General features: G+C 41.8%; 1 long non-coding RNA gene across 1 annotated transcript; it reads left to right on the forward strand.

Annotated features, from left to right (window-relative positions):
- Nucleotides 1-13,816: 13,816 nt before the first annotated feature.
- Nucleotides 13,817-74,586, forward strand: Gm34068 (predicted gene, 34068). Its single transcript, NR_151520.1, has 3 exons — nt 13,817-13,976; nt 46,977-47,114; nt 74,253-74,586. It is a non-coding gene; the product is annotated as a predicted gene, 34068 (long non-coding RNA).
- The last annotated feature ends 69,593 nt before the right edge of the window (nt 74,587-144,179 follow it).

Below are 144,179 nucleotides of genomic sequence, written 5' to 3' on the forward strand. Positions count from 1 at the left end.
TGCCTACTCCAGCTTGTTTCTTCAGGCCATTTGCTTGGAGAATTGTTTTCCAGCCTTTCACTCTGAGGTAGTGTCTTTTCCCCTGAGATGGGTTTTCTGTAAGCAGCAAAATGTTGGGTCCTGCTTGTGTAGCCAGTCTGTTAGTCTCTGTCTTTTTATTGGGGAATTCAGTCCATTGATATTAAGAGATATTAAGGAAAAGTAATTGTTGCTTCTTATTATTTTTTTGTTAAATTTACATTCTCTTCTTGTGTCTGTCTTCTTTTAGGTTTGTTGAGGGATTACTTTCTTGCTTTTTTTAGGGTGTAGTTTCCGTCCTTGTATTGTTTTTTTTTGTTTTTTTTTCTGTTATTATCCTTTGAAGGGCTGGATTCGTGGAAAGATATTGTGTGAATTTGGTTTTGTTGTGGAATTCTTTGGTTTCTCCATCTATGGTAATTGAAAGTTTGGCTGGGTATAGTAGCCTGGGCTGGCATTTGTGTTCTCTTAGTGTCTGTATAACATCTGTCCAGGATCTTCTGGCTTTCATAGTCTCTGGTGAAAAGTCTGGTGTAATTCTAATAGGCCTACTTTTATATGCTACTTGACCTTTTTCCCTTACTGCTTTTAATATTCTATCTTTACTTAGTGCATTTGTTGTTCTGATTATTATGTGTCGGGAGGAAATTTTTTTTCTGGTCCAGTCTATTTGGAGTTCTGTAGGCTTTTTGTATGTTCATAGGCATGTCTTTCTTTAGGTTTGGGAAGTTTTCTTCTATAATTTTGTTGAAGATATTTGCTGGTCCTTTGAAAATCTTCATTCTCATCTGCTATTATCTGTAGGTTTGGTCTTCTAATTGTGTCCTGGATTTCCTGGATGTTTTGACTTAGGATCTTTTTGCATTTTGCATTTTCTTTGCTTGTTGTGCCCATATTCTCTATGGAATCTTCTGCACCTGAGATTCTCTCTTCCATCTCTTGTAATCTGTTGCTGATGCTCGCATCTATGGTTCCAGATTTCTTTCCTAGGTTTTCTATCTCCAGTGTTGCCTCACTTTGGGTTTTCTTTATTGTGTCTACTTCCCTTTTTAGGTCTTGTATGGTTTTGTTTAATTCCATCACCTGTTTGGTTGTGTTTTCCTGTTTTCTTTAAGGGAAGGTGCACAGGTATCTGGCGTTTGGACCTGCCTCCTGGCAGAAGATGAAGGCCCGAAACAGGGCCTGTCCCAGAAGCTGTGTAGCTTCTATAGCTGCCACTCTCACCTACACAGACTAGTCTCTTAGGGGTCTGGGAACCAAGATGGCTCCCCCAGGTGCTCCAGCAAAGCCCTCCCAGGCAGGGCGGACACCTCTCCTCTGGCAGGGAAGGTGCCTGGATGTCTGGCGCTAGAAATGGTGTCTGCCCCAGAAGCTGAGTGGCTTCAGCCTGTCCCAGAAGCTGTTTTTTTCTGTAGTCTGTGAGGAGTGGGTGTGGCAGCAGTCCCAAGAAGGTGCCAGGGACTGCAGCTAAGTCTTATGACTTGCACCTGACCTCCTCATACACCTGAAAATAAGCCACAATCATCGTAAGAGCTACGCAGGTGCACCATGTTACTGGCGAATCCATATTTGGTGGAGACATGCCCCTGCCGCCCTGATTAGCTGAAGCTGCGTGCCTGGTGAGGTGACATGGCCTGCTGTGAGTGGATGAGGGCTGAGAGTAGATAAGAGTGAGAGGCCCGGGTCAGAGAGAGAGATAAAGTTGAGAGAGAAAAAGTTGAGAGAGAAAAAGTTGAAGTGAGAGAGATGAAGACTGAAGTTTCCTGAATAAACTGCTGTTAGAAGGACTGGTGGTCGTGTCGTTCTTGCTGGTTGAGAGCGGACGCAACAGTAGTCCACACTCTCACCTGTGCAGACTCCCACCCCCTCATCTTACCTAAGCTAAAAGTCATCACTCTCTTGGTTCCAAATGTATATACCCATATTTGATGTTACAATTGGCATACCTTCAAGCCTCTAACCCCATCAGAACAGACTTCTCACAGGGTCCTGATAACTTCTTGATTCTTCAGCGTCCAAGAATAGAAGATTCTTTCTTAGTATATGTCCCCAAGGAATAGTATCTGGAAGATAATTAAGCTGATTGTTTTTAAAGCATGTTATGCATTTCATGTCTGTTATACCCAAAGTACGGGGCTGGAGGACATTTATACTAATTAATTGCACTAATTATTACATATGTAAGGGTTAGGCCCACTTGAGTATATTATTCAGATTTATGCAAAATAGATGGAAATGGCATAATCATCATACTCTAATATAATTAGACTGGTGGCTCTCACCCAGGAAATGTGCTTAGAAGACTGATTGGAATTCCTGCTAAGCTTGGGCTTTAACTGCACAGACAGAGATCACACCTCTCAAAGTCTGCTTTAAAAGACTGTTCTTTTTAGGTCCGGCATTTCAGAAGCTAGTGGCAGTTTTGGTCCTTTCTGGCAATCCTATTGACCAAACTTAAATATGTGAATATCTGACACAGAGAAGGTAGGAAAGAGGAACTTAAGAAAGAGTTGTAAGAGTAAATGTTTGTTGCTGTGGTATGACACAGGTAATTGACAAAAAGTAAAAATCTAAGGGAGGGTCAGACTTCAAAGGAACACAGTAAATTATTACAAACGAGTGGTAGATTGGGGTAGGAGTGGTCATCTTGAAGTCTAATGCCTTGCTCTCTAAAATAGTTCACCTTCGGATATATAAAATAACAGCTTCCTTGGCAATTTTAAAATGTGACTTCTATTTAGAAAGTGAACAAGTCATACAGGGATTTGGAAGGTATTTGAAGAAGTATTATGTAAAGTATTATCATATAATGTATTTATTGTATGGCTGCATTGGAATTGTGGGTTGGGAATGGTTGTGAAGTTGACCCTCAAGGGGAAACACGACCTTGGCATTGGCTGGGTGGTGGTGAGAAAAAGAAGAAACATAGCTTGTTTATCCATAGAAACATGGAACAAAAAACTCTTCAACGAGTGGGGAACTGAGGTGCTGGAGAACATTTGAGAGAGACAACCTTGACTCAGATTTTATAGAGCAAGACCCAGGGACTGTAAACCACTGAGTGCTGGTTGCTGAGGAAGGATATCATCTAGGCTCCTTGCTGCAATGCCCAAGTGAGGCTATGATAAATGGGTGGCTGGCAACAGCAGTGCCAGCTGTTCAAAGCTTACAGTGTCCTTGAAACTTCCGTGAGTATTTTAGTTTTATTTACTTGCCTTTATTGTGCATTTCACCATGTGGGTTCTGCGTGTGGAACTTAGTTCAACAGGCTTTTGAGACAAATGCTTATCTCTGCTGAGCTATCTTACCAGGTATGTCCTGTGTATTTTAAATGGACAATGCTTTTTAGTCCCAGGCAACTCTTGAGTTGTATTAATATTGTTGCAAACTTCCAGAGCTTCAGGAACAACTTAGAAACATTAACAAACCTAGGTATGTTGACTCTAAAACCTAGCCCTTCAAATAATTATAGATTGGCATTGAAAAATTCTGTCAGACTCTTGGAAACTCCCTCATCAATGAACCTTTAAAAATTCTAGGGCATTGCTGAAATATTCCAGGTAACATTTGGCGACAGGAAAGGCATATTTGAAAAGGACTGACTGTTAGCTCCATTGGATAATCGATTAGGGTAAATGCTGGAGAACTTTGCAATTTTCACATTGGTGACTGTGTAGAAATTTGTGATTTCACGTCCATCACAAAGGCACTTTTGACACAAAGACCTAATTTCCAGATATGTCATAGATAGTGTGGTTTTAAATGATACCATTTTCTAAAATGACATAGGTGTGGGGGCCAAAACAGACCTGTTCTCTTCATAAGTTGATTATGTCTGGCTTTTGTTACAGTATCAGAAAGCTGATTAACCCTTGGGGTACCTGAGCCTGCCCCCTACCTGAAGCCTTCCCTAGCTGAAGTCACCCTGCTGTGCCTCCTTTTCAGACCTCAGACCACATGCTTCCCTGCTGGGTTTCACTGTCTTTGTTTCCAGACTCATGATGGAATGGTTTAATTTAGCTGTCATGAAATATCTTTCTACTATAGCAGTGGGTTTTGATAATTTGTATCCTGTACTGTCATGTACTTTGGAAATTTTAATTTTGTAAATTCCTCTGTGATATGGTATATATGAAAAACCGTATAAGAGAAAATTATACTGTATTGATTTCTTGAGATTTAATTGTCCTCTTGGGGGTTTGGTGAATTAGATTGTCTCCCCCCCACCTCTCAGATATATTCTTGTAAAAATAATCCATAGAATCACTAACAACATTTTTCAAATCTATACAGTATATTTTGGGTTGTTTTTGTTGACTGAACAATATAAGCTGGACAGGCTAATTCTTTTGTATTACAGTTTGGTAGATGGCATGGAAAATATTTTTGGTTTGAGAGCAGTTTTCCGCTCATCTAAGATAGATGCTGAGGGGAATGGAGTGATGGCTCAGTGCTTAAGATGACTGGAGCCTGGGAAAGTCAGTGATCTCCATGGAGAATGTAAGATTTGGGAGGAGTCTTTAAGAATGAACACAACTGTAGAAAGGAGAAGGGATGGAAGGGGAAATGATGGAAGGAAGCAAGATGAGCCAAGGCACGGGGGTGGGGCTCCAGCTACGATGTGGGGAATGTGGAAGATAGCCAGCTCCCAGGCATGGCAGCCTTGAACAGCAGCCTGAGGGTGGAGCACTGCTCTTGCAGAGGACCCAGGCTCAGTTTCTAGCATTCTCATGGTTGCTGATAACCGTGTGTTACTCTAATTCTAGGGAATTTAAGGGTCTCTTTTGTCCTCCATGGGTACTTCATGCACGTGGCACATATATATACATACAAGCAAAACATGCATACACATAGAAATAATCAATATTTTAAGAATTAGAAGGGTGAAAGCAATGGGCCATGATGGTTTTGATTCTCTTATATGATAGGTCTGATTTGGCCTATTGTCCTGAAAGAACATCTCTTTATGTTAAGATTTGTTGTGTTCATTGAGAAAGATGCTTGCTAGTCATGCTGTCTCTAACTCCCCTCTGGTGCTGTTGTGGAGGGAGCCAGAGAGGCACCTGTGGCTTAGTCCCATCCCTTTATCCTTTGCTCAGTCTTCTGTGTACTCTGCCAAGGCATTATGAGATGGGGAATCCAGAAGAGTTTTAACCGGTGATTATGGCATAAAATCTCAATGGTTGAGGTCCTGACTAAATTAAATATTTTGTGATACTTTCATGGTTTTTTGTTTGTTTGTTTGTTTTTAAAGAATTGCTTCTTTTAGGGCTGGCGAGATGACTCAGCGGGTAGGAGCACAGATGGTGGCTCACAACCACCCATAATGAGATCTGACACCTTCTTCTGGTGCATCTGAAGATAGCTACAGTGTACTTAATTATAATAATAAATAAATCTTTGGGCTGGAGTGAGGAGGTCTGACTAGAGCAAGCAGCAGTCCTAAAAACAACCATATGAAGGCTCACAACCGCCCGTACAGCTACAGTGTATTCATATACATAAAGTAAAATAAATAAATCTTAAGAAAAATAATTGCTTCTTTTGTTATAACATGGCATCAAATGAATGATTAGATAAAAGGATGGCCAATTGTCTTTATTTTTAAAAGTAAATTTATATTTAATTAGCAAACAAAATTATATGTATTTATGGAGTGATACTTTTATGTCTATCAATTATAACTATATGAGTACATAAATCAATTTTTACATAAACATATCTCTATATAATTATATATTAAATAAATCATATAAATATGCCAAATATAATATATTAATCAATAAACTATTATATGAATATATCATATATTAATATTTGTGAATAGGTAAGCAAATTAGTTAATACCATCATCTTCTTATATGTCACTTTTGTGTGTGGCAACACTTAAATCTTCTTAACCTATTTTTAAGCATATAACTATTATGCTGTCCTATAGACTAGGACTGAGTCCCTCATTATAGTGTATCATAGAGATCAGGATCATATCCCCCATCATGATGTCCTGTAGAGCTCATGACTGAGTCCCCATCGTGATGTACTATAGAGCTAGGACCAAGATCTCAATCATGATGATCATGACTTAAGACTGAGTCCTTCATTATACCATAGCTGTACTGGCTAGTTTTGTGTCAACTTGACACAGCTGGAGTTATCACAGAGAAAGGAGCTTCAGTTGAGGAAATGCCTCCATGAGATCCAACTGTAAGGCATTTTCTTAATTAGTGATCAAGGGGGAACGGCCCCTTGTGGGTGATGCCATCTCTGGGCTGGTAGTCTTGGTTCTATAAGAGAGCAGACTGAGCAAGCCAGGCGAGGCAAGCCAGTAAAGAACATCCCTCCATGGCCTCTGCATCAGCTCCTGCTTCTTTACCTGCTTGAGTTCCAGTCCTGACTTCCTTGGTGATGAATAGCAATGTGGAAGTGTAAGCCGAATAAACCCTTTCCTCCCCATCTTGCTTCTTGGTCATGATGTTTGTGCAGGAATAGAAACCCTGACTAAGACAATAGCAAAGACCTCAGGACCAAACCCTCCATCATGATGTTCTGTAGAGCTCATGACTGAGTCCCCATCGTGATGTACTATAGAGCTAGGACCAAGATCTCAATCATGATGTCCTGTAGAGCTAGGACTTAGTCTTCCTGTCTAAATGAGACTTTCTATTCTTTCTCTAACATTTCTTTACCTTGTGCATTTCCCCTAGGCTCTAGTAGCTGCTACTGTATCACCTACTTCATTGTGTTCTTTTATGTTCCATATCTAATTAAAGTTAGATGACCTTTGTCTATCTGTGCCTCTGCCTTCCAAGAGCAGGGATCAAAGACTATGCCATAATACCCCATAATACCCAGCCCAGAGCTGGGATTCCTGAAGAGCCTCTGTGTTAGACAGCAATGCTGATAAGGTTCATAAAATCCTGATGGCTCCATTGGTGAAGTGACTTCAATCCCCAGGACTTATGTAAAAAAGCCAGGCATGGTACATTTGTAATCTCAACACTTAGAAAGTATAGACAAGTGGATCCTTAAGGTTTCCTGGTCTTCACTTTCTTGAATCAATGAGTTTCAGGATAAGGAGAGACCCTGTTAGCTAGCTGGTTAGTTAGTTAGTTAGTTAGTTTTTAAAAGTGGGGTGCACAGTATCCTGAGACCTGAGACTAGCCTCTGGTTCCTATGCATATGGACATATAAATGCACAAGTACTTTCTGTGTACTTACATGAACACACACACACACACACACACACACACACACACACACACAAATGGACTGTGGTGCCTTTTACTTTAGAGGCCATAGTTCTGTAATAGAGAGGATTCTAATATTCTTGGGAGGGCCCTAGCTTTTCCTAGAGGTATTGCTAGATTCCTAAGGAAGGCTACCAAAATGAGATGCTGATGGTGATTGCAATTAGCTAGCACGAATCCTTGTGCTCATTCCTCAAGCTGACATTCAAAGCTGCCATCTCTGGGTTCTGGGTGTCCCCCACATTGTGGCTGGAGCCCCACCTCTATGCCTTGGCTCATCTTGTTTCCCTACATCATTTTCCCTTCCATTCCCTCTCCTTTCTACAGTTGTGTTTGTTCTTAAATACTCCTCCCAAATCTTACATTCTCCGTGGAGATCACTGACTTTCCCAGGCTCCTGTCATCTTTTCCCCTTCTAGGTTAAATCACAAATGGCACCAACTGTTGATTTTGTCTCTTGGGTGTCAAGGTCATCTCTCATTCTGGATTGACAAAGCTCTAGAAGGCAGAACTCTGCCATATCTTTTGTTTAGTGGAAGCTTTGCTTTTTGGATTGAGTCAAACCCCACCACAACTATGTTCTTTCTTTCTTAGAAATGGTTCATCATAAACACAGGGCATCCCTCTTTCTAGTTGGCTCAGAACTCTTGACATCTGGAAATGTTTGATGGTTCTTCATGGGTGGGAGGTTGGTGCCTGTCTAATTGGCTATAGTCTCAGATAGCAGCTCTGGTTTATAGGCGTTCCATCAGAGAGACAGCGGTCTAGTGATCTTACTGAATGTGTGACTAGAAGTCACCACTTCCTTCCATTGATTGGATGGGTTGTAGCCCATAACTGAGATGTCCTTACTGTCTTCTCTGAGATGGATGCTATGGCACACTGATTCTTCCTCTCTCTCTCTCTCTCTCTCTCTCTCTCTCTCTCTCTCTCTCTCTCTCTCTCTCTTTCTGTGTGTGTGTGTGTGTGTGTGTGTGTGTGTGCATGCTCTGTACATGTGCATATATGTATGCCTGTATGTGGAGGCCAGAAAACAACCTCTCAGATACGGTTCTTCAGGTGTGGTTCACCATTTATATTTTGAGACAGAGTCTCTCACTGGTCTGAAACTTGCTGAGAAGGCTGGGATGACTTGTCAATGAACCCTAGAGGCTGGCTTGTTTCCTTCTCCGGATCTCTCAGATTATGAGCACAAACAATACACCAGGCTTTATTTATTTATTTGTTTGTTTTCTAATCACGGGTTCTGGAGACGAAATACAGGTCCTCATGCTTGCAATGGAAGTTCTTCACTGAAGGAGTTATTTTCCCAGTTCTAGGTCTTTCATTTTTAATAGTCCTGCATAAAGGACATGAAAAACATTAAGAGACAAAAATATTGTCCCTGTCCTGCAAGACCCTGCTGTATTGTCACAGAGAATCTGAAGATTTGCACTTCTCACCCTAGGCCCATCTCCACCTTGAAGAAGAGCCTCGCCCTGTTGTGTAGCAATGGAAGGGGTGGTGGTGGTGTGCTGAGAAGTAGTGGCCAGCTACTTGGTTTAGTGGATTGAGATGTCCCTTATCTACAGACTGTAGAGTCATAGCAGCTACTTGGAATTGTGAACACCAAATTAGATTGTGAATGTAAAGAAATGTGACCCATGGCAAGTGACACATTCGACCCCCATTTTCTTGCACCACTGCCTCTTAAAGGAGCCCCTTTCCCCCCCTGTCTGCTTGGTCTTTTGTGTTTTTTGTCCTCACCGACACCCACTTGCCTAACAATCTTTTTGACTGCATCATTACCACTTACTAACGCATGCTGCAGTCCAAAAATTCACTTACTGTGTATTTAGTTGGAATCATCTTGGTCATCCCTGCTTCTCTATCTAGGAACTTCCAACAAAGGGCAAACATGACTCTTCACTTCATTCCTCAGGGCTGACAGCTCCTCAGCTCCATCCTGTCTGGCAAGGGAGAGGCCAGTCCAGTGGGAGAGCATTGGCTCAGTGGGGTTCCAATCCTTGTCAGGATTCTGCAACATCATCATCACACAGCATCCCAAGAAAGGGAATGATTTGGTCTGTTCAGCTCTAAAATTTTACAGTTTAATACAATTTTTTTTATGTGTGTGAGCCAGCGATAAAAGTTCTAATCTCTGAAAAGCATGAGCAGTGTTAATACAGCTCAGGAAAATACTCTCGTGTCCTCAATTTCCTGGCACGTTCTCATCCCTCACCAATGCAGAGCTTATCTCAAATAGGCAGCAGATGCTGGGTGACACTCTTTAGACCAAGAAATGGAATATATGTGTGTGTGTATATATATATACACCAAGAAATGGAATATATGTATATGTATTAATATGTATATATATACATACACACACACACACACACACACACACACACACACACACACACACATATATATATATATATATATATATATATATATATATATATATACATTCCTGCAGTTTAAGTACTTTGTGGAAGTAGTCAGCATCTCAGAGAGAAGACATTATTGATTTGGACAGCTCCTTTTCTGCTTATGTTTTCTGCAGTTTTATTAGTCACTGGTTTTTATAAGGACATCAGAAGAGAATTCAAATGTGAGAGAGGGAGGGGAAAGGCCCAAGATCTTTCCAGAAGGACATGAAATTATGTAGCTGGTGAGCTAGATTCCTCAGCGCCCTTGTGTGGTTCATTAGGCAGCTCAGCCAGTAGACTCACATGGGGGTTCATTAAGAGCAGATCTTTACATATAGACAATGTGCAGGAAGTGGAAGACTTGGAAGTACTGGGCTCCAAATGGAATGTCTTCATCAGGACCTCAAGGCCCAGGGATCTATGTGGAAGAAGAATCGGAAAGATTATAGGAGCCAGAGGAGGTGGATGACGCCAAGGAAACATGTCTTCCAGATACGCATGTGAACTCACAGAGCCTGGGGCAGCATGCACAGGACCTGCTCAGGCAGGTTCAAAGCAGACCAAATCCCAGCACAGAGAAGGGGAGGTGACCACAATGTCCCACCCTTAACCAAGAAGCTTTTTGTGATTGACACCTACTGGGAAAATCAGTTTTCTCTAATGCCTGTATCAAGCACACTCTAGGGCAGGCTCTGTACCCAGGAGTTTTTTTTTTTGGCTAACAAAAAACAGACTCCATGGTTTTTCATGTGCTTGTGGTTTGATGTGTGGTTTGCTTGCTTGTTTGAGGGAGAGCACAGGTGAATGAAATTGACTGAGTCGGGAGATAAAGAGGGCCGGGGAGGAATTGAAAGGAGAAAGAACATGGTAAAATTATACTGTATCAAAAAATTTTAATGAAAAAAGAAAAAACCCTGAGGTCTTGTCTTAGTTATCTGTGGCCTCTGTGATGCTTAACCTTTATTGTCAACTCATTGAGCTCATCAACATGGAGGGCATGAAGGAGATGCACCCTTGGGTGTACGTATAAGGGTGTTTCCAGAATTCACCGAGAAAGGAAGAATGTGGAATGTGGGCAGCCCTGTCCTCTGGGCTTCGGTCTGGGACTGAATTTGAAGCAGAGAAAAAGAAGCCAGGGAAAGCCTGTGTTCTCCTTCCCTCCCTTCCTTCCTTCCTTCCTTCCTTCCTTCCTTCCTTCCTTCCTTCCTTCCTTCCTTCCTCCCTTCCTCCCTCCCTCCCTCCCTCCCTCCCTCCCCCTTCCCCCCTCTTTCTTTCTTTCTTTCTTTCTTTCTTTCTTTCTTTCTTTCTTTCTTTCTTTCTTTCTTTCTTTCTTGTGGTTGGTGTCAGAGCCCAAGTTGTCTCTGCTTCCACTTTTCCTGCCTTCCTCTTGAACCAGGACAAACCTTCTCTCTCTTAACTTGTGTTTGTCAGCTCTCTGGTTTATTGTCTTGAGTAACGGTGGAAAATAAATGACTGTGGTAGAAATAAGCCAAGCACAGGCTATAGGCTAGGTTGCATTTCTCATGAAATGCATAAGGCATTAGGTGATTTTGAATTTTTAGTTATTTATTAGTTGTCCTTTGAGCATTTCCTTATGTGATAAAGTTTTCCAAATGCAGACAAGACAAACATGAAGATCTTGGCTCTTTTTTTCTGCATTCTTCAAATGATATGAGATTTACAAAAATAAAATAAGGGGGATAGAGAGATGGTTCAGTGGTTAAGAGAACTTGCTGCTCTTGCAGAGGACCTGGGTTTGAGTCTCAGCATTTACATGGTGGTTCACAACCATTTGTAACTCCAGTTCCATGGAAGTTGATGCCCTCTTCTGACCTCTGTGGGCACTAGGCATGCACATGGTACACACCCCTACACACACACACACACACACACACACATGCACACACATGCACGTGCATGCAGGCAAAATACTTACTGTAAAATAAATAAATCTTTAAAAGTTTAAAAAGAGAACAAAACTCCTACATATTTGATAGATTTAAGCATCCGGGCAATATTAGGCCATATTTGCTTTAGTCTTTGAAGAATAAGATGTGACCTACAATTCTAATATTACAAATGATAATTCTCTTTCATCCATTATTCTCCCTTCAGGATCAATTATTATAATGAAATCATTATATCTACAGTTACATCTGATTGTATGACTTAGTGAATGAATATATAATAGATTTTATTTGAGATAATATTTTTATGAACATTAAGCAATGCTGTTAACTCCTACATCATTGTAGCTGGGTATAAATTTAAGTTTGACAGTTAGTTTACCCCAGAACTTTATAAGGCTTGTGGGGTTCTTGTTTTTGGCTATTATGAATTTACATGTCTATCTATTTAATCCTTAACTCTTGGTTTCTTCGTGTATATGCCTAAAAGTAGAATGAGTCATATGGCAATCCTATGTTCAGAATTTGGAGGTACCTCCCATGTGTGGACTGCTCAGGTGTCACGGCACTAGTCTCCAGAACACGGGATGAACTACAAATCTCAACAGCAGTTAGAATAGCTGCGATAATCCAATTTGAAAAAAAAGAATTTTAATGCTCAAACAGGTATTTCAAAAGAGACCATGCACAAATGACCAACAAGCAACAAGGAACGTTCACTAACCAATTGTCATAAGGTGACAAATAGATAAAGAGAAATGTGGCTCATATACCAGAATACCACTTAGCCTCAAAGAGAAAGTCCTGCATTTGTTGCACTATGGGTGGATATAGAAAGGTTGAAATAGGTTAAACAGAAAGACAAGTGTCACGCGATTTCACTCACATGTGGGACAGACAACAGCTGAGGTCAGAGAAGCATGGAGTGGGACCTGTTTGCTAGAAGCCTGGAAGATATGGGACTTGGAAGATATGGGACCTGGAAGATATGGGACTTGGAAGAAATCAGTTCAATGTCACTGGCGCTAGACAGGAAGAAGTCTGCATTTTGTTACCCAGAGGGCAATATCAGTCTGAAGAATACCGCGTCATATCCTTCCAGCTGCCAAAAGGCGATGGCTTTGAATGTTTCTATCCCAAAGAAATGGTAACTGCTTGTCATGGCACAGAGGCCACGTCTGTGCCTCTAGAATCATTGTCTGTGCAGGCTAGAAATGTACCAAGCATGCAGCTATACCCCATAAACAAATGATTGTTGTTAGCTGTCCAAAAACAGAGCAAGCTTTCCTTCCCTCTTGCTACCTGGACTATGCTCCCAGGCACAGACTGTATAAATGCAGGGAAAAGTTGAGTCCTCCTGACATCTTTCCAGATGTAGTGTCTCCCCACCCCCACCCCAGACCCTAGTAAAAGATGGAAGAGCTGAGTGTGTCTTGGGGAAGATATTTACTCAAGGAAGATCTTGGCAGACTGTCACCTAACCAGGTAGGGGAGGGAGCAATGGTTATAGTGGGTAATGTGAGAAAAGATGAGGGGACACAGGGGCTTTTCCTTAAATGGTGTCACATAAAAGTTGACTTAGAAGTTGTAAGCCAAGAAAAGAACCAGTTCTTACAGGTTGGGTTGCGTGGAGATAGATTTTGACATGGTTAAAACACCTGTGGAGGTGTGTTTATTAGCGGTATGATACACAGAGCAGGAGTCAGCCAAGGAGGGAGATTAAAACAGAAGATTATTTGAAGAAGGACATGCCTATGCACACTGCACATGCAGCAGGGTCTCTCGCTTCCCACCCCACCACAGATGAGCCTGCAGCAGCTGGAGTTAGGGGCTCCCATGCGATCCTTTTCAGATGGCTCCCTTCCTCTACCAGGGATTTTTAAGAGATGCTGGCCAGCCTTTAACTGTGGCCTCTTAGGAAAGCAACTTTCTCTTTCTGAGTCTTAATTCCCTTTCTCACAAATTAGGGCTAGTATTTCTTTTTAATCACTAACTACTTCATGCCTGGTGTCCAATCTCACTGTGTTCTCCTGGATTCCTCAATCCTATCCTGACCTTCTTTGAAGCCTGAGAAGATAGCTTCCTTTGAGGACGTACTGAATCCTGGAAGCTTTCGGAATCTCTGATGATCTTCAAAGTCACCTGCCACACACGCCCCATCTGTATCCCATGCCTCAGGTTTCACTTATTATGAAGCATCAAGAGGAGGCTGCCTTTAAACACTTTAAAGGAAAAGAGGGCCAGGCGCTTCCAGAGACGAGTAGCTCATCTTTGAAATCTCTGCTTCTCTCCTCCGTTCAGGCAAAGGGGCTCTGAAGAGTCAGCAGGATTTAGGTTGATCTTCAGTCTTGATGTCCTGGTTTTTCTCTGGGAACACCAGGATGTGTAAGGTAGGATGAGGCAGAGGCATAAAGAGCTGGAATAATGGGGAGTAAATGGAAGCTGACAACACTCAGGGCCATCTTGCCCGGCATCCCTAGAGTGATGAAGCTGTTGTCTCCATTCCCAGACAGCATTGATAAAGCCATCTCTTCCCAGAAACTGTCAGTATGGTTCAGAGCTGCATGGAGAGAGCTGTGTGTCACCACCAGAGGGAGAGAGAGTGGGGCTCTAACTATAGTATTCTCATTACTCTTTCAGAACACCAACCATCTTTCCCCACCTACAGCCTCCCTTTCCTATAAGTCTGGAGGCTTGTAGGAGGCTGCACCTATCCAGCGTTGCATATTGTTATGAGGCTCTGGCTGCAGCCAATGGGTCCCAGGGAATGACTGTGACTCTACCTCATTTATGCCTTTCCCCATAACCCTTCCTGCACCCTCCTGAGGCAACTGTGTGTTTTTATGTGTCAGGTCCTACTATGGCATGTTTGCTCAGTGCCTGGGGTGAACCTCTCTTTATCCTTGGCTTTTCTAACTCTTGGGTCCCCTCACTGTTTGTGGGAACCCTGTAGGGGAGTTCCTAGTTGGTGAACATCATTCAGACTCTCTCTCTGTGGCAAGTTTACACAGCGTCATATGCGTCGTGTAGCCAAGTGTGTCCCAGGCTGTGGGGCATGCCTGGATGGATAACTCGGAGAAGTCGCACAGCTCTCTCTCTATGGGTCTAAGAAATATCACAACGGAGATTCTAATAGTTGGTTTTGGGTTCTATGATATTTAAAACACAATACCCTTTCCCATGAGCCCTTTTAAAATGAGGATTTTGAAATTAATACAGCATTTCAAAATTTACCGTTTCTTGTTACATTTTTCATTTACATGCTCTGTGAGGTGGTGATGGCAGATGTGTGTTGCATGTCACTATGTCTGAGAACTGTGTCCAGGAAAAGTGCTCATTGCTTCCTAGTACATGGCTACCCCCTCTCTAAGAGAGCTGAAAGGGATGCCCCAGACTGTCATGGTGCCCTGCTCAGATGAACACATCACTAATTATTCCAAGTGCAGCTTTGATTACGGGGGGGGGGGGGAGGGAAGGGGGCATGTTTAATAATTATCCAGGGTAGCAAGTGTAAGCTGGGACTGCTAGAGAAAATTTGAGATGCACAGTCATTGTCAACATTAGGGAAAGGAGAAAGGGAAGAAATTAACATATTTAAACAAAGTGGTATGTGTGCTGCACCAAGAATATTTTAGCGGATGCAGGATGTTCAGGCTTAGAGACGTCAGTACATTTGCTCACGGTGAGGGCTAGTAATTCAGAGCACAGTCTGAAAGTAAATTTCTAGTGCATTCATTCGAAAGACAAACATTTACTGGACACATACATATTCCACACACATGATTGGTTGCTGGGGTTGAGCAATAATAGGGCTTGTATGTTAGCAGGAACCTAAAACTAAACTGAAATGTAAGTCTGTTTGTCCATCTATCCATCCATCCACCCATCATCTAATTATCCATATATTACTTATATTATTAAAACTAAATAGGTCATGTGAATATCTATTTATCATCTATATATCCACCCATCTCTGATCTATCTCTTTCTTATCTATCTATCTATCCATCATCTATCTATCTATCTATCTTATCTATCTATCTATCTATCTATCTATCTATCTATCTATCTATCTATAGCTACCTAATACTATGTTAATCTCTCTCTACAGTCTATTTGATCATCTACTTACCTATATAATCTCATAAACAGTTGGTGATGAGAAAAAGGAGCCCAGCAGAACAGGGAAGCAGAGACTTTTGGGGTACATTGTAAGGCCAAGCAAGGAAGGCCTTCTGAGAAAGTCCTTACAACAGGGGTCTGCAGGTAATGAAGGCATGGGTATGTGGGCAGCTGAATGAGGACTGGCCAGGTGGCAGGAGAGACAGATGTAACAACTTGGAGGAGGTTTCTGCAGTGCAGGAGGGCAGCTGGACAACCAGGAGGACCTGTCCTTGTGTGCAGGAGAGCAGCCAGGAGGCCAGGGGTTCAATGGAAGCTGACTGAGAGGCTGGAAGGGGATGCGACCAGGAAGTATGGACAGTGGACTATGGGGATCCCTGAAGGCTCTGGATTGTACGCTGAGATAAGAAGCCACACAGTGGTGTCAATGGAAGAGTTGCTGTTTATTTTTACTTTCTAAGAACAGCAATGGCTGTGTGCACCCCGATCAGGGTTGCAGAGGAGGGAACAGGAGCAGTGCAGACTCGGATATATTCTGGGGCAGTCGGTGTGTTTACCAGTGGGTTGACTGTTTAATATAAGAGAAAGGTGGGAATATCCGGATTCTGATGCTCAGATATTTAATTGAAGAACTCAAACTTGTGATGTGGCTGAAAGTGACCTTGAACTTGTGGTCCTCTTGTTTCTACCCCTGAGAACTAGAATTATAGCATATGCTACCCTACCTGCTTCATGCTGAATTGGAGATAGAACAAAAGGATTTATTATACAAGCTATGTAAGCACTCCACCCTAATATTTATTCTATAAGCAGTATCTCTGTATGAAATACAACTCTTATTAGTCAAAAGTTTGTGAGCAGAGCATAATTAGAAGTGACAATTAGAAATCTTTTAAAGAATTTTGCTATACATTGAGAGAGAAGAATAAGCAGTTACTTATAAAGGTTTGTTGAGTGGTTCTTTATTTGTTTTTCTGTAGGATGAACAATAAGTTTGTATAACACCTCCAAAGTGGATGCATCTGGCATGGGGAAAGCCCTGGGCTGTTCCGTGGGTGCAAGTTGTCAACCACATAAGAAAAATGTCGATGCAGAAATGGTAAAAGCAGATGACAGATGAGCAAGGCAGTAGCCTGGTTAGGCAAGAAGGATGCACTCTTAAAGGGCACAAGTATAGTGTGGGAAGACTGACTCCAGGAAGGGCACACAGATGGCATAGATGTTGGAGGGTAGGTAGAGATTGCTGGGGAGATTTCCATCTATTCAAGTCTGATTTCTCTGAGAAACAGGAAGCAAGTTGTCAGCTGATTGAGAGGCAGGGAAGAAACAGAGTGAAGGAGGCTAGCAGGTAGAATGTTAGAGAGAAGGAAGATCAGAAGACTAAGGTTCTGCACAAGCCATTCCGTTAGCCTGTGCTTTGTTCCCCCAACCATGGTACCAACACAGAAAAGCACAGAGTCCTATTCAGTCAACTTTGAGGTATTTCCAGGAGAAAGAAGGGTGAAAGAATTGGAAGCCTGTCTGATTGGTTGATTCAAATCTCAGGGTAACTGGGGAACCAACATGTGAGGTGGGTTATGGAATGGTGGCCCCCTTGGGCTGAGAAGAAATGGATATGTGTAGTAGTTAAATGTTCTCAGAGGAGAAAGATGCTGCTAGAAGGATGTGAGGGATCAAGGGCAGGAGTGAGGAGGCAGTAGGGTAAGACCACAGCAGAGCAGTGGCCATAGCTAATGTCAAAGTCTCTGACACAAGAAGGGAGCTGATAAACAAGGGGAGGTGTAAGACCAGACAGTCAAGGGTAATACAAACCAAAGAACTGAGAAGCCATGGTTTGGAAAGAGTGTGTGCACAAATGTTCAAATAGCCAGGAGTAATGTGCAGAGTAGCATTGGAGGTGAAGACATTGATCCACGTCATAGGGCTATGGAGAGAGGGGGGGGGGAGAGGGAGGCTCAGACCTACAGATCTTTCTCCTGGGCCATCGGGATGCTGGTTGGAGATGTGAAATCTGTAGCTTTCGGGAGGATTTGTGTACACACTGAACCTTGAGATTATGTCTTTGAAGCCTTCCACCAATGAAAGAGGTAGCCTGGTAGTCTGCCATTGAGGATTTTAAGGAGAGGGAGACCTGCAGTCTGAAAGCATCTTTGAGGATCAAGGGCCCCTTGTGTCTAGAATGAGGATGAGAACAAGTGTGAGAAAAGAAGCAGTTCTTGAGAGGGCTGGGCAAGAATTCATGTCCTCAGTGGGCAATGCTGGGTGTCAGTCAGTGTCAATGGTGATGTTGGGTATACAGGATAATTAGCTAATGACTGAGATTGGAGTGGTAAACGGGATGGAAACCAAGACATCCTGGTTTCATTGGACAATGGCTTACAAAATAAAAAAATGCCAGCTGACGTCAATGACTATCCAGAGTTGACATGATTTTGCACAATGGTTTTCATGTTAGGACAAGTTGCTCCCAAGTACAGGGATCAGGATTAACTTGGAACACACCTAAACTTGTATTTTTTTCTTTTCGTTGTTGTTGCTGTGACCAAATACCCGACAAAGAGCAACGTAAGGGAAGGAGGACTTATTTCACACTTCAGGGGGATTCAGTCCATCATGGTGGGAGAGGTACGGTGGCTGGTCATATCGTGTCCAAAATCAAATCAGGAAGTGGAGAGCAGTCAAGAAGTAGCAAGACCCACCCCTAAGAACCCACTTCTTCCAGCAAATCTCCTATAGGTTCTGCAACCTTCCTCATCAGCGCCACCATCTGGGGACTAAGTGTTCAAACACATGAGCCAGCCCATCAGTCATCACAAACCTAGGCAGATGGTAAGTGTCAGAGTGAGTTTTCCAGCAGATGAGTTGTCACAGGAAATAAAATGAGCAGAATTAATCAGTGACAGGGAGGGAAACGATGTCCTGGAAGGAGGATGTGGTCAGAGCCGTGTTCCAGATAGAGCCAGCAGCTCTTGTAGAAGCTTTAGGAAGAATCTGAGGTGTCTGAAGATCTGTGAAGAGGGTTCTCTGTCACTGAACCCAGTTGGGAGCCCCAGCGTGCAGAGTGAGGTCAGGCCTGATTGAGAGCCTGCACTTGTCAGTGGGAGCCGCTGATGCCTTTGACACAGGCTCTCCTAGTTCTATTCTCTACTCTCCGGGTCTGTGGCAGGAAGGATGGCACCGGTCTTAGAATGGGGTTAACAATGGCTGAGATGGCCTATCTATCATTGGCCTACTCTACCTGAGCCATCTCTTCCTATTCTTTAAGAGCCTTCTGGAAAGACCTTGGTAGCTATTTTTTACGTCTCTTGTTCCTACCTATTTTCTACTGGGTTTTGAGTCTGATGTGATGTTGGCTCTGTCAGTCTGTCAGAATCTGTCTGTCTTTCCCTCACTAGTGTGAATGATGTTATTTTTTATGGAAAACTTGATAGTGGTTCCTCTCTGCCAACAAATGAGCACACTATCTGTCCCTGCCTCAGGAAAGCTCAATTACTTTTAATTCCCTGAATGTCAAAATTATCTAAGTTCATGGTTTCTTGCAGGCCAGAGAGAAAGACATGAACTAGGGTGGCTGGAAATGTCTGGAGCACACTCTGGGGCTGTGAAAATAAAGATCAGCAAAGGGGGGGGGTATACAGTAACTGGACCCCCAGATCCCATGGCATCTCTAATCTGACTGTTTTGACCAGATTCCTTGTTGGGCAGATTCCAGCATCTGTCCTGTAGCTTTTGTACTAAGTTGTGACCTTTAGAGTAACCTCATCCCTGCCCAGGGTACCAGTGAGCCTCTGAATGCAAATGAGATCATGTATATGCAAGCGCTCTGTAAACAGCACAGCACCCTGTGCATGCAAATCATCATTACAAATTGCACACATTTACAGTTGTTTACTGTGAACTTCCCTCTAAGGTCCAGCTCTGCCTTGAAATCCATCAGCCTGGAATCTCAGGCGACTCACACACAGTAGCTCAGATATGGTATACTGGGCAGAGTCGTGGGTACCGAGTCCATCCACTTCTTACTGCTTGTCCTCCCCAGCCCTGTCATTTTGGCCACCTTTTGTCTCTTCTCCATTTGTTACAATCTCTATTTGCATACATAATCATTTGACAGATATGTCTTGAGTTTCTTTCAACAGCTCCTCACCATCTCCAGACTGGCAAGCTAGTTAACGGTTCTGAGCCAAATTTTCCTTACATGTAAAATGATTTCTGCTCCACAGAATTATAAGAAATAAAGAGCTTTAAATAGCTAAAACATATAAAATAATTCAAGAGTAAAATAGTCAATATGTGGAGCTTGGTACATTAAGTTGTTTAGCTTGCTATAAGAGCAGGCTGAACCCAGAGAACTTGAGTCACCTAAAGGCACCCCATGATGGGTCGCTGAGCCTAGATCGGCATGCTGGTGCTAATCCTGAATCTGTCAGCTTCTGTCAGTCTCCTCTTTCTACCTGATTCTCCTTTGTGTTATCCACTTCATCTCATAACAAATCTAACCCATATGAAGTTTCATGTAGACCATAGTGCTAATAACTATATTCACCTCTACAACGGCCTGGAGAGAGAAATGGCATTTCAGGTTGCTCTGGAGCCAGCCACCCCCACTGCTGCCTTCAGGCCCTTTGCATTTGGGAGTCCTTTTCCTCAAGGTGTTCTCCGTCTGTATATCAGCATGATGTCCTTACAGAGAGGCATCATTGCTGCCTCTGCCTGCATCTTTCCTCATTGAATTTATCACCACCTGGCATGCAGCAACTGCTTCTCCCAGAAGACTGCAGTGTGCCTGAGGGCCAGGCTTTGAATGGTCAGTCCTTCAAGTGTGCCTCACCGACAGCAACCATGAGGAAGTTACTGAATGGGCAGATCTAGTCTACAGATGAAGACAAGGTTCGGAGACTACACAAGCTGCCCTGGTCCCTGGGCGCAGAGAACCAAGGCAAGCCTTTACTGTGATTCTCCCAGACTGTCACAGCTCCAACTCCTTAGATCCATACCTTAGAGACGTTTATAGACATACATGTGTGATGGGTCTACACTCAATTGAACCCCCCAGATCAGGCATTTAAGTCTGCTGCAGATCTTCCTTACATGGTTATCCTTCTTACAATGAAGTGGGGCTCTGCAGGGAACCCCATTTGTGCTGCTCTCTGGAAGCCTGAGCTTGGTAGAGTGGAAGAGAAATGAGAGGTGTTTTCCACCTCCCTCCTTAGCCCTGGGCCAGGAAAAGCCTCTTTGCAATGGAGTAATCTCCAGAAGCAGAGAGAAACAGGGCTGGGGCCATGAATGTGTCTGCAACTGGGAGGGATTATTATTAAAAAGGATGGTGGTGAAGTCACTGTCATCTTGGGAGCCAGCACTGTCACTGGAGGACCCTGCTGTCACCACGGTATCAGATCTGTCACCATAGATTCAGCTCTTCCTTCCCAGTCTGCTCCTTACCTTTCAATCATTTATTTACTTTTTCACTTTGTGTATCTTTTGATCTTCCAGATGAACACAGCAGGCAGATGGGAGGGGGCAGCATGATGGAGGAAGATTGGGGGTTCAGCCATGAATTCCCCCCACCCCACAGTCTTCATACAGGCACTGGGACATTCACAGAAGGGCGACGTGCATCTTACACAGTTGATCACAAGCTGCTCTCTGACTAACTCATCAGCAAGCTCATCATGTCCGTTCTAGAATAATCTCTGAGGTTAAGTGAAAGGTGTGTCAGCAAGAAGTCATGCTGAACTTAAACATCATCTGCTTTGGTCTTCTCTGCTCATAGCCCAGATATTGGACACATAGATACAGATAGCCAAGATTAAAACAGCAGTGACTAGCCACAGCCATTGGTTGTCTTAATGACTGCTTTCAGTCATTAGGATGCCTGGATTGGATTGATCACCAACGAGCGGATCGATTAGTTGGTGCTCATCTGCAATCTAAGCTTTTCTGTGCCTCCACTTCACTTCAGTTATTTCATTAAGATGGATGGGCTGACACTGCCACGCCCCCTGGGAGGCTGGGCTGCAGAGTTCTGCCTGAACGGAGCTTTAGAGAGAAAAATAAGCTGGGCATATGGAGGGTAGAGGAGCAGAGGCTCTTAGTTCATATCCAGTGGTGCTGGGTGAGCTACTCAGCCTGCAGCTGGCGGTGGCAGCTCATGCCAAGGGACGGGTGGTCTTTCGGGGGGTTTGGCCACATTTGCTGAGTGTGGGTGCAGCTTTGTGGAGGTTTTCAGGTCTTGGGGTGTCTTCCTGCACAAACTCTGTCTTTATTCTGGCATGGATCTATGTCATGTTCTGGTAGGGTCAACCTACCATGACAGATTTTTCTGGGGAAATTAAATGTCCTCATGTCAATCATTTGTGCCTCTGGAAGCAGCTACAATCAAAAGGCGTAGAGACTTAGCTTGAGCCCGTGGTAGTTTGAATGAAAATTGCTCCCATAGGCTCCTATGTTTAAATGCTTGGTCCCTAGTTAGTGGAACTATTTGGAACGGATTCAGAGGCGTGGCCTTGTTGAAAAGGTGCATCACTGGGGGGTGGACTTTAGGGTTTCAAGAGCCCACACGAGGCTCAGTCTATCTATCTATCTCTTTCTGTTGCCTAAGGATCAGGGTGTAAAGTTCTCAACCCCTGTTCCCAGCTACTACATCCTGTTTACTTCCCACCACGGTGTTCATGCACTAACCCCCTAAAACTGTAAGCAAGTCCCCAGTTAAATGCTTTTGTTTATAGGAGTTGCCTTGGTCATGGTGGCTCTTCTCACCAATAGAACAGTGACCAAGACAAGCCTTTGGCTCTGTTTAAGGATTGGCAGCTACTGGGCCAGTATCCTGACCAGCTCCTTGCCTGTCACTTGCTTTGCAATATTCTGATCCTTCTTTCTCCAGTCGGTTTCTGCTGCTTATTTGAGGGAGTGTTGATCTCTTCATGCTGTTGTTTACCTAATCTTGAAGAATTTCGGGGTCCCAAGATGTCTCATGTTCCTAAATCAGACCCCGGCCCCCTGGGTGTGCATTTGAGTAGCATTGAACACCTCCTCCCTGGGACACATTTGGATTCCTCGGTAGCCTTTAGCAATCTGGATGGTTAGTTTCAGAAACTGTGGCAACCCTAAGAAGACACTACCTGCATTCCCAGCAACTTCACTATGGCTTGAAGTTGCTGAAGCTTTCCAGACTGTCCCTTGCAGGATCCCTTTACTCATGAAGAGCCCAAGCCCTGGGATTCAATGGTCTGAAGTCTTCTTGCCCCAGTGGCTTCCCTCCCACCGTGAATTTTATTTACAGTTTTCTCTAAATATGATACATATCTTTTTTCCCCTTTCTGGAACTTGTAGTTCAGAAGCTCTAGGTAAATTACTTGCTTGGCCCTGACTGACCCTGTCTGGTCGTACCCGATCCTTCCTGGCCCTGCCTGGTCCAACCTGGCCCTGCCTTGTCTTTTCTGATCCTGACTGATCCTGCCTGGTCCTTCCTGGTCCTTCCTAGTCCTGCCTGTCCTTGCCTGTCCCTCCCTGTCCCTGCCTCACCCTGACTGACTCTTTCTGGCTCTTCCTGGCTGTCTCCCTCAGCACACAGCTGGTGAATTTACCAATTCTTCTTGCGTTTCTGAAAGGGACGGCCTAGCCTCTCTCACGTGTGTATATTGTTCGGTCTTCAGTTATAGCTGGGTGCTTTGCTTCTTCATCTTGCCTTTATTCTTTTGATTTTCTCCTGAGGAAGAAAGTATTTAATCTCCATGACTTTACTTCTTACCCCTCAGTGCAGGAAACTATTGATTACAAATGTTCATTTGATGTTCTCAAAGCCATTGAAACTTTTTAATGAGCTTCTAAACATTTGTCTGTGCATACAGATTTTCTTATTGAACTGGAATAGTTCTTTCTGAAAGGGGTTAGGACTGAGATTTTCCACAGGTTTAGCAAAGATGTTTGCTTTCTTAGAAGAGGCAGGCAGATACCCTTGTGAGGAGTATAATAGAAGTCTGCAAAGCACTTTAGGGTCGTATCTTAGTTTTAGTCCTTGTGGCTGTGATAAAAATACCCTGACCAAAGTAGCTTAAGGGAGAAAGAAATTACTTGGCTCACAATTTCAGATTATATCCCATTGTTCCAGGGAAGCCAAGACCACAGGAGCTTGAAGCAACTGGGCATATCACATCTACAGTGGAGAGCAGAGTGGAGCAAGTTTGTTTTTCTACTCCTGCACAGTCCAGGACCCCAAGCACAGGGAATGGTACTGCCCACAGTGGGTGAGTTCCTTTACACAAACTGGTGTGATTAAGATAATTCTTCATAGATATGCTCAGAGGCCTTTCTTCTGGGTGAGTCTAGATTGTGTTAAGATGGCAATTAGAGCTAGCCATCAGAAGGCTTGGAGCTAGGAGGTGATTTCTGCTTCTTATTCTTGGTAACAAGTTCTATCTTGGCCAGAATCCAGAAATGTCCTTGGTTATATTGCAATGCTGTCCTGGGGACAGAGGCCAGAAAAGTCAACAATGTTTAGGGAGACTCTTTGGGTTTCTGGTTTCTTGTCTTTATACTTATTCCTCTTTTACACAGCCATCTAATGAGCATAGCTGCCTGGAAGGGACCCGCGATTATATACTTCCTTGTCCCTAGAAGATGTCTGTCAAACTATAGACTAAGTACTGGATGGGATGTGCATGAGTATCTCATGGTGGGCCAACTGAACTCACCAACTCATCTCCTCCAAAATGCAACCTTATTAAGCTTTATAATATATACATATGCGTATATATACTTATATAAGTGTATGCTTAATTATATATATGTATACTTAATTATATATGTGTGTATACACATATATGTGTATTTGTATATATACATATACACATATATGCATATATATAGATAGTAAGAATATATACAGATAGTATGTATATACACAGATAGTATGTATATATACAGATAGTATTAATTAAGCCATATATGTATGTGTACACACACACACATTCTTGTTTTGGGAGCTCTGTTCATCTCCTTTCTCTTAATCTCTCTTTTACAATAAAGCTTCATCCTGAAACTCACACCTCATGCTTATGTTGACTATGAAATTTATTTTTCACATTCACTAGACTTGGTAGCTGCCAATCATCTAGTGCTCTAGCTCCTGAATTACACTCACCAGAGATGAGAAAGTCTCCATTCATTCCAGAGTTAAGCAGTAGGAAGTCAGTACTACAGGCACAGGACATGAAGGCCTGGTGAGCTCCTAAAAGAGATGCTGACCAGCACTGACCAAGCATGGCCAGGACGCTCATGCCAAATGCCATGAAAGGATTAAAAAGCAGAGGGTGGCCTAAAGACCGCCACAGGCCAGTGTGACATTCCTGTGTGTTTTGTTGAGTCCAGCAGGAGAGTGGCAAGGAGGAGAGGAAGTGGCTTGAGTCATGGACCTCACAGGCTCTGGTTCTCCAGTGATCTGGGAGCACACAGGAAAGACCTTGAGGAAATCTTGCCACTAAACTTATTAATACCTTGAGCACTTTAAAAGATTGGGGGCAGGGAGGCAACTTTCATTTCAAACCTTAGCCTCTATCCTGAGAAGATGATAGGATTCATGAGTGTTATAATGATACCCTTTCCTGAAGTAGTTAAATGGCTTCCGGTCTTGTCAGTTGTTGATATTCACTTCTCTGGGAATTTTAAGCCTTTGACAACAACCTATCATGTACTAACACAGAACATACTAAAATGTTTTTTCTAAATATCTTTCTCATGTTGAATTATACTCTGAGGTATGTGTATATGTGTGCACACAAGTGAAGATGTAAGATGTGTCTATGTGTAAGCTTGTTTCATATGTGGTATTTTGGACAATGTGTATGCTAAGTGTGTATAAATGAACAGGACGGATATGGTTGAGCTTGTCCAAGTTGAGATATGCATATCTGTGGTCAAAGTATTTTATGCCATGTTGGAAGAAGTCACCCAATAAAATATTAGACAGATACAATGTCATCTCTATTTAAATTAAGACACCTTATGCATGGGATGTGGTGGTAAGTTGACTCTCTAGGCGACTGAAGAGGTTAGCCCTGATATATAGCAATTGCCAATAGCCATGGTGTAAATGCTTTCACCGCAGATAACTTCAAATTGTCAGTATGATATCACTAAGTATGGAGATCAGGGTTGGCTCATATGTGTCAGTAGGAACCTGACTAAACATGTAATTAACCACTATGAAGTCAAGTGTATAATGACATCAATAATTCTCACTTTTTGGAGGCTTTGAGAATATTTTCACACACACACACACACACACACACACACACACACACACGTGTGTGTTCCTTTCTCATGTATGACCACCAGGGAAACGCTGGTGTAATATGAATGAAGAGACTGTGTCTTTTAAGGAATAAAACATGAGACATATATAAGCACTGTTAAACCAGAATAAACTAGGACAGACTTCAACCATGGGTTAATATTGGACAAAGAACACACAAAGGAGGCTGCTTAAAAGGGTGGTTAGCTGGCCTAGCAAGGAAAACAGCCAGAAGAGATAGCCAAGGATATTAAAGACATAATTTTTCCTATGTCATAAATCTGCTATGGGTATGGGCTGCTCATAGATCATAGAACTTGCCATGCAGGGTTCATGTTCCATTACCCACTCTAATGGAGGAAAGCCGAACAGTGAAACTCATAACAATGTTCGGCTCTGAAAGGAACATGCAATTGGATCTGAAGAGAAGGTTGGTCTTCTTGTCCCATGGGTGGCTTACCTGCTTTCTCGGGAGTGTTGAGAACACACCCATGACAAAGCATCTTGTTAGGAATCAAGAGAAACCATGGGCCAAGTTCAATCCCCTTTGTGTGCTTGAGTGTAGGGTTACTGCGGGGTAGTTAGCTCCCCATGAGAACGTTGGCAGTCTCACTCAAGAATCAGTTCTAAGTTTGAGGTGGTGACTCAGTGGGTGATGTATTTGCTGTACAAACATGGGGGTGTGAATTCATATTCCCAGCATCCATGGAGAAGCTGAAGCTTGGCATGGTGGCACATGTCTGCAAATGAACTGGGGAGGGGACAGGCAGATCCTGTGGCTCAGGTTCAATGAGAGGCCATGTCTCAAGAAAATAAGATGGAAAAAATTAGAAGAAACCATGTAAGCTGACTTCTGTCCTCCATATGTGAAATTATGAACACACACACACACAAACACTCACAGACACACATATGCACAGGCACACACAGGCATGCACACATGTACACAACACAAATTCCTTTTTTTTTTTGAGACAGGGTTTCTCTGTGTAGCCCTGGCTGTCCTGGAACTCACTCTGTAGACCAGGCTGGCCTTGAACTCAGAAATCCGCCTGCCTCTGCCTCCCAAGTGCTGGGATTAAAGGCATGCACCACCACTGCCAGGCCACACATGAGTTCTAATGAAAGGTTTGAAATAAATCTTGTCTTAGAAATAAAAACGTCTTTTTCTAAGAAAAACATATTTAATTCATTTGTAGGGTTTAGAGGTTCTCTCCCCTACCCCCAACCCTGTGTGTGTGTGTGCACGCGCACACACGCACACGCGCACAGGTGTACAGCTTCAGTTGCTGCTGACTATAAGAGAAATCAATATCTGGCCACTGGCAGTTGTGGACTGTTACAGCTTGGTGACAGCTGATATATTGGTACTTGGCAATGAGAAGAAAGGCTGGTATGCATGCTATCAATTTTTAGAGCTTATTTTATCTATGCCAATACCAGTGACCCAACATTCCATTTATCATTCTTGCTCGTGGAAGAAACAGTTGATAAAGGACAATAACTTTTAGCCTATATAATTCATATACTTTTCCATGTACCAGTTGTGGGATAGAGAAATAGAAATATAAAGTTCTCTTGGAGGTTGGGTGTATGGGACATACTTGGCGATGCATTTCTGTTGGAAGAGGACTTGCCTACCATACACAAAGCCACAGGTCCAGTCCCTAAGCAGTGCATAAACTGGGTGTGGGCCCACACTTGTAATCCTAGCACTTGGGGGACAGAGGCAGAAAGACCAGAAGATCAGGGTTATTCTTCAGCTACACAGTGAGCTTGAGAGACATTGCCCAGCTTGACATACAGGAGATTGTTTCCAAAGGAAAGAAATCCTTTAGTTCCGAGGCCTGAGCTCCCAAAAGCCTAAGCAGTGAGTGGCTTCAGCTTTTCCTTCCGTGTGTGGCATCTACTTGTTCATGTTTGCCTGCCTTCAACACCACTTCTGGGCTGTATTACCTCACCAAGAGATGAATGCACCGCTATCTTTCTTGGTAATGAGAATAATCTTGATATCTAGTACCCCAAAGCAGGGTGCTGTTCACACTTGGCTGAGGGTTGCTTCTACCTTATTCTAATCCACAGAGATCCCTGTGATACTAGAAACCAAGGCTTGGAGTGGCTGAGCCATGACCCTGAACCTCCCCAGATTAAGTAAGGGTGACCCTTTGTTTGCTCTGTCTCCAAACAAAGCCCACTTGCTGCAAAGACGCACAGGCACACCCAGTGCGTTGTGCTTTTAGTATCTCCTTGTTCTGATATAATGTATGCATAACAGCCAGAAAGATCACCCCACTGACCCTCTCTTTCCTGGGAGACCTCCTGACAGACCCACCCCAAACACTTTGACCGTTTACTTCTAAAAACCCTGAGAACTCAGCTACATGCTAAACTAGCCCAGATCACAGGTTTCTCTCTGCATCAAGTGCCATCTTCTTTAATGCACAGCAAGCATGTGATCAGTTACTTGCCCTATCTATTTTCATGGACATCTATGTGGTTTTTTGTTCCCGAGGTAATAGGTCTTAACATCAAGAAGAAAACTGCTAGGCAGAAAAACCAGGCAAGTGGTGACGCCTAAAGATGTTGTCTCTTCCTTTACCTTTGAGATAACAAATGAACTCATTCTTCAAGGCTTATCTCAAATTACACAACTCTTTTCATATCATCTATCTAGCTATGTTCTATCAACCATCCATATATGTATCTATAATCTTATCTATCTATCTATCTATCTATCTATCTATCTACCCATCCATCCATCCATCCATCCATCCATCCATCCATCCATCTATCTACCCATATTTCTATCATCAATCAGTTAATCATCTATTGGTAGTAGCTAAGCCTCTTCTAGGAGTGGTGTGGGAGTGTAATGCAGACAGCTGTCCTTATGGCAAGGCCTGAGGAGTTGGGTTCCCACATGGCAAGGACCTGTGGGGAAGATTGTGCAGAATCTCCTGGCCTTTCCTGAGGGAATGCTGGGATCGCTTTTGCCTTGCATTTGGGTTTTTGGCTTTGCTATTAGAAGATTTTACTTTCACTCTGTCTGTGACAGACATTTTCCCAGGATCAGAAAAAGAAAGCTGGGGCCGTCATTTATTCTTGTTTGTCTTCGAGAATCATGGGAGTGGAACAAAGCACTGCCCCTCTGTTTGTTAATGGTGGTGATGTGGTTATGTCAACATGAGGGGCCCGGTCCGGGTACGTCAGCTAATGCCCAGATGTTCTCATTTGCCCACCAACCTGTTCCAAACAACAGCTCGATGATTATCAAGAGGTTAGAGAGGTCTTGCTGGATCATTGGTTCCAAGACTTAATAGGAACATTTGGCAGTGAGCCAAGCAACGATGAGGAACTGACTCAGGTTACTAAGCTGCAGAGAGCCCTGGGCGTGACAGGAATTAGATCTCCTGATTAGGATATGGAGAGATACTAGGCACCAATGATTAAATCAGTATTTCCTGGGTACGTAGTCCATCACCTCTCTGTACTGTAACCACAGTTGATACCAGCACGGTCACTTGGTTATGGACCAGTGTGCTGGGTTATATATTAACTGCTTCTTAAAGCTGTGTTTCCTCTTACTTGATACAGTTCATGGGTTAGCAGGAGACTGAGGGAACTGGGGAGGAGGAGAAGGAAAAGGGAGGGAAAATTGCAGTGTGCACATTATTGTTGTTAAACGTAGGATGTTCTTCAAAGAGATTGTACGTGAGAAAATGAGAAAATGAATGTAAAACCTTTCCAGCTGTGAAAAAAAAATCAATGTATAAATAAAGGTGGCCTGAGTTGTCTCAGTGTCAGTGTGTGAACTGCACCTCTTGGTTTAAGGCTGCTTTTGACTATTCTACACATCTTCCTTCTGAACCCCACTGAAGCTGGACTCTAGAAATCTATCATTTATCTATCTGATCTTTGGCCTATCTTCTCTATCTCTATTGTTATTTATATGTCGTTTATTCACCCATCTGTGGTTGTCTGTTTTCCATCCATCTCTTTTCCTCCTTTCCTTCCTTCTACTCCTTCTTCATCATCTGTCATTATGTGAGTAGCTTTCTTATTTTCCTTTTAAAAATGTTATGTCCATAGGTGCTTTGCTAGCATCTGTGCATGTACACCATGTGTGTACAGCGTCTGTGGTATCTGAAGAAGTTGTTGCATCCCCTGGGTCTGAAATGTCAGATGGTTGTGAGCTATCACGTAGGTGCTGGAAACTTAGCCCATGTCTTTTGCAGGAGCAGCAAGTATCCTTAACTGCTGAGCCATCATCTTTCCAGCCCCAGTTTTCTGATTTCTTTAGACAAACACAATCTATTTTGTGGATTTTTTTTTTGGTTACTTGTTCCAATTATTTTGTTTTGCATCTTGTTCCTTAATAACCTTTTAATCCTTTGTCAATGATAACAAAGAATTTTACAAATAGGAGATACTACTTACATATCTGTTGAAGTTCAATGAAATTAATTAGTGTGAAGGCACTCCAGGGCAACAGAAATCCTTTAAACAGTGTGATTACTATAGTGTTTATTTTCTGTTAATTAAAAAGACAAGCACCCAGGAAACCTTTTTTTTTTTCCAAAAAAAAAAAAAAAAAAGCTACTTTGTGTGCCATGAACAATTTCACTCAACATTTACATTCTTTTGTTTGCACCTGTATTCCTTTGCTAATGTTTTCAGTGTAGAGCCCTGACTGCTCTTTGAGCTTGGCTTACTGATTTGGATCCCTGGTTTTTCTTATTGCATTACTCAGTCTCATAATGAATAATTTACCATTTACAATTTGAGCTTCTTTGGTGTGGAAGGAAAACTTAAAAAACATCCGAGATGCAATTTGAGGACAGTGCTTCTATTCAAGAGTTTCTCTGGTGCTTAAGAATTGTCTCAAGGAGCTGGAGAGATGGCTCGGAGGTTGAGTGTTTGCTACTCTTGTGGAGGGCTACGTTTGGTTCCTAGCATCCATGTTTTGGTGGCATATAATCTAGCTCCAGGGAATCTGATGCCCTCATCTGGCTTCTACACACACCTACAGTCATGTCACACACACACACACACACACACACACACAGAGAGAGAGAGAGAGAGAGACAGAGAGACAGAGAGACAGAGAGACAGAGAGACAGAGAGAGACACACACAGAGAGAGACACAGAGAGACAGAGAGAGACAGAGAGAGGGAGGGAGAGATGAAGAGGAAAGAGAGAGAGAGAATGAAAGAAAAAAATTCTTAAAATCTATAACTCTTCACTATTATATTACCACTATAGTATGATGTTATATATGTTTTATATATGAAATTAGGAGCTTCCATAGCAGTGGGTTTCCATATGACTTTCCAAAGATCTTTTAGTTCTGCTCATCCCTCCTTGGATTCCTTCCTCTCCTTCCCCTCTCTCCTCCCCTCCCTTTTCCCTCTCCTAATTTAACCCTTCCTGTTCGCTATTCTCCTTTAAACTTCCATACTACTACGTTCTCTCACTCCTCCCACTCCAGCCCCTTCCTAATTCCCCTACCTCTGTGGGAATTTCAAATGAATCACTTATGTGAGGAGTCAAAGCTAGAATTCACAAAAGAGAGGAAGTATGTGGATTGTCTTTCTGGGTCTTGATTATCTCCCTCAGAATGATTACTTCCAACTCCATCATTTACCTGTGAATTTAATAATCTCGTTTTTCTTAACAGCGGAATGAAAAATCCATTGTGTATATGTACCTCAATTTCATTATCCGTGCATTAGCTGACAGACATCTGAGCTCTTCCCACTTCCTGCCTACCGTGACTAGAGCAGTAATGAATGCGGATGAGCAAGTGTGGCGAGCAGGATGTAGAGTCCTTTGGGTGTGCATCCAAGAGTGATACGGATGGAGGCAGTCATCCATCTCTAGCTTCTTGAGGAACTTCCACGCTGGTTTCCATAGTAGCCTCACCTTTTTGCAGTCCCCTCATAAAGAGTGAGTGTCCCCCTCTCCTCTAAAGCATTCCAGCATTTGTTATTATTTGTTTTTTTGAGTTTAGCCATTCTGATTAGGGTAAGATGAAATCTCAAAGCAATTTTAATTTGCATTTCCCTGATGGCTAAGGATGTCGAACCTAAAAAAAAAAGCTTCTTAGTCATTTGTGTTTCACCTTTGAGAATTCTGCTTGGATCTGTACATCCTTCTTCCATTGAGTTGTTTTGTGTCTTCAGTGTTTGTTATTTTTGTTCTTTGCATGTTCTGCACACTAACCCTCTGTCAGATGTACAGCTGGCCAAGGGACCTCCCCCATTCTGTAAGCTGCCCCTTCCCGTTAGTGATGGCATTCTTAGGAGACTAGGGTTTTCTTCAGAAAGTCTATTGTACCAATGATTTCAAGCTATTCCCTATTTGATCTTCTTGTGGATTCAGATGCCAGGCCATTTTATTATTTAAAGTGGCTGACCAACATCATACTTGACAGAGGTAAAGTGTGGAGAACTCATACCTTGCTAAAAGATTGTGCCAATAACATTCATTCTCCTTGTGTACTGTGTGACCCCCCCCCCCCCCACACACAGCCAGCTTAAGGTCCCCTCTCCTCCATTGAAGACCACAATAGAACCAAGCATGGTAAATATGCCTGTAATCCCAGAACTCAGAAGCTATGGCGGAGTAAGAACCTGGCTCAAAAACAAACCCTAACAAAAAAAGACAACAACGGCAATAACAACAACAAATTAACAGCCAAATCAAACCAACCAACCAAACAAATTAAAAAAAAAAACACAAAAACCTGACTACTGTAATAAGCACAGAAACAGATGACCTCAAAGAAACCATCCAGTATGACTTTTATAATAATATGAGTAACAAGTTATTAATATTGTTGTTGTTGTTGTTACTATTATTACTACCTTTTATTGTCTTCTAGAACTGTGTATATACCCCCTAGCATGAACCTATCTCTCTGCTTATCTTCCTATCTAATTTTTTCTGAGACAAGTTCTGGTTACATGGCCCAGGCTGGCTGCGAGCTCACAAAAGTTTGGGCTCAAACCATCCTCTTTCCTCAGCTCCTCAGCATCCGAGATTAAAGTTAATCTTTATAGCAGTCAAAAGTCACCTCTGTTAGTCACAAGAAGAGATGAAGGTTCAGGCAATGTCATTGGCCAAATGCCACCAAGCTTGGAAATGACAGAATCCAGGCTTTTAATAATTTCTCTGAGTTTGAGTTTATGAAAAAATCCTAGATTACATCTATTTATTTAGGAGGATGGTACCTGCCGTGGCACACACAGAGCTCAGAGGACAACTAGAGGGAGTCTGTTCTCTTCTTCTGCCCTGAGGGTCCCGGGATCGAACTCAGGTCTTCAGGCTTACTGGCATTACCTTTACCTGCTGAGTCATCTCACAGGCCCGTGATTTACAATTAAAGCTATTAGAGACAGGTTTGTTTAGAAACCAGTGTTTCAAACAAGAGTCAAAATAAAACTTGAAACAAACCAAAAAACCCAAAACACAAACAAACAAACAAACAAACAAACAAACGCCTAAAAAAAAACCCAGCCTGGGGCCTCTATGCAACTTCTTGGTCTTCAGATGATGCTGAATAAAGTTGCTGAGACATCAGTTTAAAAGCCTCTTTAGAAATGCAGTGCAGAAGAAGCCTTGGTGCAGGAGTTGTGTCATGGTCGCCTTTAACTACGAGGGCCCAGAGCTCCAGCCCGAGAGTAGGATTTATTCATCACCGTACATTAGGTGCCCAGGAGCTGCAATCCCTGTAGCTGATGGGAAAGGCTGGCTTCGCAGATGACACAGGATGCTTGCGTATTATCAGTCTCTACACCCAACCCTGGAGATAATTTGGTGTGTGCCTCAGTGTAGGAAACCCTGGTTCTTAAAAATTATCATCCAGGCTTAGAAGGAGGTAAAATAAGGCACGCAGATGAGATTGCCCCTTCCTGCTCAGGGCTGGCAATGCTTGTGGTTCTTTCTTCACAACAGACACGGGGGCTACTCACCCTCCAGCCCTTCCCTTCCCTTGTTCAAGCGTGTATCTGTAATCACCTTGCTTCCTAATTTCTATTGCTTACAGATGTATCATTTTAACTTGTTTCCCCAGCACACATAGTGTTGCTTTGAACTGCCTTAATTTCTACATTGCTAATAAATGCATACCATTTGTTTATTCTGGATTATTTTAAGATGAAATTAATTTAAGATGTAGCTAGAAAATGAAGACTATTTCAGAAAATGTGACCGAGGGCTAGTGAGGCGGCTTTGTGGGAAAGAGTCCTTGCTGAAACCAGTGTGCAGTTCTCAGCATCCGTGTGAACATACAGGCGCGCTGATGTGTCTGTGACCCTAGCCTGGAGTATGGAGACAGACAGAGTCTAGGAGCTTGCTGGTCATCCAGCCTAGCTTACATGGTTCTGGGAGAGACCCATCTCTGAATAATAAGATGGAATGTGATAGAGGGGGCCACTCAATGTCCTCTGTTGTCCACTGCATTCTCATATGGACACACATGCACACACTTACTCACTACACAACATACAAACATTTAAAAGGAGTCACGGGCATGACATTATTAGCACGTCTAAACGAATGATTCCTTAAAGTAATTAAATATCCATTCATTGTCCATGTCCCACTAGCTATCTTTTAAATATGTCTTAATTGGTTTATTTAAATTGGTTCTCCCAAAAGGCTCCATCTGTCTCCTTGGCTGATATGTCTCTTTAAATGCCTTTTTACCTTATAGATCTCCTCTCCATCTCCTTTATGGCTTGCGGTTGATAATTGAAGAGACAGGCTGCTAGTGCTGCAGTTTCCATAATAGATTAAACTCTGCAGGGATCCATGCAGCTGACAAGTGCCCACCACTGTTGCTGCTTTCCAGGGCTGTGGGAAGCCAGCTTAGTTTCCCCTTAACTTCTTGCACAAATGGTGACTCTGGGTGGGGTTTGTAGCTCATGGAGTAGTTTCCACAATACTTTTCTTTAAGGGTTTATATGGAGATATACCTGTATATGCTGTAGCAGCCCTTAATGAGTTTCTGGTATTGCTGTTCTGTGTTTGTAGACCAGAGCACATAACAGAAAGAAGAACAAAATAGCAAACATTATGTAGATCTTCAAGGATTCAAAGGATGAGACATAGGGTCCTTTGATACCAATCAGGATGTTTGTGACATTAAAGTTCACCAGAACCTAGTTGGTCATGTTCTTTGGCAGTTTTAGATTCAAAGGTGAACATGAGAGAGAGGGGAAAGAAAGAGAGAGAGAGAGAGAGAGAGAGAGAGAGAGAGAGAGAGAGAGAGAGAGAGATGCTGTAGATTTGGAGAGGACTCAACTTTTGGAATCAAAGCTGGTGGAGCCGTTGCTGGCTTCTGTGACTTCTCTTAACTAGCCTGTGTGCTTGTCTTTAGTTAGGAAAACAGTAAGGCAGCGGGCATCTGGATCTCACATCCCCTGGGTCTTTGTCATGGTTCAGGTTCTTATGTAACTCAATATTCACTGAGAGCACTGAAAAACACAGGAGAAGAAAGATAGAGGATTACATCTGCAGAGAAAGGTAGGCTGGAAATGATGCAACTGTATCAACAACAAGAAGAACACCACCACCACTACCAATGCAGGCTACTGAAGAAAAGAGGAAGGCGTGAGAGAGGATCTAAAGCCCGGGTCAAGGCTTTGAAAAGGGAAACTGCAGTAAGAAAGCAGACTGAATAGTAAAACATGAGTGAAGAAAATGTTCCTGATATTAGAAAAGACATTTTAAGATACACATTGGAGGCAAGTTGCACCAGCAAGACAGCTTGGCAGATGAAGCTGCTTGATGCACAGCCCAGTGACTTGAATTCAGTGCCTGGGACTCGATATGCCAACATCCCAAACCCCTCTGACCTCTGCGTGCATCTCTGTGTGTAATATTTGTAATATGTGGGATATGCATGCACATTATGCACACACTAAGCTCAAATATCAACTTTTTAAAAAAGTTTTAGAAAAATATGGTGCATAGTGGAGAATATCAACTTGGACAGACAAATACCTGGACACAAAATAAAATAACATTTAAAATGACCAAAGAATAAAAATATGAACCGAGTATTCTGTAACAACTGAAACCCATTTCCAAAAACAAAAGAGAAAAATGTCACTATGCAAAGACTTGATATATTATTCTTTTTAAAATATATTTTTTTAAAATTTATGTGTCTATGTAAGTTTATGCCATGTGTGTGCCGGTGCCTCTGGAAGCCAGAAAGATGGTGTCATGTCCCCTGGAGCTAGAGTTACAGGTGTTGCTGCAGGTGCTGATATGGGTGCAGGGAACTAAACTCGGTCCTCATGAGAACAGCAGGTGCTCTTGACCACTAAGCCATCTTTCCAGCTCATGCAGATCATTCTTTTTTTCCCAGTATTTCAAAATATTTATTTATTTTTAATTAGATATTTTCTTTATTTACATTTCAAATGTTATCCCCTTTCCTAGTTTCCCCTCTGAAAATCCCCTATCCTCTCCCTGCTCCCCCTGGTCCCCAACCCACCCACTCCCGCTTCCTGGCCCAGGAATTCTCCTATACTGGGGCATAGAACCTTCATAGGACCAAGGGCCTCTCCTCCCATTGATGACCGACTAGGCCATCCTCAGCTACATATGCAGCTAGAGCCATGAGTCTCTCCGTGTTTTCTTTGATTGTTTAGACCCAGGGAGCTCTAGGGTTACTGGTTAGTTCATATTGTTGTTCCTCCTATGGGGCTGCAGAACCCCTTCAGCTCCTTGAGTCCTTTCTCTAGCTCCTTCATTGGGGTCCCTGTGCTCCATCTAATGGATGACTGTGAATATCACTTCTGTATTAGTCAGGCACTGGCAGAGCCTCTCAGGAGACAGCTATATCAGTCTCCTGTCAGCAAGCTCTTGTTCGCATCTGCAGTAGTGTCTGGGTTTGGTGGTTGTTTATGGGCTGGATCCCCAGGTGGGGCAGTCTCTGGATGGTCATTCCTTCAGTCTCTGCTCTGAACTTTGTCTCTGTAACTCCTTCCATGGGCATTTTGTTCCAGCTTTCAAGAAGGATCGAAGTGTCCACACTTTGGTCTTCCTTATTCTTAAGTTTCATGTGTTTTGCAAATTGTATCTTGGGTATTCTGCACTTCTGGGCTAATATCCACTTATCAGTGAGTGCATATCATGTGTGTTCTTTTGTGATTGGGTTATCTCACTTAGGATGATATCTTCCAGATCCAACAATTTGCATATCATTCTTACCTTCAACTTAGATACCAACAATGTCTAGAAAGACTTTAGCACTGTTGGCTGGCAATACCCTAAATATTTACTCACAGAACTTATACTGAGTGATAACATAGTTTATGGACCTTACAATATAGCAGATCATAAACAGAGGCATATTGGTAAAAGAAAATACAGACTTTAAGTTATTTTGTGCTGAATAATTTTCTTGATACTATTTAATCTGAGGTGTTTGCATGAGTCATTATGGAGTATATAATTCTGCCAGACACCCTTAAAAATGTGGAGTCTTGACCTGGAGCAAAGTGGCAGTCCAGTGAAAACTTTAGTTCTAAAACTGTAAGTGTAAACATCTGCTTTTAGCTCTTTCCACCCAAGAGGCTTGAGAAAGACAGCTAACCTGACGCCACAAACTCCCTTAGTGAATGGCATTGATCTGGATAGAAACCAGAAACCCCTAAAGACTTCCGTTCTGATACAAGAAGTGTCAAAGACAAACTCCAAACCCCTTTCATAGCCTATCTTGGGAAAGCTGTGAAAGTCTGTAAAATGAGTGTGAAAAGCTCTAAGGATCTGGTTGGATTCCCCAAAGGCTATGAGTTAAAGGCTTGGCTGCTGGCTCAGACTACAGTCAGGAGGCTGTGGAACCTTCAGGACGCAAGGCTAACCGATGGAAGGATGTAACTTGGGGGTGCGTCCTGCAAAGGGATATCTTGTCCGCCGCACACTTCCTTGTTCAGCATGTGGGTTTTCCAGCTGCTATGAGGTGAACAGATTTCCTTTGCAACTTTCTTCAGCCATAATGATGTGCTTCACCCCAGAGCCAGATGAGTGGAGCCACAGGATAATGGACTTTGAAACCACGAAGGCAAATGAATCGTCCCTTCCCTTTTCCCGCAGGTATTTTGTTATAGTCTTGGAAATGCATAAGAGGCAGCATGAAGCTTCCCCTAGGCACAAGGACAATATTTGAGCCACAACAACACTAATGATTTTGCTCAAATAAGACTCACTGATGTGTTTAAGTCCATGAATTCATAATGATAACTTTTCATTTTTGATGGATGATAAAACGAATTGCTTTCAAAACTAAGGAAGGAAAACATCAAGCACTTTTTATAATTTTTATGTGAACTATTGTGTTTGGTGGATAGGTAGTAGATAGTGTTTTATTATAATTTCCTTGCAATGGCATTTTAATGGATGAGTGAAAAAGTAATCACAGGATTAGAACATCACCATTAAGAGATAGAGTCATTGAATGTAACAGATTACTAACATCAGGGAAAGAAGACATATAATATGACTCTTAATGAAAACCACGAGTATTACATTTACCTATATTTTGCATAAAGAATCAAACCCAAGTCTGATGAATTTTTTAAGACCTAACTGGAGAAAATGCAGAGGACAGATACAAAGGCTAAACCACATTGCCAAAAACAACTGGAGCTGACCTAAGATCAAAGAAGTGAAGACGTTTTGATTTGGGAAGTATACGTGATAATAAGGGCACAAGACTCTGGGGTAAAAATGAGCCCACGAGGACAAGCAGGGCTTTCTATATAAAGAGTGCAGTGATGGGGGATGGGTGCAGTGGGTGGAAAATTACTGAGATCTCAAGTGTGAGGACAGTGTTGCTTTTGAAAATGGTTTAACAGAGTTCTTTCTATAGAGAGGCCAGGGTGATTAGAAATCAAAGGTGAAAGATAGCTTTGGTCAGATTCTCAAAGGTGATTTTCTGACACTGTAACAAAATGGCAGAGAGTAGACAATTTATGAAGAACTGAGGTCTATTTGGCTCTTGATCCTGGCATTTGACAGCACACAGGGAGCGAGAGGAAGTAAGTGTTCTACCTCTGGTTTCCTATTCTTCCTGAAGAACTTCGGATCCATCCCGTGACCCCAATTAACTCCCTCAAGCCTGATCTCTAAGGAACATTTTTAAGTTTGCATTTTAGGGAGACTTAAGGGCCACATTCAAAGCAGAGGGTGGTCAGAGATTGATGTGAGAGGACTTGCTGTACAAATTCAGGGCTTAGGTATGAATTCTAGCAGGAGGAGAGCTTCCGGTGGCCTGTATAAACCCAGGCAAGAGCAATGTCTAAGAGTCAGACCGCCAGAGCTACATTTAGGTTATGGGCACTGTAGCTTACATGGTCCTAGGTAGCTTTAGGTGTGTGTGTGTGTGTGTGTGTGTGTGTGTGTGTGTGTGTGTGTGTGTGTGGTGTTAGTGTACATGCATGTGCATGAGCTGTGTGTGGCTGTGCATGAACATATACCATGGTGCATGTGTGGAGGACAGAGGACATTTGAGAGTCATCTCTCTCTTCTGTGGACTCAGGGGCTGGAACGTGGTCTCTAGGCTTTAACCACAGCCTTTATCGGTTTTTAACCCATCTTGTTAGCCAAGTTCTAGCTTTTCAACCCACATATTAGAAAGAAAGGAAAGGGATAAAGGTGGACTTGTAAATTGAGAGGCTTAAAAGAATTCCCAATTAATAACAGTGAGATGAAACTATTGAAATTAAAAGTATGCACATGGGTCATGGTTATATACCATTCATTCCTAAGTATTGTGGAAGTGACATGGGGTGACATAGGGTCTTCGAAGATGTGGTTGAGGGTTTAGACCATCCTGGATTTGTAGTGATTAGGAACCCAATGACTGGTGTTTTGATAAGAAAAGGGAGTCAGAGTTTAGATACAGGCACAGATGGGAAGGGCATATAGAGACAGAGACACAGAACTGGAGGACTATCCTCAGCCAAGGGTGGCCTAGGATTGTTGGCAGTCAGCAGAGGCTAGGAGACAGGTGACAAAGAACCTACTCGAGGAGCCGAGTGCTTCTGTTCTGGCCTAGACAGTGGAGATAATAATGTCCATCTTTGAATAACCCTATGTTCTCCAACTGTGTGTGCTTTTTCTTTTCTGGGCTCCACTTTCAATGAAAAGGGATTTAAAGTCTATAAATAGGCCATCTGTGGCTTCCCACATCATATGGCTTCCCCCATACTTCTGTATGGAAATGACACATCAGATAATGTGTTTTTGATGGAGTCTTGTTATCTTTTGCCAATTAATATTTTGACATCTTTATTTTGCCCCACACATTAGTCTTTTTTTTTTTCATCTGCTGTCACAAATTCCCAAAATAAAACAACTTAGATGGAGCAAAGGTTTGGAAGGACAGAAAGTGATTTGGGTGTGGTCATGTGGTCCTGTTGTCTTGGACCTGTGATGGTACAGTGTGTTGTGATGGAGCAGACAGGGGGGAGTTGCTCACATCTTGGTGTCTGGGAGGGAGATGGCGTGGGGCAGAGCTCCACCGTCCCCCATCTTGCATCTGTTAATGACCCCATCACCTACCAGTAGCAGCACAGGTTGGCCACGGAGCATTTAGTATGTAAGTGAGTCTTTGGAAGACAGTTAAGATCCAAGCCATAATACCACATATCAAATATATCATTAGTTGATTCTATTTCTCAATCATCTTTGTATTTTATAGAAATGCCAGTGTGGGAGCTATCACCCGACCCTGAAATGGGCACCCCTGTGCTTTGCTGATTTAAACATGGTCATTTCCTTCCTTCCTCCCTCCCTCCCTTCCTTCCTTCCTTCCTTCCTTCCTTCCCCTCCCTTCCTCTTTCCTCTATTTCTAATTCTCTGTTTCTTTCTTTGTTCATTTCTGCCTCCCCCGTTTATTGAAAATACACCATTTTCTCTTACAATGTATCATTATTACTGTCTCTCCTCCCTTTACTCTTCCTGGTTCCCTCCCTCCCTCTTCTCTCATCAAGATCCATCCCCATTCTGTCTCTTGTTAGAAAACAACAGGCTTCTAAGTGATTACAAAACACACAAAATATAATATAATATAATATAATATAATATAATATAACAAAACAAACCCCATCACATTGAGGTTGAACTAGGAAAATCAACAGAAAGAAAAGAGCTTAAGAGAAGGCACAAGAACCCGAAGCTCACTTGTTCCTTCACTCAGGAGTCCCATAGATACACTAAACTGAAGCTGGACGGTGGTGGCACACATCTTCAATTCCAGCACTCAGGAGGCAGAGCCAGGCAGATCTCTGAGTTTGGGGCTAGCCTGGGCTACAAAGCCAGTTTTAAGACAGTCTGGGCTATACAGAGAAAAACAAACAAACAAACAAACAAACAAAAATACTAAACTGAAAGCTATAATATATACACAGAGGACCTAGTGCAGACAGGTGTAGGCCCTGTGCTGTGGCTTCAGTCTCTGTGCGCTCATATGAGATTTTCTCAGTTGATTTACAGAGTTGTCTTTTCCCACCATCCTTCCGGCTTTTGCACTCTTTATGCCTCCTCATCCCTGAGCTCTGAGGGGAGAGGTTTGATGAAGACATCCTATGTAGAGCTGTGCTGCTCAATATTTTCAAAACACACTTGAATCACATCTCTTCCCAGTTTTGTGCTTTCCTTCATAAATTGTGCATTCTTTAGGTCCTTGTCAATCTTTAAGAATATGTTACCAGGGTAGAGACTAAAAGTAGTGTTAAGCATTTGTCAATACTACTTGTTATCATGTTTAATCTCTCCTGTATTCACAGAGAAACTTATGCCATCTTTGTTTAGATGATAAGAAAAGTACAAATTTCTTTCTTGTTCTTAGGTAGGTCATTTGTACCATGGTATTAGAGGCACAATGACAAGCACACTGCATTTCCCTGGAACCGCACTGAACGTTGACAGCTGGTCCTCTGGCTCATCACTGATTTGCCAGTCTTGGTATCAGACATTCTGGACTTGTTCCCTATATTCTGTAATCTTCCCATCCTGGGAGGATCTTTGGAGAATTGACACAGACCGATTCACACAACTGCATCAAAAGCTTTCAGCTCTGACATTAGACTGTAGTGCTGTAGCATATCACTTATATTACAAATCTTCTGTGGAATTACATATACTAATATTTGAGCATTTTGTCTAACCAGAATTAGGAAATATAGAGAGTCATACTAGTTATATAAAAGTCAGTTATACATATTGGAGGAGATAAATATGGCTAATAGATTTAGACACTACCCAGTGTATATACAGTGTATATACAGATATATTTAAAGACTGCGTGTCTTTCTGCCATGTATAGTTTTCTGTGTGGTGTGTATATGATCATGTGTATGTGTTCTTGTGTGTACTCATGGATATAGTGGCCTGAGATCTTCCTTAGTCATTCTCTTCTTTTCAGTTCCTCATCAGTGACACTGTAGATGCAGGAGGTCATGCATTTACACATTCTGTATGCACGCACACACACACACACAGACACACACACACAGACACACACACACAGACACACACACACACAGACACACACACACAGACACACACACACAGACACACAGACACACACACACAGAGACACACACAGACACACACACACACACAGACAGACAGATAGACACAAACACACACACATACACACACACACACACACACACACACACACACACACACACGAATTCCAGAGGCTCAAATTCCACCCTCACCCCCAGCTTATGCTGTAACCACTTTTCTGATTGAGCCATTTTTCCAGTCCCAACATGTTTGATTTTTATGCAGTTATCTATCAGTTAAAAAAGTGAAAGTTTGCCTAAAGTTTCTTGAATGTGTAGAATTTGTAATGACCACAATGGCTGGGAGAAGAGTTTATTATAACTTAATCACTAGGATTGCTAAAGTCCAGTGGATAGCCCCCCCCTTTGCCTTTTAGTTGGCAAATAAAAAATTCTCTATATTCACAATGTATATGAATATATATACATATAGATGTATATATATATATACATACATATATATATATACATATATATATGTGTGTGTGTGTGTGTGAGTGTGTGTATGTGTGTGTATGTTTGTGTGTACAAATAATAGAACACCTAAATCAAACTACTTAGCACAACTCTATCTCACCCTATTACTATTTTTGAAAACATGGTAAGAGCAATAAGGTTTCCCCTCTCAGCACGAACTGCAATTGCTCTCTTCAACTTTACACTTTCTATGCAACTAATTTTATTGTCCTTTGACTAACACCCTCCACACCCAAAGATATTTCTCCATCAGGAAATTCGATAGTGACTCATTTCTAGCCAGAATCTAGTGATTAACTGGAAGAAAATGATACTGTTATGTGGTTGTAATGACCATACCCTTCTTGGAGAGACTCCTGATTTCCAGATAATTAAGAAAAATAATAAAACAACGCTTCTGCAGAAAAAGTACTCTTTGTTTTCTGTCTCTCTTGGCTGTACTGGAGAATCACACACAGGGTTGCATGTGGGCCGGGCCAACGCTTTATACCAGCCGCTCTGCTTATTCATTCCGTACAGGGAGAGGCAATTTCTATTTTGTGAGGTGGTTTTTAGTGCCTATGTGTACAGAGAGGGATAAAGGTGAAGGCCACGATGATGGTTGAATTTTCCATACACTGAGACTCTGTTTCACAGAAATAGTAATGAGAGATAAATAGAAATTGTGTCCTCTAGATGTAGGGCTCTTCATGTAGGTAAGGGTGACAGAGATGTCCCTGTGGTGTGGTGTGGGATTCCAGGAATTCATCCAGAGCACTTTCTTCTATAACTAGTACCTCACCGGACTATTAATTTTCTGTAAACCAGGAAATGTCCTGGCACTGTGTTCATGCCATTGAGTGATGAGTTATCATGCAGCTGACCCTCATGGTTCATAGATTTGGTATTTGCAAACTCACCTTCTTGCTAAATTATGAGTTGCTCTGAGAATCAACACTCACTGCTTTGCAGGGTGGCAACATTCGAGCCATGGAGTTGCAAATTCCCAGGCATCTAACATGGAGATACCGTTTTTCACTTCAGCTTTCTGTGAATCACTTAGGATCTTTCTCTTTTTCCCCATTTTGTATTTGTGGGCTTTCTGTTGGTGAGTTTGTTGTTAAAACAGGGCCCGGGTGTCATGTGGATGTGCTAATAAAAGTGGATAGCGTGGGTCTCATGGAGAAAATGTGAACGGAGATAAGCTGTGCTCAGACATGAATTACTGCACATTTGGCCTTGAGCTCCATGCTTATGAATCGACAGCGTACATTAAGCAGGATGTCTCTAAGCAGAAACACACATTAAATAAGGTTGTGTATTGATCTGTTGGTGAAATTATTGTTGCCAAAGAACCATAGCAAGCTGCTCTGCATTTCTCCCATAGCAATGGCTCAGAATTCATGAATTCAGTTTCCCTGGTAATTTCCTAGAACACGATTGCTGTGAGAACCAGGAGCCAGCTGTCTAGAATGAGTTTAACTAACAAGTGACTAAGGGCTTTATGTGCATGGGTCCCTTTTAACCGTATTTTAAAATTACCCAGCCAGGGAGGTATTAGTATTGTTCCCATTTCACAGATGAAAAAGCAGAAGTCAAAGTGGTGTGTTCCTGTTTTCAGTCCCCAGCAGGGAGGAAGAAGAATAGCAGGACATAGGCAGTCGGGTTAGAAACCGTCATTTTCAGTGTCTGTACTAAGACCTTACATGGGCCAGGGTGGCAAAAGTGTGTGTTCAGGACAAACCCTGGAGAACAAAGGATCTCTGGAAGAAAGCTTACTGAACCATTTAGATGACAGCCAGGAAAAGAACGGACCAGGTCTTGTGATGAGAACTTGGCAACAGGGCTAGGTGGTAGTTGGAAAACACCCACTGGGCTAGAGCTAAGAGCTCATTATATATACTTCCTGGGAGAGGAAAGCCTTGTAACTTATCTTACCCACCAGCAGGGAGACACAGACTAAGCTTTGGGACAGAATGGGAGGTTAGAGGGGAAAATACATGCTCCTCCTGGATTGCTCAGGGTCACCGGTTCTGGAAGCTTCTTTCCAGAACCGCGTGTGCTGGCCAGTTGTGATGGAGTGAAAGTCAGTGTTTAGTATAAGCTCTCCCCTAGCAGCTATTGCCTCCAGTTCTTACCTCTTTATCAGCTCCCCTTATCCTCTACCTTACCCCACCTTGTAACCTTTGCGATTCCATGGGGACACACAGCAGTTTCCCTCTTATCAGAACTCCATGGAAATATTATGCAAATACACGATACGGTGCTTTGTAAGACGCGATTCATCACCATTGATTCAGGAATGTCTGGCTTATAGCATACAAATTTGTATTTCAAAAATAAATCTCTGGCCACGGCAGCACATGCTATATAATCCCAACATATGGAGGGTGGAGGCAGGAGGATTAAGAGATCAGTGTCATCCTCTGATGCTTTGTGAGTTCAAGGCCAGCTATCGGAAAGTCTGTCTTAGAAAATTAAAACTAGGAAATTAATAAATTAAAAATAGGAAATTAATTATTGTTAATAAACAATAGATTTATTTATCTTTGAACAAGGCGAATTTCTGAACATGTCTAATCTGATTTTGTCACTAAGATGACACAACCCTTCAAGAGTACAGTTAGAGTGACCAAGGCTGGATACTGCAAAGGACTCAGTGGTCTTAGACCTTGCTGATAAAAGTTTGAAATGCCAGCAGAGCTGGTCTGAGACACAGCTATAAAATGGCTCCCTGTGAGAGAGAAGGGCAGGAAATCCGGAGAGCAGCTCTTAGCCCCGCCTCCCAGGATCCCTCACTTCCCGACTGTGTTCCTTCCTCTGTCTTCCAGTCCCCAGCCTTTCAAACGCCACATGTCAGCAATTTATGAATGTGAATAATGTGATTTACATTCCTTTGATTTAATATAGTGATTAAGTGTCTTTGTAGTCTGTTCCAAGTCACTGAAATGAAACAATACATTTTCTTTAAAATCCTTTGTCCTTTATTAGTAATTTTCCCCTTCCAAATTTGCTCGGCTTTGGCAAATGAAAGAGAGATAAATTTTGCTTTGATTCTGTAGTGCAGAGAGCACAGAGGGGAATTAAGACATTAGTCGGAGAGCAGGAGGGAGCTGAGCGGGAACGGAGTTAAGTCAGTTGAGGCGAATTACCTTATGTTTGTAAATCAACAGGGGTTCAGACAGATGCAAGGCATTTTGTTTTTGCTCCAAATAATTATTCTTGGTTTTCTACAATAATGCTTTCTCCAGTAGAGCCTCTCTGGGCCTTTGGGTTCTCCAGAGCCAATCCTTAATTAAATAGAGAGTTGACTCTGTGACAGGCAGGGATGACCACAGCCTGTGTCAGTCTCTCCTTGCATTGGACTCATTCTTCAGTGAATTTTTTACTTAAGAAAATAGAGAAGCAAAAGAGATGTGAGGAGGAGCCTTAGAAAAGGTTAACAACAACAACAACATCCTCAAAGGGCTTGATTGTAACCGAGAAAGGGCGACTGGCGACAGAGATTGTACTGGGACTTGAGAAAGAAGTAATAGAGAATAGGGTTGGGAGGGCATTTGTCTTTGCTTCTCTCCTCAGCACCCTAGAAGCTGAGCATAGTGGTGCATACCTGGATAGCATCACTCTGGAGGCAGAAATGAGAGGATCAGAAGTTTAAGGCCATCATCAGCTGTGAGGCCCAGGACAGACATCATGAGAGTAAGACTCAAAACAAACAACAAAAAAGAAAGGATTGCCATATTTCTTCTGAGAACTGTGCCTGTACATGTGTGCATGCATGCGTGAGAGCATGTGTGAGAGCATGCATGCACATGCTCTTTGGCTCGAAGAACAATGGAGAGGTGAAGGGGAGGGCATTTTCAAACACTTCCACTTGTGCAGAAGTAGAGCTCAAGCACATATTCACCAATAGGACTATCTCTTCCAGATGCTCCAGACAGAAGCTGGATACGGTCCCAGAAGAGAGAGCCTAGTGCCGGGTCTGTGCATCTCAGCAAACTAAAGACTCTTGTCCTCATCCCCTTGCCTACAGGGATCTGTGCTCTGCATATCTCAAAGCATTTTGGTGAGGATCAATTAAGACACCATGTGAAAAAATGCTCTGGGAAACTGGGGTTTAAACATGTTTGAAAAAACAAGTTGTAGAAATGAAGGAACAAATATACTTGTGTGTGTGTGTGTGTGTGTGTGTGTGTGTGTGTGTGTGTGTCTGTATTTGATTGGATGACAGTGATAGTGGTGAATATAGACACTAAAAATAGAGTTTGGATAGGAAGCAAGGTTGTCTTAGTTAATGCAGTGAATGTGTCAGCAGCTTTGTATCCCCTGGTCTGTGTCTGGTAAGGGAGTCAAAGGCCTCTCTCTCTTTCCCTCCCTCCCTCCCTCCCTCCCTCCCTCCCTCCCTCTTTTTTTTTTTTTTTTTTTGCATGTAAGGGTTGACAGACTGTGACTATTAATTCCTTTCATGAAAAGGAAAGCAAAACCTAAACATATTTTAAGGATCCTCTCTGGGACAGGAACAGGTATAGACATGTTTGGGTTTGGCCTGGGTTGTTTGACTTTTCCAGGGGAGACATGAAGATATATGTATCTATTCATCACAGATACCGAGCTATACACATTCTACTTAGTGCAGTATTGACTTTGGGGGATAAGTTACAAAAGTAGGGGTGACTCAAAGGCAGATACATCACCAGAACATGGCCAAGCAATCCAGTCACAGTCAACTTAATTAAATCTGCTGTGAAGCCAGGAATGACCTTGAAATCCTGGTTGCCCTGTCTCTACTTCCCAAGAGCTAGGATTCCAGGCAGACACCACCATACATGGTTTATTCAGTGCTACAGAGCAATCTTAGGGCTCCATACATGCGAAATTCTCTCACAGCTTAGCTACATGCCCAGCCCCTGTTTAAACTCTTCTAGAATGCTGACTGAATTGAAGTCTTTTTTTGGGGGGGGGGTTCCTCTGTGTCCACCTGGCTAAATTTGTTGTTGTTATTATTAATTATTTGGACTGATATTTTCCCTGCATGTTTGTCAGTGTGAGGGATGCGGATCCTCTGGAGCTATAGTTACAGACAGTTATGAACTGCCATGTGGGTGCTGGGAATTAAACCTGAATCCTCTGGAAGAGCAGCTAGGGCTCTTAACCACTAGGCAATCTTTCCATCTTTGGAGTCTTTGGGATAGCAGAGCCTGTGAGGATTTCCCTAAGGCTTTATGAGTCTCATTATCCTCCACAAAGGACTCCCATGACATTTTTTTGGGAAGGCCATTACAATTACTCTACTTAAAGCTCGAGCTGCACTCTAGTCCCAGACATTAACAAGAGCCTGTGTCTTTCTGTGCAGTGCTCATTGGAGGGCCAATGGACAATGGTAGCTGATGATAGTCAGGCTGCATCTGGACACTGTTCTGTTGAGTAGGCACGTCAGCCTTCTTGTAGGGGTGTCTTAAGTCGCCCTCCTCCACAGAGTAACACAGGGCTTAATCAACTAATGCTGTTAAAAACTTGGATGAGGAGACAAGGTACTGTGATTGAAGTTTCTGCAATCCCAGGGAGAGAAAGAAACAGATATGTGTGGCCTCAGCTTTGGTCTAAAGATCAATGCGGAATTAATGTGCACAGCCTTGCCAAGAACACAGCAGCATGCAGGGCTGTGCTTGCAAATCGCCTTCCATTTACATCCAAAGATCAGAGCGGCTAAGAAACTCTTGGTCTGTGTTTCTGCTCACACAGTCCTTAGGGACCACAGCTGACTGTTTCAAAGGAATTGAAAACAACCATCTATTCTTTTGCTCCTCCAGCTTATGATCAGTTCCTCCAAGGCATTGCTCCAAACCACTTCTATTAAGATTGCCAGGGTCACAGCAGGGCATTTGAAAGCAGCGTTCCTTCGGTCTCCAAGAACATTTACAAACTGGTTGCAAAGGCACACTGATTACTTCCAGTTGCTTTCAAAAAATGGCAGTGGATTTTAATTTCTTCTCTTTATTTTCCTTTTCGTAAAATGACTGACACTTGAAAACCATCCCTTAATAAATTAAAGATAAAGGGTACACCTTCTTTTTCTTTAAAGATGTGGAAATATTTAGGAAGCACATGGAGGTAATGGGCAGTGCTGGAGAGCTTGGTGCTCCGTTAAGATATATATAGTGGATGTATAAGGGATGAAGGCCATATAATGAGCTATAGGGTCCTGTCCTGAGTCTTTCACATAGTCAAATATGTAGAATCTTTCATATATCCTCTGATCTGAACTATCATGGGGCTGACATAATGTGTACATTAGGTAAGTCCCTGCGATGTTTGTGGTGTCCACGGTCCAATTCAGTATTCCTTGTTCCCTATCTTTTCTGTTTAAAAATTACCATTTTAAACCATCCACTTTTGTTCTTTTGTTACCTCAGATGATTTGGGCTCTCATTTCTCATTTGGAGTGGAGCCATGACCTTATGATTTCTTTGTTTTAGCTTGCCTTAAACCACACAATGCTCACCAAACTAGTTACCTGAGGTGTAACTCTGGGTTTCCCCTCTTCTACTCATGTGACCACTTTGTCTCTGCTTTACATGCCAGGTGTGTGTAGATAGACTGCTCTGTGCATCTGGAGATTTCCCTGACTCCGTCTGTTTGTGATGGGCCTTCTTGCTTAGCTGGGGGCAGTGGATGTTGGGGGCTTTTATTCCTCTCTCATGGCTGAGGTATGTGTATTCTCCTAGTTTAGAGGAGTGTTGCTCTTGGAAGAAAGTAGGTGAGCCCCACTTTCAGTGATTTCTACAAGCTAAAGAGAGCTATGAGCTTAAGACTTCCTTCTTCCTGGGTGTCACCCACACCCCGTGTCTGATTCTCCTTCACTCAATTAAGTATAGCTAGGGTGAGTTGAGACCTTCATCATGGCCATATAATAGCCCAAATTTTCCTTCTGTTAAATCTGGTCTCCCTGAGTTAGACACTGATCTTGGGATTACACTCTGGAAAGTTCCTACATTCTATCCAGTGTCTGTCTATTCAAATCCAGTTCCTAGCAGTAGCCATTCTTGGATTTTCTATGAACTATTGAGGTCTACTCTAAATTGCTATAGCATTTTGTTTATAGGATAGACTAGGATGCATACCATTTAAATGTCTTAACACGGCCTTCAAGAAGGCGAACCCTTCCCAACAACCTCCCCTGAGTTGGCCTCTCAGCATCAGCTCAGCAATGGCCACATGGCCCTTGCTGGGTGAAGAGACCACACATTACATATCTCCTTTTACCTATTCCCACTCATCCCTCAACCACTTGTCTCATGGTTGTCTCATGTCACAAGCCAGGGTAGAAAACAACTCAGAGATGCTGTGTTTTAAAAAGCTAAGACATGCTTCTGACTCCCATCATGAGCCTAATGCAATTAACTCTGGATTTTGTTCTATTTTATGTTCCTTGAAGACTCTAGCTGACTGAAGAGACACTACCTATAGCCTTCCTAGACTTTGTGGCCAGGATAAAAAAGATCTCTTAAGGGTCTGATTACATCCATGAATGGTTTGGCTTAGTATGATCACGTGACTCTTCCATATACATTCCATTGGTTGGAAGTGGCCACATCGTTCCATCAAAATCCTAAGAAGGTTGAACTCCATATCCCTGGAAGTCAGAAATCTGAGGTCATTCCGTGAATGTTCCAAGACTACCATGACTGGGTATAAAACTGCCCTTGCTCTGAGTATGAGCCTACCTATCACCTTCTTGTCTCTGAGGGTCCATCCCCATGGTGATAGTCTGTAACTCCAGACCCAGTTCCTGACTGTACCCACTACAGGTTCATGAAAAACTTAGAGCAGAAGTAGCAGAAGAAAATCCCTGAAGAAGGAGCTGTGTCTTGTTCTCAATATCCTAGAGGCAAGGGAGAATCTCCCTGTATTTAGGCAGGCCTGTGCTGAAGGATAAAAACATTTGTTGAAAATCTGACTTGGATAAGGAAAATACCCATTTACATTTGAGGAGTTCATAATTTTGTTGTACATATATGCACACAAATACACATACACATATGTATGCACACATATGTATGCAAACATATGCACACACATGCTCACATGTGCATATATATGCACACACATGCACACATGTCCATACATATGCATACACATGCACACACATGCACATGTGCACACAAAACAGTTCTACATGGCATTTTTCAACACATTATGGACTTATAATAGTCTAAGTAGCAAAGTAAGGCCCTTTAGGAACCTGTGTCAGTGACAAACTATTGACACAGCCATTGTGGTTTCTCATTGTTATTGTCAACCACAGCACCAGATGCTTGTGTTACACACCTGAAGTCCCTACAGTGTAGGAAGTGGAGACAGGCGATCAGGAACTTAGGGCTGTTCTTGGCTATGCAGTATGCCTGAGACCAGACAGAGGATACCTGAGACCCTATCTCAAAGCCAAACAAGCAAACAGACTGCTAAAATGAAAGCTGAGACAAGGAACCTGACTTTGCAAATGTCATTTTCATGAGGTAATTTCACGAATTTCATTAGAGTTCCTTGAATCCCTAAATTAGATGGACTCTTAGAACACTGTAACACAGTGAAGAACAGAATGGTCCTGACAAGATCTCACAGCCTTGGGAGTCTGAAGGCCACCTTCTTGTATCCTCAGCTCTCCTCACATTCTTGGTCAGAATCCTTTTGCTTTTGTCTGAGACATTGGCTCGACATACAAAAAGAAATTTCTACTTAATGTTTTGTAACTGGACATCTTGGGTATACTTTAGGCAGACATATTTCCTTTTATCACTTTTCATACTTGGTGAGGAGCTGAAAGGACAGAAAAACAAGACCCTTGGGAAACATGTGAAGAGGTGGCATTTCCTAAGGGGGAATTTAACTGAGGACACTCTGGATCCTCAATTCTTACTAACCCAAATCCATTTAACGAAACTGAGGTTTGGAGTGTTCTAGTTCACAGCAAATTTGAGCTCAACTTATGCAAATCTGAAAATATCCTTCTTATCTAATGAATCTCAGGATGTATTTGTGGCCAAGTTACCACACACAGAAACCAAAGGCTCAAGTAATTCTGGGTGCTGAGCCAAAAGCCCACTACCCAGTGGCTCCTCAACACAGAAAATTGTGATTTAATGTTGGGATTAATTTAACATGGTCCATGACGTTGGGATAATGAGTCTTGCATTGAACAGTGAAACTCACTAGTACAAGCAATAGGACTCAGTTCTGTACAGCCACCGACATGCTTTGTTTTCTTCAAAACCCACTGCTTGGGAGGGAGCTGCTTGCTTCACTAATGTTATTCTTACTGAACACATTTTTGAACTGTTCTGCTGGGCATAGAGTAAACACAATCTTTTGAGTATTCTCCACAATACTAACTCAATTCCACTGCTTGATGGGGGATGTGATTTGGAGGAGTAGCAGGTGATTGTAAGGGCTATATAAGATTGCAGCTAGGTGTCATTTCTTTTTCTTTTGGAATAGCTAGGATCAATTTAGATTCACTCAAATGAAGGAAAGCTAAGGGGACAATTGAACAGCACAACACTGCTTACAAGTCTGGACTCTACTTCATGGGGTTGGATCATCCCAGCAATTGTGCACTAGAGGAAATGTGGAGTGGCAGAGCACCCTCTCCCCAGATACTTCTCTAAAGGGGTTGGCATGCTGATGGGTCATGTCCCTGGTGCAAGAGTCAGTGCATGCTAAGATAGTTAACAAGTAGTGGCGCTCCCTTAATTTCCCTTGGAGCAGGCAGGAAGGTCAAGGATCAAGGTGAGAAACCCTAGTAATCTCATTTGTTTGTTTGTTTGTTTGTTTGTTTGTCTCTCTTGCTATTCCTACCATTGGACCAGTCTTGCTTTGTCCTTGATCCACAACTGTTCTTGAGGAAGTTACTTTGAATTACATCCAGATCTGACAACAGCAGACCAAAGAAACCTTGTTCCATCCAGGTTCATATTAGTGAACAATGAGTTTATTAGAATTACCTACCAGGGTGACTCTGATCTCAGTACTGGTGATGACTCGTGGAAGCTATACCACTGGTATCTTCCATGCAACTTACAGGCAGGGCTACCCCCAAAGCTTCTGATTGTCTTAGCAATTACTTACTGATTTTTGGTAAGGGGCTTTAAGGGTCTTGTGAATTTTGAGTTTCCCAGATCTTGTAAACTTGTGAGTTCCCAGATCCTCTGACCCTTTTCCTCTCTCTAGGAGGGGATGTTTCAACCTATAGAAAATAGGTACATGATATTACTACATGGCATTGACAGAGTCAGCACATCTGGAATAAAGCTTTCAGCTTAAAACAGGAAAGAAGGATGGTGAGGGTCTGTTCTCATCAGGACTTCTGCCTTGACACATGGCCAATCCACCTTACCAGAGTGCTCCTGAATGACTCCAAGGCATAGGCTATGCTTACAGAGTGTTTCTTTGTCAGAAGGCATAGCTTCCTCAGGAAGGCTAAAAAGCTGATGTTTATTCTCCTCCTTACAGCCTTCTGGTCACACCCTCCTTGCTGGTAGTGTTATGTCCTCTACTTAACAGAAGTGGAGATCATCACTTAGAAAGGTAAAGTATCTCACCCCAGATTTTGTTCTGAGGGTTTTCAAGCCAGGGTTAGATTAGGGTCTGCCAACAGTTGTGTACTGAAAATGACTTGCACTTGGGAGTCAACAAATGTCATTGTCTCTTTCCAACCCAGTGCAGAGTGTTGAAATTGTGAAATGAGTCATGATGGGAGTATTCACACCATGGTAATGAACATGAGTCGCAAACCAGAGCTTCTGTACCCACACTGGAGAATTAAACATTAACATAATAACAAAACAGACAAAAACCCAGTTATGTGACTTTAATGTCCACATTCTTTTCATTGTCCCATGTTTCTTTGAAAGGGCTTGAAAGAGTTTGGTTTATACAAATTGGATCATTTGGATTGCATGTATTATTTATAAGACTAGACACTTGTCTTACTGTGGGCTGCATTCTAACACTAACCAGTCAAAAGAGGAAACGCATAGTACAGAACACTCTTTTGTAATCAGGCTCTACTTGACATTCTCTCTCTCTCTCTCTCTCTCTCTCTCTCTGTATATATATATATATATATATATATATATATATATATATATATATATATCCTACAGAAGTAAAGAGGGAGCATGTCTGGATGATTGAATATTCCCAATTCACACTGCGTTAATGTAGGGCTTTGGGCATCAATTTTACATGCATAGAGCAAAAGAACCCATCCATGCACAGTCATGGAGTCTAGAGAGATACCATGAGGTCAATTTTTGAATCAAGTCACTACTTACAAGTCTCAGTGCAAGTTCTTTAACTTTTCTATGCTTCAGTTTCTACATCTGTCATACAATTGTATTATCCTTGAAGTAAAGAATAGGAAGAGATGGTAAATATATTAAAGACATGTAACTTTGCAGTTTTATTAACAACACAGTAAATACTCAGCGAACAGTGGCTTTTAAATGTGGATTTGTAACAACCTAAACCCACCTGTGCCTGAAAACTACATGCTAATATATCCTGGTATTTAATAACATATTTATTTATCTCACTGAACCATATCTGAATTCTAGGACAATGTGACATTTGTGCTGGGTATAGTAAGAAGGGAAAAGAAGGAAATTCTGAAGCTCAGTTCAAATTGCAATAGTCGGCCAGGCTTATGCATAGTCCTTGAGTTTTCACCTTCATTTCTCCCCTCTCTAAAGTAGAACTAAGTAATATCATTTAGCTTATATATTGCCAGACTTAACTGTGACTTCTAGGAACATGCTTGAAATGTATCTTTATAGATAACTCAGTTTTTATCATGGCTAAAAACATCAGCAGATATTTTATTACTGCTGGGATGGAGTTTTAGAAGTCTGAAGTTTTGATCTACACACTCTAGAGATAAACATATTTTTTTTTAAGTCAACTGGGCTGGGAGGAGAGTGTTAAATATTGAAGTTGGGAAGAATCTAAGGAAGCCTTCCTGACCTGAGGAAGAGATGGTTGGAGGCTAGCAGACTCACTCCAAAAGAAACAAAAGAGAATGCTGATAAGGGGTTATATTATAAAACAAGGGAAGAAAAGCAACTTGAACCCATGGAATCTAGACAGGGGCCAAGTGATGTAAGAATACCCAATTATTTGTTACTATTGATTCACATTTTAGGTGATGTGGTAGGAATTGCCTTTACTGTCTGTGCTTTGTGCTTCTTAGAAGACCTGATGCTGAAGGAACGTGGGGGTGATTTGGTATGATCAGGATAACTAAAAGCAAAGTTTGCACAGAGAGCCAAACAGCGTAACAAAGCTCCCCTTCGTGCTGATTTTCATGTGGAAAAAATGCATCTATTTATAATTTAATAAAGATGCCTCCAAGGGCAAACAATGTACAGCCAATTTTTCTGCTTCTTTGAAGAATTTCCCATATGCTAAGAGTCTTTGAAATTAGACAGAGAAGCTTGCATCATGACTAATTTGGTTGCAAGTTTCCGCCTATTCCTGTTAAGCAGGCTACTCTTTTCTGTGACCTCTCTGTGACCCAAGCCAGTGGCAGACTTATTTGGATTTTTACTCGATGCTGTCAATTAGAGAGATGTGGCTGACCTTTGTCCTTTCTCTTAGTGTCATTGAACCCCCCTTTTCGAAAGTCAGTGATATCACTGAAAGGTTGAATTGGAGGGTAGAAGGCCAGAGTTTGGTAACATCTAAAACTGTCTTCTGGGCAGTTCTCTTTTCCAGTGATATGTATCTTATCATGGTCAAGATGCTGTTGATTAGCTCAGTGGTTGACTCCCCTCAGGTTTGGATGAGATACTGAGATACATGACATTCCCATGACAAGAACATGAGCACAGACATTTCATTTCATGGCTCCCCAATTCTAGCCTCAGAGAAGAACCTTACGTGGTTCTTTCTAGGTCCTCCTCCTCCTCTTCCTCTTCCTTTTCCTCCTCCTCTTCCTCTTCTTCTTTTTTAATCTTGAGATCAAGTACTAACTTATTTCGTAGGAAAAATGTAGTCCTTATCTTCATTTCTCTGAGTTAGACCAGGGCATTTTAGACCTTTTGTATGTATAACACTTTTTTTTTTTTGTGCCTGAGAAATTTTTGTGTGACCTTGGGTAGCAAAATATTAAGTCTTTGCTTTCCACAATTAAACAATTATTTTTCTATAATAGCAGAAATTTCTATAGTTAAAGTAAAACCACTGCAATTCATAACAAGTAATAGTCTAGAATTGGAGCCAGTGTGTTTTGGGGAGAATTTGTGGCTTGATGGCCATCCTATGTGTAGGCATGTGATGCTCTCAAGGAAGGCTACAGGGAAATCGCATAGCAAAAGAGTGAGCCCATTAGAAACAACTCAGGCTTATTGATTTTTAATTAAGTTTTGTTTTTTATTCTTTCAGGAGTAACTGTTGTCTTTTTCTCAAGCTCCACATTCATTTAAGCAACCAAGTACAGAGTTGCAATGCTGCAAGGAGGTTTTCAGTCCTCAGCCATAGATGGGACATCTGTGTCACCCTCACCCCCAACCCCTGCAAGGGAAAGAATATAAGATCCAACTAGGGAAGAGAGGCATAAAGTTCTATCTTCTAGATATGACACAGCTATTGTTCATATGAATTCACCACCTATGTGTTTACCTGCACAATGTCTGCATGAGACCAAGCCTATCGAGATTCTAGTGTGAATGGGGGAGGGGCTTATGAGGCCCTACCCTCAGCTGGAGAGCTAGTTGCAGTTGATGGCTACTTGTGGGAGCGGGAGTCACTTTCCTATGGGAGTGTGGCCACTGGTAGGTGGTTCATGCCTCTCATCTGTAGACATATAGACACTACTAACTAGATTCAGTGGGTCATAAAAAAACAAAGCCAAACCAGCATATGAACTTGGGAGGGAGATGTGTTGGAGGGATGTGGGAGAGAAGTTGGCAGGGGGAGGGTGTATGAAATCTTCAAAAAGTAAATTAAAACTCGATTAAATGTATTCTGGAGGGTTAGATTAATTATATTTTTCTTATTCCCCCAATTGAAGCTATTCAACTTGCTTCCTATCCCTAATATTTTTGCTCAAATTCTGTTTCTGAACAATGAAGTATTGTACATTCTAAGACCTCTGTATCTTGCATTGTAAACAGGGCATTTTGTGCCAAGGGACATGTTGCATAGTTTTGCTGTTTCCATGCAAACCAATGGTAAAACTTTTGGCTTGAGTGAAAGAGCTTATTGTCCAGTGCTCTGATGGAGCCCCGTGACTCTTAATTTTCAGTGCTTGGTGTCTTCCTCGTGTTTCCTTACAGGGGAATAAGCAGCACCTTCCCTTGATGGGAAGGCGTCGCTGATGGGAACGTGTGCCCACACTGATCACAGCTCTGCATTCAGGTTCCCCTTGGACCCAATAAGATCCTGGGCAGAGTGACATTGACTAAGCTATTTCCTAATTCATGTGTCACAGAGCCCTTGTGCATGTGACGCTGGGTGATGCTACTCGCCTGCACTTAGATGCAGTGAGAAATCCAGCTGTCCAGAGGTGTATCCTGGGGTGTGTCATTCTCCTTGGCCATACATAGTACATGGTAGGATGCATGCACCTCTGAGACCCTCTGCCAATGTGGAGAGGCAGTGCTGCTGTTCAGGTCCAGTGCTGACATGTGAAAAGGGGCAGGCTACCAAGAAGCTTTGTGTTCCAGTCCACCAGAAATGCATAGTATCAAACTTTGTAGCCTTTAGAACTGAGAAAAGAGCCTGGTGCTAGTACAAGCCACTCGTGGTACTTTGTTGCAGTCTTTCTGCAAGCTTAGGAAGGCTTCTTTTTTGCCACATTTTTCATTTATTGATATTTTTTATATGAAGAAAATAATAGTCATTATAGACCGGTTAGGCTAATATGTAATTATCTATATTTACTACTCTTCTTTTATTGCTTGTGTGTGTGCTCATGTGTGTGCACATATGTGTGCATGGGTGTGTATGCATGTGTGCATGTGTGTTTATGTGTGTGCACATGTGTGTGTGTGCATGAGTATGCATGCATTCATGTGTGTGCTTGTTTGTGTACATTTGTATGCACAGATATGTATGCATATATGCATGTATGTTTGTGTGTGTGTTCATGTGTGTGCATGGGTATATATGCGCATGTGTGTGTGTGTGTGTGTGTGTGTGCTCGCATGTTTGTTTATGTGCTTGTATGTGCATGTGGAGGCTAGAGGGCAGCCTTGGCTGTCATTCCTCAGGTTATATCCATCTAGTTCTTTGAGACCAGGTCTCTCACTGGTCTATAACTTGCTAGGCTGGTGGCCAGCAAGTCCTAGGGATGTGTTTGCCTCCGCCTTCCCAGTGTTGAGATTACAAACACTCCACTTGCTTTTATTAGTATTATTTTTTTTAATGTAGGTTCTGGGGATTGAATGGCGGTCCTTGTGCTTGTAGGCAGACACTTTACTGACTGAGCCAACTCCCTTCCTTATCATATTACTTAAAGATAATGTCACGCTAATTTTAATCTTTATTTACCCAGTCTTCTTTTTTATTTACAAATGTACAGGGGATTTATTTTTTCTTTAAATCTGAGAGGCCGCACTTCTGAGCAGGTGGAAGGTTAGAAAAGCAAAGCATATGGACCCAGTCCTTTTCCATTCACTCAGATGGAATTCATGACACTTTGAAGCCTTTGCTTAAACCAGGCATGGCCATCCAGCAGAGAGGCCCTCCTGTTTGCAAGGAGCAGATGCTGGCAGATGTCTAGTGAGCTCAGCACTCGGCTGCAGCTTCTGTTCCACCCCCACGGTGCCCAGGAGATAAGATAAAATTGTTAGTACGTGAGATTTGTGACAGCCTCTGGGCTCCAGGACTTCCCATGTCTTTATCATCAGGTCTGTTTAGAAAGAAAAACATTTTGAGGTGTCCCCGCGGAACAGGGTTGTTTCAAAAGTGGCATATGGTGAAATGTTACACGAGCTTCAAGCAGCCTTGTCTGCATCTGACACTTTATAGGGAAAATGCTCTTGGCAGATGTAGTCCTTGAACTTGGCCTGCTGTCTGTCTGGCTGTTGTGTTAACTCTGTCTGCAGCTGAAGGCAGAGGGAACAGAAGTGACATACGAAGGCAGAGCCTGGTCCTGGAATGCTGCTGCCGCCAGGATGCTCAGCTTAGGTTCTCTCCCAAGGGGAACTGGGTTTGTCTCATTCTGCCAGGCTGGAGCCAGATCACACACATCCATAGTGTGTCTCCAGACACCCAGAATACTGTAGTGCAGTACTTGTTCTGGCAGGACTAGGAAATGTTAGAGGAAAAAAGTATCGCTGCCACTTAAACCTTTCAGATGGGCGTTCATCCGTTTTGGAGGCGGTGGAACTTCCAAGAGTGGAGGCTGAGTGAGAGTAAGCTAGGTCACTGGAGGCCTGCCATGAAGGGGATTGTGGGAGCACAGTTTCCAGGTATTACTCTTCTCCCCAGCACACTAAGGAGTAGATTGTTTCAGTGCACACTCTTGACGATACTATCTGGTACCCTCAACACAGGCTCAAGGCAACTGGGCCACCTAGAATTGTACTGGAGCTGTAAAAACATGAGCCCACCAACCCTTTTCTCTTTACAAGGTAAAGGGGGACCTATCAACTTCATTGTATTTACTAATACAAATGATGTGCACATTGTTTTTTTTTTTTTTTAACCCTAGGTGTTGACTGATGGTTAGATGGGTAAGTAATGTGGTTTTTACAATCAGTATACTGTCATTTGGTGATAGAAGAATGAAATTTCATCACCTTAAATACCGTGGATGGAAATTGGAGGATACTGTATCAAGTAAAATATGTTAGACACAGAAAAATGAAGCCAATCCGGAGAAGTAGAGAGCAGGATTTGGGGGTGGGGGCTCTCACAAGTACCATGGCTGGCAGAGTAATGAACCACACAAGACAAGGAGACTTGGCTCATCACAACTTATTTATTTGGTGTTGGTTCAAGCTTCTAGAGTCTGACCCTAAGTGGCCATTTAGATTAGTACAACTTTGGGCAAAACGTTTCCTTGTAACAATTATCACCACAAGGCATAGCTATGTCCAAACTCCTTTGCAAAGCACATGGGCATGAGAAGGGGCTCTGTTGACTGAGAAACAATGCTCAGTAGTCCAGGAAGAGGCTAGGGTAAGTGTAATTGTCTGGGGGATTCATGAGGCCAGGCCCTACTTATAGTGAAGATCACCATTCCCAGTTTTCCTGGTGGAAACAGGTATAAATCCTTCTGTGTTACATGTTAGCACAACATCCTCATGCCCTCTAGATAGAACATTGGTCAGCCGAGTTTGCTAAGTAGAGGAGGAGTTGAGAGGATGCCAAAGGTGTTCAATGTACATAAAGACGAGGTTGGATAGGAACAATGACTTCTAACGCTCTACAGCACAGTAAAATTAATTGCATTTTTCAAAATAGTCAGCAGAGAGGATTTTAAATGTTTCCACATACAACAAATAATAGCTGCTTGATGTGATAAATGAACTAATTTCTCTCATGTGGCCATTATATGTTGCATATATGTATTGAAATGTAACACTAGGGCTCCCCAGAGATTATTAAGCAATTTAACCAGAAAACCAAAGAAGTTGGGAAGAAGGGTGAGGGAGGGCAAGACAATGTGGCCACAGAGCTGGTCCCATCCAAGCTTTGTGCCAATTGTCACCAAAGTTCTGCTCTTGAACTGTAGCTGGGGGCAGTGGACACTTTATGGACTTTTAGTCAGTGATGATGGCTGTAATAATGATAATTATTTTTTAAAAAAATCTCTTTTTTGCCCCACATCCTTATTTGGCAAACCCTTCTGTTACTCAACTGCTTATGCTTTCTGAAACGTTGGCTTTTTCGTTTTGCAAATTTTTGTTTGAAGTTGATGTTATTCTTTCTTTGTTGATGGGGCAATAGGTTCAGAGAAGTTAAACAGAATTGACAGCCTTTGGAAGTTGGTGTGAAGTGAGTATGTGATGTCACCCATAGGCTCATGACTGGAATGCTTCTTGAATTCTAGATGAAGGTGCTCTTTGTGGAGGCTAGGGGAACATAAGATTAGAGGCAGAGCTGGCAGAAGTAACCCGGGTGATTATTCCTGGACACTTCTGGTTTTGCTGTTTCCTGTCTGACTTGTAGTGTGGGGTTCTCCCTTTCTATGTGATCCAAACACCACAAGGTCCTGATGCATGCGGAGTCAGGCAACTATGGAAGGCCAAAATAAACTTTCCCCTGTTATTTCTGTCAGATAATTAGTGGCAACAATGAGACAGGTAGCAAATAGCACTTCTCAAAGGTGTAACGTGAGAAAGATACAGTAAGACAGTCAGGGTCCATGGTTGGGGTGTTGAGCATTCCGTCCATGCACCTTTGACTGATAGTTGCTTGCCATCTTGTGGGAACACACTTTCCTGAATTCCACTCTCCTAACCCCTGAAACGATGGACTTTAAATGGAACCACTGCTTCTCAGAAGTGGGGACCAGCCTTGCTCTAGCCTGCAGCTACTGTTACCACAGCCCTGCAGCAGAACCACTAGCTACCTGAGGATAGCTATCCTCAGGGCAGCTGGGTGATTTGCTTGGCCAAGTTTCTACTTGTTACTTGGAGGCTGTTTCTGAAGAGACCTCTCTTCCCTATGAGATGCATCTAGGTTTGTTCTACCCAACCCCAAAGCCCCCCCTGTTCTTCTTCTCTTAGGAGAACAGAATGAACCTATAGTGTGACTGGAAGGAGAGGGAGACTTTGCTCCCCACAAGTGAAGTAAGTTCTTCAGTGAATGGAAGGCAACAAAGGGGTCTAATAAGAAGATCTTCTCTTAACAGATCAGCCTTCTACGGATGATTGACACCAGACAGAGCCATGCAGGTTAATATATACTTATGGAACTTCTTCCTTTTCCTGGATCCAGATAGACCATTACCCCCAGGTCCTAACTCAGCCATTTGTCTAAAAATTTGCCAAGTATCTTAGTTACTTTCTATTTTCCGTGAGGAGAACACCAAAGCAAGTTATAAAAGAAGGCATTTAATTGAGGGCTTGCTTACAGTGTCAGAGTGTTTCAAGTCTATGACCATTAGTCATGGTGCAGAGCCTAGCCACAAGGAGGCAGGCATGCTACTGGAGCAGTAGTTGAGAGTGCACATCTGGGCCAAAAGTTGCAGGCCCACCATTCATCCTGGTGTGGACTTTTGAAATCTCATAGCCAACTCCTCATGGCACACTCCCACAAATAAGGCCACACCTCCTCCAACAAGGCCATGCATCCTTATCCTTCCCAAATAGTTCCACCAAGTGGAAACCAAGCATTTAAATACATGAGCCTATGGGGGCCATTCTCACTCAAGCCACCACATCAAATAATCTCTAGTTACTTCATTTTTCTTTGCTGGATTGTCTGATACTCACCATTAGTCTCCCAGGAGAAAACATTCAGCAATTTTGTTAGGAGCTATGTGGCTATCTAATATTGATGTATTGTAAAAACCGTTTTCTATTATTATGTGTTAATTATACATAGTAATAAGTTTCATTATGACATGTTCATACATGTATGCAGTATATTTTTATCATATTCATCCCATTACTCTCTCTTGTCCATCTCCTCTTCTTGACCCTCTTCTTTTTCCAGTCATAGGAAGGCTTGTTAACTAGTCCCTCTTCTATTCTCATGCCTCTTATTTTGTGTGTGTGACCAATGGGTTTTATTTCAGGAGCATGGGTGATGGACATTTATAGGAACAGTGGAATAAAATGTCTATTACTCTTTCAGAAACTATTAACTGCCCATAGATGCTCAGGGGCAGGGGGTCTTGTAAGCCCTGTCTACCTCCATGATGTGTTGATGGGACCAATTTTATACAAGTCTTGTGCAGCTAATTACAGGTGCTGTGAATTCAAGAGACTAATGGTCATGTCATGTGCAGAAGACAAAGTTCCCCAACACAACACCCCTGCTTCTGGCTCTCACATTCTTCCAGGATCATCTTCCACAGTAATTTCTAGAACCTTGGAGGAGATGGCATTAGGCTTTCAGTTGTGACTGCGCATTTGATAGCAATGTTGATTACTTAACTTTTTTTGTGTGTGTGTGTGTGTGTCTGTGCGCGCGCGCATGTTAGTTTGTGTGTGAGCATGCTAAAACACATGTGTGGAAGTCAGAGGACAATTTCATTATAACATGTTCATACATGTATGCAATCATATTCACCTCCATTATTCATAATGAAGGCAGTTCTTTTCTTCTGTAATATTGATTATGGGTATCATACTCAGGATATAAGGCTTGTCAGCAAGAGCTCTAATCCACTGAGTCTACTTGGCAGCCCAATACTGACATACTTTTCAAAGTAGTGATCTTAAGCCATATGTGGCTAGATGTGCACTAGACAGACAGATGGGGCTTGGCTCCTAGGTCCTTGTCCTGCCTTTTAATATAAAATTAAAATAAAACTGAACAGCAAATTACATCTCACCACTCATGAGTCTTTACTAAGGCCATTGCTACAGTTCATTTTTTTTCAGTGAAAGGCTCCCTCAAACCTCCACTTTGAGGGGGTCTGTCGTTCATTTGCATGAGTCAGGGAAGCCACTGAGGAGTCTGCAGTGGAAACGCTGCTGTTCTGCTTATAATTATAACCTTCACTCTTGGGGACAGCCAGGCAGAAGGACCGCAGCAAATAGCCCCAATTAGAAAATGACATGTTTGCTGAAAAATTCCCCAAAGGCTTTTGCAGAGACCTGGCTTCCTAGCACTCCCTACATTCTCAGGCAAACAACTTGCTAGAAATTAAAAAGAGGGCTAGGCTGGCCTTCTAAGTCCCATGCAGGACCTGTATCATCCAGAAATTACAGGCAGACCCCACTTATAAATGGAGACGTGGGGAGGCTAGAATGGAGCTCCTCAGCCAGCAACTGGGATCTTTTTGAAATGAGAAATTTGGAGACAAGGCCTTGCTTTGCAGCCTTCCCCCTCCCCTCAGCCTTAAGCTTCAGATATTCCTGCTTTAGCCAGCCTTCTTGAGCGCTGGTATTAAAGGTGTGTGCTAACACTCTTCGTTGGACTAGGCCCTGGAGGAGCACTTCAGGTCTAAGTAGTGCTGTGTGTGTGTGTGTGTGTGTGTGTGTGTGGTGTATGGTTTGTATATATCATGTGTATTGTGTATAGTGTATGGTTTGTGTGTGCATGGTGTATGTGTGTGTGGTTTGTGTGTGTGTTCTGTATGTTTTGTGTGTGTATGTGTATATAGTATATGGTTCGTGTGTGAGGTATATGTATATTGTGTGTGTTGTGTGTGTGTATTGTATGTATACATGTGTGTAGTATATGAGTTGTGAGTATTGTGTATGTTGTATGTGTGTGTATTGGTATATTGTGTATGCTGTGTGTGTGGTGTATGTTGTGTGTGTGGTGTATGTGTACATGTGCTCCTTTGGAGAGTGTCTTAGTTAGGATTTTACTGCTATGAACAGACACCATGACCAAGGCAGATTTTATAAAGAACAACATTTAAGTGGGCTGGCTTATAGGTTCAGAGGTTCAGTCCATTATCATTAAGGTGAGAGCAGGGCAGCATCTAGGAGGCATGGTGCAGGCAGAGATGAGAGTTCTATATCTTCATCTGAAGGCTGCTAGTGGAAGACTGGCTTCCAGGTAGCTAGGACGAGGGTCGTAAAGCCCATGCCACAGTGACACACCTATTCCAGCAAGACCACACCTCCTAATAGTGCCACTCCCTGGGCCAAGCATATACAAACCGTGACAGACAGTAAGGTGGTAAGGATGAACTAGGGTGCAAAGAAGCATAAAAATATAGACCCTCCTTCTTTTCTTTGACTTCTTTGCCACTACAAGTAATGACCTAGCACTCTTACCTGCTTTTCTTATGCAGACTACCCTCCTTAGTCCCTTATGCAATAGAATCTGAAGTAGGACTTCTGAGATCACTCAAACAGTGTCAAGATAATCGGGACTCCAGGCAGTCTGAAATCCTACATTTACTAAGATAAGGAGGTTTAGAATTCAATTTTTTAAAAATCATCTTTCATAAGGCACTCTCCCCTGTGTTTCTGTAATAGTGCTGAAGATGTGGTCTAGTGCTTAAGAGAAAACACTGTTCTTATATAGGTACTGAGTTTCGTTCCTAGCACCCATGTTGGGTGGCTCTCAACTTCCTGTAACCGAAACTCTATGGGATGCAACACCATTTTCTGATCCCTATGGGCACCACACATGTGCATACCCTCCCCCATGTCTATGCCTATGCATATTCATATGCATGTATGCATATATATGCACATGTATGTGTATACATACATATTTGTGTATAATATACATATTAATATATACATAATATATACATATATGTATCTTACAATATTCACATGTATATTATAGGCATATTATAAATAATATATATTATATGTATATTAAGTGTATATGTATGTTTTATGTATATTATATGCATATGTGTATATATATATTGTATGTATATTGTGTGTATATCATATATATAATGTGTACATGCACATATATGTATATTATATACACACATGTTATCAGAAGGATGAAATGGAAAGATTCAAGCACATATCATGAAACTGAAAGAACCAAGTTTATGCATACTTGGCTGTAGAGAATTTCATCCTATATGAACATCCAGAAAGGCTTCCAGGTTGTACTTCTACATTCTCAAGGTGTTGAAAGCCCTAAAGGAAGTGTAAGCCAGATAAAGCCTTTCTTCCCCAAATTGCTTTCAATCATGTGTCACCATAGCTATAGTAACCCCTCGATATAGGTGAGTTGATTTCCCTTCAGAAAGGAAGTGTGAGTTCCTCCCTCACTAGTGGAGAGGAACAGAACAGGAGAATTACAAAGCTCTTTGTTGTCAGAGTGGACCTGGTAGATCTCATGCCAATATAGCCTTTAGATCTCTGGTCGTACATACTGAATAGGATGTTAGCACCTTAAAGCTGCCCCCCTTGGGGAGAACAGAAATATCCTTTTCTGCATGACAACCCTACTTCTCCCTTAGGTCCCTCTACTACTGCTTCCATTTCTTGAACCACTACACATCCCAACCAACGACCTACTGGCAAGAAATAAAAAGCCCTGTTCCCTCTTATGTATCAGAGCTTGCAGCAAAACCAGGGAGGAGCCAGAGTCTATCAGAGTTCAAAGCCTTGGTTTGCATCCTCTGACCCCATCATCCTGGTTGCTGGTCTCCCGGTCTCATCTTTCCCTGGAAGCACTCCCTCAGCGCTCTTAACCACAGTGTCATCTCACCAGCCCCTTGATTAAGTTTGTTGAGATGGGAAAAGCCAGCCTATAGAGGGTGGCATCATTTCCTGGGCTCTGGTCCTGGCTGGGTCAAAAGGAGAAAGCTATCTATACACAAGCATTCATTGTTCCCTTCAGCCACTTTGCAAGAAGCCCCATTTAAGTCTTTGGTCCAAGGAAGCTTAATCTTTCAGACTGACAACCTTTAGAAAGGGTGAAGTGCCTTGTGGTTCTACTGCAGGGTCTCTGCTTACTGATGGGACTGTCCCTGCCAACAGTGTGATTTGAGAGGCTCTCCAGGCTAGTGCTAATGGTGATATGACCTCCTTGGTGCTTGTAAGGCTCTGCTGACAAAGGACCACATCTGGCCTTTAGAACTACTACGAGAGGGAAACCACCTAGTGCTATTACTGCTCCTGTATTTGGCCATTTCTCATAATGTAGGATGGCTGGTTCAGAGAACAGCACATACTCCCATCAGTCCATTGAGTATGAAGGATACTGTGATGTTTAGTGTTGACAGTCAATCTGATAGGATCTATGATCACCTAGGAGACAAGCCTCTAGAGAGGGATAGTTTAAATTAATTTAGCCCTGGGCATGCCTGTGGGGGATGATTTTGATTAGATTTTTTAAATTGTTTTTAAAAAGTTTTATTTCTTATTATATGTAAGTACACTGTAGCTGTCTTTAGACACACCAGAAGAGGGCATCAGATCTCATTACAGATGGTTTACATGAGCCACATTTGGTTGCTAGGATTTGAACTCAGGACCTTTGGAAGAGCAATCAGCACTCTTAACCACTGAGTCATCTCACCAGCCCCTTGATTAAGTTTGTTGAGATGGGAAAAGCCAGCCTATAGAGGGTGGCATTATTTCCTGGGCTCTGGTCCTGGCGGGGTCAAAAGGAGAAAGCTATCTATATACAAGCATTCACTGTTCCCTTCCTCCTGACTGCAGATGCAATGTGACCACTTAAAGCTTTGGATGCCCCGACTTCCTCTACTGTGATGGATGGGGCACACCTCAGACTGTGAGTGAAAACACTCCTTCCTTATGTTGGTCTCGTTAGGGTGTTTTATCCCACCATAGGAAATTAGGTAAGACAGAAACTGTGGCTGTCACAATTTTGAGACTTCTCTTAAGACAGCATTTCTCAACCTGTGGGACATGACCCCTTTCGGGGGTGGGTGTATGTCAGGGTGCATTAAACAACCCTTTCATAGAGGTTGCCCAAGACCATGGGAAAACACAGATATTTACATTACAGTTCATAACATTTGCAAATTTACAGTTATGAAGTAGCAACAAAAATAATTTTATGGCTGGGGTTGGGGGTTACCACAACATAAAAAACAATATTAAAGGGTTTTAGCATTAAAGGTTGAGAACCATTGTCTTAAAAAAATAAAAATGAAGAGAGGTTCAGATATCCAGCTCACCCTCTTTGAGAATTCTTAGTATAGTCTCCTTCAGACAGAGGCCACAGGAAGTTGAGGTTATTATGAGATGGCTTTTTCTATATATTTATATCTGATGATTATTAAATTGTGGTACCACAGTGAAAATGTCCTATTAATATCCTGTTACCTGGAAATATTCACGGTGCTTCAGAAAGTTCCAGAATGAGCATTCCTCGATTTTTGCATTATTCATTAGTCCCTGCGCTGTTTTGGTGTTTTCTCTCTCTCATTTTCTTATGTGGCTCATCAGGGCCTTTGAATTCCTTATACTCTGGGAGAATGGCTGGGCTCTGCTTCTTAGCTTTGAGAGAATGCTGCCAACAGTGGGACCCAGAATGCTGCCTTAGAGCCAATGGCAGCCTGTTGTTCTCTTCTACATTGTCTTGTAACTGCTTTTCTGGTCATATATAAAATTCTCAAACCAAGTTCTATCTTGAGGAACCAGGTAGTTCGTTGGCAAGCACGGGAAACCATTGGGAGCCCTGATCACTCTACCTCCTCAGCCTCAAATGAATGAGTTGTGACGTGTGAGCCCAAGATCACCATCATCTGTTATTGTGGTTTTCAGTTCCTTGAACTTGGTGGCTAGGCAGAATCAGCTGGTCTGGCCACTAGTTCTCAACCTGACGCCTTTGGCAAACCTTTATCTCCAGAAATAGTTACATCATGATTCATAACAGTAGCAAAATTACAGTTATAAAGACGCAATGAAAATAATTCTCTCTTTGGGAATCACCACAGCATCAGGGACTGCACTAATGGGTGGCAGTGTTAGGGAGGTTGAGAATCCCTGGGTTAGAAAAAACAATTGGTGGACCATGCTTGTCTAGAGAAAGGCTTGGGCTGTCTATCAGGACAGTGATGATTTGGAGGAAGGCCAGACCATCAGAGCAGATGTCTCTTCAGTGATGTCCCTGCCCATCTTCTTTTAGATATTTTGATTCAGTGTTGGTAAGAAGTTTAGGGGGCACAGGACTTCTGCAAACAGCAACGTTGTGTGTTCCTCCAAACAGAGCTGATGTGGTTCCTATTTTAACTGAGTCACCCACTTGGCAACTGAGAAAAAACAGTAAACAGCTTGTTGCTAGCTTCTGTCACTGTGAGAAAAAAGTTTTTTCTCAAAGGCCTTTGAGCCCCTTCTATTAAGAAAGTTGATAAATATAGTCCAACAAATGTGTAGCCCATCTTGGATTTATAACCAGCCTTCTATTTTTAACTGACAGGGGCACAGTGACTTAAAACCGGTCTCATTTTGGCTGTGATTAAGGACAATGGCAAGCTCACAGTTTCTTGCCTCCGTTTCCCAGGTCCTTCTGTAGCCACATTTTGTTTCACATCTTCTTCCTCATAGCCCATTCCTGGTGCTGCCCACTGCTTTGCTTATGTGTGTAACCTTTTCACAAGCCATTGACAGGCTTGAAAATAGAGCCAGCAATGTAAAGAACAACATGTGGGTCATAGGGAGGTGAAAAGTGACCCGTTTGACTCACCCATGGGAGGTTTAGTGAGGATCAGCTGCCTGGCCAGGCTGCTCCTAGTTGGCCACTCTTTTCTAGGCTGGGCAATTGGACATGGCTGGCCTCAGATATCTGCCTTCTCACCCTGGTCTGTGTGTATTCCTTTTTACACACCCAAAGCTGTGTTTGAACGCTGTAAATCATGAGTTGCCAGATATCCCCAGATGAGGCTGAAAGTAGGAAATGTGGTCTAGTGAAGGACAGAGTGGGCTCTGGGGTTGGAAGTCCAAGTGGAAAAAGCAGAGAGAAGATTCCAGCAGGGCCAGACAACTCCAGAGGCAGTGCTGGCTTTTCCTGGGCTCAGGCTGTGTATGCCCAGAGTTGAAGTGGAAAGGTCGGTCTGTGATCTCAGGGCCATATCTATGTGGGGGAATTTGGGGTCAATACAGGCTGATGGTATCCAAGCCCGGGAGAGGTTTGTTGGCATGGTACCTTCCCTTTCTCCTCATTTTCCAGTTCTCCACTCTTTATTCACAGTGGTGAGTGAAGTGATCATACCTGCTTTGAAAGAAAAAGAATTTTAGTTCTGTGTATGTTAAAGTAGAGTGGAAGTTTCCTGGTGTTGAAGGAGACCTGGATGCCTGGAAACAGTGCAAGCACACTGCAGCATCCCAGTGCCTGAAGAAAACACTTGCAGGAGTCTGTCTTTGACAATGTGTTGGTCCTTTTATTAACGTCTGTCCTCCTACACCTCTCAAACTCAATATTCTGCATCCTTCGCCATTCCACATTTACTCACATTCAGCATGGCTGTCTGGTCTGGTCTGACCAAGCTCTTTTTTAGGTTAGTGGTATTTGAGAGATGACTTTAAAAAGTGAGCTCAAGACCTCCTTCTTCAGATAGAACTCTCTCAAATGTGTTTTTCTCATCTGAGAAGGGACTCTCATTGCATTGTGAAGTTAACTGTCTATCAAAATAGCTTCAATTATCTAAAAACTGGGATAGGAAATGACTACCATAGAGAAGATAAGGCTGACAAGATCGGTGGGTGGCTTCCAGTGGAAGTTCCTGTCCTCAGAGAACCCATGAACCAGGTGGAGACGTTGGACATTGCAGCTACACTGATGAAAAGCAGGTCGCAACTTCAAAGATTACTTCGAGAGGATATCTGAAACTATGCTCCTTCTCCCAAAATAAGCCCTATGATTCCAGTCAAGACCATGCATGGTGCCAGTCAAGGCCACAAGTATCACTTAATTGTCCTATGTGTTCCTCTCACTGCTCAAGCAGTCGTCTCTACCAAGAATGCATTTCCTACAACCCTATTAACAGCACAGAGTCTTTCTTGAGCAGTTGGCTATAGAATAGTGCTGAAGGCATGCATACATTACCCTTTCTCATTTAATCCTCATGGCCACATATGGGGACAAAGATAACATGCAATTTTCTTCCATGAATTAATTAATTCATTCACTTTACATCCCAGTCAGAGCCCCCACTCTTTTCCCAGTACTCACTCACACAGCATCTTCCCCTCTCTCCTCTGAGAAGGGGAGCTCCCCCACCCACCCTGGCATATCAAATCACTGCAGGACTAGGCACATCCTCTCCCACTGAGACCAGAAAAGGCAGGCCAGGTAGGGAAACAGGATCTATAGGTAGGCAACAGAGTTAGGGACAGCCCCGCTCCAGTTGTTGGAGAACCTGCATGAAGACCAAGCTGCACATCTGGTACATGTGTTTGGGGAACCTCGGTCCAGCTCATGTACAACATATGCATTTCTAAGCTGCAGAAGGAGAGGTATAAAATCTTAAGTGAGAAGCCCAAGATAGATCACTTTGGAAATGAGAGGCAAAGCTAGGTGCTCTGGCTTAGACAGCGTCTTTCTAGACACTGTGTCTTTAGCCCCCAACTACACTGAACAGAGAGTATGGCTGCCCTCAGCTCTTTCTAGGACCAGCCTGAGTTCATGAGAAAGTGCATCCTTGAAAGTGATCTCAGAGTCCAGGCTGGGCTTCAGCTTCATAGTGTGGCACTTCGCGCTGGCTTGCTACACTGCCATGAATGTCCCCATGTGTGCTTTATTAGGACCCGATACACGCATACATAAGCCTCTTATGCCACCTTATTGTTTTGGGGATTTTGACTAGTATAAATATTAGTCAAGTAAAAACATGATACTTTTTTTAGGCTTCTACAGAGTAGGTTAATTATTTCATTTATCAGCAGGATACCTATGATTGTTTTTCATGGAAGAGTAAAGAAGACTAAATGTGTGCCTGAGGTCTCAGTGGTTGGTGATCAAGGTACAGACCCCAGTGCCATTTGTCGGGTTCCATAGCTGTTCTACCACAGGACCTTTGCCTCCCAGTGAGAGAGACAGCTGGCAGTGTGGGGTTGTCCAGCATTGGATAGGCTGGAAAGGCTCAAGGGCACTCCTTGGAGGTGAATTCTCCTAAACAGGGATACTGTTTCACATCATCAGAAATCCAAGCATTGGCTGTAGAGACAACCCCAGTGCTGAAGAAGCTGGGTGGAAAAGCAAAATGAAATGAATTGAGTCCAACAGCCGGAGAGCATGTCCCTCACAGTGATGTCAGCCCCATGAAACATCATATGTAATCAGAGACTACAGGCACTTGTTTCTCTTTGCACAATTAAAACTAGGTTCTGCTATTCCTGGGAACCATATTTTTAGAGTTTAAGCTGGGTGTAATGAGAATTCTAAAAATAACATTGTGAAAGGTGAGGCTAAGTGTGGGGGGCTGAGTTCACCCTGGTGCTGGGGCAATAAAACATTATCCGTGGTCCATTTAAAGCCCTTCAGCCCTGGGATAACGTTTTTTGCTTGGACAGAAGCTTAGTTCATCCTGTTTGGACCCAACTCAGTTTCCATCGACATGGTGGTGGTCCAGGGAATAGGAACTATGAATGAGTTATTAGGGGAATTTTAAAGCTGTTGAAAAACCTCAGGGGGCAGCTTCTTTCACAGGAGCTCTGGTTACACTGAGCCGAGAGGTTTGGGGTATCCACTGTTGGGACCACCACAGCTGGCCAGCTCACAGCCTTCCAGCATGAGGGCTCTTCTTAGAATCATGCTTCTTAAGCCCCGAAGGCTGCCAATAATAACGATCTCTGGGTTGGCAATGAGAGAGCCTGTAACCTCAGACCCAGCTCTCGGCACCCAGTAGTGTGCCTAAACTATGATACATGCCTTGTAACAGATGTGAGAGACTTCAAGATTTTAATAAGTCCAGGCTTTGGAATGGATATAGATTTCCTGGATGGAAAAGCCCTATATTAACTGTCCCACCCACAGCTCCTTTAAACACACATGAGCACTCATCACACACGAAGCCCTCCGTGCATGTGCGCATTGCCAGGTTCCTGCTTGAGGCAGACCTGACCCCAGCAGCAGATGGGCATTATCAAGTTTCTTATCACATCCTTGCCATCCAGTAACTTGACGTCTCCTGTTTTTTGGGCCGTGCTAATGAGGCTGATGTTGCAAGCTTACTTTTGCTGATGAGCTACATGGCTTTCCTCTTGTGTGTTCAGGGATATTTTCCCTAGCTTGTTTGCCTGTTTATTTAAACTCAACCTGCAAGTCTGGGTCTGGGATAAGATCACCGACTGCTTGTCTGTTGGCTCACAAATGTCTTGCTTCAGATGCAGACAAGATCTGAGATAAGCTAGTTCCATATGGGCACAAGTATATGAAGAACACTGGATGTGTTGTTAATACCAGCAGGGCAGCGTCTGATAGACTAAACTAACCCTGATTCTCTAAGCAGCCTTAGCCCAAAGCAATGGCAACAATGATTTCTGTGACCTTGAACATGTACAGGGCATCTGATCACACAGTGCCTTCTGCAGGGGCAGGCAAGAGCCATCTACATTTATGTTGTAGCCTGAGTAAACATAAAAAGAATTCTTACTTTCCTATGTACACAAATGCTTAGTAGCACTCCCTGGGGCTGAGGTTACTGTTTGAGAATTGTGAATGCACAGTTGATAGTAGACTGAACAGCCTACATAACTTTCTGTCAGAAAAGCGGTGATTTTAGCAATGGTGAGGTGTTTGCAAGTGGTCAAATCTAACTCCATCATTTTTAGACTGATATCAAATTACAGGCTGGAGAAATGTCTTTCTCAACATTACCTGGCATTTGGTATATATCTGGAGTTACTTAAGACTCAGGCCAAACTCTATCAGGGTTTTGTTGATTCTGTCAAGTAAGGTCTACCCAATGGACTTTTCAGTATCTTTTTCTTTGTCTCTACTCTTTTTATTTTGTGTCCCTTTGCCCAGTGGCAGCAAGGAGTACCTACACTTTTGTTCTTTCTCAATAAGTCTTCCCCTAAAACTATTATTCAGAAATCACCAGACCAACGTGTTCACACCACCACACAAACGAATGAAAAGCTGCTTTCTAGCTTTGTGTGCCTTGTAAACATTAAATTGAACTTGCGGTCAGATTTAGTTATGGCATCCGAGCAGCCTCAGGTCAGCACAGTTTGGGAAGCAATGGTCAAAATGGTCCATAGCTTGGATCTCATCGGTCCAGATTTATACCTGTTAAAGAATTGTGAGCTGATAGATTGGGCAAAAGCCATTAATTCATGTGGTTTCCTAACAGTTACAGAAATGAGAACCAAAGGAGACAGTGAGTTTTCCCCATGCTCAAGGAGCTAGTTAATGATGAGGCAGAGGTGAGCCTTTGGGATCAATCATCATGAAGGTAATGGGCTGAACAAAAGATGTTCCATGGGGGGTCCCTTTCCCCATTCCTCTAAGAAATGCTTTCTGGATGACTGTGTGGTATATGTGCATAGTGTTTAGTATGTGTTTTTGAGGTGTGTATACGTCAAGTTTGCCTGGTATGTATATGTGTATGTATATTTGTATTTGAGGTGGGTATATGTACATAGTTTATGTAGTATGTCTATTTGTGTATTGACAGAAGCCACCTAGGAAAGGCCATGTGGGAAGCAAGTGAGTTTCCTGGAGACAGCCCACCATTTTACATGGATATGACGGGTACAGTCTGGAGAGGCCCAGCCCCAGAAACGTCCCAGGATGGCTTTTTACTTCTGATAAAACTTTCTTCCTGGGCATCAGCCCACCCTATTGAGCAAATTCGACCCTGCAGATCAGCATGAAGATGAACTTTCATGAATTAATGCTCCTTAGATGAATTGATTACTTCCTGATTTGAGTCTAATGATTTTAGGAAGAATGTTTAAGGGGATAGTTTTAGTTGTTTTGCCAGAAGATGTAATAAAGGTAGAATCAAGAATAAAATATGAGTTCAGGGGCACAAGTCCCCTTCAGTCCCACCAGCACCAGGGTAGCTAGGGCACAGAGTCAGCTGACACCCGCAAGCTACCAACAAGACCGGCCACTGGATCTTAAGACCTCTGGTGAGTGGAACACAGCTGCTGCTCCAATCCAATCTCGCAGGACCTGAGACTGCATTAATTAGGGAAGCAGAAAACCTGGCCTGATCAGGGGCACAAGTCCCTTCCGGTCCACACCAGCACAGGGGTACTGTGGGCGTGGAGACTGCGGACACCCAAAAGGTATAACAGGACCCTCCACGGGATCTTAAGAACTTTGTGAGTGGATCACAACTTCTGCCAGGAGGCAGGCTCGAACACCAGATATCTGGCACCTTCCCTGCAAGAGGAGAGCCTACCTGCAGAGAGTACTCTGAACACTGAAAGTCAGGAGAGAGCTATTCTCTCGGGTATGCTGATAGAGGCTAACATAAACACCTGAGGAACAAGATTTAACCAGAGACAACTACAACAACTAACTCCAGAGATTACCAGATGGCGAAAGGCAAACGTAAGAATCTTACTAACAGAAACCAAGACCACTCACCATCATCAGAACACAGCAGTTCCACACCACCCAGTCCTGGGCACCCCAACACACCCGAAAAACTAGACCCCGACTTAAAAGCATATCTCACGATGATGGTAGAGGACATCAAGAAGGACTTTAATAACTCACTTAAAGAAATACAGGAGAACACTACTAAACAGGTAGAAGACCTTAATGAGGAAGCAGAAAAATCCCTTAAAGTATTGCAAGAAAACACGACCAAACAGGTGATGGGATTGAATAAAAACATCAAAGACCTAAAAAGGGAAGTAGACACAATAAAGAAAACCCAAAGTGAGGCAACACTGGAGATAGAAAACCAGGAAAGAAATCTGGAACCATAGATGCAAGCATCAGAAACAGAATACAAGAGATAGAAGAGAGAATCTCAGGTGCAGAAGATTCCATAGAGAACATTGGCACAACAATCAAAGAAAATACAAAATGCAAAAAGATCCTAACTCAAAACATCCAGGAAATCCAGGACACAATGAGAAGACCAAACCTACAGATAATAGGAGTGGATGAGAAGGAAGATTTTCAACTTAAAGGGCCAGCAAATATCTTCAACAAAATTATAGAAGAAAACTTCCCAAACCTAAAGAAAGACATGCCCATGAACATACAAGAAGACTACAGAACTCCAAATAGACTGGACCAGAAAAGAAATTCCTCCCGACACATAATAATCAGAACAACAAATGCACTAAATAAAGATAGAATATTAAAAACAGTAAGGGAAAAAGGTCAAGTAACATATAAAGGCAGGCCTATCAGAATTACACCAGACTTTTCACCAGAGACTATGAAAGCCAGAAGATCCTGGACAGATGTTATACAGACACTAAGAGAACACAAATGCCAGCCCAGGCTACTATACCTAGCCAAACTCTCAATTACCATAGATGGAGAAACCAAAGTTTTCCACGACAAAACCAAATTCACACATTACCTTTCCATGAATCCAGCCCTTCAAAGGATAATAACAGAAAAAAACCAATACAAGGACAGAAACCACGCCCTAGAAAAAGCAAGAAAGTAATCCTTCAACAAACCAAAAAGAAGACAGCCACAAGAACAGAATGCCAACTCTAAAAACAAAAATAATAGGAAGCAACAATTACTTTTCCTTAATATCTCTTAATATCAATGGGCTCAATTCCCCCAATAAAAAGACATAGACTAACAGACTGGCTACACAAACAGGACCCAACATTCTACTGCCCACAGGAAACCCATCTCAGGGAAAAAGACAGACACTTCCTCAGAGTGAAAGGCTTGAAAACAATTTTCCAAGAAAATGGTCTGAAGAAACAAGCTGGAGTAGCCATTCTAATAACGAATAAAATTGACTTCCAACCCAAAGTTATCAAAAAAGACAAGGAGGGACACTTCATACTCATCAAAGGCAAAAACCTCCAAGAGGAACTCTCAATTCTGAATATCTATGCTCCAAATGTAAGGGCAGCCACATTCATTAAAGAAACTTTAGTAAAACACAAAGGACATATTGCACCTCACACAATAATAGTGGGAGACTTCAACACACCACTTTCATCAATGGACAGATCGTGGAATCAGAAAACAAACAGGGACACAGTGAAACTAACAGAAGTGATGAAACAAATGGATTTAACAGATATCTACAGAACATTTTATCCTAAAATAAAGGATATAGCTTCTTCTCAGCACCTCATGGTACCTTCTCCAAAACTGACCATATAATTGGTCACAAAACAGGCCTCAACAGATACAAAAATATTGAAATTGTCCCATGCATCCTATCAGACCACCATGAACTAAGGCTTATATTCAATAACAACATAAATAATGGAAAGCCAACATTCACGTGGAAAATGAACAACACTCTTCTCAATGATACCTTGGTCAAGGAAGGAATAAAGAAAGAAATTAAAGACATTTTAGAGTTTAATGAAAATGAAGCCACAACATACCCAAACTTATGGGACACTATGAAAGCATTTCTAAGAGGGAAACTCATAGCTCTAAGTGCCTCCAAAAAGAAACTAGAGAGAGCACACACTAGCAGCTTGACAACACACCTAAAAGCTCTAGAACAAAAGGAAGCAAATTCACCCAAGAGAAGTAGACGGCAGGAAATAATCAAAGTCAGGGGCGAAATCAACCAAGTGGAAACAAGAACTATTCAAAGAATCAACCAAACGAGGAGCCGGTTCTTTGAGAAAATCAACAAGATAGATAAACCCTTAGCCAGAATCACTAGAGGGCACAGGGACAGCATCCTAATTAACAAAATCAGAAATGAAAAGGGAGACATAACAACAAACCCTGACGAAATCCAAAGCACCATCAGATCCTTCTACAAACGGCTATACTCAACAAAACTGGAAAATCTGGACGAAATGGACAAATTTCTAGACAGATACCAGGTACCAAGTTTAAGCCAGGATCAAGTTAACGATCTAAACAGTCCCTTATCCCCTAAAGAAATAGAAGCAGTCATTAATGGTCTCCCAACCAAAAAAAAAAAAAAAAAAAAAAAAAAAAAAAAAGCCCAGGACCAGAAGGGTTTAGTGCAGAGTTCTATCAGACCTTCAAAGAAGATCTAATTCCAGTTCTGTACAAACTATTCCACAAAATAGAAGTAGAAGGTACTCTACCCAACTCATTCTATGAAGCCACAATTACTCTGATACCTAAACCACAGAAAGATCCAACGAAGATAGAGAACTTCAGACCAATTTCCCTTATGAATATCGATGCAAAAATACTCAATAAAATTCTCGCTAACCAAATCCAAGAACACATTAAAACAATCATCCATCCTGACCAAGTAGGTTTTATTCCAGGGATGCAGGGATGGTTTAATATACGGAAATCCATCAATGTAATCCATTATATAAACAAACTCAAAGACAAAACCACATGATCATCTCGTTAGATGCGGAGAAAGAATTTGACAAAATCCAACACCCATTCATGATAAAAGTCTTAAAAAGATCAGGAATTCAAGGCCCATACCTAAACATGATAAGAGCAATCTAGAGCAAACCAGTAGCCAGCATCAAAGTAAATGGTGAGAAGCTGGAAGCAATCCCACTAAAATCAGGGACTAGACAAGGCTGCCCACTTTCTCCCTACCTATTCAACATTGTACTTGAAGTCCTAGCCAGAGCAATTCGACAACAAAAGGAGATCAAGGGGATACAAATTGGAAAAGTAGAAGTCAAAATATCACTTTTTGCAGATGATATGATAGTATATATAAGTGACCCTAAAAATTCCACCAGAGAACTCCTAAACCTGATAAACAGCTTCGGTGAAGTAGCTGGATATAAAATTAACTCAAACAAGTCAATGGCCTTTCTCTACACAAAGAATCAACAGGCTGAGAAAGAAATTAGGGAAACAACACCCTTCTCAATAGTCACAAATAATATAAAATACCTTGGCGTGACTCTAACTAAGGAAGTGAAAGATCTGTATGATAAGAACTTCAAGTCTCTGAAGAAAGAAATTAAAGACGATCTCAGAAGATGGAAAGATCTCCCATGCTCATGGATTGGCAGGATCAATATAGTAAAAATGGCTATCTTGCCAAAAGCAATCTACAGATTCAATGCAATCCCCATCAAAATTCCAACTCAATTCTTCAACGAATTAGAAAGAACAATCTGCAAATTCATCTGGAATAACAAAAACCCTAGGATAGCAAAAACTCTTCTCAAGGATAAAAGTACCTCTGGTGAAATCACCATGCCTGATCTAAAGCTTTACTACAGAGCAATTGTGATAAAAACGGCATGGTACTGGTATAACGACAGAAAAGTAGACCAATGGAAAAAAATTGAAGACCCAGAAATGAACCCACACACCTATGGTCACTTGATCTTCGACAAGGGAGCTAAAACCATCCAGTGGAAAAACGACAGCATTTTCAACAATTGGTGCTGGCACAACTGGTGGTTATCATGTAGAAGAATGCGAATTGATCCATTCCTATCTCCTTGTACTAAGGTCAAATCTAAGTGGATCAAGGAGCTCCACATAAAGCAAGAGACACTGAAACTTATAGAGGAGAAAGTGGGGAAAAGCCTCGAAGATATTGGCACAGGGGAACAATTTTTGAATAGAACAGCAATTGCTTGTACTGTAAGATGGAGAATTGGCAAATGGGACCTTATGAAACTGCAAAGCTTCTGTAAGGTAAAAGACACCGTCAATAAGACAAAAAGGCCACCAACAGATTGGGAAAGGATCTTTACCTATCCTAAATCAGATAGAGGATTAATATCCAATATATATAAAGAACTCAAGAAGGTGAACTCCAGAAAATCACATAACTCCATTAAAAAAATGGGGCTCAGAGCTATACAAAGAATTCTCACCTGAGGAATACTGAATGGCTGAGAAACACCTGAAAAAAATGTAAGCATCCTTAATCATCAGGGAAATGGAAATCAAAACAATCCTGAGATTCCATCTCACACCAGTCAGAATGGCTAAGATCAAAAATTCAGGTGACAGCAGATGCTGGCGAGGATGTGGAGAAAGAGGAACACTCCTCCATTGCTGGTGGGATTGCAAGCTTGTACAACCACTCTGGAAATCAGTCTGGTGGTTCCTTAGAAAATTGGACATGGTACTACTGGAGGATCCAGCAATACCTCTCCTGGGCATATATCCAGAAGATGTCCCAACTGGTAAGAAGGACACATGCTCCACTATGTTCATAGCAGCCTTATTTATAATAGCCAGAAGCTGGAAAGAACCCAGATGGCCCTCAACAGAGGAATGGGTACAGAAAATGTGGTACATTTACACAATGGAGTACTACTCAGCTATTAAAAAGAATGAATTTATTAAATTCCTAGCCAAATGGATGGACCTGGAGGGCATCATCCTGAGTGAGGTAACACAATCACAAAGGAACTCACACAATATGTACTCACTGATAAGTGGATATTAGCCCAAAACTTATGATACCCAAGATATAAGATACAATTTGCTAAATGCATGAAACTCAAGAAGAATGAAGTCCAAAGTGTGGACACTTTACCCCTCCTTAGAATTGGGAACAAAACACCCATGGAAGGAGTTTTACAGAGACAAAGTTTGGAGCTGAGACAAAAGGATGGACCATCTAGAGACTGCCATATACAGGGATCCACCCCATAATCAGCTTCCAAATGCTGACACCATTGCATACACTAGCATGATTTTGCTGAAAGGACCCAGATATAGCTGTCTCTTTTGAGACTATGCCGGGGTCTAGCAAATACAGAAGTGGATGCTCACAGTCAGTTATTGGATGGATCACAGGGCTCCCAATGGAGGAGCTAGAGAAAGTTCCCAAGGAGCTAAAGGGATCTTCAACCCTATAGGTGGAACAACATTATGAACTAACCAGTACCCCGGAGCTCTTGACTCTAGCTGCATATGTATCAAAAGATGGCCTAGTCGGCCATCACTGGAAAGAGAGGCCCATTGGACACACAAACTTTATATGCCCCAGTACAGGGGAATGCCAGGGCCAAAAAAATGGGAATGGGTGGGTTGGGAAGTGGGGGGGAGTGTATGGGGGACTTTTGAGATAGCATTGGAAATGTAATTGAGGAAAATACATAATAAAAAAAATTTAAAAATTTTTAAAAAATCAGGTGACAGCAGATGCTGGAGAGGAACACTCCTCCACTGTTGGTGGGATTGCAAGCTTGTACAACCACTCTGGAAATCAGTCTGGTGGTTTCTCAGAAAATTGGACATGGTACTACGGTACGATCCCGCAATACCTCTCCTGGGTATATATCCAGAAGATGTTCCAACTAGTAAGAAAGAAACATGCTCCACTATGTTCATAGCAGCCTTATTTATAATAGCCAGAAGCTGGAAAGAACCCAGATGCCCCAGTACAGGGGAACACCAGGGCCAAAAAGTGGGAGTGGGTGGGTAGGGGAGTGGGGGGAGGGTATGGGGGACTTTTGGAATAGCATTGGAAATGTAAATGAGGAAAATACCTAATTAATAAAAAAAGAAAAAAATATGAGCCGGGCGTGGTGGCACATGCCTTTTATCCCAGCTCTCAGGAGGCAGAGGTAGGCAGCTTTCTGAGTTCCAGGCCAGCCTGGTCTACAAAGTAAGTTCCAAGACAGCCAGGGCTATACAGAGAAACCTTGTCTCGAAAAACCAAAAAAAAAAAAAAAAAAAAAAAAAAAAAGAATAAAATATGTCCATTTCTCATAGAATAGTTTGTAAAGGCTACATAATAAGGAATACAATGAGTTTTCATAAACTGCACTAAGGAGAGAAACAGGCTTGGGACAGATTTGTGATGAAGGAAAAACATTCATTCTAGGTCAGGTCCAAGGATGAAACCACAGGTGTGTGTTATGATTAAGTAGGGCCATGGGAAGCTGTTGCTTTGAACTTATAATGAGCTTATAGAATGAAGCACTGCCTTGAACTTACTATAGACATCTGTCTGTAACTCACACTTTGTATAACATTTTATCTATGATGTAATTTTATAAAATACTTCTGTCTAGAAGATATAAATTACCAGAGAGAAGAAATGAAGTGTGGCTTTTGGGGTTCTGTTCCATCCACAAAATCTATAAATGTATATATGTCTGTTTGTATATATATATATATATATATATATATATATATATAGTCAAACATATATATGTGTGTGTGTGTGTGTGTGTGTGTGTGTCTGTGTCTGTGTGTGTCTGTGTCTGTGTGTGTCTGTGTGTGTGTGTGATCCAAAAGTAAGCAGCTTTTGGTCACACAATTGCAGATAGAAATTGCCAAAGATAAAGCCGCTTTGGCCATGATTACTGACTCCATTTCTTCCTATCTCTTTCTGCCTCAGTTTACCCTGTGGAGCAGTTAGTTGTGCACAGATAGCCTGGTCCCTGGTTGAGCACAGACCTTGAACCCCGGGAACCCAGTACCACCACCTATGAGGGATGACAGGTTTTTGGCCATGCCAGGGCCCTGGTTCCTGTCGCAGCTACAGCCTCCCACAGCTCTCTGCAGAGAGGTGTGTGGACATCAGTCACATAGGCAATGCCCCAAGTTCCTGGTATTCTGTCTAGACTCCACCCCCACAGTTATCTGGCAACAACCAGGTAGGCCCCTCCCCACAGTTACCTGGCAATAGCCAGGTAGACCCAGCTCACTATAAAAGGGGCTGTTTGCCTCCTCCTCCCTCTCTTACTCTCTTGTCCTGCTTCTCTTACTCTTACTCTCTTGCTTTCCCTCTCTCCCCATCCCCTTTCCTCCCTCACTCTCTCCATGTGGCCATGGCTGGACTCTACTCTGTTCTTCTCCTCTCTCTGCCTTTCTACAATAAACACCTTAAAACCATGGACTCCTCTTCTCATTGGGATCTGCAGTACTGGAGCTATGGAGCAGGTCTTCCCCTAACAACGCTTCCACTAAACCAAGCTAGCCACTGAGCAAGACAAGGACTCTTCTCCCCATGGTAACCAGCTGGAGCCTTCTCCTAGCCCTTTTCCCTTTGGCCTTGGGCCAGAACCCACCTGCAGGGTCCCCCTGCTCCACTCCCAGCTCTTCTGCAGCATTCAGCGGCGTCTGTGGTACCCAAGAGTGAGAACCTGCCAGTCTTGGCTTCCAAGCAGGCTGTGACCCCCCACTCCGAGCTAGCTCCCAGCAGTTCTGCAGGGACTTCAGTCTGTGCCTTCCCCACCCCTGGAGCAGGGCCCTGTGTCTTCTCACATCCCAATGCCCTGCCTGGTAGTACCATGGAGTGTGCACAGTCAAACTTCCTGTGTCCTGTCTCTTCCAGAGGCCTGAGCCCTGGGCTGGACATAGAACCCCAGTTTTGACCCGCATTACCCTTGATACTGGGGTGGACCCAGGCCGTGTATGTACCTTAAATGTGTATATATGTGTTATAGATTTGTGATATGTGTTTATGTATATGTGTATTTGTGTATGTGTCTTATATGTATTTGTGATGTGTGTTTGTGTCCATTGAATATGTGTATATATTATGATATGTGTATGTGAATAAGTGTGTGTGTGTGTGTGTGTGTGTGTGTGTGTGTGTTTGTACCACTTTAGGTGCCACAGCCTTTGGTCCTGAATGATGGACAAAGCTTTGGTCCTGCCCTGTTGACATTTATATTCAATGGACTGTGAGCACAGCAGAGGATAAAGACATATATAGCAATAATTACAAATTGTGATAGGTCCTTGTAGCAATGATGCCTTATTGTGACAAAGAGGAATTTCATTCAGGATGGCCAGTTGAGGAATTATCATTGGCATACGTTAGTAATAACTTCTATTTTCCTGAGTCTAGTGTTCAGTTCTTTGTCCACTATTATTTCTCTGTCACTATTATATCTCTGTCCAGCTTACTATCAATATTTGGCATGGCTGATTAAACAAGCCCTCTTGAAACACTTTCCTTGGTCCACAAGAGGTCGAGTCTCTCTCTCTCTCTCTCTCTCTCTCTCTCTCTCTCTCTCTCTCTCTCTCTCTCTCCCCCTCCCTCCCTCCTCCCCTCCCTCCCTCTCTCTGTCTCTGTCTCTCTGTCTTTCTGCTTGTGTGTGTGTGTGCGTGTATGTGCCTGCTTCCTTCTTAGCCAGTTCCTTCTCACATTTTGACTTCCAAGCAGTGGAGTGTCTCTCCAGGAAGCAGCCAAGACTTTTCCCCTCAACTCCTTATTTTTATGTCAAATGGTGTTTTTGACCCTCTACATGACTATTTAATATGTACCTCTAACTTAACATAGACCCAAAGTAAAATTTCTCATTTCCCACCACATCTTCATTTAGTAAACACAAATCCATTCACTAAATAATTCATGTCAAAACCTTAGTCATCTTGCATTTTTTTCTTCTAATACTTCATTTTTTTGGATTTTATTTATTTACTTTATTTATTTATTTATTTATTTATTTATTTAGAGACAGGGTTTCTCTGTGTAGCCCTGGCTGTCCTGGAACTCACTCTGTAGGCCAGGCTGGCCTGGAACTCAGAAATCTACCTGCCTTTGCCTCCCAAGTGCTGGGATTAAAGGCGTTCACCACCATTGCCTGGCTATAATATTTCATTTTTAATACGTCTGCAAGTCCTACAGAGTTTGTTTCCAAAAAATATCCAGAATCCAACCCACCTGCCAACCACAATAAATTCCCTACCCAGTTGAGGAATTATCGTTGACATACATTAGTAATAACTTCCATTTTCCTGAGTCCCATTTTCTTACCTGAAATTTTACAAACTTTCTCATTAGTCCTATTGTGTCTGCCTTTATTCTTCTATATCTCAACACACCAAGTTAGGAGCCACTTCCAGATATAGGTTGTACTATTTTGATTAAAATATTCACCTCACTTGGAATAAAGTTGAAGTCCTCCCCATGGCCAGAACTGATGTCCTCTATACAGGTCCTGACCCAGACGCAGGGTTCTGTGGGGGCAAAGATCTTCAGGAGTTTTGGATATGTGTTGTGGGGAGGTTATGGAACCAACACACTATTTGTTGAAGCAGCCACAAGGCAGCACCCCCACCTGCTGGTCTTCCTCTTTGCTGTTACTCTCTGTGTTCTGGATGCTGGCCATTGTACTAGATGTGCCATTGATATCACTGTTTGTTTTCAAAACTTCGAGGTAACATGATATGGAATGCCTTTTCCTAAGCTTATTTTTCACTTGGACATCTTTGTGGAAGCTTCTACTAAATCTTTTGGCCCATTTAAATTTATTTACTAGGTTTATTAATTCTTGTTTATGTGGTATATGTATGTATGTACATATGTACGTATGTACGTATGTGTGTGTGTCTGTATGGCTGTGTGGTTGTACTCACCTGATCCTATGCATGTGGGGTTTTGTGGCTATTTTCTTCACTCACTTTCACCTTACTTTTTGAGGCAGGATCTCCTTCTGATCCTAGACCTCTGTTCTTTCAGTTAGAATGGCTGTCCAGCAAGTCCCAGGATCTGCCTATCTTAAACCTGCAGTGTTGGGTCGGTGCACACCTCCATGCCTGGCATCTACTTGGGTGCTGGGGATCTAAGCACAGGTCCTCACCTCTGTACAGTGTGGATTTAACTCGCTGATCCCACCCCACTCCCACCTCTGACCCATTTTAAAATCAGACCTCTTGGGGGGGTTTGGTATTGAGTTTCTAAGAGCTCTGTCAGACTTGAATCTTTTCATTTCAAGTTTACTTTCCTGACCTGAATCAAGAAGGACAAGTGGGAGACACAGGCACAGGACACAAGGCAGAGGAAAAGCAGCCTGTGTGACAGCTTGAGTGGCTGCCATCCTGGGGTATGGTGCGAGTCAGAAACTGATAACTAAAAAACTGTGTTTCCAGGTTGATCCCAAGTCTGGCTGACTTCCAGATCCCTGTCTTTTAGCATACCATGCTAAAAAGCAGTTCTGAAACGAAGGCAAAGCAGGCAGCTGGGGTGGGTGGAAGACCTTGAAGCAGCTGGCTCTGGTTTGCTTCCTAAAAGAGCACCATCCATTCTGAGCTGTGGTGCCTGGGGAGCAAGGACGCAGCACTTGGAGCGTTAGACACTTGTTCAAATCTCACCATCCAGTTTCTCAGGGGTACTGTCAAATGCCAAAAGAGAATGTCGTTTTAATTGAGCTAAACTGGGAAGACAACTCAAGAGCTTCCTAGAGACAGACAGTATCTTGCAGTTAGACTTCCAGAACATGTGGGTATGGGCTCTGTGTGTGTGTGTGTGTGTGTGTGTGTGTGTGTGTGTGTGTGTGTGTGTGTAGAGACCCCCCTCTCTCATGTTTGGGGGGCTACAGAGTATGTTTTCAAAGAAATTTATAGGCAGCTAAGCTTTTTTCTCTGTTTTGATCAATGAGAATTATTCACCAATTAATATTCCCAATAAACAGTTCTTATTTTCTCAAAGTAAAGCTTAAGAGCAGGGATGTGTTTACAGTTCTAAGGAACACTTGCACTAAGAGTGCTGGGGTCACAGCAATAATGCTGTGGTGTTACAAATGTAGTATTCCATTAATAACTGTCATGGTAGAAACCCATTATCCTGTCATACCTCATTCAAATAGCAAGTGGAACAGGGTTAATATAAGCTCAGCGCTTAATTCTAACTCTAACCTCCCTGGCAGGTGGAATTCATCCCTCCCAGTTGCCCCCCTACAGCTAAGCTGTGCTTAATGGCAGTCTGTGGTATAATTTGGGAAACCTCTGTCACTGACACACTTTTAAAATACAGTTCAGGCAATGTACAGACAACCAAATAAGAGGGGGCAGACAGCTGGCAGAAGTGTGTAGGAGGGGCCCACCCATAGTGACGGGCCTGTTTTGACCATTGCAGAAGTATATATCTTTGGCTCTCTAACCAAAAGGGACATTAAAGCTTCATTTAAAGCATTCCTTGATGTGGGAGAGAAAAATAGTTGAGCTCATCCTGGCAAAATTCACCCAGTTACTGTACACCAAAGGCCACCAAAATTTCCCTGTAAGGTATTTATTAGGTATAAGGTATATTAGGTATTTAAAGCTTTGTGGGACATAGGGTCTTAACTCTTCTTTGGCTCTGCTGTTGTAGGGCATAAGCTGCTGTAGAATTTTTACTTGAGTGGGCAAGACCAGGTGGGATGGTTTTATTTATGAAATAGGTGTCTGGGCTGCATAACCTGTGGTATAAATCCCTTAAGTCCCTGAGTTTCTCCAAGTCTCTCTGTGTCTACATTATGTCCTTTGCCTTCTGTTATCATCTAAAAATGGATGCCATGTGGGGCATTATTCCTTTGGAAGAACTGGTTTTATCTGGGGTGGGATAAGGCAGATTAACATAAGGGTTGCTAGGAGCTATGGAATCAGAGGCTGTCCTTGTGTATAGCTTCCTTCAACACTTATCTTGCCATATGATCTTGGGTCACGATTAGCTTCAGCTTAGTCATTTATTTGGAAAGGCAGAGAAAGGGTATTTAATCAATGCACACCATGTAGAGAAACAGATAGAGGTGGGTACGGTGACCCCTTCGCCTCCAAGTCCATCTTCTGGGTACTGACATCAGACTAAAGTTCAAATAGATGAATAATTTGGGTAAGAAGTATGTATAACTAAGCAGTCCTGGTCAAGAAGTGGTCCTGTCCATCATTGACACGTCTCTGGTTAGCAAGATAAGGGGTTATTAGGTCCAGGCATAATGACTCAGGCTTTTAATCCTAAGAATTTGGGAGGCAGGAATAGGCTGGTCTCTCTGACTTCAAGGGCAGGTTAGTGTACATAGCAAATTCCAGGCTAGTCAGGGATAGAGAGAACTTGTATCAAAAACAAAATGAACAAGCAAAGAAGTTGATGTTCCTGCCATCGGAGCAGACACACAATCTGGTTCCTATAAGATAAATTCTCCATTCCAGGATTTAACCTTGGACACCATGGATAGTTGTCCAGCTGTTCCCTGTGAAAGAGCTACATTGATGATAGTAAACGCCTGGTGTTGTGTTGAGATTTAATTGAGATGGTAGTTTGAAAAGTGCTGCATCTTTGTTTGTCAATAAATGTGAAATGGCACACACACAGAGACAAATACACACACTCACACACACATACACACATGAACATGCATACACACACACACACACACACATACACACACAAAGGTAAAAGAACAAGACTGAAAGAGAGAAATAAACATTTTGCAAATATGCGAAGATAGTAAACTTGGAGAAAATCTGTGAAGACACTGTCAAAAGTAGCAGAAACTGTTGAGTAACTCACCCATCCATGGTCTTCGCTGCCTACTGTAGCATGCATCAATGTAAGATGTCCAACTGTTTGCTTCTTTATTGCACATCTTTGCCCGGAGAGAAGGCCATGCCTGTGATATTTGTTCTTTGGTGTATGCTCCTTGGCATATGTGTGCCATGGTACCCAGAGCGGGTCAGAAGACAGCCTGTGCAAGTTGGTACTTCCTTCAAATCAAAGTGAGTCAAATTACTCACTTGAATGTCAAATTTTTAAATTACATTTACCCATTATGGTATGTGCGCATGTGTGTGCATGCACACATGTGCCATAGTGCATGTATGGAGGTCAGAAGACACAATTAGAAGTTGGTACTTCCTTCTACAATATGGGACCTAGGAATTGAACTCAGATCATCTGGTTTGACAACAGGTCTCCCGAGCACCTGAGACATGTCTCTAGCACTCATTTTAATTTCTTACCATCTAGTTTCTTGAGTCTGATACCTTAGCACCAGGCTTCTGATATACACCAGTTTCCTTCTGTGTGTATGGTTGATAGCAGAGAGGAGTTGCAAGGGTTACTCTCTTTCTTTCTTTCTTTCTTTCTTTCTTTCTTTCTTTCTTTCTTTCTTTCTTTCTTCCTTCCTTCCTTCCTTCCTTCCTTCCTTCCTTCCTTCCTTTCTTTCTTTCTTTCTTTCTTTCAAATTCTGATGGCTGCCTCCTCTCCCATCTCCTCATACAGTTCCTTCCCCCCATCCTCCACCCCCTTCTCCTCTGAAAGGGTGGAGCTCACTTTACCACCACCCCCATCCCCAACCCTGATGCATCAAATCTCTGCAGGGCTAGGTGCATCCTCTCCCACTGAGGCCAGACAAGGGGAACTGGATCCACAGTCAAGCTACAGCTTTAGGGACAGCCCCTGCTCCAGTTGTTGGGGGATTAACATGAAGATTGAGCTGTACATCTGCTACATATGTAGGGAATGGGGCTAGGTCTTTGGCTCTTTGGTTGGTGGTTGGTGGTTGGAGAGCCCCCAAGGGTCCAGGTTAGTTGACTCTGTTGGTCTTCCTATGGAGTTCCTATCCCCTCCAGGGCCCTCACTTCTTCCCCGACTCTTCCATAAGACTCCCTGAGCTCTTCTATAATTTTGTTGAAGATATTTGCTGGTCCTTTAAGCTGAAAATCTTCATTCTCATCTACTTCTATTATCCGTAGGTTTGGTCTTCTCATTGTGTCCTGGATTTCCTGGATGTTTTGAGTTAGGATCTTTTTGCATTTTGTATTTTCTTTTATTGTTGTGTAGAATTGGGAACAAAACACCCATGGAAGGAGTTACGAGACAAAGTTTGGAGCTGAGACAAAATGATGGACCATCTAGAGACTGCTGCACCGGGGGGATCCATCCCATAATCAGCCTCCAAACACAGACACCATTGCATACGCCAGCAAGATTTTGCTGAAAGGACCCTGATATAGCTGTCTCTTTTGAGGCTATGCTGGTGCCTGGCAAACACAGGAGTGGATGCTCACAGTCAGCTATTGGATGGAACACAGGGCCCCCCAACGGAGAAGCTAGAGAAAGTACCCAAGGAGCTAAAGGGGTCTGCAACCCTATAGGTGGAACAACAATATGAACTAACCAGTACCCCCAGAGCTGGTGTCTCTAGCTGCAAATGTAGCAGAAGATGGCCTAGTCGGCCATCATTGGGAAGAGAGGCCCCTTGGTCTTGCAAACTTTATATGCCCCAGTACAAGGGAACACCAGGACCAAGAAGTGGGAGTGGGTGGGTAGGGGAGTGAGGGGGGAGGGTATGGGGGACTTTTGGGATAGCATTTGAAATGTAAATGAAGATAATACCTAAAAAAAAAAAAAGACTCCCTGGGCTCCATCCAATGTTTGGCTGTGGGCCTCTGCATCTGTTTCAGTCAGCTGTAGTGTGGAGCTTCTCAGAGGACTGTTATTCTAGGCTTCTGTCTGCAAGCATAACAGAGTATCATTAATAGTGTCAGGGATTGGTGCTGGCCCATGGGACGGATCTCTAGTTATTGCTTGGCCAGTCCCTCAGTCTTCATCTACATTTCTTTTACGTCGAAGGTTTTGTGGGTGGATTGGTGACCTTATTCCTCCACTGGGGGTCCTGCCTGGCAACAGGAGGTGGCTACTTCAGGTTCCATATCTTTATTGCTAGGACTCTCAGCTAAAGTCATCCTAATAGACTACTGGAAGCCTTCCACATCCCAGGTCTCTGGCGCATCTGGCACATGCCCAGCCCCCACCCCTGCCAGCCACAGATTTCCATTCATTCTCCTGGTCCTCTGGCCCTCTCTCCTGTGTCTTTTCACACCTGATCCTGAAATCCCCCATTCCTCTTCACCAGCCCCTCTCCCCTCTAGTTCCCTCCCTCCATCTGCCTCCTACAACTATTTTATTCCCACATCTAAGTGAGATTCAAGCATTTTTCCTTGGGTCTTCCTTCTTGTTTAGCTTCTTTGAGTCTGTGGAGTGCAGCATGGGTATACTGTAATTTATGGCTAGTATCTACTTATAAGTGAGTACATTCCATGCATATTCTCTTGAGTCTGGGTTACCTCACTCAGGATGATATTTTGAAGTTCTATCCATTTGCCTTCAAAATTCATGATGAGCTTGTTTTTAATAGTTGAGTATTATTCCATTGTGTGAATTAACCATGTTTTTTTTTTTTGTATGCATGCTTTAGTTGAGGGGCATTTAGGTTGTTTCCAGTTCCTGGCTATTATGAATAAAGCTACTATGAACATAGTAGAGCAGGTGTCCCTGTGGTATGCTAGAGCATCTTGAAAATATCTTCAGCAGCCCTACATCTGACAAAGGGCTAATATCCTATCCTATCCTATCTATCTATCTATCTATCTATCTATCTATCTATCTATCTATCTATCTATCTATCTATCTAATAAACTCAAGAAGTTAGGCACCAACAAACCGAATAACCCAATTCAAAAACAGAGTACAGAGCTAAACAGAGATTCTCAACAGCAGAATCTCAAATGGCTGGGAAATGCAAATCAAAATGATCCTGAGATTCCATCTTACGCCCATCAGAATGACTAAGATCAAAAACTTAAAGGACAGCACATGCTGTCGAGGGTGTGGAGCAAGGGGAACACTCCTCCATTGATGGTGGGAGTGCAAACTTGTACATCTACTCTGGAGTTACTTTATTTCTAACAGCAACAGAACTTGAAGACTGACAGCAAAAGTGGTTTTGGTTTTGGTTGATTGAGATAGTGGTGGTAGATTCCTCAGTCAGTATGTAGTCTCACAGAAATCCAGACAGTTCACAGGAGGAGGGCTGGGTGAGATGTTAGACCCACTCTCAGCCCAGCTGTCTGAAAACCTAGCTCAAGCTTGCCTGAGGAGATTTTATGCACTCTGCGGGCGTCTAATCTTGGGCAAGATAAATGTGTCCAAATTGCTAAGATACATGGATCAGAGACTGAACAAAGACCCAGCATGAAGAGGTCAAGAGTTAATCCTAAGAGGTCAGCGTTCTCCCGGGTACACTGCTAGACTGGCACAAATACAGCTTTTACTTCCATGGGGCTGAGAATTTTCAGAAAACCTCAGCAAACATCTTACTTATCAGAGAAGTGGAAAAATCCTTCAAATAAGAAACATAATAGCATTCATGTAGGACAAAACTGCCACAAGTGAACGATAATGATTTTCTCTCCTACAAAATACATTTACATGACTTAATGACATATTAGAATAAAGGATTTTTTTAGCAATGTTCTGAGCATCTAAGCCCAATGTTTTAAACTAAATTGTGTTTATATGCTACTACTAATAATTTTTATATGGTAATAGAAAATACATTCATGTTTGAAAGACTAATAAATAAGAATGACCAAACCACTCTTGAAAAGGACAGGCTGGAAAAACATGCTCTTTTTTTTTTTTTTTTTTTTTTTTTTTTAGTATTTTTCAAGCTATGCTAACTAATAAAGCGTGAGAGCAGAGCAGAGAGAAGCCTGGCCAGGAAGCAGAAGCAGTGAGCAAACTGCCCTATACATGGGATGCTTGAGAGAAGAGAGAGGACATAGCACGGGGAGAAGTGAGTGTCGACAGCAAAGAATGAGACACTGACATCACACTGTGAAGTGTTTCAGGAGAAACAATGATTTAACAGTAAGATGTAAAACCTTAAATACTTAAGGGGAAGTTGGTTGAATGTATTTGTAGACTCAGGTACAAGAGACAAACCAGTTTAACTGTGACAATGTATATATTAATAGAGTAAAACCAAACCAAACTTTCAAATCAGAAATGATATTGAAACACTCATAACGATAAGCGGTTAGTATTAAGAACAAAAAATTCCTGTAAGTCAGTAAGAGAAGAACATGTCACTGTAACCCAGCACTAGACAATCATTAAAGAGACATGGGGTGTAGAACAGCTCTAAGAAGACCCCCAACCTCATCAGCAATCATGGAAATATAAATTAAAACTAAATATAAATTAAAATAGAAATTAAAATCATGGAAATATAAATTAAAACTAGAATCGGGTCACATTTATTACCTCCATGAAGTCTCCAGGTAAAATTACCAATGAAGACCAGGTATTGACCAATATGAAGCATTACTCCGGAGCCTCAGTCATTGCTGATTAGTGTTAAACTTTTTGCAAAGCAATTTGCCACACAACACTTGGACAATTTGAAGACACTCATAATAAGACTCAGATCAATTCCCCTTTAGCCATATAATCTAGAGTGTGCACATGAAGAATGCTTAAAATAACCATTTCTACTTTAGCCTGAAACACAGAAATAACCTGTGCCCATTCATAGATTAGGGAATGAATTGTAGCAAAGCAGAAAATAGAGCTGTGTGAGAATGGGGAAACAGGGTGGGCACTGTTTATGGGCTTCACTGGGGATGAACCTTGTAAAGATGGCTGGAAATGAGAGAAGTGAGCCATAGTGAGGTGTGTGTGTGTGTGTGTGTGTGTGTGTGTGTGTGTGTGTGATGCTTCTACCTATTTACATTCAAAACAAGCAGATGTACATGTATGGTTTTGAGATGCACATATATTGTCAATAAAGAAAAGCATTGGGCAAAAATCTAAATTTGTTTATTTCTGAAGAAGGGAGGAAATAGATGGTCGGGAAAAGAATAGAGACATAAGTACTTTCTTCAAAATGTTCTTTTGTATACATACATATATATATATATATATATATATATATATATATATATAAAATTTTATATGTAATGAATATTTTGCATATACCAGGAATATTCACTTGTTTTAAAAAAGAGAAAATGTATACTGTTATTGTAAGTCAGTGGTATGATGTACTGGTAATGGCAAAGTGTTTTTTCAATAGAGTTAAACATATGACTATTGATAGGCATTGGGGGGTGGCTCCATCACTAAAGCACTTGCCTTACAAATACAAGGACCTGAAGCCAATTCCCAGAACCCACATAAGCACTAAGATGTGATGATGCTTGCTTGAATCTCAGCACTGGGAAGGTAGGGACAGGAGGGCCTTGTGGGGCTCATTGTCTAGCCAGTCTATAGGTCAACTCCAGGTTTGGAGAACTCCAGGCTAAGGAGAAACTCTATCTCAAAGGAAGTGGATGATGTCTGAGGACAGACACCTGAGGTTGTCCTCTGGCTTCCAGATGCATGTACACACATGTCCACCTGCATCTGCACATGAGTGAGCACACACATAAAGAAGTCTGTATAAACAGAAGACCATTCTTGTCACTGAAGTGTCTCTTGTCTTTTACTGTCTGCTCACCTCACTCACAAGATCAGCCTTGAGACACTGTGTCAGGAAGGGTCAGTAGCTGACATGAGGCGTGGAGATAGCTCGCTAGTGTTCCAAACACTGCCTTTAGCTAAGAGGATAGGCTCTCTATATACTTCCACTTGTAGAGTAGAAGTAGCAAATTCAATTTCCCAAAGTGAACAAACTAATGGCATTGCATAGAGAGTAGAGGGAGATACAAAATTGGACCAATCTAGCTAGCCGGTGTCCTCTCTGCAAGGGGTGGAGCTTTTCATCTTGAGCCAAGTGGCTTCCATTCAAGTGTTATTAAATTAATTTAATAAATTAATTAAATTTAATTAATTAATTTTCCCCGGAAAACTTGAAAACTTGCATTTTATATAAACATCTCTATCAAATTTTAAATATTGGCAATAACTGTACATCAAATTCCATTGTGTGGATGTACCACATTTTCTTTATCCATTCTTTAGTTGAGAGACATCTAGGTTGTTTCCAGTTTCTGGCTAATATGAATAAGGCTGCTATGAACATAATTAAGCAAGTGTTCCTGTGGTATAGAGGGGCATCTTTTGGGTATATGTCCAGAAGTGGTATAGCTAAGTCTTGAGGTAGAACTATTCCCAGATTTCTGAGAAACAGCCAAATTGATTTCCAAAGTGATTGTCCCAGTTTGCACTTCCCCCAGCAATGGAAGAGTGTTCCCTTCGCTCCACATCCTCATTATCATGAGTCCTCCCTTGTGTTTTTAATCTTAGCCATTTTGATGGAATCTCAGAGTCATTTGGATTGGCATTTCTCTGGTGTCTAAGGATGATGAACATTTCTTTAAATGGTTCTTGGTCATTCAAGAATCCTCTGTTGAGAATTCTCTGTTTAGCTCTGTACCCATTTTTTGAGTAGGTTATTTGTTTTGTTGGTATCTAATGTCTTGAACTCTTTATATATTTTGGATATTAGTCCTATGTTGGATATAGGGTTAGTGACGATCTTTTCTTATTCTGTAGGCTGCTGTTTTGTCCTATTGATGGTGTCCTCAGCCTTGCAAAAGATTTTTTGTTTCATGAGGTTCGATGAGTTCAGTGAGTTCAAGGCAGTTCCCCACTTCCTCTTCTATGGGATTTAGTGTGTCTGGTTTTATATTGAGATCTTTGATCCACTTGGATTTGAGTTTTGTGTAGGGTGAAAGATATGGGTCTATTTACATTCTTCTACATGAAGACATCCAGCTAGACCAGCACTGTTTTGTTGAAGATGGTTTTCCCCCCATTGTATGGTTTTGGCTTCTTTGTCAAATATCATGTCCATAGGTGTGTGGGATTATTTCTAGGTCTTTGATTTCATTCCATTAATTTATCTGTCTGTTTTTATGCCAATACCATGCAGTTTTATTACTATTGCTCTGTAGTATAGCTTGCACTCAGGGATAGTGAATCCTCCTGAAGATTATTTTAGCTATCCTGGTGTCTTAGTTAGGGTTTTACTGCTGTGAACAGACACCATGACCAAGGCAAGTCTTATAAAAAACAACATTTAATTGGGGCTGGCTTACAGGTTCAAAGGTTCAGTCCATTATCATCAAGGTGGGAGCATGGCAGTATCCAGGCAGACATGATGCAGGAGGAGCTGAGAGTTCTATGTCTTCATCCAAAGGCTGCTAGTAGAAGACTGACTTCCAGGCAACTAGGGTGAGGATCTTATACCCACACCCACAGTGACACACCCATTCCAACCAGGTCACACCTTCAGATGGTGCCACTCCCTGGTCCAAGGATATACAAACCATCACAATCCACTCCCTGGTCTCCATAGACTTGTTCAAAAACTTGAGTCTATGGGGGCCATACTTAAACATAGCATAATGCAAAATGCATTTAGTCCAACTTTCAAAGTCCTCATAGTCCAAAGCAGTCACAACAATGTTAAAAGTCCAAAGTTCAAGGTCTCTTCTGAGATTCATTCAACTTGATTAACTGTAATTCCCAAAGCAAGGCAGGAAACCAGTTGGGCAAACTCCAAACTCTGCATCTCCATGGCTGATGTCAAAGCGGTTTTCAGATCTCCACTCTGTTTTCAACTTTGTTGACTGCAATAAACTGCTTTCTCCTGGGCTGGCTCCACTCCCTGTTAGCAGCTTTCCTCAGCATGTATCCCATGGCTCTGGCATTTTTAACACCTTTGAGTCTCCAACACAATTTCAATGTTACAGCTTCTGGTTTCAGTGTCTGAGATTCCACTTGATCTTTTGGACTCCTCCTAAGGGCTGGCATCACTTTTCCAGCTCTGCCCTCTGTATCCCTCTAAGCTCTGGTTGATCTACTCCACTATGGCTGCTGTTCTTGGTGATCATCTCATGGTACTGACATCTCCAATACACAGGGGTGTTCCACTCCAACTAGGCTTCACCAATAGCCTCTCATAGGCTCTCTTCAGGGTGCCAAGCCTCAAATCCTTTGCATGACCTCATCAGTCCTGGGCCATCAACTACAGCTGAGGCTTCACCTTCTCCAATATCCTTCCCTGGTCTCTCACAGTGCTAAGCCTCAGCTTCTCTTCATGATCCCTTCATTCCTTCACAAGCAGTACCACCTGAGTGACTCTTACACATTACCAAGTCCAGCCACAGCATGAGGTACAACCTTGGGTATCTCTGGAGCACAGCTTCTTTGTGCTCCCAGAAAACAATTTCCAGAAGATTTCACCTCAACGATGCTGGTCTCTTCTTAATCACCGCTAATTCCTTAGCTCCAGCTAACCAGCATCAATTTTCCCAGTAGTTCCTTCCATTCTTAACTCTAGAGCCAGAGCCACATGGCTGAAGCTGCCGAGTTCTGCTGCTTACAGGAACTAGAACATGATCCCCTTGTACTATTACATTATCACTAGCTTTATGTTTTCTAAATCCTTCACTTCCTAAGCTTGGCTATCCTTGTTCTTGCTCTGTAGATTGACCAAGCATTGCAAAGATCAGCATGCTTGTCTCATGGAATTAAAGGTGCCACTCCCTGGTCCAAGAATATACAAACCATCACACCTGGGTTTTTTGTTTTCCATATAAAGGTGAGAATTGCTTTTTCAAGGTCTATGAAAATTGTGTTGAAATTTTGATGCGGATTGTGAATATATAGACTGCTTTTACTAAGATGGGCATTTTCATTATGTTAATCCTACCTATCCGTGAGCAAGAGAGATCGTTCCATCTTCTCATATCTTTCTCTATTTCTTTCTTCAGAGACTTGGAGTTCTTGTCATTCAGATCTTTCACTTGTTTGGTTAGAGTTACACCAAGATATATTATATGATTTGTGGCTATTGTAAAGTGTGTTGTTTCCCCAATTTCTTTATATTTTTTTATGTAAAGGAGGGATATTGATTTTTTTGAGTTGATTTTTTTTTTATCCAGCCACATTGCTGAAGGTATTTTGTCAGCTGTAGGAGTTCTCTGATGGATTTTTTGAGGTCACTTATGTATTCTATGATATCATATGCAAATAGTGATACTTTGACTTCTTTCTTTCCAACTCGTATCCTTTGATCTCCTTTAGTTTTCTTATTATTCTAGCTAGAACTTGAAGTATTTTGTTGAATAGATAGGGAGAGAATGTGTCCCTGATTATAGTGGAATTGCTTTAAGTTTCTCTCAACTTAATTTAGATGCGTACATTGTATCCCTGATCTCTACAAGACTTTTAACATGAAGGGGAGTTGGATTTTGTCAAAGGCTTTTCAGGATCTAGTGAGACTATCATGTGATTTTATTTTTCTTTTAGTTTGTTATATGGTAGATTACATTGATGGATTTTCATATACTGAACCATCTCTGCATCCCTGGGATAAAGCCTACTTGATCATGGTGGATGATATTTTTGATGTATTCCTTGGATTCATTTTGCAAGTATTTTGTTGAGTATTTTGCATAAATGTTTATAAGGTAAATTAGTCTGAAGTTCTATTTCTTTATTGAGTCTTAGTTATCAGTGACTATGACCTCATATAATGAAGTTGGCAATGTTTCTGTTTTGTAGAATAGTTTAAGGAATATTGGTATTAGTTCTTTGAAAGCCTGGTAGAATGCTGGCTAAAACCATCTGGGCCTGGGCTTGTTTTGACTGGGAGACTTATAATAATTACTTCTTCTTCTTCTTCTTCTTTTCTTCTCCATCTTTTCTAACTAATTTTGATTGAAAGTCTATTTTACTAGATGTTAGAATGGCTACTCAAGGTTGCTTCTTGGGTCTGCTTGCTTGGAGAACTTTTTTTCCAGCCCTTTACTCTGAGATAATGTCTATCTTTGGTTCTGAGGTGTGTTTCTTGAATGCAACAGAATGATAGATTCTTTTTTTTTTCACAATCATTCTGTTATTCTGTGTATTGGGGAATTAAGTCCGTTGATGTTGGGAGATAGTAATGACCAGTGATTGTTAATTCTCATTATTTTTATGTTGGTTGTGTTAGTATATGTGTGTGTGTTGCATATGCTTCCCTTATTTTGTTTGTATTGGTGTGGAATCATTTATTTCCTGTGTTTTTTTGTGTGTAGTTAACCCGCTTGGGTTGGAGTTTTCCTTCAAGCATTTTCTGTAGGGATGGATTTGTAGATAGATATTGTTTAAATTTGTTTTTGTCTTGCAATATCTTGTTTTCATCTATGGTGATTGAGAATTTTACTGGGTATAGAAGTCTAGGTTGGCATCTGTGGCTTCTTAGACTCTGTAAAGCATCTGTCTGGGCCCTTCTAGCTTTTAGAGTCTCTGTTGAGAAATTGGGTATAATTCTGATAGGTCTGTCTTTGTATGTTACTTGGCCATCTTTCCTTGCAGCATTTAATAGTCTTTCTTCATTCTGTAGATTTTGTTTTGATTATTATGTAGAGGAAGTATTTTCTTTTCTTGTCCAGTCTAACTGGTATTGTATATGCTTCTTGTATGTTTATAGACATCTCTTTCTTTAGGTTGGGGAAATTTTCTTCTATGATTATGTTGAAAATATTTTCTGCTCCTTGGAGCTGAGACTATATACCATCCTCTATTCCTATTATTCTTAGGTTATGTCTTTTCATAGTATCCCAGATTTCCTGGATGTTTTGTGTCAGGAATTTTTTTAGATTTAACATTTTTTGACTGATGCATCAGTTTCTTCTGTTGTATCTTCTACTTCTGTGATTCATTCTTGCATATCTTGTATTCTGTTGGTGAGGATTGCATATGTTTTTCCAGTCTTTTTTCTAGGTCTCCATCTCCAGGATTCCCTTAGATTTTTTTTTTATTTCTTCTATTTCTGTTTTTAGATCTTGAAGAGTTTTATTTATTTCCTTCACCTGTTTAATTGTATTTTCCTGTATTTCTTTAAGGGATTTATTAATCTCATCTTTAAAAGCCTTTCCCTGTTTGATTGTATTTACCTGTATTTCTTTAAAATGTGTATTCATTTCCTCTACCATCTTTATAAAATTGGATTTAAGGCCATTTTCTTGTGCTTTGGTTGTGTTAGGATATCCAGGGCTTGCTGTAGTGGGATAGGATAGCTTTGCTTTGAAAGTACCATGTTTCCCTGGTACCTGTTTGTGTTCTTATGCTGGCCTCTAGCCATCTGATTGTCTCTGGATTTTCCTGGTATACAGATATCAGGGAAGGAAGGCCTAATCTGAATGTTCCCTGTACAGAAGGCCTCCAGTGGGCAGCCTTGGGCTGGATATTCTTGATGTAGCAGGCTTGATTGTTCCTTGTTTGGTAGTACTGATGGAGGCCTGGTAGGGTGGTGAGCAGACAATGGGGCTGGTGAGGGAACAGCCCAAAGGTAGCTCAGGGTAGATGGGTGTGCTCCTGGGTATGAGCAGGGGAATAAGGGCAGGAGGAATCCAACCTGGTTGTTCTTTTTTTTTTTTTTTTTTTTTTTTTTTTTTTGGCAAGCCTGATGGAGGCCAGCAGGGCAGTGGCCAGACCCAGTTTGAGCTCTTTAATGCATATTGACCATGTATAACAATAGAGCCCTGCTACACCTGGCATATTACACCATGCATATATGCAACCTGCATACTGTACCATGCATGCTGCACCTTGCATACATGTGTAACTTATAAAATTGTGAGAAATGAGCAAATATTTGTATTAAGCTGTGGGGAACTAGAGTAATTCACTGTGCTTGAACAGATAAGTAAACTCTACAATTTTTCATTTAGTGTCTAAGTTATCTAACCATGAATCACTATCACTAATGAAATGTATTATGATTTGCTTTGAGGATTGAAGCAGATGATATCTTATCAATTCCACATGTGTTATCTCAAGGATAAAAAGGACTGAACAAAACTTGTGAGAATGGAGCAATCACCCAAGGGCATGATGTCTGAGGATGAGTTGGGAAATCAAAGCCTAGATGTTATATGGGGCAGTCCTATGGAACTTTTGAAGTGAGCAACAACTTTTGAGAATCTGGGGTTAGTTATTTAGTTGATTTAAAATTTCTGTTCTATAGACTCATTCTGGAGTTTGTTTGAACAATAGAACACACTCAAATGCAAGTGTGTTCCATTAAGAGAAATCTAGATTTTTGCACAAAAAAATCTAAAGTCACTGTATAACCCAGCTGTTATCTAACCAGAATATGGGTGCATACTGGCATTATGGTCCAGGATACATGTGCCTCTCCCCCTTGAAAGAGGTAAACTGTTTTATTCAAATAGAAGAAGCTGTGAAGAAGCACAACATGTTCAGGTGTGGAGGAGATTCCCTGGGGAGAAGAGTGATAGCCCAAGACTAAGTTTTTGTTCTCACAGACACTGGTGGATCTCTGCGAGCAAAGCAGTAGTTGACATTTTAAGATGCCTGCGTCAAGGGAAGCAGAGAGTAAAGTTAAGACATGGCACTAGAGCATCAGCCTATGCTAAGATGGAAATGCAACTCTAGTTTCTCAGTTCCTGTGCAGAGGAGTAGGGTGGGTAATATCAGTGAGAGAACTATCATCTGGACTCGTGGAGGGACAGAAGCAGAACAAAGGTCGGGAAGGACTCTCTACAGGTCATGGAAGACACTGCATTCATTACTCATGCTCATCCTTAGGATGGAGAATGGCAGCCCTAACAAGTTCCATACACGTGTTCCTGCACTCATTTCTGCCGATACCCATCTCTACCCATGCACCCTCTTTCATGTGTTCAGTGAACGAGCAGTACCTTTGTTGTAAGAGGCTGATAGTCTCGTTTAGTGATCACATAATAATTTTGTTGCTGTGAGGTAAATGTTAGAGAGAGAAAGAGTCCTGAGTTAGGAGTCATAAAGGAGAAGAGTCTATCCCAGTTTGGGGTCTAGGTCAGGTGTAGATCAAAGGGAGAATGACTGAAGAGGGTTTTGAAGGACATTTGTAGGAGCTGGTGGAGATATGGAGTTGCTAAGAGGAGGACAGAGAATTAGCAAAGCTACTGAGGTGTGAAATAGTGCAGTGTGGGAGACAGATGCAGACCGCTTCCAGGGACTGCAAAGTCCAAGGTTATTTGTAAAAGGAGAAGCAGACAACGAAGCTGGTTGGTTTGGGGTGGCCTGAAAGGGTAGTAGGTAGAGCCATGACACAGAACAGTGTTTTAGATGTGGCATTATGATGATGTCACAGCAGTAGATGGGCTCAAAGGAAATAAGGCTGAAGGAGGCAGAAGTCAGGAAGGTATTTCCATTGTCCCACTGAAAGAGAGTAAATAAGAACGGGTTAATATGGTTGGAAAGTGGATAAGATAAGATCACAGTCAGAAGAAGTTAGACCCTGGTGTGGGACGGGCCTGTTTCCTTGGAGAAGGGAAGCTGACTTGTGAAGCTCAGGTTTCTAACTTGAGAATCTCTGGATGGTGAGGCCAGGCAGTTGCTTGAACTTGGGAATACAGAAGAAGGGGCAGTGTGGAAGAAGCTTGCTGGGCATGGTTCTGGGGTGGCAGTAATTACATCACTGGAAGCTTAAAATTTTTTAAAAAAATTAAAAATACCATTTAAATGTTCTTAACCCATTCACCTTTATCCTCTGAGAAGAGGCCTGGGAAGGTATGAGTCACATGTTGCATTTATATCAATTTCTGAGAGTAATGGAGATTAAACCCAGCCAGAGCTTTAGGTATGCTGTGCTAGAACTCTGCTATTGGGCTACATTACTAGCCCAATGTGTTTTTAAAGGTAGAGTGTTAGATATATCTTTTAGGAACCCAGCCATCTCTAAATGTCATGCCATTAAAATGCTCTAGGAGCTGAGGGAATGGCCCAGCAAAGTACCTGCTACATAAGCATCAAGACCTAATTCAAGCCTCAATTTCCCCCCTAAAAGCTACTGTTCTGCTAGTGCTAATGACAGTGACAGAGAGTCAGGCAGATCCTCATGACTCACTGGCCAGCCAGTCTGCCAAATGCTGAGCCCTGTGTGCAGAGAGAGCCCTTGTCCCCCCATATAAGGTAGAGACCAACAGTGAAGATATTTGATGGTAATCTTTGGATTTTATATGGTATATGCACATACATATGCCTACATGCACACATAGCACATATACACACAAGTTAGGGGTGAACATTCTGCTGTATTCTGTTCTGTCTGGAAGAGGATTGAAACATTGTTCAAGGACAATAAACATACCATCTTCCTTTTCTAAATAGAACAGAAATACTTCTAAACGCCCAATGCCATAAAATTCAGGTATTAAAGATAACAAGCATTGAACCTGTGAAGAGATGTATCAATGCTGAATGAAATGTGATTGCTGTTAGAATCAAAATGAAGTTGCTGGTGTCAGTCCTAACTAAAAAAGAGGAGAAAGACCAAATCGGATGTGAAGGTTGAATGGCAGTTGCTATGATAGAATACTCTGCAAGAATTGCGAGCTTTCCCAGAGGCCACCACAAATGCAAGTGAAGAAAACCTCTGTAGGAACATCTGCCCAGCAACTGTCTGCTTAATCTCATACACAGGGACCATTCCTGCTACTAACCAGTGTAACCAAGGTTATTCTTTCAAAACCTGGTAAAAATCTTACTATTTTTTTACCTCTAAAAATTCCCCCTTGCCTCATTCTCTCTGCATAGAATCAATATTTTGCCACAGTATGCATATTCATATTCCACCACGATGCTATTCCTGATAAGTAGGTATTATTTACTTCCTCTCTGATTGTTTTATTTGGGCCAACAACATACAGTCCCATAAACATTCCTATTATCTTTTCCCACATCTCTATACAATGCTATTTAGCTTACAATGGTTTAAGAAAAATATAAACATTCATCTTACTGGAAGGCACTATGCATGCAATTGGGGAAACCCCATCAATGGTTTACTCACTGCATCTGACACTATTGATCTGCTGAGAAAGGCATGACCACTGGAGAAATAATGGCACAGTTGTTTTGGGATAACCAACCATTTTCTGAATGAAACTGAGGCCTACCTCACAGGAGGGGACCACATGTTCAACACCATAAACCTTAATCAAAGTATATTGACCAGGGAGATCACAGACCTGGGTGGTAGTCAGGGAATGTACTAGTAATATTTTGCTAAATAGACATGTAGTCAAACTGTATTATAAGTATGTGTGCACACACATGCATGCATGTCTATTAGTGCTGCTCTCAGCCTTGAGAAGTTCACTTTACTGTGCATGATGATTGGTGCAAGGATTCATAAACTGCCCAGGTGACGAGAATAAGTGAGTGCTGTATGCTCACAAACAGGGCATCTGCAGCATCCCTTCCAAGGCCCAGAAAACATCTCAGAGAGAGAGAGAGACACACAGAGACAGAGACAGAGACACAGAGAGAGAGACAGAGAGACAGACAGAGACAGAAAGAGACACAGAAAGAGAGAGAGGCTGAAAAGATTGTAAGAGCTGGGGAATGGATAGACATGCTATCAAACACTGTCTTCTAGATATGATCTAGTCATTCATGAATGTACAGCAGCTATGAGTGTCTGCACAAGATGTGTGTGAGAACAGAAAAGTAGGAAGGGACTAGTTGGAAAGAAGGAAGGAAGAAAGGATATTAGCAGGAGTGGGAGGGGATAAGAAAGGGGGTGAAAGTGATGATAATCCCTGTATAATATATGAAACTGACAAATATATCTATCTATATATATATATATATATATATATATATATATATATATATATGTATACACTAAACTGTAACTATAACATCAAATGTTGAAAGACAAGAGCTCCTCTATTGCTGCAGTTCTCAACCTTCCTAATGCTGTGACCCTCTAATACAGTCCCTTGTGCTTTGGTGACCACCTGCCATGACCATATCTTCATTGCTACTTCTTAACTATAATTTTTCCACTGTTTTTCATTGTACTATAAATATCTGATATGCAGGACATCTGATGCTACCCCTGTGAAAAGGTCATTTGACCACCAAAGAGGTTGAGACCCTTTCTTTGTGGGACATGCACAGTCGCAATGGAGGCAAGTGCAACTGAAATCTAGAGAAAGAAACTGAGAATGGATAATTCTAGGCACTGGTCAGTGAAGGCATATACATTCACATATATGGGAGAAAGATGGCCTAGATGGAGTCTGTCAGTCAAACTTATAAATGTAGCATTGTGATGATGGGCTGCAAGCCTTTAACATGAAACCAAACTCAATATGAGGATGAGAAATGGTGACTTGTATTCCAAATCTTCTGTCTGGTAAGACAGTGGTCGCTTACTGCTTCACACAGATTTCCACAAAAGCCTGGAAGTACCCCAACCTTGGCATTGTCAATCACTCCCACATGACTACCTCATTCATTTGCTTGAGTGATTAGCAGACTGAAGACAAGCTATAGGATGACTAATTAAATTGGAATTCTAATTAAACAAGTAATCTTTTATTTAAATATGTCTCAAATATTAGGTCATCCATTTTTATTTGCTGTATTTGTCTTACTTCTTACAACCATGGAATGAAATGAAAACAAAAAACAAAACAAAAACAAACCTAACAGATCAACATAAGAGCTGATCCAGGATAACTTGGTACAGAGAGTAAGTAGCCTGGTGTGAAATATTGGCTTAAACAGTCGTAATGGTGTTTTTCAAAGGCAGTTGTTTCCTCTCAGGCCCTTGAAATTTGACTTGAAGATCAGACATATGTAGGACTCATGAAGACTAGATACACACACGTGTACGTGTACACATGCATATACATTCGCGCATATAGGGAGGGAGATGGCCTAGATGAACTCTGTCAGTCAAACTTGTATGTGTAGCATTGTGCAAGCCTGAGCATCCATTCCTTTATTCTTCTGCTCAAAAATATTTATTGGAGTAGAGAAATCTTGCACAGGGTACCAGAGACAAAGCACGAGATAGAAAGGAATTGAGGTATTTACAGAAGAATATCATTAAAAGCTGAGTGCCTTCAGTGCAAGGAGGAGAGAGAGAGAGAGAGAGAGAGAGAGAGAGAGAGAGAGAGAGAGAGAACCATTCTCCATTTTTATCTGATGTAATCTTCCTCATATTTATTTGTCTTTCCAAATTCCTTTTGCATCACCCTCTTTAGCATGGTATCTGGACTCCCATTCCAGTACTCAGCTGCTCCCAGTAAAGATCATATTTTAAACTCTCTTCCTCCCTCCCCTCCCCCTCTCTCACTTTGTTAACTATACAGGATTGTACACAATTTCATAATTTCTTTCTCAGAGTCTCTACTTAAGTTAAAAAGCATCATATGAATTTAAAAGCAGAGGAGGCAGAGGCTTCCTTCTGTCCTGCCTACATGTGGTAGTTTATCTTGGTTACCAACATGATAGGACTCAGAATCTCCTAGGAGATTAGGTAAGCATCCCTCTAAGTTGTCTGTGTTGGTGCTTCAAGAGGTACTCAGCTGAGAGGTACTCTGACATAATGGACGGTTTAATACTTTGATGGATTCAGAATCTGAATTGACTTTGGGGAAGCTGACAAACTGTGGAAAGGTGGGAGGAGTAGGTTACTAGAGGCTACATCTTGTCTTGGCTCCTTCCTGTAATTCCACCACTCTGCTTCCTATCCACCATGACAGGAGCTACTCGGTCACACCCTTCTCACCGTGATGGGTTAAAACCTGAAACCAACCACTAGCAAAATAATCTTTCCTCCCATAAGCTGTTTCTGTTGGGTATTTGGCCATATTGTAAAACTGACTTAATACACGATTAAAATCAACCCATCACTTGACAGTGCCTATGTGGCTGCTTCTCATAAATGGAAGGGTCTTCAAGATGCCAATGAGTAGAACACAGGTAATTTTAGTTATACAGGAAGCAGACTCCCCACAGTTAGAGACACATTCCTAGAGAAAAACACCACCAACACCACAAGCTCTTCCTACAGAACGAGTGATAGTCAGGGCTTCAGCATGCTGGCTTAGTTTATGTTCGTTTGCTATTTTAAAATCTGTTTGGTAATCTTCAAAGTGGTAATGAATGAGCTAGGCTCATCTTCCTAGTCACTTTTTTAACCCATTCTGAGCATGAGTCTTCAATTCACGTTGTTTACAGATCATGGGAACAGACCCAGGGCAGGTTGGAGACCAGCACTAGGTCTGACAGAACTTAACATGCTCAGCTTTGTATTCTCCTGACCTCCCACTTAAGAGTCTTCCATGTAGGAAATTGATGTTATATTTGCAAAAGAAAAAAAGAAAGAAAATAAAAATTGCTTTAAAATACTTTTATATTCATAAATGTCCCCTTTGAAGCACAGGTATTTGGAAGAAGGTTGAACACTAGTGTTTAGGATCTACAGGCATCAGGAGGCTCCCTCCCTCTCTCTCTTCTTCTACCCCTTCCATAAATGGAGTCATTCCAACACAGACAGTGACACAGTGTGAAAGCAGGGGTTTTCCTGAAGGGAACACCTCATTGCCTGTGTGCTCAAGGCTATGACTATGCTCCCAGCATGTTTGCTGCCCTGAACCTGGGGATGAGGCCTGATGATGAGCTTGCTACCTTATCTAAGCCATCCAGCAGTTGCTTCGTGTGTGAGAAACAACCTCTCGCATGCTTGCAGAGGAGAAAATAATTCAGAAAAATGCTCAGATCAGAGGGGAAAGCGAGCTCTTTGGATTTGCTTCAGTGGTGATGAAGTTCTACAGAGGCCCATGATGCCACGCCTTTATATTGATCTCCCTGCTATTCTCCCAACAGTGTGGTGCTCTGTACCACAATTCTCCCTCCTGCTCCCGATGCTGTGGTTCCTGCCAGTGGCTAGCCAGTGGGATGAGGAGCTTTTGGCTTTATGCATGCATGGTTCTCACACACGGGCAGCTTACGTTTGTGTATTCCTCAGGGAACAGACCAGATAGAATTTAGACGTATTAAAAAGGGAATTATTAGGTTGACTTTCAGAGTGTGTTCTGAGTGATCCAACAATGACTGCCTCACAAAGAAAGGCAGGGACTCTAGGAATTGTTTGGTCCATGAGATTGGATATCTCAGCAGTTCAGATCTGGAAATGGAGTGCTGGAGGATTCCTGGAGAGCTGACAGTCTTCAGTCTGTATTGGATCCCAAAGGAGTTACATTTCACATCAGCTGCAGCAGAAGGATAGACAAGTTTGTTAGTGAGATTAAAGGGAGGCAGGCGATATGGGCTGTACCAAAAGGTGTGGTCCATATCTAGGGTGGCTCTTCCTGCTTCCAGTAATTTGGTTAAGACAATTTCCCACAGTATTGCCCAGAAGCATGGGTTTAGTTGATTCCACATGGAGTTAAGTTGATGGCAAGATTAGTCGTGACAAGCCAACTCCTTGTCAACTTGACACAGAAGCACATCTCCTTATTTGATGATTAATTTTTAAATGAAAACAATAAGGCCATAATTATATCTTATACAATATAGCTATTCCACATACATTATATATTTTAGAATAAGTGGAAGAGCTTTTTGAAGAATTCTTAGTCTTTTTAAATATTATGATAATGCATTTATAACACTTAATCACCAATACTATCTCAATCAATGTTATGTGATAAATAATTAGAAGAAATAAAATATAACTATCTTCCCTAATATATCAACATATGCACAAATACATTCTCCACAAAGTAGGACAGAAGCCAACATGTCAACTATAACACTAGTTTCTGCAACTAGTTATGCGGTCTTAGCAAGTATTCTTAGCTAATTTTCTCTATTATCCATTCTGCACCTTGTCCTCCTCAGTCCTTCCCTCCTTTCCTTCTTCCCTCTCTTCCTTTCTTCCTCCCTTCTTTCTTTTTTCCCTCTTTCTGTCTGTGTGCTTGTGTATATGTGTTTCTGTGTGCTTATATGTGTGTTTGTTTATGTGTATGGGTGTATGTACATTTGTGTGTGTACACGTGCGCCAAGGCACAGCTCTAGAAGACTGGATACTTGCTGAAGTCGTTCTTTTCCTTCAACCATGTGTGTTTTCTGGGTTGAAACCATGCAATCAGTCTTGGCAGGGAGCCTTCGCACTGCTCATTTTTTGTTCAAAAACATTTATTTTCAGCACCTTATTGATACTAGATTCTCATATGAACCAAAAGTACAATAGCGGGTGAGTCATAAATTTGTTTTGAGTTAAAGACATGATGGGCTTTAGGCAGTATGGAGTAATGCAGAAAATACTGAGTTGGGGAGTCAGGCAATAGGCTTACTAATATTAGTCATGGACAATACAAGTGACCTAAAGATGCCCCTGGGAAGCTTGAGATACAGATAATATCAGGAAAACTGGGACTTCAGTGCATGTGGGTTGCTTCATTTGGTTTTCCTGTCCTACGAGCACATGGTGCAAGGACAACTGGCCTAACGTGGACGTTGAAGGTGGTTTGCTTCTCTTTATGAAGCAGGACTGTTCTGACTCTGCCTTTGGGTTTACAGTGCAACTTGTCTTGGAAGTCCGTTACTTATGACAAGCATTTCAATTTTCTCAAGGGATCTCAACAGCCAATATCTAGAGACGTCTTTGCTTATCAAAATGGTGAGGGGGGAGAGGGGGGTGCTCCTGGCAGGTAGGAGCAAAGGACAGGGCTGCTGCTGCTGGAAAGAAATCTTTTGACTGTGGCCCCAGCAGTCAACAATGTGAGGCTAATGCCCACTCCTCTACCTTTTTGGCATCAGGTCCTAGAAATCTGAAGTTGGATCCCACTTCTATTCCTCTATGGGCTTTTCTCTTTAGGTTTGGGTTTATAAATATGGTTTGGAGCATGGCTGTGCCTTTCAGAATGTATCTAAACATTTCAGCTCACATACTATGTGTTTGGCCAAGGATGAAAAAGTGGTATTCTTTGTTGTAAATAAAATCTCCACTCTGGCTTATAGTATTTCAAACCATAGGTTTGGCTAAGAAAATTCCACCCTTGAGAGATAGATTCCTTCTACTCTACAAATGAAAATTAATCAGAAGTGCCTGGTCCTGGAGATTTAAGGGCTGTGTCCCAGCAGTGATCACAAATTCAACAAAATAAATGCTGAACCAACCCCTGGGCAGTCAAGCTGACCATGTCTAAGGCGTGACTTACTTTCAGCTCATGCCAGCACTGTGTCCAATAGCACACTCTTTATAACTGGTTTCAACCAGTTTCACCAATAAGCTTCTCCCATCCTGAACAAGCCACCCTTTTCCTGAGTTGAATCTCATTACATGAGAAATAAACACACCACTTTGGGTGATACAAAACTCTAATATTCTAGAATTCCTGTCTCATTCATTATTTCTCTAGTACATGTTTGATAGTTTATAGTTCATTTCATAACAACATCTGGTCAATATACAATTGTTAATGATAGAGGAATTCTCAGAGATTCCTCTTTTGATCACTGTTTGCAGGTTAGTGGACTAAGACTAAACATAGAGTATCAGCATTACAAAGTTAATTCTATAATTGCCTTGTCATCTTACATGTTGTTTGTAAAACTGAAATAATAAGGACTCGATAATCAAGAACATCTAAGATAGTAATTGATGCCAATGTATAAAGCTTCCTGAATAATGCAGTGACTCTGTGAACATGTTTATAAGGTTGACCATCACACTGGCCAAAACAAAATGTCGTGAATACCACTTTGACTTTCCATCTAGTGTTACCCGCCAAAGAATTCCCCAAGTAAGGGAAAAATACAGAAACACACCCCTGAGTATCAGCAGCAATACTCCAGAACTCTAAAACTTGGAGAAAGTTTTTCTGCTAAAGAGGCTTTTGGAAGGCAAAAGATGAATATGTGGGAAAATAAGAACCTACAATTTCTCTTTAGCTGGGACATATAAATGCAAAACCTCTTAAGTAGACTTCAAAAGTGCGTGTCATTTCTCTTGCCTGCGTGTTCCCATGTAGCAGAGAGTGTGCAGCTTTCTGGCTGAGCTTAAGAACAAGAACTTCACGTTAATAAGCAAAGGGAAGTTTGCATCCAATCTAAATCCAAATCCACATGCAAACATGCAAGTTCAATTTGCAAATTGGAATCAGAGTCAAATCCGTTTTGGGCTTGCCTATCTCTAATTAGCAGCTAGTTAGCCCCTGTGCCAGTTAGGCAGAGCCACAGCGGCAGGTGCCATGGGCCTGATAAGGACTCATCTGGGGAGAACACAGTTCCTCTAACAAGAAACACCCATCATCTCCCATGGCAGTTCAATCACTTTGGAAGATATAGGAAGAGTGGGGGATATTTTAGGTGGTAGAATATGAATTTGCACGAAGGTATGTGCTTTTCCTTGAGAGGACAATGTATAAGAGGAAATGAGTTTAGTCAACTGTAGCCTCTCAAAATTTCCTATTGCAAAATGAAGTCGAGTCTCACTAGAGTAATGGTGATCGAAGTAAGGATTGGCCTGTAGGAAGACTGTGGCTCTTGAAGAAGTTGAAAACAAAGACACAAGGTTTTCATGTTCAATGTGGGACATGTTTAGGGAGAAAGCCTTTATGTGTATATAGAAGTGGGCTCCTTTTGGCATGTAGTCTTCATGATGGAACAAATCTCACACAATATATAGGTGTATGCAGGTTACTTCTCTGGGTTGCTGGGGTCAGCAGGGTGGCTCTTCTGTTCGATTCTGGCTCATCCTTAATGCCACCATCTCCTGGAAGCTTAATAGAACCTAGAAGGTGGAGGATGGTCTGTTTCACTCATGATTAGAGCCTTGTATTGACCGTCAACATGGCTCAGTCTATGTGGTTGGGCACATTCAGTTTCCTCTCCTGGGTCTCCTTACATTGTAAGGAAAAGTCTGAAAGAGTGAAAAGAGGAAGCTCTGAGATCTCCTCCAACACCATGCAATATCTGTGCATTCTTCTGGTCAATGCACATCACAGGCCAGGCCCCATCTGGATGGTTAAAAAGATAACCTTCATCTCTCAGTGAAAGGAATGGCAAGATTATAATGCAAGAGCAATGGACACAGAGTGATTTGCATGCTATGGTAGCCCAGGTTGGTGGGTTCACATAGCCCAGGCTGAACTTACACTCTCAATCCTTCTGTCTTGATCTTCCCAGCACATACATGTGCTATCACACTCAACCAATGATCTACATACTACTACCCAAATGTACAAAGATGGCAGGGTACTGTGTGTGTGTGTGTGTGTGTGTGTGTGTGTGTGTGTGTGTGTATGTATGTATGTATGTTCTCACAGTAGAGAATGTTAGCTACTGTCTCCACTGTTAGTCTTCACATGGGGAAGTAGATGATCTTTTGAAACACGTTGTTCCTCACTCCCTCTGCCAAATCCCAAACACTGGACTGAGCAATTGGATCTTGTCAATGTGCACAATTCATTTGGGTTCACTTCTAGTTCCATCCTTGGCTGTTAAGAGTAAATGAATTTTATGATATTATGGGGACTGGAACATGTATGGCATTAAAATGCAGAAAGGAATTCAACCTTCTTGAGCCTCCAGTAACATTTCTTCCTTTTATTTCTTTATTCAATATAACCTTTGAAAGTATAACTATTTATAGGTCTCACGTTCCCACAGGACATAGTTTAAAGGTCAGATAGCCCCTTTGATTAGCATTCAAACTGGGCATAACAGACTGAAGCATAACAGGCTGAAAAAAAAAAACAATCTATGCTCAGGAAAGACCTGTAAGATGCTCAAAAGGAAAACTGTGTGGATAAGCTATGCATGTCCAGTTTATTCTTTTAAGTTTAGCTATTAGATAGTGTAGACTGTCTTTATTGAGGCAGCATAAATAAAATGGCAAAGAATGGGAGGATCACATGAGAGAAGCTCCATCTATCTGACAGTGGACATTAAAAAGGGATACACAAGGCACTTTGAAGATGGCTAAGTAAGCAAAGGGCTTGCCTTGCAAGCAAAGGGGCATGAGTTCATTCCCCAGAAAATATGCAACAAAAGCCAAATCATTGGATTATGTAATTATAATCTCAGTGCTGAGGAGGCAGAGACAGTCAGATACCAGGGCTTCACTGGCCGGCCAAGCTAGCCTACAGTGAATTCAAGATTAGTGAAAGACCCTGTCTCAAAGAAAGTGGTGCCTGAAGAATGATATCCAAGGTTGTCCTCTGACCTCTGCACACATGTGCACCCATGTACATGTGTACCTGTACACACACACACAGTATACATTTACATGCTTGCATGCAAAACACGAGAGCTATGGATTTGATAGCTTTGGATGTCTAAGTTGTGTTAGCATATTTATTACTGGATTGAGACACTCTAGTTGGCACACTCAAATCAGCTATGCTTGCAGAAGAGACTCTAGACTGAAACCATATGGCAAAGCCCTTACACAGCCATTTTGGATGTGATAATGCTAAAGATTCTGAGATCATAACCTAGTTGAAAACAGAAGAGCATTGTGGATATTTAACAATGTCTGCCCCGAGCATAGGAATGGGAGCAGAGTCAGCACCAGCACCATCCATATTTATCATTCTTGGTACAGTCTATGGAATAGTCTCCCCATCCTGGCCTGGTACAAGTGTCTTCTAACTTCTCAAGGCTTAGCTTGCCTTAGTGCCTGCTCCTCACCTCACTGCAAGTGTTACTGAGCTCCATTCTTACTTTATCATCTGTGGTTGCCTTTCTATTACCCTGTTGGTGGGATCTTGCTCTGTTTTCCTTTCCATTCCTTTGTGAGTCTTATTGAAAGAAGTCAGATGTAACACACACAGTTCAGTGTAGAAGACAGGTGGGGTGATATCTTGTTTCGAGATAAAGTAGAGACACACTCAAGGGGTGACAATGAACTGTAACCAGAGAAACAACTGTGCCAACCTACTACATTTTTAGGCAGATAGTATATCATTTCCCAAGTCCCTGGAACAGAAATTTTTTTCCAGAAGGGTATTTGCCTATTCGTGTGATTGACAGGTCAATTTAATTAATCCTTAAGAGAGGGAACAATGATAAATCTTTGTGTTGTTGTTGTTTTTTAATAGAAAAAGCTTTAGCTAATGATTTTAGAGACACTTAACCATATCCTAACCCCGGGCCAGAGATGAGACTCAGATCTTATTCTTCTGATCAGCAACCAGGGCATTGTAGTTGATAAGTGGCTGGTAATGACTGATAATGAGATGTACACCCAATGACTGCCAAACCCTCTCACATCTGACTAGCTATCTAGCAATACTGCTCAGCTCACAAGGTGCCATGACTTGTTTATACTCTTACTAGCTCGGTGTTCCCAGTAGCTAGCATTGTCTTGATACCACTGAGGGTTCCACCAGTTTTATTTTTAAATTGAACCTTCTTCCATAAGCTTTTGATAATTTCATTAGGTTGATACGCTTTGAGACAGCTCTGGGAGAGACATGTCATTAGCTCTAATTTTTTCCTGGAACAACTAAATTCTCCTGGGGAATGTCTATGCAAACTAGCTGGAGTGAAGTCTTATTCAATGATTGTGAGAAGATGGATACACACAATACCGTAAGCTACACTCATAACACTGAGTTGTATACATGAAACAAGAGCACAGGAAAACTGAGCCTGATATGCCCTCATAGGAATGCACAATGGTGAGTGAAGATGATGGTTGGTTATGCATGGATGTGAACCTGTGTAATTCCAGACATCTGAGGCTGAGGTGTGAGGATCCTGAGTTCAAACCATGTCAGGATGTATAACAAGAACTTGTCTTACAACATGGCCAAACCAAATCAAACCAAGAAAATCCTAAAACAAGATAGGTAAACCCAGCTCTAAAGACATCAAGAAATTATGGCTTAAGTGAGAACCAAAATGTTAGGCCTTTAATCTATTTTTTGGGAAGACAATGGCATAACTCGTGCTATCTCAAATTCTCTGCTCTATAGTTTAATGACTGAAACAGCTAACAAGATATAGGGCAAGGGGGTGTTAATAAACCTTGTCTCTGACCAAGGGCTGAGCTCTAAAATGTAAAGAAACTCAGACAACTTGGTTAAAAGAACAAAATAACCTAATAATGCAATTGAAAAATAGACTAAGGGCATGAATAGAAATTTCTGCAAACATATACAAATGGCCAATAGGTATATGAAAAGACACCCAAACATTATTAATCATCAAGGAAAATCAAATCAAAGTGCTCCGCAAGCTAGTACTCCATAACTGTCACAATGGCTACTTTATATTGTGGGCAAGAGCAAGGAAAATTAAGCCCTGATATGTCCTTGTAGGAATGCAAAATTGTGCAGCCACTATAAAAAGCAGTGTGAATTCAGGGAAATGGAAATGAATATTATTCCTTCTCATCATAATCAGAATAGCTATCATCAAGGAAACATGCAACAGCAACATCGGTAGTGATGACATACTGGGTGGAGGTGAAATACCTTAGGTGGGAATGCGTTAGTTCAGTCACTATAACAAAGAGCATAGAGATGAGCCTGGCATACCACTTCTGAGTATATCCATAAAGAGAAGGTGTGAGTCAGCATAGCAATAGGCACCCATGTACCCATCTTCATCACTGTACTGGTTACAACAGTTGAGCTATGAAGTCAGCTGAGGAATCCATCAATAGATTAGTAGGTAATCATTTTATGTATTTATACATATAAGGCTTTCTCATGTGTAGAAGCTACATTTTAAAGATAGGAAAACTGGGGCTAAAGAGCTGGCTCGGCTCTTAAGAGTACTTGCTGCTCAGATTTTGCTGAAAGGACCCAGATATAGCTGTCTCTTGTGAGACTATGCCGGGGCCTAGCAAACACAGAAGCGGATGCTCACAGTCAGTTATTGGATGGATCACAGGGCCCCCAATGGAGGAGCTAGAGAAAGTACCCAAGGAGCTAAAGGGAACTGCAACCCTATAGGTGGAACAACATTATGAACTAACCAGTACCCTGGAGCTCTTGTCTCTAGCTGCATATGTATCAGAAGATGGCCTAGTCGGCCATCACTGGAAAGAGAGGCCCATTGGACTTGCAAACTTTATATGCCCCAGTACAGGGGAACACCAGGTCCAAAAAGTGGGAGTGGGTGGGTAGGGGAGTGGGGGGGGGTGGGGGGGTGGGTATAGGGGACTTTTGGGATAGCATTGGAAATGTAAACGAGGAAAATAACTAATAAAAAAATTTTTAAAAAAAAGAGTACTTGCTGCTCTTGAAGAAGACCCAGGCATATTTGCTAGCACCCATGTGATAGCTCCAATGCCAGGGGACCCAGCATCTTCTTCTGCTTTCCTTTTGCATCAGGCACATATATGTTGCACAGACAAACATGAAAGCAAGACATTCATACACAGAAATTAAATTTTAAAAATTAAAGATATAAAAGTAAAAGAGAGCCAGGTGTGGTGGCGCACGCCTTTAATCCCAGCACTTGGGAGGTAGAGGCAGGTGGATTTCTGAGTTCGAGGCCAGCCTGGTCTACAAAAAAAAAAAAAAAAAAAAAAAAAAAAAAAGTAAAAGAGCTATTTGGGAAGAGGAAATGAACCAATAAGAAGAAGAAAGAGGGGAAGGAGAAGATGTATTTTGGCTTTCTAGAGGAAGAGAACCAACCGAATGAAGACATAGCTAAAAGGAATTTATTAGCTTGGCTTGCAGGATGTGGCAAAACCCAGTAGAACACCAGTCCACAAGGCTAGCTAGATGTCTTCGTGACCTAATCTGGTGCTGAAATCCTTGTGGATCCCTGGAGAGCTTCTACTCTTCAGCTCCTGCTTGAAATCTAAAGAGGTTAGGTTCTAACATCAGTGAAGGAGTGCAGAAGCAGCAGAGTTGATGAACTAGCCAGCAAGAGTGAAGGTAAGCAGGCAAAAGCAACATTTTCTTTTTCCATCTCCTGTTGTCTGGATTGCTGCCCATATTTAGGGTGGTTCCTCCCACTTAAATGATCTGATCAAGAAAATCCCTCAAAGCAATGCCCCACACATATCTTTTAGTTGATTCTAGACGTAGTCAAGTTGATGAACAAGATACCATCCCAGGAGGGGAATGGGTATGTGTATGTGAAAATTATCAAAGTCCATAATGTACACTAGGAAAATTTTCATAATGAAGCCTATTAATTATCCTGTACAAATATGAACAAATTGTGTTGGTTAATTTATCACTCTGATGAGTTCTAGAATCACCTGGGAGACCAGCCTCTGGGCATGACGGTGAGGGGTTATGGTAATAGTCTTGGTTAGGTGAATAGTCCAAGTTACAGAATCAAAGTGCATAATGGTGCTTTATACAGACTTTATACAGGGGTGGGAAGTGGTGAGTTCCAAGTCAATGAGCATAAACTTCAGCCTAGGCAAGCAAAGCTCTAGAGACTTGCTCATAACATTATACCAACAGTCCACAGCAATATATTATACACTTGAACATTTATCGGGGGCTAATGTTTTATACCAGGAAGGGGGAAATGAAAAACAGAAAGAAAAGAATGTCAGTCATTTTTGTGCAGTGTCTGGGGCTGTGTATATCATGGCTTCCAAATCACTATGCAATTTTACCACGGGGAGAAGCAACCAGGCTTAAGTGATTAGCTAGTATAAACCTCCAGCCTGCTCCCAAAGGGCAAGGTGAGAATTCTTTATAACTGTGCTGAATGTAGGGACATATCATACTGGCACTACGGGGCCTGAGTGTACTACAGAGTAGCCCCTTGGTAGATGTACCACCATGAAACTTACCTTAGGTGGCCAGGAACTCTTTGCTTCTCCATTATGTGGAATGGGCAATAGTATTCACACACAATTCCCAGCCCCCCTGGGCCTTATAACAGTGATGGAATATTTTTAAATAGAGTAAGAACCTACAGGTCTACTGAGAACTATTTGCAGTGTGTATTATTGTTTTCTTGTAAGCAGGTAATTAGGGTAGGTTTTCAAATTCTTGAGTGTTATGAGTATTTGCTATTTTTGGATGGGAGCATATAATTTTGGAAATGATTGACACCCAAACAAAGCCTTTGCCTTTAGAGTAACAGTACCACAGTGCTTCTTTTTCAGGATCAAAGCACAGGTCTTCGATGCATGCATTTGTAAGTTATTCTCTTGTTCTGAGGCAAGGGGTGTGAGGGAGAAAGGAAGTTGGGTAAACTAAGGAATTCTAACAGAATTAACCACATAAGAGTTGAGTTCCCTTTTTCTGATCTTAGCATCTATCTAAGCCTTGTGCCTTTACTTCAACTAAGATTAATCTACCAGAATAATTTATTGTGAGATCTGAGACAAAATGCTGACCAAGATAATCTAGACCAGTGGTTTTCAACCTGTGGGTTATGACCCCTTTGGAGTCAAATGACCCTTTTACATGGGATCACCTAAGACCATGAGAAAATATAGAGATTTATTTTGCAGTTCATAACAGTAGCAAAATTACAGTTATGAAGTAGCAATGGAGATAATTTTATGGCTTAGGGGTCACCACATGAGGTTGCAGCATTAAGAAAGTTGAGAATCACTGACCTAGACCAACATCCCAAGTTCTTGCCACACAGGCAGTGAGGAACGAGGAGAAAACATGGAAATCCCAGACATTTTACCTGCTGTCAAAGTCTTAGGTGAGACCCCAGTCTCTACCAAGACTCTGTATAATGTATTTTTCAAATCTAAATAACAGAGATCATGTGGATACCTCATTAGAAAATGTTGATCCTGAACCCATGGATTTGCTCTACCATCTACCTCTATGCCCCTAGTTCATGGACCACACTTGGAAGAATAAGGCTCAAGAAGCTAGAGAAAAGGCAGTTTTGTTAAATAAATAGCCTCTCCTATTCAGACAATTCTCTACCACCACACAGATGTGCATTCTGCACCCTTCCTCAGTGAGGAGTTGCATTTCGGGAAGGTTGTAACTTTGAGGTGGAAAATCTACACTTAACTAAATATATACTAGTACCTAGCATCTACTATGTGCATTTCAATGGGAGCCAATGGTCATATGGGAGAACTGTCATTTCCCTGCTAAAGTCCAGTTCTTTAGCTAGACCAATCAAGAGGAATAGATGAATGGTTCTCATCAATGAGTAAACGCCCAATGAAACAAGGATGCTAGCCAAGCAGCCCTGCTTCTTGTTTATTTAAACTAATCAACCCCACCTAGCCACCTGCTAAGAATGGCCGATGACTGGGTGGAGACGCTCTGTCTCTATCAGTGTAACTTAAAAATAGTTTGTTTCATAAGTGTAAAAGTTTTTGCCCTGCCCAAAAAAGCTTTCAATTTTTTGGGGGGAGAGGGTGGGGAAGAAAGGGGGAGCTCTTCCCATATTTATGTGTAACACTGAGATAACCAGAACATGAAACAGAGAAATCCAAAAATAAGTTGATTATTTGCCTCTATGCCAAGCAACTTTATTTGGCTTTTATTTATTTATTTTTGTCAAGGATTGGTTTCTTTGTTTTGCTATACTAATATCAACCTCCATGGGCATACAATCTTTATAAAAACAAGGCTCTGGTTTTTGTTGGTTTTAACACACTCCATTTTGACTCACAAGTTTCTTGAGCAGGAGAGGGGAGTATTAAGGAATTATTTGGTCTCCTGGTCTATAAACTGAATTCCATTGAGCTCTGAAGGCTATCCAAAGTGCTCCCCCAGATGCCCAGGTTGCTTGCAGAAAACACTGTAGTGTTGGCATATATTGCAGATAGAAAGAACTTTCTTAAAGTCATGGGCATTTTTATTCAAAGAATAAAAAAATTAACATATTTTTGAATGATTAAAAATGTAACTCTTTCCTTAACATATAAAACAAAATAAAACCACACAAACCCCATTTTTTTCCTAGTTTGAATCTAAACAGTGTAAAATTCACATAGTCAGTGGCTCCTTTGAGCAGAAGTAAAATAACTTGGGTCACCTGCCTCAGAGCTCCTCTCCATGATAACACCTGTGGCTGAGCAAAGGCTTTACCCAGGTTGCCTCCAGGGGCTCCCCTAACCCCTGTCAAGGCTGAGGAAGGAGCCACATTTCTTACCACCACCACTCCAACCCCAGTCTTGTCTTGATGCTACTCAGAACTCTGTAGCTCTGAGGACCCACCTATGCAGGAAACTTCAAAATAAAAGTTTCCACAAAAATCTGAAAGGAATAAATTCAATTATAAAGCAAACAGTTATTGAGATTAGTCCTATTTTTTCCATATGACTAAATGCAACTTTTGGCTGTGATGTGTGTGGGTCAGCAAGGTTGTTGTAATGTGGCAGGCTGGGGGCCAGGGGGAGCTCTTTCTGAGCATCTCCAGAGCTCCGAATTCTAAGCTTTTCTCTCTTCAAATGAGAATCTGTTAACGGTTTGCAGAAAACTGGAAACATTCTGCGTATTTAGATCCTCAAAAATGTCACAATAGAAGCATTTTGCTTTCCTAAAATATGTGTATTACTATTATTCATTGTTATGGGGGTGTCTCTGTTGTGTGGGAGCATACACATGTGAGTGCTGGTGACTGTGGAAGCCAGAAGGGGGCTATGAATCTCCTAGAGATGGAGTTACAGGCTGTTGTGAGCTGCTTGACATGGGTCCTGGGAAATGAACTCAGAACCTCCGCAGGAGCAGTAAGTTCCCCTGACCTCCTAGCTACCTCTCCAGCCTCAGCAGTATTATTCAGTGATATGACAATTACACCACACAGAGTCTTGTTGAAATTTCTCAGTGACTCTGAGGTAGACATCAAGAGCACTATTTCACTCTTGAGGAAACTGGTATGAGTCTTCTGAAATCATCACCAAAGAGCTCAACAGCTTGAACTCCAAGCTGGACTTCTCTCCAGTTTGCAATGGAAATTGCAGACAGCAGTTGGTTTTAGTCTTCTTTGTCTGTGAAAGGCTATTGTGGCACTCTTGAAGTAGTTTCAGCAGTAACATTGAGAGAACTGAAGTGTGTTTTGGTTGAGCTCTTGGCCGGGTACACTGTTCTTATTACCTTGATCTAATTGATCAGTAATTTGTACTGGGCCTGCTATAATCATGTATATTTTATGAGGAAAGCTAATTAAATTGCTTTTTTTAAAAAAAGTGGCACAGCATTCATCAAGGATTTGATTAGTAAGTACACTAAATAAATTACTACAGATGGTTTATTTAAAATGTGAAAAATAACAGCTCTGAAAAATATCGTTCAGCTAATAAAATGTTTATGGTGGCTACTTTTTAGCGAAAGGAGTTTCTACATGAACAGTTCCCAGCATGCTTTAATGATATGGAACTATTCCACGTGGAGAATTGTGGAATTTTCTCAACAACTCTTCAAGGTAGATGTTAACAGCACTGTTTTATTCATGAAGAAACGGGCGTGAGTCTTCTGAGATAACACCTTGAAAGAGCACAAGAGGCTGTTTAGACTCCAAACTGGACTTCTCTCCCTCCATTATTGCTTCCCTGTTTCCTATTGGGCATCAGTGTACCAATCATCAAACGGCCCCTCTAGAAATATGGACTTTTTCCAAGTGAAGGACTAAGTGGGGATTTGGGGTTGGATATTTTCTATCTGTAGCACTTCCAATGCCAGATGACAACTATTGGTCAGGTTTTTTGCTAGTCTTTGAGGGTGAAGGTAGTAGAAACCTAACCCACTAAGAAATACTCAGCTCTCGGTTTCTCTTTAAAAAAATTTAAAAATCAATAATTTTTTTAAATTTTTTTATTTCTTATGTGTATATCTCATAATATATCTGTGCACCATGTGCATGTCCAGCCAGAAGAGGGCATCAGATCCCTTGTAACTAAAGTTATAGACAGCTGTAAGCTGCTGTCTGGATGCTGAGAACCAAACCGAGGTCCTCTGCAAGAATATCCAATACTCTTAACCATTGATCTATCTGCTCAGCTTCTCCACTTTCTTTATTCAAGGATGAACAAACACACAGACAACAGTGTTAAACCAATGAAGAAGAAGAAAAGCTCAAGAGGCCACTGTCTTAGGAAGAAGCATATACAAAAAAAAAAAAAGTTAACATGGTATTTTATATGCATTCTCAAAAAAAAAAAAACATGAGAAATTTGCAAAACAGGCAATGAGAGGTAAGATGGAGACAACTCTTTGGAATGTTAGCAGGAAGCCAGTAAAATAGGACAGAGACAGGAAGAAAATTCAAGGAACATGAAGGTGCAGTGGAAGAAGAAAATTTTACTTTAAATGTTAATTCTCTTCTCCTCCCCACTTCTCCTCCTCCCCCTCCCTCTCCCCTTTCTCCTCCTCCTCCCTCCTCCTTCTCCTCCTCCTCCTCCTCCTTCTTCTTCTTGATTAGTTCTCTCCTTCTCCTCTTATTCTTCTTTCTTTTTTCCCTTTTTTTCTTTCTTCAGTGCTGGAGATTGAACCATGGTGAACCAAGATGAACCAAGATGAACCAAGCTTTGCCCATGGTAGGCAAGCCATGTACCACTGAGTCACATTTTCAGCCAGCAGGGTAGAAATTAAATAAAGTTAATTCAGCAATGTACATGACAAATGATACCTTTATATGGAAACAAAAGAAGTAGAATTAAAAGTGATGGAGAAAAGGTTGAAACTGAGGGCAAAGACTGAATGGTAGACACTTAGAAGAAAAATATCTTGAGCAAAAGGAGGAGCAAGGAATGAGCTATAGAAAAATTCCCTGGTCCAAATCTCCAACCATCACCATCATTATTACCATCATCACTATTATTATCTCCATCACCATCACCAACATCACTGACATCACCATCACCACCACTACCACCACCACCACCACTACAACAACATCACAACCAAGAAACCAGGAGAATTAGGGTTCAAGGGGCTTAGGTAAATTCCTGATAGAATGATACATTGTAAATTTTTTCAAAGAAGGAACTTATGAAGTATACCCTTTAAAAGGAAATTTTACACTTCATGATTCTTCATGAAATGTACATGATGCAGACCTTAAAATTCTTATTTTACAGGGAATTTTTTTTAACATAATAGTTCTATAGTTAGACAAGATAGTGTTTCAAATGCTGGTCATGTTCACAGGCATAAGAAGAGCATGTTCATTAGAAAAGGATTAAAAAGAATACCACCCAAAAGGAAAACAAACAACAGACGTTCCAGAGATGAGTCAAAAGTTCCTACCACATGAAGGATTGATTCAACTATTAAAGGACCCTGGAATAAGGCATGAATATTGAATGCAACACATTAATTGAGACTAATGGTTAGAGTTATGATTTTTTAAGAATAAAAGCTATGTGGCATGAAAACTGTTTATGGGAAAATTTAATCATAAAATTATGATTCTATAATTTGTAAATACTGGAAAATGAAAAGAGGAAAATTAGAAACATTCTGATTCTTTTTACTGTGTACAGAATTATTGTAAGACACTGGATTTTTTTTATAATAAAACATTGTCCCAAATATTTGTGAAAAAAATCCTCAGAAGTAAAGAGATAGGGGATAGGTCAATCAATGAAGTACTTGCCTTGCAAGTACATGGGCCAGAATTCGAACTCCAGAACCCATGTAAAAGTTATCTATTGCATGAGTGTGTGTGCACTCATTGGCACACACATACACATACACACACACACACATTAGGTAAAGACATATTAATTAGGAATGTATTCCATTGCAAACATTCAATTGCCAGCAAACTGATAGTAGTTTCAACAGATAGACATTTATTTTCCTCCTACAACACATATTCTAGAGGCAGGTAGTTGTTTCAGTTAGTGAATAATGTTGCCCAGTATCTACAAGTCCTAATCTTTTCCTGCGTGCTAACTGTAACCACCAGAGTACCAGTTGGCTCCTTCATTTAGAAAAGAGGATGCAAAGCAAAGTCAGAGGACTCTTTACAGCATCATGCACACATGATGCTGCCTCCAACTACTGCTGGACTGAGTGTCAGGTACCTGCTTATCTGCTATATTACTTCATAAGGAACTAGAAAACAAAGCAGCCAGCATGAAGATAATGGCTGGTGAGAGAGAATGTGTTCTCAGAGACTGAGCCCACTGATAGGATCCAACCCCAAATAATCAGCCCTAAACTCATAGGTGGACTCACTCACTCTCTCTCTCTCTCTCCTCTCTCTCTCTCTCTCTCTCTCTCTCTGTGTGTGTGTGTGTGTGTGCGCGCGCACGCGTGTGTGTGACAATAAGAAGTCATGAGTATGAAAGGGAATGAGGGGAACATAGGAGGAGTTGAAAGTAAAGAAGGATGGATGGAAATGCTGTAAATACCTTATTTGTGTGTGATTTTTAAAAAAAATAAATTATATTAAAAATACAAAAGGCTGAGTTGAGAAACAAAAACTATACCTAAATTAAAAGAGCTCAGGAAGGACACAGAGATATGTAGGCACAAATATGCCTCTGGAGAATTTACCAAGACCCTCTTATAGTTTGAAAGGGTATATAGTAAAAATAAAGGACAGGTTCTGGAGAGATAGCTCAGTGGTTAAGAGAACATACTGCTCTTGATGAGGACCTGAGTTCAATCCCACCACCCTCCACTCACCCCTACCATATCGAGCAGCTCACAATTTCTTGAAACCAGTGTATGCTAGGCAAGTACTTTACTAACTGGGCCACACTCCTAAGACCCAAATTTCTTAAACAACTACTGAGCTAAAAGATATTATTCACATACACACACACACACACACACACACACACACACACGGACAGACAGAGGACAACTTGTAAGAGTCCCTTTTGTCTTATGTGAGTCCTGACTGTTACACTTCACAGCAAACACCTTTACCCACGAGCCATCTTGCTGGCCCTTGCTAGTCCAGTACTGAGAAAGTTATTTAGAGATATAAAATGAAACTAGAAAAAGTAAAATTACAATAAAATGTAGCACATTGTGTGTGATCTTCTTGATGAAGCAAAAACCAAACCAAAACCAAACCAAACCAACCAACCAAACAAACAAAAAAAACAAAACAATGGAACAACATTATGAACTAACCAGTACCCCAGAGCTCTTGACTCTAGCTGCATATGTATCAAAAGATGGCCTAGTCGGCCATCACTGGAAAGAGAGGCCCATTGGACCTGCAAACTTTATATGCCCCAGTACAGGGGAACGCCAGGGCCAGAAAGTGAGAGTGGGTGGGTAGGGGAGTGTGTGTGGGGGGAAGGGTATGGGGGACTTTTGGGATAGCATTGGAAATGTAAATGAGGAAAATACCTAATTAATATATATATATATATATATATATATATATATATATATATACACACACACACACACAAAACAAAACAAAAAAAATCACATGGCTCTTTGAGTCCCAAAGAAGAATTAATAAAACACATTTAAATTAAAGAAACATGCACCAGAAAAGAAACAGTGAGGGTAAAAGCAGACATGAAAGCTTAGATAACAGATAGAAACAGAATGATTAATACTAAGAAGTTCAAGGACAGCTTCCTCAGAAATACTTGCAAAACAGATTCTTGATAGAAAATTCTGACAGAGCTGACTACCCATTGAGGAGAGTTGGACTTCAGTCTCTTCATCATCCCATCCAAGTTCCCCCTCCTGAAGTAACACTGTGGCATGAAGGCAAAATCTATGCACTCACCAGCTTCTACTTACCCAGGAGATAGATAGATAGATAGATAGATAGATAGATAGATAGATAGATAGATAGATAGATAGATATAGTGATATATATATGGATGAGATAGACTATTTCCTGGCAGCAAGTATTATTGATTCATTTTTTTATATGTGTGTGTGCATTCATGTTCATGTGTATGCAGATGTGCATGCATGTGTATGATCATGAAAGTGGAAGGCAGAGGTTGATGCTGTATACTACCTCCTATTCTTTATCTTTGCTGGCCAAAACCTCACACTGGGCTTAGAGTTCCTGACTGGCTGGGCTATCTGGTCAACCAGCTCTGGGCATCTTCCTGCCTCCATTCCTGAGACAGGTGCCACCACATCAATGTTCCTACAGAAAAAACTTATCCCATAGTTAAAAGACAAATAGAAGTATGTTACAAATAGCCAAGTGACAGAGGTCCAATTCTATACTTTATAAAAGAGATGTAAATACTAATGAAATAATCAATGTCTATAAACAGAAACAAAACAAATGGACAATATAATTTATATCATATATGTAATAAATATATTAATGCATTATTAATTATATAATATATTATATTACATATATTATACCCCATATATGCATCTATATATGTCTATAATTTTCTTTTCTCTTTTTCAGTGGTCTGTATCTAAAAATTTTCATATCAGTTCACACAGATCCCTGTCTGTTCATAATTATGATATATCACCCCAACCAATGAGATGTCTCCAGTAATTCAACTTCTATGGGAGTTAGCTGGTTTGGTTTATTTTTGTCTTTCTTCATCTGTTTTATGAATTAACCCCTAAGATAAAGCCTTTGCAGCAGAATTTCTGGATTCTTTTAATTTATGTGCTGTATTTCTAAACTTTCCTTTGATGGCTGTCATCACATCCTTCTCTTAAAAAAAGAACCAAAAAGGAGTGTAAGTGTCCATCTTCTCACTCCCTTGCCAGAAGTAAGTCTCATGTTAATATTGGAATTTTGCTATTTTCTGATGCATAAAAGAACATTTAATATTGTTGTGAATTACATTCCTCTAATTTTCAAAAGGGTTTGGCATTATTTCAAATTATATTGTCCATTTGTATTTTTTCAGTTTATAGCTACTGATTATTTCATTATGGATTGCATTTCTTTTGTAAAATATAGAATTGGCTCTCTGTCAGCTATTTTTAAACACATTTCTATTTGTCTTTTAACTGTGGGATACGTTTTTTCTATAGGAAAAGTGAAATCACTTACTAAGCAAATTCATTTTCCTCTTCTTTCTGCCACAGGCCCTTAGCTATGTCAGCACTATTTGTAAATTGTTACATTGTCTCACCATAGAGAACATTTGCTGTACAGATTGGTCTCAGTGGTGGGTGTGGTGTGAAACATCTAAACTTCCACAAAGAATCAGCAAGTCAGGAAGGTGCTTGCCCTGCAAGTATGACTGCCTGAGTTTAGATTCCTATCACCCACAGTAGAAAGCCAGATGTGGTGGCACCTGCCTTAGGAATGGAGGCAGGAAGATTCCCGAGCTGGTTGACCAGATGGCTCAGCCAGTCAGGAGCTCCAAGCCCATGTGAGATTTTGGCCACAAAAGTGAGATGAAGATGGGCAGAAGGCAGTATATGGCTTTAATCTCTGCGCCTTCCTCTTTCATGAACATACACATGCATGTCCATCTGCACATGCCTGAACATGTATGCACACCCCCCACACACACACACACACCACAAAGGAATCAATGATACTTGCTGTCAGGAAATAGACTATCTTAAAATTCAAGAATAGCTTCCTATTACTATAGTTCAACACAGCAGTGCTTCAAAAGAGACAAACATATGGTAATTTCATCAGATGTCAAAAAAGTAGGACACAACACAACATATTACTTACAGATGAGAAAGAGAGCCTCAGGAAACTAAGAACAGAGTCTTTCTGCAGATGATTTGAAGTGTCATAAAACATCAGCTGGCCAAATGCTTAATGGCGGAGCACCAGAGACAATCCCAATTAAAAACAGGAACTCGACCAAGATTCCTGCCTCTGCCATCATAGCCTCACTTCCTTATGAACGTCCTGTCCATCACAATAGGCTAAGAGATGGAGAGAGGATGCATGAATATTTTAAGAGAGAATGAAATTATCATTATTTGCAGATGACATAATTAAATACAGAGGAACATCCAACTGAGAAGCTGGAATGAGAGCTCATGTGGTTTCGGAAGAGGCAGTGAACATAAAAGCTGTATGGGATTACTTTTTCTGAGAGTAAGTAATAGTCAATTAGGAGAATTAATGGGGGAAAGGGCTTTTTGGTTTCTTTCAAAATAAAAGTCAAAATATCATTGGCACAGCTAATGAAATATATGTGGAGGTGATCTGAAGAAATTTCAAATTATTAAACCTTACAGCAAACACAAACCAGAGACTGTGATTTTCGTGTCCTCAGATGAGGATATAGAAATATTCCGGGGATATTAATTCTTCCCACATTCATTTTATGCTAAGTGCTGTTTCGATGGAAATGTCAGGAGGGGATAATTGGGCAACATGATCTCGAGGCTCATTTCACAGAATAAGTGGACAGAAATAAGAAACACTCTTTTATAAGAGAAGAACAGTTCTGAAGGAGACCTGAATTGCTGAGACTTCAAGTTGTCTAATGGAAATACTGAAACAGTAAATGCACAGAGGAGAATTTGAAATACACTTTATATAAGATAGTCTCTCTATCTTTTGTCTTTAATTTCGGGGGCTAGATGTATTTCAGAACTCAAAAATTAGATCTTTAGTGAGTGATCTCAATCCTATCCTAAACAAGAACTTCTCAGACTTAGACTCCAGGTGCTAGTGGTCTGCCCTCCTCCAGCATGCTATCATCATGTGTGAGAAAATTCATGCAGCAAAAAGCAGAGGATGTAACAGCTGTGAGCAGCTTCCCACTGATTTAGGTCATGTTTTGCTCAGAAATGAATATTGGTATCAACTCATGGAAATAAAGAGTTCACTGTTTGAGACTAATTTTAGATCAGCAGATTGTCCATATATGTAGGTCAGCTCTGGGATGGAGCCTGGATGTCAAGACATTTATTAGGTGCTGCTCTGTGGGTGAGCAGAGAGGAGGGTAGAAGTGAGCTCAGGCTGAGGGGAAGGTGAACTGGTTCGGACCCTACAAGAATTAATAGAAGCAAGTATGAGCTTAGGTGACTCCACCCTAGCTAAGTCTCCATGTTGTCTCCACTTGAAGCAGTGACTGAGTGACAATGCCTGTGGGGGAGACAGGCCCCTTCTTAGGCAGATTTCATTTCTTCTGAGGTAATCCCAGGAAAAACATCAATTTAGTGCTAGCTTCTCTAAGGTAGAAGAATAGATCCTTCATTCTTTATTCATGTATGTGTGTGTTTTCATATATAGTTTATAAGAGCTTATACAAATAAAGTATAAAATTTTTCAAGGGAAGTATAGGCAAATTACCAAAGCATTTACTATGTGTAAGGGATTAACTATCTAGTAGTCTAGCAAACAGTCTTTCCCTAAGACTTCTTATAATAATACATTCAAAATAGGAAAAAGGTGAATTATGCAGTTAAATGTTAAAAACAAGAAAATTTAAATATTCTTTGATCTTCAAAGTAGATACTGAGTTATAATAAAAGCAATAATGATATAAAAGTAAAGAGAGTTAAACCAGGAAATTTTAAATATTTTAGTATTAAAATCATCAACAAAATTAATCATCTATCTATCTCCCCAAAAGACTTTCCTGTCTGTTACTGTAATAAAACACTCTGACCAAAAGCAATGTAGGAGATAATAGGGTTTATTTAAACTTACTTGTTATAGTCAACCATGGCAGGAAGTCAGGGCAAGAACTCAAGCAAGAACCTGAAGACAGACCATCTTAAAGGTCAACACAGCAGTACTTCTAACCATGGACCTTACTCATAGCCAAGAAAGTGGGCAGAAACCATGGAAAAAAATGCTACTTCATGTCTCCCACAGCAGGCTCGTGCTTAGCTAGCTTTCATATCCAACATTAGACTGCCTGCCCAGGGAGTTGTGTCCTCCTGCATCAATCACCAACCTAGATAGCCTCCTACAGACATGTCCATGGGCCAATGTAATCTTGACAATCCCTCAATTGAGACTTAAGCTGTGCCACGTTGGCAGTTAAAGATAACTGGGAGACTACCTATCATCTTTCATCTGTCTATCATCTTTCATCTCTCTATTTTCACCATCATGATATAGTTACTCATCTATTTATAATCAAGCTATATCAAGCTATTTGGGGACTTAGAAAAGAGAATAAAAATAAGCAAACCAAAAAGGAATTACTGGTAACTCTCCCTGAGTATAATATTATAGCTGCTTTATACTTTCTTTGATGCCTTTACTGTAGTTCCCAAGGGCTAAGTGAGCATGCAATTTTGATCACAAAAGAGAAATCAAAATATATCATAAACTAAAGCAACATCTATGATCTTGTATAAGAATTTGATACATTTTATTAGGTTTTGTATGGTGTTTTTAGTCCCTTCAAATTTATGCTTAAGAGCATATGAGACATCTACATTCCTACAACTGCTGTTATGTTACACTTAAGCTTGAGAGGCCTGTTAAAATCTAAATCACTAGAGATGGGGTTAGGTAGTAGAGCAGGGTATATAATCCTAGCATGATTGTCATAGGCATGATCTGTTTATTTTTCACATATCATGAAGTGATCTTTAAAGCTCTTGAGTCAATTATAAGATTAGCTTTCTAGGTAAAGGGCAATAATTTATACCTTAGAGAAAACATTCTTGGCATTGAGGAAGGTCATATTTTATGATGTTTGGAACTTTATGTAGAAAAAGAAACATGATAGCTCTGTGTTTTAATTAAGATTTATTTTTCATTTAATTTGTGGAGTTGTCCATTGTTGTTGTAGAAGTTCTGGGCTTCTGAATCGGGAGTGCACGGACATGGGAGCTCTTCTTCCTATGGGGTTGTATACCATGTAGTAAAGATCTAAGGGAGCTTACTTAGTGCAGTGACATGCACAGGATACATCAAAGTGACATTAGATCTTAAAGAGGCCCTGCTAGATGAACCATTCTGGAACAAAAATATGTGGTCCTACTTGGTGTTGTGACTCTTAGGCTGGTAAAATTCCCAATAAGTGGTTTCCTGTCTGTTACCTCCACCTCCACCCCATCCCTAAGTGTGTGCTACATCTCATCAACTGAAACATTAGTCACATAAACTAGCCAGATCTAATGGCAAAACCCAGCATTAATTGGCAGAAGACATTTGGCCAATGTGGGAATCTCACCTTCAATATCGATCACTCCTCAGGGCAGAACAGGTAACCTCTCTACACCAACCCTACTAACTAGCTAATGGGTCCTACATGAATGCAGCCCAAACCACATATTAGATTGCTAGTCAGACTGGAATGTTCCTCAGTTGTAATCAGGAGCAGCGTTTGCAATTTGGGCTTATCCACATGATCCGTCTCTTATTATTACAGATCACAAAGAACCAACTGTATTCATAAGCATATGAACATTACTCACACAGGCTAGATTGTATGAGCAAGAAAAAACAAAGAAAAGAGTAAAATAAATGGAGCAAGGAGAGAGACACAAATGTGAGATTGTTGAACTGGACGGGATCTTGGAGAGAAACCCAGGCTTCTGAACTCAACATTTTATAGCTTGTCTTTATAACGAAGAAAGGAAGCAAAGAGTACTCAGCTCATTAGGGGTGGAGAAGGGGCCAGGGCATTTAACTCTTTATTTCTTCTAGCTCTTAGAAGTCTGCACACTATCTGAGTTGCCATTCTAACTCATGAGAGGGAAAGCAGCTACTGGGTGGGAGCTAAAAGAGAGAAGTGTGATCTTTGGTGGGGATGGAGATGAAGACCATGCCTGCTTTTTAATTTAAAGAGAGAACATGCTCTTCTGTTTTGCCTACTGTTAGCATTGGTGTGGCTCAGAATGACTGGGCATTCCAGTCTCACTTTCTCATATCCTCTTGGCCTCTAGATTGCCCGAGGCTGTGCGACTGCCCTGTGCTTATCTATGGCTTTAGTGAAGTCATGCTCTGCCACTACCTTCTGGTCATCCTTCCAACTCTCCCGGGACTCTGCTGAGGGCCTCCTGGGCTAAGACCTCATCTTCTCTGAAGACTGCTGTAACTAAGATGGTCTTGAATATTGTAAGTCAGAAGTCAGACCACATGGTCCAAGAAGAACAGTATCTAGTTCCTTATTCCCTCCCTTTTAGGAAAGCATGGTTAGTGTTTGAGATTCTCTCTCTCTCTCTCTCTCTCTCTCTCTCTCTCTCTCTCTCTCTCTCTTATATTAGAGGCCTGCTTGTGGTGGAACTCTTCTGTTTATAGAATATCTGTCTTGGAGGGTTTAGAAGTCTTCACATCAAAATTACGTAAGTCCTTCCCCAAACACGTCAGTGAACACTGAGTTTTGATGGCCAGGTTGATTTCTAAAATATCCTTGTAGGAATTTGAAAACCATCAGAGGCTTAATATTGTTTACATCGATATCTGTAGTGTGTCCCCAAGGTTTGTAGACACAACTTGTCAGTTCCTTATCTCCTCTAGGGTTCTAAATGCCTGTTCCTGGGTGTGCTTCAGCTACTGAGAGGCCACAGGAAGAAGAGAGCACAGCTCAGACCTTCATCTCTTTTCTAGGACCACTTCTACCCTGCCCCTCTGCCCATCGTCTGTTCATTATGTCTGGAAATGAGGGAGCTAGTCAACACAATCCCACTGTTTTCCAACCCACCCTTCACAGTGTTGTCAAAGCATCAGCTTTCAATGCATGGAATCAGCTGAATTGTCACCACATCCATGGATCCTTGCTGTGTAAAGCACAGGGCCTATACAGTACCCATGGCTGTGTGCCACCCACCTCGTACCTCATGTAATGCTGACTACATGCATGCTGAAATTCTGATCACTAGGACAATCAAACCTCACAGTGCCCTTTAGGTCCCCCTACCTGTAAACCTCACATTCTCCCATGAAGGGGACTTTACAGTACAGGTCAAAGTCCTGTCTTATGAAGATTTCCTATGTGCCATGAACCCTGTAGAGTATTGCCCTTTCTACACTACAAATATAAATGTAAATGAGTTGCTTATCCTTTTCCTGCCCAGTTTTTCTGACCTTTGAATTATAAAGGGCAATGTCTTCTACCACCGAGCTTCATCTTAGCCTTAAACTTCTTTCTAATGGTTTAATTTAAGCAACCCATGATTCAAAGCAACAGCAAAGACCACAGTCATTCAGAGACCCACTGGAGGATGAAGAAGGGAAATTGGTGGTATTTTCAGAAATAACAGGTTACGGCTGTTCTTGCTTGTCAGTTTGACTACATCTGAAATGAACTAAATGCTCAAGGGTCATCCCAGACTGTGATTGTCCTCAGTTAGAAACTGTTTCCTCAAATAGTAATCAGGGTCGAGGGACCCACCCTGAGTCTGGATCACACCCAGTGGCAGCCCATTGAAAAGAAGAGAAAGAGGAACATTTGTTCTTTGCCTGACTGCCCTGGCTCTTGTTTCACTGGCATTAGAATCCACTTCTTCAGGATTCTAGACTGAAGACCAGCTCAGATACCCATTATGTGGACTGAATAACTACTGGATTCTCAGACTGCTCTTGAGAGACAGAACTGTTGGATTGGCTGGACCGTGGCCTGATCCTTGGGGTGGTAGTCTTTTTCATCACCTGGATACTTATTAGAAAAACAAATTTATGGTCTCCAATCCAGTTCTGCCCATCAGAAACTAGCTGGGGTGAGGCAGGGCACAATAATTCCTAGTGCTGACTGCTCTTTAGTGGTAGCTTGGAAAACAGGAACTCTCAGGGCCAACTTTTTGAGGGAAAGCACAACTACGAAGGGTTTTGTATACACATGTGTGTGTTTGTGAGTGTGGGACAGTGTGTATTATGAACATGCATCTATCTGTATCTGTGTGTGTCTATCTTTGTGTGTAGGTATATGTGTATATGTGCCTGTATGTCTATGTGTGTACCTATGTGTGCACACATGTGTGAGAGTATTATGTATTCTATGTGTATGTATCTGTGTGTATGTTTGTGCCTGTGTGTCTGTGTCTGTATGTGCATGCATATGTGCATGTATGTGTGTATGAGTGTATTTGCATATGGACATCTTAGAGAGTTCTTCTTTATATCCATCTATTCCTTGTCATCATGACAGCAGTATCTGTGTTGCTTGTGGAAACTATTATGTATAGAGGACCTTCCAGATGAAAAGGAGCAAGTTATGGACTTTGGTGCCTTCCTCTAACTACCCAACCAAGGTAGTTTCTTGCCTTCTCTAGCTTTCCTATGACATTTGGATAAAAAAAAATCAGTCTTAGATGAGATTATGAAAAGGCAGCTCTTACAGCCGAGGATTTAGAGCACAGATTGCAGCAGCTGAGCCCTATCTATCCTTTCATTGAGGATTTTCATTGGTCATCATCTAAGACAGGGTTATCTGATCACTGAGAAAACTGGGGCTTTTTTACATCAATTGTCCAAATCACACAACCCATAAACTTGAGCTCAATGACAATAGAGGTGATATGACTCAGGATTGTACAGTGACACAGTTCATCATTGTCACTGTGTTTCCCAGGGCACTCTGTGTGTATCATGGCAGTTTCTGACTCTTAAATAGGGCTTCACTCTTGCTGGTAAAGGTAAGAAGAGAAAATGGTAAAATTTATTGGACTGGAGTAAAAGATTCAGTTAAACCAGCTCATGTCACCGTGACAACTGAAGTTACAGAATATGAGTCTCTAGTCTTACAAAGATGACAGATAATCTCAGAGGAGGTACAGCCTTGTGCTAAGTTTTCAGGGCAGCGTTGTGGCAGGGTTGACACTCCAGATGTGATTTATGTCACTCCACAGCCCCAGGGAAACTCAGTAAGGCACACTGGTGCCTTTTAAGTAAGTACCTGAGAATGGCCATTTGTGGCTTTGATTAGATATCTCATGGCCCTAGATAGACCAGACACTCTGTCAAAAGTAGTTCCTGGGACTTCAAAGCAAAGACCCATACCCAAAGCAAAGTAAAGGAAACGTGTTTTATTGTATTCTTGTTTTAAACTGTGAAACTTCTATCAAGTGAAGATTGCTGTAGTCCTCAGGAAGACATCCAGAGTTGGCTCAGAGTTGGCTGTGTTGGTACCTAGTGTCTAATAAGACAGAAAAATGTCAAACCCAAGCATTCATATTCCGCTTTGTCTGTCATGTTGCCTTTGTCCTGATATTTTAGATAAGAAATGCTTAAACTCTTTAATTTGTGATTCTCTAAACACACACGCGCGCGCACACACACAAAGCAAGGTCAACCTTAGTGCAAATGCATGTCAGCTTCAGAGACCCATTGTGACAGCTGTCATGGGTGATTCATACCTATGAATCATTCAACTCATTCAGGAATGGCAGGACACAAACACACCACAAGACACAGTTGTTCCTTTTGGTAAATCCCTAAAATTCTGAACAGCTGTTTTCTTCCTTAAATGTTCCATCCTGATAATGGGAAGAAAAAAAGGGATGGGGCATTATTTTGGGTGGCAGTTAAACAGTGTATCATTGTCCTGTTTGCAGACAGAGAGAGCTCCCAGCTAAGCCGTCAGTCCTTGCTGAGAACACGTCTCCCTTTCGGAGGTTTGGTGCCTGCTCCTTCTCAGCCCCTGAGGATCTTGGGCAGCATCAGTGTCCAAGGTTTTCCCCTCTAGGATTGAATATCATGGAAACTGGCATCCTCAACTCCCAGGCCCTTCTGCTCCACAAAAGCAAATAATGGAATCTACATGGATGCTCCCGAGTGGGTTTAACTTCTGAAAGCTTAAGGTCTCTCATGCCTCCTCCTCTTCCATGGCAGCCTCAATCTCCCTTGCTTGTCACACCTTTGGTCACATTGGGGGTTCTCTTCCCTTTCAATGTTTCTGTCTTACTAAGCACCAGTCTACCAAAATGGCTCTCGTCGAGGTCAGGGTGACCTCCATGCAGCCGAGTCCCATGGCCAGTCCTCAGCTGTGTCTTTTTATTAGTATTTGTCACCACTGACCACTGCCTTCATCTAGAAGAGTTTATTTCCCCTCTAAGATGCCCTCCTCATTTTCCTACTCGTTTACTGCTTATTACAAGTCTCTTACGTTCTTGGTAGATTTTCTTCTCTCAACTTCTTTTTTTTATTATTATTACGTATTTTCCTCAATTACATTTCCAATGCTATCCCAAAAGTCCCCCACACCCTCCCCCCCCAACTCCCCTACCCACCCATTCCCATTTTTTGGCCCTGGCGTTCCCCTGTACTGAGGCATATAAAGTTTGCCTGACCAATGGGCCTCTCTTTCCAGTGATGGCCGACTAGGCCATCTTTTGATACATATGCAACTAGAGTCAAGAGCTCTGGGGTACTGGTTAGTTCATAATGTTGTTCCACCGATAGGGTTGCAGATCTCTTTAGCTCCTTGGATACTTTCTCTAGCTCCTCCATCGGGGGCCCTGTGATCCATCCAATAGTTGACTGTGAGCATCCACTTCTGTGTTTGCTAGGCCCCGGCCTAGTCTCACAAGGGACAGCTATATCACCGTCCTTGCAACAAAGGCTTGCTAGTGTATGCAATGGTGTCATCGTTTGGAGGCTAATTATGGGATGGATCCCTGGATATGGCAGTCTTTAGATGGTCCATCCTTTTGTCTCAGCTCCAAACTTTGTCTCTGTAACTCCTTCCATGGGTGATTGTTTCCAATTCTAAGAAGGAGCAAAGTGTCCACACTTTGGTCTTCGTTCTTCTTCAGTTTCATGTGTTTTGCATCTTGTACCTTATATCTCGCTATACTAAGTTTCTGGGCTAATATCCACTTATCAGTGAGAACATTTCATTTGAGTTCTTTTGTGATTGGGTTACCTCACTCAGGATGATGCCCTCATATTAGAGCATCCCATGGCTCATAGTGGCCACTGACTCCTTCTGTTATATCTACTCATTCCCTGTCGGGCGCCGGATGTGAGGAAATAAGGGGGTGGGAGAGACCCGTGTCCCACCAGAGCTTGGGGAGACTGCCACAGGACCCCACAGAGCCACTGAGGAACCACTGAGGGATGGGCATTGGGCTGTGTTAGGCCGCTGGACCCCACAGATTGCAGGGTACTGAGGAAGAGCTGGCTCAGGGGTTCCTGGGCTCCACAGGCCAGAAATGACAGATTCTCAGACTCGTACATTCCAGACACAGCTGGACATTGCAGAAGAGCTGAAAATGAAGTAGGAGCCCCTGGAGGCAGCTTGGTCAGCCCTGGGGCTGAAGGGAGAAAGGGGGGGGGAGGCACTGGGTGGTTCCCACTTGGGTGAGAGTCCTTGGTCTGATCTGGTGACTAGAAACACCAAGAGGCCGTCCTATGGGAGATTAGATGCAGCTCTTTAGGGGAAGTCCTATTCCATTTTTCTAGCACAGTGAGTCTCTATGAGCGGAGACAGTCCATGGTTTTAGAGCTTTATTGAAGAGAAAGAGAGAGAGAGAGAGAGAGAGAGAGAGAGAGAGAGAGAGAGAGAGAGAGAAGTAAAGAAACAGAGGGCTGCCATGGCCACCTGGAGAAAGGTGAGAAAGGAGGGGGAGAAGGAGGGCAGGAGGTGAGAGTAAGAGAGGCAAAAGCTTAAGAGAGACAAGAGAGAGAGAAGGGCCAAGCAGCTCCTTTTATAGTGGGCTGGGATACCTTGCTATTGCAGGGTACCTGTGGGGAGGCACATACCTGGTTATTGCCAGGTAACTGTGGGGGTGGAGTCTGAATAGCCTACATGACTGAAGGCCACAGAATTATGGAGCTGGATCCTCCTGGTCAGGAGCCTATGTCAGGGAGCATGGCAAATGGGCTTTCTGTCCCTTGCAGATTAATCTGCTGGGTCTCTGGGATTTGAACCTAGCTCAACCAGAAAACAGGCTGCCTTTCATGGTCCCACAATTCCCTAGTGAGGGCTTTAAAACCGGAGAACCCTCAGACTCTCTCCTGGATAGTCTCAGCTTTGTTATCCAGCCTCATTTCAAGATAGTAATGTCCTTGTTCACATCTCTAATAAATGTCTCTAACGTGCTATGTTATCAGCCTCACTCCTGACTCCTCTCTAGCTGGGTAACCTTCCCTTTTCCAATTATTTTCTCCACCACAAAAAATTGTATCCACACCTTCTAGGTAACAGGTCAGAAACTTGTCATCCTCTTAACTCTTCCCTACACCCTGTCCTATCAGTGAGGAAATTTATTCTCCCCAATACATCTCAACATTTGTCCTACTAACACTCATTTTATTGTTTGAATTTATCAAGAGTTCTCCTTAGATTCTCATGGTAGCCTTCTAACTGGCTCCTTTGCTTTTACCCTTGCCCCTTACAGTATATCATGATGCAATCAATTTGTTGCATAATGTTCTTGATAATATAGATCAAATTATGTCATTTATCTGTTTGAGATGCTCTAATGGGTAGATCTTAGATCTAAACACCTAAGTTAAAGCCATATCATCCCCAGAAGAAGCAGAGACATGCATTTATAAATATAGCACAGATAGATTATTTAGAAGGAACCCAAAGGCACTTCTAACAGAGGAAGATGATGAATTGTACATTGCCAAACTGAAATTTTTCTGCTTGCATGGAAGCAGTACAGTAAAGAAACTGCTGACGTGTCTGATGGTGTAGTTAAGGGGAAGGTTTTTATTGTAGAGCTGAGAGACAGCAGAGAGGAAGAAACTGATTGAACATGGCCAGCAGACTGGACATGGCCAGGGCTAGAGAAGTGGGAGAGTGGGTGAGAATGATGGAGATTGGAGATAGCAAGAGAGAGAATACAGCATATTGAGAAAGAAAAAAGAAGGCAAGAGACAGCAGGAGAGTAGGGAAGGGGTATAGTGAAGATATGAGGATTATAAGAAGGACGAGCAGCTGAAGGGAGGAGTTTAAAATAGAGGAAGAGTTGAGAATGGCTCGGATGCCAGCATCAGACTTGAACATGTATAATAGGCACTTGTAATATTGAGGGAGTCTGGAGGCTGGCATGTGCTTTGATATGAAACCATAGGTACCATTTGTCTCTTCTGCCAGAAGTGAGGCAAATGAGCCATTTTGGTAGAGGGGAACCAGCTTCACACCTTCCTAAGGAATGTTGGCTTTTGTATAACTGCCAGAAATGGTCCTATAGTCCAGGTTGAGTTCATTTTTGGATACTTGAACTACCTATTGGGGGTTGGTGAATTGGAGTTTCCTTTGGACTGGCACTGTTCATCAAAGTATCTCTTTATACTTGATCTATTAATAAATGACAAAAAGCAATGTAATATACATCTTTTATAACCAAGTAGACAAACCCTAGATTGAAAAAATATATCCACATTGTACATATATGGCAAAGGACATGCATTAAGGATATACACTGATGGGGATGAAGAGAGGACCAGAGTTCAGTTCCCAATACTCACATACTGACAATACTGTTCATAACTGCCTGAAACTCCAGCTCCAGGGAACCCACATCCCCTCCAGTTCCCCATGGCATCCATGGGTTAACTTTGTGCCAGTGCCCATGATAAATAGAAATTGATGAGGGAAAAGCCGGTTAGTATGGGTTTAGGTGATAGTATGTGTTTTAGGTCCAAAAGAAGAAAATGTATGGAGGTGAGGATCATTATAAAACCCTGAGCCATCCGATGTAAAGAATGATGGTCAAGGTTCCAGTCTGTATCAAAGAAGATTTACCTGGGGCTAAGGAGGTAGCTCAGTGGTTCAAATACCTGCCACACAAGCATGAGGACTAGAATTCAGATCCCCAATATTCATGTAAATACTTGGTTGGCATGGTGATCCACCTGTAATCCCAGTGATTGAGAGATAGGGACAGGGGATCCCCAGAAAAAGGTACCTAGACAAACTAGTTCAATGGGAAATCTTGCCTCAAGGAATAAAGTGGAGAGTGATCAAGGAAGAATACTGGTACCAACCTGTGGCCTGACTGTGTATATTCACACAAATACATCTGCATGCTCTCCTCCATGTTCCTGCACACATGCAAGTACCTTTCATATATACACTCATCCCCCACACAGGAGAAAACTAACTGAAACCAGAAAGTTTGGTACAGGGAGTCTGAGCAATTAGAGTGAGGATATTTTAAATATATCGCCTGTGAAATGCCAGTAGAAAGTATAATTAAGATAAAACACAATAACAATCAACAACTACCTAACAAGAATCTATCACTAATTATTAGGGAATTGCAAGTCAAATTTTCCTTATTGCTACTAGGATGGCTACTGTTTCACCAAGCTAGAAAATGGAAATGCTGGCAGTGATGTGGGAAGATGTGGGAAGATGTGTGTGTGTGTGTGTGTGTTATTCACAATGCACAATAACATGTCTATGAAAGTAGAGTGAGAACTCTTTAGAATATTAAAAGCTGAATTACCACTGGGCATGGTGGCGCACGCCTTTAGTCCCAGCACTCAAGAGGCAGAGACAGGCAGATTTCTGAGTTTGAGGACAGCCTGGTCTACAGAGTGAGTTCCAGGACAGCCAGGGCTACACAGAGAAACCCTGTCTTGAAAAACCAAAAAAAAACAAAACAAAAACAAAAACAAAAACAAACAAAAACAAAACAAAACAAAACAAAACAAAACAAAACAAACAAAAAACCCCAAAAGGTTGAATTACCACATGACCCAGGAATTCCATGTTTGGGTTGATGCTAACAAGTGGAGTTTTTCAAAGAGCCCTTTGTGTACTGATCATAGTGGTATCATGCACAGTAGACGAGAGATGGGGGTAATCTGAGTGTCCATCAGGGAGAAATAGACAAAATATAGTAGACTGAGTACATACAAATAGACAAATCTTTTCCAATCTGGAAGAAAAGAATCAAATTCCAGCACAAACTACAACATGTATGAACCTTCTCAGCCTTCCTAATGCCCCAACCTTTTGATACAGTTTCTCATGTCATGATGATATGCAACCATAAAAGTAGTTTTTGTTGCTACTTTCTAATGTTAATTTTGCTACTGTTATGAATTGTGATGAAAGGAGTCACAACACACAGTTTGAGAACTGCTGCTTTAGGCTACTGATTGGTATCCATGGCTCTTCTTGGGGGAATGGGCCAAGCAGGGAGTTTAGAAGCAATCTCTCTATAATCCATTGAAATCTATAGGCAAGTGAGGCTCAGAGAAGTTAAATAAGTTGGCCAGGACCAGCAGCAGGCAGTGGCAGAGCCAGGCATGGCCTGGACAGATGAGGTTACTCAGGATCTCAGGATATCACGGCCTTCTCTGTGGAAAGAGGGAGAAGCAAGATGGGAAGGGGCAGGACAGATAGGCTTGGTGGAAGAGAGGAGGAAGGAGTTAAGAAAATTCACCAGAAATATGGGGAGGAGGAGGAAGAGGCTGAGGAGGAGGGAGAGACTGAGGAACAAAAAGTTCAGTATAATAAGCATATGAGAAATAAATCCAGGAAGGCAATAATAGCTGTAGATGCATCTACCTTTTCTGATATAATTTCTTCTCATGCTACCTTTGTACTTAATTACTTCAATTTTGTTGAGAACATAGAGCAAATGAGTCTCATTTGCCTTGATTCTGTTCTATTATGAAGTTTCATTTCAGAACGGCACTCTGCGCCATTTCCCACTTAATTTTTGATTCTGTTGTCTGACCCCATTGAAGCCATTAATCACAAGAGACACTCGGAGATGCTTTCGCCTAATGGCTTAATGCGTTGCCCCAGGTTGAGCAGCTTTATCCAAGGCTCTCCTTTCAAGGATGCTATTCTCCAGTTTGCTGCTATACACATATAAACACACACACACACACGCACACACACACGCACACGCACACGCACACGCACACGCACACACACTGATATATCAGATGTCTCAAGATGGCCCTGTTACTCCATAGAGCTGAAGACTGGGAATGCTTTTAAATCCTTGGCTTTCATTGTGGAGATTTCAATAACCTTTATTGAAGCAAAGCTGCCTCCATTACTAAGGTACCCTAGGCGACTGTCGTTATTGTAAGATACTAACAAGAGATGTTTAAATAGCTGGGGGTACAGCTCAATCAGCCACGGCTTAGCATGCACAAGGCTCTGGGTTGTGTCCCTAGCACAAAAGCAAACAAATCAACAAAACTTAAATGGTTCAGTTAAAATCCCTAAAATGTGACCATAAAAATGTTGCTAATTTCTGTGAGAGAGAGAGAGAGAGAGAGAGACAGAGACAGAGACAGAGACAGAGAGAGGTTTATCACACATCACATATTGGGTTAAGTGAGCAGGGTTTGTGTTCACGGAGGGGATCTAGTTTAGACCACCTCCCTGTACTTTCCCAGTTTTCTTCCCTCAGTGTTTCCTGGAACTCTGAACAGATGTGGGAGGGAACCCTTGGGACTGATGGTCATTGTTCCCCATCAGCCTGGTGGATCTCATGGTTTCCATGCTCTCACACAGATTCCCAGAATCTTTGCTTTAGTCTCCCACAGCCTGCTGAACATTTCAGCCCTTCCCTCTTTCCTCCCCTGACCATACCCTGCCCTGAGCTCTTCATCCCTGTTATTCTGTGTCCTGGGCTTTTTCATTTCTCACCTAAGAAGATGAAGTTTTCTTATGGTGCACATATTTCACAGAAGCATAGGACCTTGATATTCCCAAACTAAGTGAGCCTTCTCTCGGGCTACAAATTTCTTCATTTATGAATTTGCTCATGTGTGAAATGGGGTTAATAGTACAATAATAATAATTCACCCTGTAATTGTGAGTACTCGTTGAAACAGCACATCCTATGGAAAGTGCTTATCATGGGTACCTGGAGCGTGGAACTTGAACATGGTAATGGGGAGGCACTATGGTGAACCTGTTCTCCAGATGCCAGGACTGCTGAATAGGAAGTTCAGGAAAGCCCTTGAGAGGTATTTACTCTGAAGTATCACATCAGCCCACACAAACTGCAGAAACTTTTGCTCTCTGGGGTCTTGCACCACTTGTTCAGTAATTATTGGATCCTTGACTCAGGGTCCATAGCAAGACCTCTGGGGATAGACTTGACTAGGCACTGCTACCAAGCCACAGTCTGAAAGTTGGGAAGCCCTGTTGCCTCTGCAACTCAACCGTTCTTATCTTCGTCAAGGACTGACATGGCCTGAGAATGTTGTTTAGAACTGAGCCACTCACAAGAGGTCAAACTTTAGGTCCTGTTCTCAAGGATACTAAAAATACTCTATAACTTGGGGTGTGCCCTGCCCTAGAGACCCCACATCACCCAGCATGATGCTTCCATGTCACTTCCAAAATACAGAGAGAGGGAAAGTTTTGATTTCTCCCTCAACATTGTAGCATAAAGAAATACTAAGGAGTAAACCAGGGGCAGCAGAAGTCAGGCTGCACTTCACTGTCTTCTTTGCTGTTTGGAAGTTGACTGCTTCCTAAATGACCATGAATGAAAGTCTTGGTCCACATGGAGGTGTTGGAAGGTTGTGAAAACCTTAAGAGGTGGGAAGAAGTTAGGTCATCGAAAGGATGCCCGTGAAAGAAATGGAGGGAACCTCGGTTCCTCTTGCCCCATTCGCTTCCCTGGCTTACAGTTTAAGTTGGTTTTGCTCCATCATGTATGCCATTGCTGTTGTGTCTTGCCACAAGCTCCAAAGCTGTGAGGCTAAATGGTGATGGACTGAGACCTCCAAGCTATGAGTCACACTATATTTCTGCTTTCCTGAGAGAATTATCTCCAGCCTTTAGTGACTGTGACTGAACGTTTATAGTCTTGTCCATGAGACAGGTATTTGTAGACATGGTCTAGCCATGGCCAATGTAGCAATTGCAGACCCCTATGAAGAAAGATAGAAAATATTTTTGAGGGTACTGGAGAGTCAGCTTCCAACAGCCCATAACTCCAGCTGCAGGAGGTTCTACAAATTCATTAGTCTTCATAGGACCTGAACGCCTGCTCATATAATACACACAATGCCTGCTCATGTAATATACACAATTTAAAATCTTAAAAACAAAACAACAAACAAACAAACAAACAAACCCATATATTTTAGCCATTCTATCAGCTTGGCATCCATTGTTTTTAAGAGGATATGGGAGTCTGTGGAGGGCGAAGAAGGTCATTCTTGTCACCCTTTCTGTTGTTGCATTTCTAATGTGTCATGCAGTCTTTATTTCTTGAATAAACTCTACCTGAAGACGCTGAAGAAATTGAACCATTCTCATAACACCATTCCCTGAAGGGAAGGGCAGGGGTGCATTATCGCAGAGCTATGTGCAGATAGAACAGTGGCAGTCAGAATTTGAAACTACCTCTCACCTCCATCACTCACATATGACACTGGGTAAACCATTTAAATATTCACTGCTTAATGTCCCTAGCTAAACAGTCCAGCGGGGCTCCTGCCTGGTGCTGAGTAGTCAATATGTCAGTGTACAATCCCTTTTATCCCCTAAAACTGAGTGTGACATTAACCAGTAACATCATCCCCTTCTCTCTGGGTCCGACTCTATTATCCCAGTGGAGAAACCGAGCCCTGAAGCAAGGAGTGCAGCTCTGTTCCCATCTGGCCGCAGGCTCCTGGCCTGATGTTGGTGGTAAAAGTGGGTGAGAGCCAGCCTGGTCTACAAAGCGAGTTCCAGGACAGCCAAAGCTATACAGAGAAACCCTGTCTCAATTTAAAAAAAAGTGGGTGAGAGCACAGATAGAGAAAGGGGTTCCAGGGATTGGAGGCTCCATGTGGACAGATGCTTCCTGCACAGCTGGACATGGTGCGGGCAGAGACAAGAGTTAATGTTAGTATGATGTGACAGTGATTAGGCATATTCTCTGTGCGGGACGTGACTATGTGCAGTTATAACTATGTGTTTTCTCTGTGTGACATTACTGTGTATGCACTTAGGAACATTCTTGGTGTGTGTCAAGGCTGTGCGTGTGACTAGATGTGTTCTTTGTGCATATACAAAGTCACTGTGTAGGTTAGGTTTGTGTATGATGTGGTGGGGTATGTGATGAGGCTTTGTGTGAGACATCACTGTAGGTGGTGAACATGTGTGTGTATGTACACATGTATGTGAGCATGCATGTCCTCTCTTTGTGTGTTTACTTAAACATCCAGGCATAGATTCCTTCCCTCTGCCTACTTGTTTCACACACAGTAGGTTCCTTAGTGGCATAGATGATTTTACTGTGATTCTTATAAACTTGGATCCTCGCTTCATTCCTGCATGTTACTCTCACTTCTCTGGAAAAAGCAGAGACAGAATCCCAGGAGCCAAGTTTAACTGAGAATTCCTCTCACTTCGTATTTAGGGAATAAAAGAACGTTAAAGGACCCTTGAGGGAGAAGGCAGGACTTAACCACCTCAGCACCTACTGCACCAGGAGCATGTGCCGTCTCCTATCATTGGCTGTCCAAAGCCTGTGGGTGCCACTGACAGAGCCACATTTAACAGGCACGTGTGTACACGCAAGCAGTGCTCACCAAAGAAGTGGAGTTGAAGACAAAGGGCTCCTTTGAAAGGAGGTTTCATAAATA

Source organism: Mus musculus, chromosome 1, assembly GCF_000001635.26.
Source record: "Mus musculus strain C57BL/6J chromosome 1, GRCm38.p6 C57BL/6J".
In the NCBI taxonomy this organism is placed as follows: domain Eukaryota; kingdom Metazoa; phylum Chordata; class Mammalia; order Rodentia; family Muridae; genus Mus; species Mus musculus.